We start from the raw sequence: 144,179 nt of genomic DNA on the forward strand, positions 1-144,179 counted from the left end.
TGTTAATCTGGTCAAAGAGCTTGATAATAAAATTCAGATGAATAATCTCAGAGTAGTGGCGCTCCTTGAATGCTTTGAAAATATTGGCAAGTAAACCAGCTAGTTTGTCCAAGTGACTTTCAAACATGGAAAAGATACCTCCTGTATCTGTAGGCCCAGCCTAATCAGTTACGAGACTCCTTCTCTGAGGGATTCGACTTTGAAGCAGAATATTGAAGAATTAACTTTTAAGGACATGGCCATATTTCTTGGATGACACACCCATGAAGGTAAAAAGGAGACGGTGTTTTAATATTCTGAAGAGCCACCTTTGGAAACTCAAGCTTAGCTTTGCAGTCATCAGTCAGGCAAATCTGATCACCCGGGGCCTGCTCCTCAGCCCAGACTTGTTATCTCAAAGGGGAGCCAAGATAACTCTAATTGAGTAAATGGGTGTAGGTAACAGAATATAAACAAGCCCCTTTTTCTCAGAAGAGCAGACCCACCCTCTGCCGTATCTGTCACCGGTGGACTGGTGTAGATCATCTTCCCTCTTCCCTATGTGGTGCACAAATAATAAAGACTGACCAGAAATAAGGGTTAAACAATAGGTAAGTGTATTAGGGGATAAATTACAGATAAGGGAAGGAATAAATGTAAACGAGCAATAACTACTGGTATATAAACAACACAAAGCCAGTGACACAGCAGCTCTTCCTATGAGCATAAAGCTCAGGCCCAAAAATACAGAACTCACCCTGGCAATTGAAAATGTAACCCCAACTAAGAAAACCCTAATTATTATGTGTCACTATATTCCCAGCACTTCCGTGGCGGTGGCGAAGTCCAGGACCTCCACTCCATGGGTAACTGGAACCTGTAGAGGAGGAGCACTGGAGAGTCCCTCAATGACAGTTGGGATGGAAGAAACGGACCAAGAACCCTTTGGTTGTTGACGTTCCCAGGAACAGGAGCAGGTAAGGTGGAATGCGTCTTCCTCTTTCTTCTCACCTTAGGAGTGAATGGTATTCTTCAATGGTGCACTGGTGCCACGAAGACCCAAGATGGACTGCACCACCAGTCTGTGATTACAGTCCTTTTATACAGTTTGTGGCAGGAAAACATGGTATGATCCTGGGAAAGGTGGGAAACAGTCTGAGGTGGCTTGGCAGTGCATAGAGGGGTCACAAAATGGAGTCACAAGATGACAGTTCAGACTCCATCTTGGATTGCTGCAATATCCTTAGAAACTGATTATTGGGTCTAATACACACATGTAACTTAATAAACCATGAACAATAGAACAGTTCATACCCAACAGGCTAAGTCCTCTCTGTACTGCTTTGGTGGCATAAAGGGGACTCAACTGAAGGGGCAGTTGGGTATTCCTCTGTCACAGGAGAATCCCCTGGTGGTGCAAAGCCAACGTAGGGGGTCTTCTAGAGTGAGTCAGATGTGGTGGCTTGAGGAGGTGTGGCCCGAGAATGCTGTGGTCCAGTTATCCCTTTCAGTGTAATGGCCCTTAGGGGACTGTTCCTGCCAGCTTATGTTAGAGCAGCCCTGTAGCCCCCAGGTTCTGAGGACGCAGAGATGAAATAACATGGAGTTCCAGTACACCTGAGGATCCAGTCCTGGATCTGGAGGACTGCATACAGTCTCTGAAAGAAGTTTGCACCATTTGACCCACACATTTCACCAGATCAAGGAATTGACAACAGGTGTCATTTACAGGTGCTATTGCACTGGTCCTGCAAATGGTTAACTAGGTTTGTGCCAATCAAGTTTTAGCCCTGGTTACTGAAATGCTATTGAACATGGTTTGGCCTTGTCTACACTTACAGGTACAATATGTTCAGCAGTGAGGGGAAGAAGGGCTGGTAGACCTAGAGTAGGGAAAACACCCCACAACAAGTTGCAATCAGTACCGTGTGCATTGTGGGCATATAATACGTACTAATAATTAGCCTGTTTGGTGGAATATTTTTAAGTCCATAGTTGGTGGCACTGCTGTAGTATGTCAGAAAGTCAACACTGGCAGTGTCTTTTGTTTGGTGGTGTGTCCCCAGGCACACTGCCACTGGCAGTGACTGAGCTTGGGCACAAGACTATGTGGGGAGATGAGGTGTTGCAGAACTCCTGCTCCGATGCACTTTAGTTCATTTGTGGCACCCTGAGCTAGAAAAGCTAAGATTAGGAGCTGCATGTGCCTCTGTCCCTGCCCCTGGACTGGGAGCCTCTCTCATTTCAGCAGCAAAGAGGAGGGGAGGTGACTGTCCTTTGCAAGGCTCTGTGCGAGAGGGAAAGGAGGGGTTTCCTGTGGATTAGCCCTTGATATTACAGAAAGCCTGGTGAGCCACTGATGAGACTTCATCTTCCTTTGAGCTGCATAAGAGGCTGGGATCACTGCTGCACTTGCCACTCACCGCTCTTCCCCTGATTCCAGCTGTGTCCCAGTACCTGTCTGTATCACCCGTAAACTTCTTCACTGCCGCTGCCTTCTGCACGGACCAAGATCCACTGGGTAAGTCAACTGGGGCATTTCAACCTTATTGATGGAGTTGTATTTTTTTAAACTGTCTAATCTAGTGACTGGTTTCCTTCCCTGTGCCAGGGAGAGGAGAGGTGAGAAAAACAATAGTGGAAGTGCTATTCTGCCACCAACGAATGAATTAGATTTTGCAGCTGGTTTGGCCGACAGTGAGAAAGAAAATGTTTTGTGATTTGCCTGGAGTTCTCCACTGCATTTAATTTACCAGCAAAATTAGATGTCCAAAATAAGAATGTATTTTATTAAATGAGGGAGAAAACTCATGTAAGACTGATGGCTGAATAGTGAAAGAGCTCAAGAGCTAGAATATGGAGAGGGAAACAAGTATATTACTTAGAAATTTGGATGTATGTGTATGTACCATATATAATACACATACATACACAAGAGCTCTTTTATCCAAACCTGTTTAGTATATCCCTTTTCTCTGAATCTAGGTTACACATCCCCAGGTATATCAGTTACCTGTTAACATACCTGATTTTCTGAATCCCCTTTTACACAAATGGTTTTAATTTTTCCAAAACATTAATGAAAACGAGGATTGTGCTGTGTATAAATCCACATATACCATACCGGTTTCCTGTATAAATATATGCATATGTACATACATATACCTGTCTGTGCTCTGTGTACATATGTAATAAAGCATTGTATAAAGTATAGGATTTATATATACGTTTCATGTATTTGTATGTATATAGAGAATTAAAGTGCACAGCTACAATATGTTTTTATGGAGGGTTTCACCTGACAGTTTGCACTAGTTAAACTTTGTACCCATTATAAATAAGAGAAGTAACAGCTTAACTAATGAATGGCTGGCAGGTTTACAGGATGTTGAAAATTAGGATATTTTTTAATATCCTGATCGTGATTGGAACTTTGGAAAACTCATTAACACAAACGAGAGTTGATTTTGGCTCTAAAACTATATATTCTTAGTTAATTTTAGCTCTTGATGTGTTTGTTTGAAGAGGTAAAATACCTAAAATAAACTGGTTGGTCTTTCGAAAACCAGTTAAAATATGTGTTGTTGGGTTTTGCAATTTGCAATTGCATTACTGAGTTACAAGTGCTCTTTCTTTATGATTTAGAAAACTTGTCCAGTGCCAGTCGCTTACTGTAGGAAATTGCTAAGACAAGAATTCACATCATCTCTTTGTTAATATAAAATATCTTAGACTGGCAAACATTTTTAGTAAAGTTGCTTTAAAAATCTCAGGCCTGGTTCTGCTGTGGCTCATGTTGGTTTGATAGCCATATAACTTCATTGATTTCAGGTAAATGACTCCTGATTTACCCTGCTCTATGTGAGAGGGGAATCAGGCCTTTGGACTATACAAGTCAATATACAATGCATGGGAAAACTGCCTGTATGCGCCCCAATTAACACGCTTAAGGTGTTTTCCTCTTTGGGGTTTGAAAATGTTATTTAAATTATGGCATCTATGGACAGAAAGATATGATGATTTATTTAACGAGGGCATTTTTAGTGTTCAGTTAGAAGAAAGATTAAATATCAAGATCCAATATTTTAAATGTTTTCAGATAAATTATTTTGTCTCCTGATTTGGTAATATGATTAATAGTTTGAGAGAGATTATGGATACTGAACTTCTGCCTTGAAAGGATGCAGTGGAAGGTCTGAAAGCAAGAATCTTTCTTGAGGATAGGCTTAATGGGGACAACTTGGTTACACAGAAAAATGGAGTAATGAAATAAGTGGAGGACGAAAGGTCCAGTACTGTGTTGTGATAGAAAATATGGTGATTAATCTATTGTGTGGTCAGCACTTCAGCCATTACTCACACAAACCCCTCATTGATTCTAATGGGATTTAAACATCTGTAAGGGCTGCCCTTATATTAGTCCATTTATATCATTACATCATATGAATACAAGTCATCAGCTTGCTACTGTAAATGTCTTCAACTAGGATTTTTTAGATTTCTTCTTGGATCATCCATCAAGTATAAAATATTAGTAATCCATAGAAGATATTGCTGGGTCTACGCTGCTGCTTGATCCAAAGAGTTTCCTACTGGGTTTTTCTAAATTAGGTGCTGGGGTAAGAATTAATGCTGTTGATGACTCACTTCTTGATGGCAAGGATGAGTGCTAGAGGAAGATTTTTTGAAAGAGAACAAGTACAGCATGTACCATTCATGAATAGCTCACCAACATGGGTGACATTTCAGTTAGGGAGAAAATAACTTACTTTAACCAAAGTTGATATAATGATCATATGGTCCCCCTTGCTCATCATACTGGAAAAATACTTCTGAACACAAACTAATTTATTCTGATTATTTACTTATAATATGTTGATGCCTATACACGATGATGTGACACATTATTTTATTGGATATTTATCTGTCCATTAAAATCTAGAGTAGATGAGCATATGTTTGTAGATTTTTTTTGTGTGAATTGGAAATGGAATTTCATTACACATACAAACATTAATTTGATTTATATTTTCTTTGCTATTTCTTTGTTCTCTGGGTATTTTACTTGTAAAAGGACTGTCAATCAGACGCAAAATAACGTTACACAAACCTTCCACTCTGAGAAAACAAGTAATAGTAAAGCATGTTAACAACCTTTGCTCTTTTCTCAAAGCAAACATCAAAAGGAACATGCCCATATCTTTCCATGGTTAGGCTTACTGATTTATAAAAATCTTCCTATTCCTGAGTAAATATTAACTATATAATCTCTCACTGAATGTTTGCATTATTAATAGAAAAAATACTAAAAAACAAAAGCAAATGAAAAGTCCACCCACCATGCATAGATATTATATTACTGCTGCTAGTGGCTCGTTGCCTTTTGGCACAAGATTAGAGACACACCAATTTCTCCCAAAGGGAATTGCTACAATGGAAGACTTGTAATGACAAGACTCAGATGAGAAGAGAGGCGGGTAGTGCAGATTTTAATGTGACTGATACATCACCTAGAACAGCAAAATAATTATTTTTTAGAATTAATTAAGACTTAACAATTGTGTGTCAATTGCAATAAAAGTATACACAAATGTAGTTGTGCAAGGTCACTTCTTGTTTTCAAAAAGGTGGCCTCCAGTTATCTTGAACAGTGCATTTCTCTGCTTATCTTATTGGAGAGGATCATTTGTTGTGTTCCTGGTTTACAGGGGGTTTATTCAACATGTCACCAAATGTTTCACATTTTGTTTTTTTATATTTTTGAGAACGGTGTAATGTTCCATGATAATTAAAGCAATATAAGCTCAGGAAAGTCAAATTTAAATTTAAGGGCAGGCCAAATTCTAACTTGTGCTTCAGTCACTTTGTGCCATTCTAGCCATGCTAAGGAGGCCAAGATCTATCCTAAACAGGGCATCTGTGAATTCATTTGATGTAGGGGAATTCCTGAAACGCAGGAAGTTGCTATATGCCACCTGGTGGAGAAGGGGGTGCTCCCAGTTGGCATGGCTGATGCCAGGAGGAGGAGTCTCCTTAGTGAACTGCACTTCTGCTCCTAAAACAATTTTCTAATTTTTTCGTGGTATTTTTATTTCCATTGCTTTGTAACAACATTTTATTAAATGAGGGAGAAAACTCATGTAAGACTGATGGCTGAATAGTGAAAGAGCTCAAGAGCTAGAATATGGAGAGGGAAACAAGTATATTACTTAGAAATTTGGATGTATGTGTATGTACCATATATAATACACATACATACACAAGAGCTCTTTTATCCAAACCTTATATCCAAAGTATTTCATATCACAAAATACTTTAAAGATCTTCTTGTTGTCTTAGTGCACTGGAGAGATGGGGAGAGTGTCCTCATCTTCATAACATCACTTTTGAAAAGGTCAGAGTATAAATGTATTCCCAACTATGAAGAACCCTAGACCTCAATAGTGCCAGGCCTCTTTGGGTGTCATTCAAAAAGACATCTGTTTCAGCCACTGGCAGCAGCATCTTTAACAAGCAAGCTGCACTTTATATCTCTGGTTTCAGTAAAGATTACAAGGCAGCCAATGTGCTGTCAAAGCTTCAGGAACACAACTATGTGGCTTATCTCTCAAAAGCAGCCCCTTGGGTATATTATCACTGACAGGGTGGCCACTGCTCCCTATGTTAATGGCTCCACTGGTTTCTTGACGAACAGCAACAATATCAAATACTTTCTTAAACTCATAGACTTCAAGGTCAGAAATAACCATCGTGACAATCTAGTCTAACGTCCTGCACACTGCAGGCCACAGAACCTCACCCACTCACTCCTATAATCGACCCCTAACCTCTGACTGAATTACTGAAGTCCTCAGATCATGGTTTAAAGACTTCAAGTTACAGAGAATCCACCATATTACAGGGCCGCCCGGGGGGGGGGGGGGGGGGGGCGGGGGGGGCAAGTGGGGCAATTTGCCCCAGGCCCCCATGAGAATATAGTTTTCTATAGTATTGCAAGTTTCTTTTATGGAAGGGGCCCCCAAAATTGCTTTGCCCCAGGCCCCCTGAATCCTCTGGGCAGCCCTTCAATATTACACTAGTTTAAACCTGCAAGTGACCCGTGCCCAATGCTGCTGAGGAAGGCAAGAAACCCTCAGAGTCTCCTGCCAATCTGGCCAGGAGGAAAATTCCTTCCCAGCCCCAAATATGACAATTAGTTAGATCCTGATCATGTGGGCAAAACCCTCAGCCAGACACCTGGGAAAGAATTCGCACTAGTAACTCAGAGCCCTCCCCATCTGTTCCTGTAGAAGATCAGAAGGATCTTGCCCAGCATGGATTGGTTAAGGCCCAAAAATTAAGCTGCTTTGAGGAATTCCAGATGAAAACAATTTAATCAGGCATCATATTAACCTATCCCAAAAGGCACCAGCCTACCTGCTTACGAGAAAAGAGCTGATAGATAGGGTGGAGAAAGAGTCCTATAACCCTGAGAGCACACATGAATCAAAACATAGCATGGTGAGTCTTATTTTAGGTCTATTGCCTTGAAAATGACCCTTAATAGTGGAAAGATTATAGGAAGCAGGTGTTACGTAATTTCAGTTTTGGAGGACCCCACATCAGTCTGTAGTAAAACCAGAACAGAACATATCTAGGGTCAGCTTCTGTGTTGCACTGTGGCCTCTTTATGCTGTTTTGGTGGCATAAAGCAGCTAGACCCTGCCTAGTGATAAAAAATAAGATAAGACAAAAAAGACAGAGAGATGTCAGAAAGACTGTATGCTACCCCTTTGCCACCCTTGGTGTGGGGGGCGTACTGGGGCATATAGGACATGTCAGAGGAGTAGGAGGCAAGGCTGGAGTATGCTGCACTCCAGCTAGTCATGGTTGTGGAATGGTCTCCTGGGGGCTGTAGTAGTTTCAGCTTGCCAGGCTGAGAACTTTGTACCTTCTCCTTACCCCAATACCCGCTACGAGTACAGCTGGAGAGGAATGGAGAATCTGGCTCCTCATGGGGATGATCATCCCCTTCCAGGTGCCCTGTTTCTCAGTGCAGAGGTATGGATCACAGACCTACTCCTTGCAAATATAATAGATTGCAGGGCAGATAAAAATAGATGATTTTTTAAAAATAAAAAATTGCATTTTTAAATTTAAAATCAGATTATTTTAATTTAAATTGGGTTTTGAATGGAAATTAAATACTGGTTTATTTAAAAAAAACTATTTAAAATTAAATTTTAAATCGACAACCTATGTTAAGGCCTGAACTTATTACACTCTATTAAAATCATTTAAATTAAATACAAAAATAATATTAAGCAGTACATGTTTGCTGCCAAGTTTTAAAGGAAGTCAAACCACTGAATTGGTGGAAGTCACTGACAAAGCACCGGGAACCAGAGTTTGTTGAAGTACTAAAAGCTTTGATAGTTGTGGTCTCTTCTGCAGGTGCAGAGAAAATATTTTCTTTAGTTCTGTTTATTCAGTTTCAGTACAATGACTAGTTCACTCAAAGTTAAGAGACTGACTGGGAGCTGAAAAAGCAGGAAAGCTTCTTTTCTTCTTCCAATCTATGACTAAAAACTAGGTGTGAGAGGGTGAGTTCTACTGTTTCTAAAATCTTGAAGGACATGATAATGGGGAACAATTGGTTCAGTTCATTAACTACACATTATATAATACTTCCTTTGCTATATAAGTTGGTTAGTTTGAAATGCAAAACATGCTTTTGTAAAACTTTTTTTAAACTTTTGTAAAACTTTTGATAAACTTTTTTTTCTTATGTAACATTCACTGTTAAGGTAGATTTATTTAATAAAAAAATGTAACCGCTGGTTGTGTGCATTTTTAATTTAATTAGAACTTCCATCCATCCTTGACACAAATCACAAGAAAAATATTAATCATTATCTAATAAATGGGAAATGCATCATTCACCATTTTCTAACAAAATAAAAAGTGTAAAAATTAAGAATCTGAATAAATGTAAATTAAGCTATATAATTGCTTAAATAAATGTGTATAGATACAGTGTATCCTCCTGGTTAGCAAAAAAGAAACATCAAATTTTAGTGTCTAGGCTATATTTAGTTGCCAGTCAACATGTCTGAATGGTTAGCAACTACAGGTCTGTCGCATCTTATGCACATTTAACATGCGTGATTTCAACTTTACGCGGTCGGCAAAAACAAAAAACAAAACAAAAAAAAAAGAGAAAAACAACAATTTTAATACTATACCTGTAGTGCGGGCGATTTCGCCCGCCATTGAACTCAATGGGATTTTGGCTATACGCGGTTTTTGCTTTACGCGCTAACCGCGGAACGGAACCCCCGCATAAGATGAGAGACGTGTAATAAAAATAATGAATCAGGGTTGTGTAGTGAAGGAGATTGCTCTCTGCAGGACCCCTGTCTCTTTTGTTGCAGAAGCTGGAAGGTGTGTGGTTAACGAGGCAAGGGATTTCAGGAAGAAAAAGTGTGGTCTCATGCTTAAGGCAACTGAATGCGGCCCAGGAGACAGTGGTGCAGGAACTAGGGGTGCTACTGCATCCTCTGGCTTGAAGTAGTAATAACAAACACCAAATACATGATTTCCATTGTTTCCATGATCAGCACCCCCTCTATAAAAATTGTACCAACACCCCGGCCTGGAGAACTGGATTTTATCCCTGCCTCTGCCACAGAGTTCCTTATGTAAAGCTAGACAAGTCTTATAAACCAGATTTTTCACAGGAGGCCGCTGTGTGTCCCTCATTTTCTGCATACCTGATCTGAAGTTCTTGGGGTCTGATTTGCAAAAGTGCTGAGTGCTCACAGCTGCAACTGAAGTCAATGGGAGCTGTGCTCTGAACATATAAAGTGCTGTAAAATGTTCACTACGCTGAAAACTCAGGTCCTAGGCTTCTCAGCGTGGGCACCCAAACTTAGTTAACGCTTTTGACAATTTTGCCATTAATCTCTGTGCCTTAGTTCCCCATGTATAAAAGGTAGCTAATATCACCTCTTCTCACAAGGGTGTGGTGAAGAAAAAATCATTGATGACTCTTAAGCACTAAGATACTATGATGAGAGTACCATAGCACAGCTCATGAGGAAATTATAATTAATAGTTCTATATTCAGAGCAGGGTTTGAAAGTAATGCCTTTAACAATGAGTATAAAAAGAAATAGAGAATAGCTACTCATTCAGTGAGCCCCATTCATCGTGTGCACAGAATAAGGCAGGGGTTTAGTGGGAAAGAATAGTATGCAATCATGTCATTAAAAGGGAGAGAATTAAAGTTACACAGCAACCTTAATCCTTACATTTCCTTACTGCTGAGTGTGTGGCTTGGCAGTGCTAATGTTCTTTTACTGTAGTGTTTGAGATGTCATCTATATTTGAGCTTTCCCATTTTATAATCCAGCACACGGAAGAAAAGTTAGGCAGGATTACCGAGGAAGGAAAAGTGTTGAGTGGGGTTCACTGAGTATAACACCCACGTTTATTGGAGGGTACATACAGTATAAACTAAGTTGGCTGCACTACATATAGGGTGGTCTTTCGTCTCTCCTCTATGATACCTTTGTTAATGTTTATGTTTACAGAAGTGGAATCCTTCCAAAATGACAGACAACCAGTCAGACATCAGTATTCAAATGTCAAGTACAAACGGCCTCCCCAGCAGAAAAGAGTCCTCTCAAGACCCATCAGTCGGCAGAGGAACCACTGTGACCTTTCACAACATCTGCTACAGAGTGGAGGTGAAGAGTGGCTTCATATGTTGTCGAAAAACAACCGATAAAGAAATTTTGAAAGATATCAAGTACGTATTTAAACTTCTGTCATAGAGTACATGTTCATTTGATTTCCTTTCTTGACAGTTAGGTTCAGATAAGTCACTGAGCCATGAATACCTCTGTAATAGTAATGTACAGAAATTGGTCAAGATTTCAAAAAAACAGGCACTCAAAGTAGGCTCCCAAGTCCATATTTAGGCACATAAAAAGGTAACCTGATTTCCAAAAGTGCTTGCATCTTTGAATTCCCATTGACGTCAATAGAAGCTGCAGCGTGTTCAGCTCTCTTGAAAATCAGGTCATTTACTCAACTGCCTAGATGTGAATGTAGGAGCATAACTTAAGGTATTTTTAAAAACCCTGTCTCTAGCTTTGAGTTAAGACTTTAAAAGTAGCAAAGAGTATTATTCTGTAACTAGAACAATGCGTGTGAGAGTTTGGGTGTCCACAATTTTATTGCACTGTTTTCTATTACAGTTATTGCTTAGTAATTGCATGATATTGCTTTTGTTGTCAAGGATCCCTTGTACAATGTTGGCCAGTTTCCAGTTAGATAAGTCCGAACTGCATGTCATGAAAGTTAGTTGTATAACCTGCCATTCCATGATGTAATTGTAGGTCAGTTCTCTAATTTCAGCTCCCAGAATGCATGAAAGGTTGGACCTTTATCTGTACTGCTCTTTGCCCATACAGCATTTCTTAATACACCAAGCCTTCCATGCTGCATACAGTGACTATATCCACCAAATGTGAAATTTTAAATCCTTATTCTCTCACAAGAGTCTTACTCCAGTGTAACTCATTTGATTTAAACAGTTACTCCATATTTGCAGTGGTGTGAGAAGAGCATATGTCCTTTAGAGTTTAGACCTAATGTATGTTGTTTCCCCATAAACAAAATGCAAAAAATAATAATTTTTAGTTTAGGTGACGAAAACAACAAAGAAAAAAAAAACAAATATAATGTGTCTGGGAAAGGGGTGAGGGATAGCACACAGAGATTCAATCTGATATTTTATATCTAAATTGAAACACACAAAATCCCTCTCTCCTAAAGAACAACTTCTGCCATGTTGCCTACAAGAAAGGAGACAGAAATCAAATAAATTAACCCCTCACAACTACCCAGAACTATCATGATGTACTAATGCCTTTACTATGTAGCTGTGATATCTCATTATTGTAACAACCATGGGCAGAGAAAAGATTGATAAAAGAAATAAGACATTTCACACAAAGTATAAACTACCCTTTATTATTTATAATATAGAGTGCTGTAAATTAGAGTTGGGCCTACAGGAAAACTTTAGATTCAAACACCCCTGAGCTTTGGGGAAGTTTAGATCCAGAGCCAAACATGGCAGCGGGTTCCTATGTCTATAACGGGCTGAACCAAACCCCCAAATTTGGACATCTCTGGTAGCAATGCTAAAGAGTTAGATGGTCACAGTTTATAACCAGATTGCTGAAAGGATACACACCCTCATATGTGTCAGTTTCTCAAAAATATCAATTTTAATACCATTCCTACTAATGATAAATTTAGTAGGTGCAGGGACCATTATACTTAACACAATTAGTCCAGCCTCTGTAATCCTTTCTCAGTCAAAACTCCTATTGACATCAATGACAGACTTGCCTGAATAAAGACCGCAAGATCCTTCTCATGTTCAGTAGCAACAGTTAACCGGCTCTTATTTATAATGGACATCTTTAGTAATGATTCAAAAATTCTCTTGTCTTTTAACTTTATACCCATTTTAATTTGAGAAACTGACATTGCTCTATGGTTCTTGGAATTAACATTTTATCCAACCGTTAGCTGGAAAGACAATATTAAATATCTTTGACATTTCCCAGGGCAGATAGAGTCAGCTCACACAGATTTCCTCACATGATTGTTGGGTCTTTGTATTAATTATTCACAGTTAGATCACAATTACTTTAATGTGATTCCCATTGTGCATTCTAAAGACCTTGGAAGGTTTGCCAAACATGGGTATTTAAGAGGAATCAGGTGATAATGATTTCTTACATTGTGAGGTTGCGTGTTGTGTTTTGGAAGTTTGCAGGTTTTTTGAATAATAAAATTGAATCATAAAATTGCTAGTGATAAGTGAATGAAGCACAGATAAAAAGTATATAGAAATCTTTATTAATTATTAACAACTTTTACTGTTCCTGGGCTGAAGGTGATGGCTTGCTTTTCCATTTAAGTTCTCAGTTGTTACAGAAGAAATTTGATTGGACATGATCTGTTTCCTGGGTGGCTTTTAAAGTGTGGAAACTGCTTCCTTTGGACAATCCCCTCTGGCAGCCCATCTCTGCCAAATTATAAGCATGACTTTCATGAGTTGCTTTTTTCTATTTTAATTCCCACTGGTCCCTGTGTACAACTCCCTCCTGCCCTTTACTTGGTCTTTAACTATTTTTGTTGACTGTTATAATGTAACTTCATTATCTAATTACTGTATTTTAACTGTTTAAGCAGAACACCTGAACATTTTTGATAGGGGAAGGGGGAAAGTAGTGCCTTATGAAAAATAATAATTATAATGGATTGCAGACAGAGGGAAGTAACCAGAATCCAATGACACGAGGCAAGAAATAGCAATCGGGCATTGCTATGTGTGGAAAGTGTTGACTCACCATTAATTAATAATTGCAAAGGGAAATACTGATTGTGAGGGAGCCCTCTACCTGCCTGGTGCTACTTCAGACATTATTAACTAATAATGTTCATATATGTCAGTCGTATACATCCCAGAGTGGAGTTTCTTGCCTGGTCAAAAATCTATTTAGTTATGTATGAGAAGCCTACCCAAGGGAAGTTTTATTCCAGGTGACTTGCAGACATCAAAAGATTCGCCCTCACCAGTGAGAATACTCTACTCCTATGCTCTGGTTAATTAATTAATTAATTTTTAAATCCTTGTGCTGAGACTGGGAGAGGCTAAATCTTCTCAAATTTCCTTTATCCAAAGCCATCCCTGCAGTCCTGCTTTCAGGTCATATCCAAAACTGGAAGGGGCCTATTTTCTCTCTCCAGTTTCTATGCACCCAGAATTTTATGTGAAGAGCTCATAAGATTCCAGTACCCTCTGATTTGAAACTAAACCTCTGATAAATTGTTTATTATTAACTTTTATTTGTTATTGTAGCAACCCCCATGTGCTAGGCACTTTGCAGACCTATAAAAAACCAGTTCTCTATCTGAAGATCTGACAAACTACATTAGACAAAACACAGATGAAGGAGTGTGGGAAAGGAGTGGACTACAATATAGTTAAAGTTACTGAGTAGTAGTGGTTCGGACATGACTTCTTAGTTACAAGGATATTTTTTGCCCATTCCAAATCCCAGATCAGATAGATCCTCAGATGGATACTTTTAGATCCTCTCTGCCAGTCCTCTGGTCTGATGCAGATTGGTGCTGCTTCTCGGACTACAAGTGAGTTACCAAGTTTCCATTACTTACCACTCAGTCAGCTAGTTTTGCTTTCTTTGTACTCATATCTGTGAGTTCAGTGCTACCCTTCAAAAGTAGCTACCTATACTGTATATATAAATGGTTGTTTGTTCAGCTCATTGTCCAGTTCCATGGTCAAACTCCCACTTCAGTGAACAAAGCCTGCATTTACACACACAGACACGCATTTGCACATGCAAACTGTACTTAAGTGCACAATGCTTGTCTGCATTTGCAGTATGGGGGCCAACTGTGAGAATTTGGCCCTTACCACTAAATTTTTCATCTGTAACAATGACCAAAAGAAGGGAAGTGTTGATCGTTATCTAGGAAACTACACAGTGTAAATAGCTCCCTACTGTGTTTTATTGAAAGAGTTGTCTCCAAACAAAATGACTGGTAACCCAAATACATACTTAATAGCATTTCCTTCTGGCTGCTGAGCGTGAGATAGTTCTTTGCATCTGATGTAGAGTCATTAAGTCAGGTTTCCAAGTATTTCTTTAAATATAGATGCCTTTCCTACATGACGGATGCCTCTCTTACCGAGGGATGGCCAGAGAACCATGCTTGCTATGACTGCATGTATTCTAGAGTAAGTTTGTGTTTAGTATGGCTATACATCAACATATGTCTTGCTATTGTTTGATAATTATAGTTCCTGTGTTGTACTTTTTAGTTAACAATATGGGATATTTCTTTTTATCTTAAGTTAGCAATGTAAACTAAGCAGGAGTCAAGTCATTATTTTATGTAACCAACTAGCTTCATTAGCCCCCAAAGGATTTGATGCAAAATACATTTCTGCAAATTAATAGAACTAACCTGTAAATGAAACAATGAATGAGAAACCTCTTGGTTTTGTCTTACAGTGGGGTTATGAGACCAGGACTGAATGCAATTCTGGGACCCACTGGCAGTGGCAAATCTTCGTAAGTGTTGAAGCAGTGAAAGGACCTGTTTTACTTTATCCATGTTCCTCACCACGAGGAAACATGCCAACAAGAATATGAACAACACTCCCAGGGCAAGATTTCAATCTTAATTCCAGCAGAGTAAATCTAAAATAAATCTATGGATTTCCGAGCAGAATTTGACCCCAAGTGGAAATTGTATTTAAAAGCAACAAAAAAGAAAAAAGAAAAAGAAGAGAGCCAATTTTACTAGTTTATTTATATTTATTAATTTATTTATTTCTTTTTAGTAAATAGTTTCCTGACATGCTCCCCTTATGTATCAATCTACAGTACAGCGGGAGGCTTATTTTACTGAAAAAAGACAATTCTGTTCTTTGAGGGGCTTTTTAAAAAATATGAACTATAGTAAGTTGCAAATTTTCAATATGGGAAAGCTTGTGCACAGCTGACTATATACTGTTAACTGTATTTGTCTGCCAGATTTGCCTTTCACTGGCCCCAACTCCTCCACTTTGCTGAAAATGTACACTTCAGAGCTCTTTAAGGTGATGGGCTTTTCTTCTTCTAGGCTATTGGATATCTTAGCTGCAAGGAAAGATCCTCATGGGCTGTCTGGACATGTTTTGATAAATGGAGCTCCCCAGCCTGCCAACTTTAAATGTATCTCTGGATATGTGGTACAGGTAAGTCAGTCTGCAGTGACTGCATCTGCCTTTGTTGTTTTGATATCCTCTGGGCCAAAATGCACCAGAATTTTCTAATATGAGGTAACTGCAGCAGCTGACTTGTCAAAACTGACCCAGGATAGAATTTAGAAACCTCACACATTAAAATGTAAATGGGATAAGCTGATTTCCATTTCCAGGATTATTCCCTGAGCTTCCACAGGCAGTGGGGACCTTCCACATGTGGCCCTTCCCCCGCCCATACAGAATGTTGCTTCCACAGCACCATTGCTCTGCCCATAGAGCTCCACTGAGTTTAGCGGTCAAGAGGGGCTGGAACAGTGGAGCTGACCCCTCCACAGCACCTTTCACTGCAGAGTACCTGGAAATCCAGGGAGAAGTTTAAACAGCTTGGAACTGTAGTATGTCCCTCTGACTGCTACTGGGCATCTGCAAGGAGACCCAGCCCATAGTAGCACAGTTCCTATTGGTGTACAGTTCGCAAGGGTGAGCAAGGCCATGTCCCTGTAGGACATCATCTGTTTCCATATGGAAAGAGGTTCCATTCCCTATGGATCCTTTGGCTCTACAGAGGTGGAAGGAGGCACAGCCTCTCAAATCCACAGCCCTCCTTAACCCCCTACTACTATAGGGGCCTGTCTCCAGAAAAACTCTGCATCTTGTCCTGTGGGTATAGCTGTGAGAATGGGTGATCTGGCCCTATATTATAATTTATTTTCTATCATAGCATGCAACTACACCTCACATTTTGAAGGTTTGACAAGTGTGTCTATATTCTGAGTTGACCTGTCTTTAGCACTGCTCTCTGAAACAGGTCACAATTCTAACTCATGTAGAGATCTGAGCCGACAAGAAGGTATCAGAAAAACACATCCAAAATTACAGGTATTTCCCTTCCCTATCAGTTGGGTGGGGATGGGTCTTGAGAAACACTACAGGAAATGTTTAAGCCTTGTAAAGGAATATTCAATTTCACAATTGTTATCACTCTGCTGTCTGGCTGCTTTTCCACATGAATAGGAAGGGTGCTGGAGAGATTCTTTGGGGCCACTCCTGCAAGCAGTATATTAAAATTCTGCCACCAAATGAAAAGTAAGTTTGGGATGATTTCCCTACCCTTGATGGAATCAATCCCTTTCTGGATCCTAGCCAGAGTTGATTTTACCACTGGGGTTCATAAAAAATGTCAGCCGGGCATTCCCCCGACCTCTTTACAACAGACCAGATTGCTCTAGGTGGATTGGTATTTTCAAAAATTGTTCCCTCAGCCTTCTCTGCAAGGTCATCACTCCATACCTCCACTTCATGCTCAAAAGGTTGGACACAGCTCTACACTACCAATATAGTCAATACATTTTTCAAAGTATAAAGTTTCCCACAAATGTACAGCTCATAAGCTTGTTTGGCCAGAGATGATGCCTCCTTCCTTAAGTATAAGAAAGTGTTATTGCTTCATTAGGAAAACAAATAAATGGATTTCCCCCTATCTCTTGCCTATCTTCAGTGCAATACATATGGTTAATTAGAGACTAAGGGAGATAAATTTTAAGGGAGACCTCTGTTAAATATGGTCAGCCCATCACTGACCAGTACTCTCTCAAAACAAAGTTAGCAGAGAGCTGTCTAAACTTTTGTATGATCAAACATCAGATAAAAAGTAATTCCCTTTATAAGCGATAAACAAAGCCCAGATAAATTCCCCCCCCCTTACTTTTCTCAGAACAAATCAAGACAACCCTCTTCCCCATAACCTAATTTCCCATACCACCCTCTTCTTCCTCCTTTTATACACAGCAGCTGAGGCTGATAGACTAACAAGCTCAGCTGCATATGCTCCTCAGCTCCCTTTACCCCTTCACAGTCTTATTCCAAATCTCCACAACTCTGACAGAGAAAACAGTGGCTTGGTCTTTGCTGTACCTGGGCAACACCAGCTCAAATGTCCAGAGTCCTTGCTGGACAATGTACCTCATCACAGCAGATAATGCTTCCTAAATAGGAGTGGTCTTTTGACAGGTGTACAGCTGAAGGAACTGAAGGCTTGATTGTGGATCACAGTGAATCAGTCCCTTTTATCCTTTTTAATTTGCTGTATCCTGTCCTAAGGATGACATTCTGGTTTTCAAAGGTGTCACATCATTGACTGACATGATTCTTCACTTGAACTATCAGTTTTAAGTTGTTCTGATCTTATAAAGTGAGAAGCTCTAAATTCTGTCTTTTGCTTTCTCTATCCACCATGTCTCTCTCTCTCTCTCTCTCTCTCTCTCTCTCTCTCTCTCACACACACACTTCCCTTCACATGTAGTATATTTCTTCCTTCCCACCAACTCCTTTTCTCTTTCAAATTCAAAATGTATTTGGCACCAGGTTTCCCTACTCCATCAGTAGTGATTTGGCACTTTCTTGGTTCCCTGCTGCCTGCATGGTGTTTTCCTTTAAGCTGCTGATTCAGATCTAAGAGAGAGAATGCAGATAGGAGTTGCATCAGTTGTCAGGGCCACCTGAAGCCAGACAAGAGTATCAAGGAACAATGATGTATCATGTAATGGGCTCCCACAATGCATGTATTTAGTTAAACAAGTACTGATCCAAGGGAGGTAGTAGGACTGAATGTATCCACATAGAGCTCCAGTTTGCATTTGCTTTGTCAATAACCCTTAGCCCCTACAAGTTCAAAGTGCTGCCCATACAATACTTAATAATAAATAAGTATTATTATACCCATTTCACAAGAGGTAAACTAAGACAGGAAGGTCAAGGAACTTGCCTGAGAGCATCTAGTCAACAGGAGTTGCTAAATCCCACAAAGTGCTGAATACTGTGACCCTGATCCAGCAAAACACTTAAACATTCACATGCTTAAAAAATAAAGTGTGTGTTCATTCTCATGAAACTACTCATGTACTTAAAGTAAACATGGACTAATTACATTGGGGCCACAGTGCTCAGCATGGAGCATAATCTAGCCCTGGTGCATTCAAACTCAGTGGTTCCTCACTCTCCACACTGGGCTCATTCCTCCTGACCATGCTGCCTACCCCCTGCTCTGGTAACCTCAAGAGAGGTTATTCAGTTTAAATCAGCAGTTTCACAGCACTCCATGGAGCTGTTCTCACAACCTTTCTGCACTTGTTAGTTTCTGCTTAGCTGTGATCTGCAGTTACCACATCCTCAGATATTTGAAGAAAGATTTTATTCACATCTGTAGAAAGAACTCTTTCCAGATACTGATTCTGCAGGGTGCTGAGCACTCTCAACCTCCATTAAAGACAATAGGAGTTGAGGGCACTCTGTTTCCCACAGGTGATGCTCAGCACCTGGGCAGGACCAAATCCAGAATCAATTTTGTTGACAATTTTCAACTGTATTAAGGAAAATCTATGTTTGAATTTTTCGCTGTGTTGCCATTGTTTAACTGCTCTGCAAAACACTCTGGGCAGGGAGACATTTGGACAGTGTATATACATGTGTTGATTTATTGATATTTCTGCTATTTGATACATGTAGGATAGTCCCTTGTTGCCATAAATTGCACAAACATGCAGAGACTAGTATTGAAAGCAAATATCTGATGGGACGTTCAGGTTTTGAAGATCCAGCCTATTTGATTCTAGCAGCTGTCACTGCCATACAAATGCACTCTGCATGTAAAGTACACACATAAGATGCACATGCAAGTCCCAGAAGAGGAAGAATGAACATTAAATATGTAATTTTGTTTACTTAGGATGATGTGGTGATGGGAACCCTGACAGTGAGAGAAAATTTCCAGTTCTCAGCAGCACTCCGGCTACCCATGTCTGTGAAGGAACGGGAAAAGAAGGAACGAATTGACCAGATCATCAAGGAACTGGGTTTGACCAAAGTGGCAGATTCCAAGGTAAACTGTCATATTATGGTGCCCAATTAATAGCAAATATTAAATAATTTTAGATGATAAAATGGCTCCACTTTAGGAGGGGTGTTTTTGATTTAGTGGCTTATTCTAATAGCAGAAGAACTGATAAACCCCAGCACAGCTGCCTGTTCCCATAGTATCAATGAAGATAAAGGCTTGTTACTTCTGTGCCTATCCTTAAACTATCATACACAGGACAGTGGTTACAAGTAGGAGGAAAGCAGGTGATCCGAGTGTCATGAAGAAACTTAAATTTCAGGGTGAAAACTTTTAGGAGGGGGGGCGGCTTCTTTCTGCAACTTTCGGAGTTGCACTATTGCCTTACACAATGTCAACCATCGAATCCATATTTGAATCCGTAGTCACAATATAATCACCCAGAACTCTCCCAGAAGTTAATGTGCTGTTAAAGGTATTGGATGTTCTTTGTTGAATACTTTGAAGTCAGACAAAATGACACAAGCTGCTTGTTTTGCATTAGGTTGGCACCCAGTTCATTCGTGGGGTATCTGGGGGAGAGAGAAAACGGACCAATATTGGAATGGAACTCATTACTGACCCTGCAGTCTTGTTCTTAGATGAACCAACTACTGGATTAGATGCCAGCACTGCCAATGCTGTCTTGCTGCTCCTGAAAAGGTGACTGCAATGGAATCACTGGGAAAGAACCAGCTTTGACAGAGATGCACTCCATAGCTCTGCAGTTAAAATGTGGTTAGAATGGTTAATATGTAGTTACTATATTGCTGGGCTTGTTTTATTCCTTTTTGTACCTTGCATTGGATTCTCCAACAACAGGTTGAACTGTGTTTATTTACTGATTTGTATTGGAAGGAATTTGAAAGAAGAAAACTCCACATAGAGCACAGATATTTGATATCTCTATTATTTTCCACTTTACATTCAGGATGTCAAAGCAGGGGAAAACAATAATCTTTTCCATCCATCAGCCCCGGTACTCCATATTCAGATTGTTTGACAACCTGACATTATTGGCTGCAGGAAGAATGCTGTACCATGGCCCTGCTCAGAATGCCATTGAATACTTCAAATCTATTGGTGAGCTTTCTTCTGGAGCTTCAGTCACAACAGTGGACACTGAAAGGAACATGCTTAAAATGCAGTTCTGTTTTGAAAAGTGACTCAGTAGAAATGACTCTTGAATCATGGGATTCAATGGTTAATGTGCCTCATTGTTTCCTGTACCAAAACATACTAAAGAATTGTTTTTTTAATATAACAGTAACATTAATGCAAAGTTAAAGTTGAAAAACCAAGCACTCAGAAATCGAGAAATGCAGAGTTGAGGATGAAGGCTGAACCTTAACTGTTACCCTTTGTGCTTATTAGTAATTACTTTAAAAGTAAAAAGTAATGCATGTGTTATCACAGTATTTAGTTTTGTTTTGTTATATGAATTATACACTAAGGCCCTGCTTCAGTAAAACACGTAAGCACTTTACCCATAGATATGTGGCTTTCAGTAAATCCAAATGATTAAACCTGCCATAAGGAGAAGCAGAAAAATGACTTATCATTAAGTCTATTAGTACCAGCTGATAGGTCAAAATAGAATTAGCAACAACAGACATGCAGTTAGAATTTGGAAGGGCTCATTTGTTAGTTGTCAGCTTTGGATATTTTGAATTCTTACAGCTTTCCTTTTTATGGCAGCTTTGGTAGGGCCAGTTTGCAATCTCCTTCCTCATGTTGGTTAGTAGTTTGGGCCAACTGGACCACATTGTGGTGTAAGTTAGTACTCAACATAAGTAAGGGTATCATAGTCTGGCCCATGGTATATTACCTCAAATGCTTTTCAATACATGTTACCATCTGTAGAATGACTTGTTTTAGAGAACTAACACTGTTTCTCTGCAGGTTATGAATGCGAGCCATACAACAATCCTGCTGATTTTTTTCTGGATGTCATTAATGGAGACTCAACTGCTGTGGCATCAAGCAAGGCCGATGCTGATCTAGGTATAAAACTGAAGTTCTTCATACAGTAAGAAGCTGATTTGCAGGGTGACAAAATGTGTTTTGGATTTATCCACTCTGGCTCTTTTTCCTCAAACAGTAAGGACTGCTCTGCCAATGAATTCACTAGCAAAACTCCCATTGTCTTTCATGAAAACCAGATCCAGTGCCCTGTTGTGATACAGTAGTGCCAAAAACCAAAATTCTAAAACTCTTTGTAACTATATGCAGGAAATCTTGATATCAGCTTTGCATGTGTACTTAATGCATACAATATTTGTCATGTTGTTGGACTGATTTTGTTTTTCCATCTCTGCAATTTTTTTTTTTTTTTTTTTAAAATGGAGATATCCTATCTCCTAGAACTGGAAGGGACCTTGAAAGGTCATTGAGTCCAGCCCCCTGCCTTCACTAGCAGGACCAAGTACTAATTTTGCCCCAGAACCCTAAGTGGCCCCCTCAAGGATTGAACTCACAACCCTGGGTTTAGCAGGCCAATGCTCAAACCACTGAGCTATCCCTCCCCCCCAATGGTAGCTTGTTGTTCATAAATTCAGCTGAGGTAATCAATCATTAGTATCACTTTCTTCCGGGACTGGACCATAGGTGGTTATTGTAGTCACATTAACACTGCTATGGATTGTTCTACTACAACCCCATGTAGGGATTGATTCTTTTTAATCTCAACAAAATTATACAGTGCAAGGCCCGCTCTACACACAGACTCTGTACAGCTATAACTATTTTAGTTAGGGATGTGATTTAAAAAAATTAAATAGCTATATTGGTACAACTCTTAGTATGGATGCAGTTACACCAGTATAAAGATTACTTACATTAGCATAGTTTATTCCCGTATGTGAAGATGAACAAACTATATACGGGTATAAGCACTTTTATACCGATATAACTGCATCCACGCTCCAGGGCACTGTACCACTTTTAACTATGCCACTGTGATTAAAGCAGTACAGCTTTTGTGTGCAGACAACCCCTAACTTTTGTGAGGAAAAGGTTATTTAAGGAATGATTGGCTGTGAGACTCTTCATTCCATGTGGTAAATCTTTGTTACTGAAAGTAAAATTTCTCATTTGCGGGGAGTCCATTTTCTCCTTTGACAGCCTGATCCAAAAGTGACATCAAGGGAAAGACTCCCATGGAGTTCAATAGGTTTTGGATCAGGCCCTATATGCACACATGCTGTAGGAGGAAAACATACCCCTTAAGAATGAAGAGACTCAATCAAGGTTGCAGAATGATCCCTACACAGTATCGGAAGAGTTCCTCAGGGACTCTCCTTTGATTTCTGTTGAATTAAAGTAATTGCTAGTATTTTTTTGCCCTAAACTAAAAAATGAATATTGTAGTTTTCAGAGACTATAATAAACAAGTGCCTTATTCTGCTCCATTGAATTCAATTGGAGCTTTACCATTGACTCCAATGAGTGCAGGATCAAGCCCCAGATGAGGAGGGCGAGTCCCCTGACACCAAAGGCCTATACTGTAACAATCCAGAATTGAATTAATCACAAAACAAAAATGCAAAGATAATAAAAGCTGGGGTGTTTTCAATACCCATAAATCTGAGTGATAGCACATTAGTGACATTTCCACACTATAATATAAAAATGAATTCACCATTGGCCAGGTATAACTGATTTAATAATGGTTTAAACAAACCATTATTAAGGTACCAATTCTGCTGCACAATGTAGATAAAATAAATATTTAAGGGCTAACTTTGGCCTATAAGATCTAGAGAAATCTTCCCCGCCCATGCAATTCTTGTGCTTTATCATTCTAATCATGAATTGTTTAGAAGATTTATTTATTTGAGTCTTTCACACTTGGTAGATTTGAGAAACCAAAATTAATGCAATGCTTTCAAACTGACATAGATCAACCGATTCGGGTGAACAGACAGATATAGCTGTAAATTGTGTTGTCTGGTTGACAACACAGGGACAGATTCTCTCTGGCCCTGAGGGTGCACAGTATTTTGTATCTCCTACTTCTAGACTGAGTGGAATGGATTAATTTAACTAAATAGGCCAATATAATTGCTATCTCATTGCTTAGTAACCAAAACTCTAGCATAACTCTGTGGGCTTGATTGCTGGAGAATTACTTTTGTCTATGAATTCAATAAAAGGTAACTAAATATTTTTTTCTCTTTAACCTGAAGATAACATTGAAGAACACATCAACCGTGATAAGACTTTGGCAGAGACGTTAGCAGAGCACTATTCCAGTTCTACCTACTACAGAGAAACGAAAGCAATATTACAGAACATTTCTTTGGAGAATAAAAAGAAAGTGAAGACAATTTTCAGACAACTTACGTATACCACTTCCTTCTTTCATCAGCTCAAGTGGGTGTCCAAACGCACATTTAAAAACTTGATAGGCAACCCTCAAGCCTCCATAGCTCAGGTAATCATAGTTAATATAACATTTGTAAGTCCGATTTGATTTGGAGACCATTTCTATCTGAAGATGGGCTAGGCACAATTTTGCACCTGCAAATTATTGGGCCTAAAATTTGTATCTAAAATAGAGGTCAGTATCTGAAAATCTGTGCCATAAAATGCTAGGCTAAATGATTCCAAATAATGAGCATGACAGGGATATGCAACAACTTACACTTACCATTATTTTAGGTGTGTGGGGTCTTATTCTCCTCACACTTATGTCATTAACGACACCATTCTGCCACACTGACTCACAGTAAGTAGTCCCCTGCAACCGCGCCATGGTACACTGAGAAGCTGATTCTCAGAATCTCGTCCTCACCTCTGATCTGGCCCACTGCATTCTGTTTCCCCCCCCCCCAAGGGAAAGTAAATTAGCTCTCAACATATAATTATGTCCTAGTAGCTGAGTCAAAGACAGAGATAGTCTCATGGTCTCCTAATATATATCCAACTTCACATAAAGTTGAAATGGCTGCACCTGAGGACCATGATATGTTATGTAAAATATGTAATGCAAAACATAGATTGGATGTAGCAGGTCTTAAAGGAGGGGAAGCATATTCTATAGTTCAGAGTCTACATGACCTTCTTAACGTTGCATTTTTGGAAATTCAGCACAGTATAATAACGTTCATGGATTTTTAAAATCTACAAGTTGCCTTTAAATAAAGAATTTGTTATTGATTTCTTCTGGGGAATAAGAAATTAGGAAATAACAATTATCGGCTTGATCCTGAGGTCCTTAATCCAGCAACACTCCCCTTTGAATTTTATCTGAGTAATACGAGAGGGGATCGAACCCATAACAACAGTTGTACCCTATCACTGTTATAAATTATCTGGATTAAGAAAAAAAACATCTTGAGTAAAATAAAATCAATAGCAAAGGGGAAATCTGTTCAGAATCCATCAAGTTAAAAGGCTTTGTGTGTGTGTATATATCTGTATGTTGATAGTATGGATATCTCAAATAATTGCATTGCAAAAGCTTGACCTTGTGACAAGAATTATGCTCTCAAGAGCTTTCTAATACTCCAGGGTTAATGGTCCTGACTTTTTTCTCACAATCTTTTCTATCTCCCAAACCTCATTAGTAATGGATTTCAAACACAGTCTATAAATGGTACACAGTTCACTAAGCCATGTTTGCTAATCCTCTCCAAATTGGTCTTGATATGATCCTTTTCCCCCCACTACAATTGGCTTAGTGACTGAATTATCCCTGACATTTGGTCCTTTCGGCAGGTTCTTAATGATATGGTACCACGTATCAAATGCTTTACAGTGTTAAGACTTGTGCATCCCTCATGCTTAACCATGACTGAACTGCCTGATACCATCATTTTTGCTGAGATTTTCTTCGCTTCTACTTAGACTTAAGAAATTGTGACATACAGATTTAATCATCCAGATTATATCACTGAATTCACTGATAATTTTGCTATTTTAAAAAAAATCCAAGTTGCGTGTTTCTATTTACAAGGAGCCAGATTCTGATACCCTTACTTATGTTGAATAGCATTTACTCCATGAGTAGAGTGCTGTTTAGTGCAAAGCTGTAAGAATCTGGCCCTTAAGGTTAAATCCTGCCCTTCTTTAGAGCGAAAAGGGTACCAGCAGCTCCAAACCGACAATCCACAAAAGCCAGCATGCTAGGTGAGGTCGGAGCTGCCTAAACTAGCCAATGGGAGATACTGACCAGAGGCGGGAGTCCTCCCATCTCTGGGAGATGGGCACCTAAATCCAGGAGGCCGGGAGGTGCCTAGCTTCATTTAGCAATCCACAAGTGAGCACCCATTATCTGGAGTCAGTCAGTTTAGCTACCTAAGGCATTTCTTGTGGGAATAAGTTAGGTACCTGCTTCACACCACCCAGAAATAGCCACTGGAGGAAGTGGAGATGGTGCTACTGTCCACTTTATAACTTTCAGTCCACTGATTAGAATACTTACTTGGGATATGGGAGACCCATGTTCAAATCCCCCTTCTCTGCCAGAGGGGGAGAAAGGATTTGAACAGCAGTCTCCCACCTCTTAGAAGAGTGCTCTACCCACTGAGCTATGAAATATTCTGAGGTTCCTCTGCCCTGTGATTAGGGCAGGGGAACTGGACCTGGGTAGGTTCCCTAACCACTGGGCTACAGAGTCATTCGCCCCACCCCTTTTCTGGCCTAATGACTACTCCACTGTGCATAAATACTTAAATAGTCATAGTCTGGGGTTTAGGCATCTAAGTGCATTTGTGGATCCCATGCCGAGTTTTTGTATGCTCTAGACCAGGGGTAGGCAACCTATGGCACGTGTGCCAAAGGCGGCACACGAGCTGATTTTCAGTGGCACTCACACTGCCCGGGTCCTGGCCACCGGTCCGGGGGGCTCTGCATTTTAATTTAATTTTAAATGAAGCTTCTTAAACATTTTAAAAACCTTATTTACTTTACATACAATAGTTTAGTTATATATTACAGACTTATAGAAAGAGACCTTCTAAAAATGTTAAAATTTATTACTGGCACACGAAACCTTAAATTAGAGTGAATAAATGAAGACTCGGCACACCACTTCTGAAAGGTTGCCGACCCCTCCTCTAGACCTTCTCCATCTTCCCATCTCTTATCACCCTCTATCTAGGTACCATGAGTACATTTCTTTTCCATCTGTATTCACCACCTAAATATTTTATGTAGTTTTTGCAATTTTGAACTTTAAAAAAAATGTTCATTACAATACAAATTTAGATTGTAGTCGTTCTCTCTTTATTAATTATTTATTTTATTTTATTTTAGCTGTGTGTTACAATTTTCCTGGGACTAGTTGTAGGTGCCATTTTCTTTGGGATAAAAGATGATTTTACCGGTGTGCAAAACAGGTTAGTCAACTCAGAGAGCAAATATCAACGGGGCTGACAAAACCTTGCTGTTACCATCATAAGATAATGAAAATTTTAGAGGTTGAAAATGAACTTTTCTTGTCTTTTGTGAGATACCATAGCTACCACTTTAGAACAAACGCATACCTGTAAATCATAAATTACAAAATAAGTGCCGGTCCTGCCATGAGCTCTATGTGGCTAGATCCCTCCACCTGCATGAAGCTCATTGCAGCCTCAAGGCCTAAGGACCCATTTCTGCAACCTTTACTCATGTTGTCTACTACCTTGTGCAAGTAGTCCTGGTGAAATCAGTGGGGCTACTTGCGTAGTAAGGTACTCTTCATGGCAAGTAAGGGTGGCAGCACTGGATCCTAAGTTTGCAGTGAAAGATTCCTGAAAATTATACAAAATATTAAAAATGCATAACTGTACATTAACCACTTCAACAATTAAACAAACAGTATCTGGAAAGACTTCCCTGAAGTAAAATTCAATGGCCAAATTTTTCAGACTTTAGTTGCCTAACTTCACTTATACACATGCTTAACTTTACAGAGGTGAACCTGCTCATGTGAATGAAGTTACTTGAGTGCGTGTTTGACTGGGGCCTAAATTTATATTGGGTACCTAAATAAAAGTGGCCTGATTACCAGAGGGATTGAACATCTGCAACATCTGTGGGAGCTGTTGGTAGTCAGCACCTCTTAAAATCTGGCCATTTTTATTAAACTTCCTCAGAATCTGTGTATGCCAGAGGCTTAAATTTGACATCCACATTTGACAATTTTGGCCTTTCATTTTAGCAGGTAAACCCATCTCCTGTTGCTCATAATTTTCTCAAATTCCTTGTAGACTGAAATTTTTGGTCTCATATTTGTGCTCAGTCCGAAGGTGATTTAAACAAAGTATTGAGTAAAGTCAGTCAAATCATTTTTCATTTATTTATTTCTGACAAGCAACACATGTTACCCACATATTCCAATAATAAACATTGAACTCAGCTAGCTCAAGATTTGCTAAAGCTTCAGTCTAAGGGCCAAACCTGCTTCTGTTGAAGTTAATGGAAGTTTTACCATTAACTTAACCAGGAGTGGGATGAGTCCCTTAACTTCTTTAGTAGATCTCACTGAAACTTAAAAAATAATACAACTATGAAGAAAATTGGTTTAGCAGTTTGAATGAAGATGGTTTAAAACGTTTCTACCTGTTTTCCCAAGCCTATTTTAAAGGACACATTTATTCATGTGCTAATGACATCCCACTTAATGACGCCTTGCTTCTCTGGCGATAAAATGTTGTGAATTAGTTGAGTGAGCCAACAAGACAAAAAAAGCATAATAAAATATACTTTGTCCATTTATATTTTGTAAAGAAATCTTAGTTATATAAATCCATACTTCAGATTACACCTTTAAATCTCTACTGAGAAATAAGGAGAGACAGACAATTTGTGCATGAATTATGGAGTATGTGGAGTAGCAAAGCACATATTAGTGAATGCCAGTAGTTCTTTGGAAGAGTTTAGACATGGTCTATTATAAGAACTACTGAAATTATATTCAAAATAACTGAATAAAGCACTTATGTAGCTGATTTTATAAGTGTAAATATTTGTTTTACCACAGAATTGGAGCAATGTTCTTCGTGACCACCAACCAGTGTTTCAGCAGTATTTCAGCTATTGAACTTTTTATTGTGGAAAAAAAGATATTTATGTAAGTAAAGCTTGATGTAATGGGTAACACTGCCTATTGTTAGCGATGCTTATTCAACTGCTAGTCTTTTTTGTCGCCTTACTAAACTGTCATCTAGATATGACAATTTAGTTATTCAAACTGGTCAAATTATTCACTGCAAGTAATATTCATTGCAAACATTTTTTTTAATCTTGTTTATGAATTGTTTGCAAACCAATCATCATTTCTGTGGATGGTTTTGTCCATAAATGCTAATAGTTTGGATAAATACTATTCACACTGAGTTGTTTGTGAACTGTTCACTTCTTTACCAGAATCATATGGAGTTGATACTAATTGGATACTTGGAACTTTACAGGCTTTGAGTCACAAAATCAGAGAATTACATATTTCTATAAGTTAAGTGTATTTTGATTATGTAAGATATACACTAAAGACTCTGGGCCATACTCTGAGAGGTTTGTGTACAGCAATATGCATGTATATTTGCATATGTAATTATCAAAATTATAATGATATCTTATTGGTCATTTGCATGTGTAATTACAGTATGTGCACAAATGCAGTCTTATTTTTCCATCTGGAATTGCATGCATGACTTATCAAAACCTGTCCATATGTGAAAATGATTTGATTGCTTTACAATTGATGTAATCTGTAATATGTTGTATATATTTCTGTGTTCTAGACATGAATATATCAGTGGGTACTACAGAGTGTCTGCATACTTCATCTCAAAGCTAATGGCTGATCTAATACCCATGAGGACTTTACCAAGCATCCTCTTCACCTGTATAATTTATTTCATGTTAGGCAAGTGCCCTATTCACAAGCTGCATTAAAACTAAAAAGAAAATTGCTTCAGAACCAACAATGTACACTCATTTTATGCCTCTGTCAATCATTTCAGCTATCCAGGAGTAGGTTGGGTCAAATCTTCCTTCTTCCACTTAAAAAAAAAAAAAATCATTTTTTCTGTTTAAACTCCATGTACCAATGTGGCATCATTTCTCTTGCTTGGTGAGTGGAATGTCACGAGATTGCCATTGGTGCTGCTATGCAATTTGCTGGACTGGGCAAACTTGCAAAGTTTCAAGCACTCTTGTCACAGTCTGTGATATGTCCCATCTGCACTTTCCTTGGAAACAGGGGTTTAAGCATCATTCCTATATGGTTCCGTCTCACTAGTTTCCATGCCGTTATCTTTTCTTTTAGTGACTTTTAATTATTCTATCACAAAATACTTTTCATTACAGTTGGCCCTGCTGATAAAACCCCCTGTAAAAGAAAAGTGTGATTATAAAAACTCAAGCTCCTGGGAACTGATATTAGCCTACTCTTTTCAGTCATTTCCCCTGGTAGTAAGAACAATTTTAAAATTGCAGACATCCATTTTAGACCATTAATGCAGTTTCAAACACCATGCCTGCTACACATTTCAGGAAGGTCAGATTGAAATATTTCATGGAGCAAGAAATTCAGACAAGAAACTTTCAGGATGTTTCAAAACTTAATAAATAATAATTAATAAGATGTTAGCAGACTGAGGTGCTGGAACTAGGGGTCCTGGGGGTACTGCCGCACCCCCTGGCTTGAAGTGGTTTCCATTATATACAGGTTTACAGCTTAGTTCAATGGCTCTCAGCACCCCCACTATACAAATTGTTCCAGCACTGTCAGCAAAATGCAAGTACAGAACAAAAATCATCACTTGCTCTAGTCTGAGTTTTTCCCTTAAAGAAACGAGACATTATGGCACTATTAGGATATACAGAGAGAACATTTACATGGCTGTGAAACAGGGGCGATTCAGAAACTAATGCCTAATCTACAGCTGCCAACAACCCCTGACTCATGGGAGTCCCGTCCCCACTGGAAACAAGTGAAATAATATTGGATGTTTATTGCGTGTGATCTACTGCTGTATGGGGTGAGGCATGAACTGCTTTTTGTTCAGTTTTTCTGTGGTGATAACTTGAGCCCTTAGTGAATCAGGAAGTCTCCTCCTTTATCTTGGCTTGGCTGAGACACACTACTAGCTTTTTCTCCCTCCATTTCATTGAAAAAGTCCATTACAATCCCCCATCTCCTTTCACAAATACTGTATACACATCAGTTCTATTCTAGACAAAATCCCTAGGCTTTGTGCCCATGGGAGTCTGAACTCCCTTTCCCCAACCAGCAAGGCATAGGAATTTGGGACACTGATCCTTGGGCCTTACAGCCAGTGATCCAAAGTGTATAGTGTGGTGGTGGAAAAAGGGCAGATTTCCTTGAATCAGTCCTCCCACAAAATTTGTTCTAATAAGTGGGGCCAACTACATATATTCAGATAGTACACATTGACTATGATACCAGCTCTGACAAAATTATACTAACAGCCTTCTTGTTCTGCTCCCTAAGGTTTGAAGCCAAGAGCAGATGCCTTCTTTATAATGATGTTTACTCTTATGATGGTATCCTACACGGCCACTGCTATGGCGCTAGCGATTGCAACAGGACAGGACGTGGTAGCTGTAGCTAATCTACTCATGACCATCGCGTTTGTTTTTATGATTGTGAGTAGCATTATTATGTTTTTATTTATTTAGACATAAACCCAAGTATCTGTGAAGTTCAGAGCCAGATTGAGATCTCAATTTGAATTGTGCAAAAAGATCAAGAATCTGGGGCTTTCATGTTCCACTTTGTCCCAATACATACATTAACCAAAATTGCAAAGTTCAGGCTTGTTTCTGAACTTCTCCAGAAATTTGGGGTTAAGGTGGGTTTTGGATCTGATGTTCTAGCTAGGGCCAAGTTTTAGTGATGAAAATAATGGGGAAGAAGAGGGGAGGGATCATGCCACAGGTAAGAGTATGATGCATGATGCTCCATCTGCTCTGCAACTAGTGCATAGTTCCCTGTAGGACTGTTGCAGCCAGCATGATTTAGAGAGGACCTTAGCTGATCCAGGGCTGGGGGAGCAGAGAAGTGGCTTAGACTCACATTTCTCCTGCTCTCCTCAGCTGAGCCAAGGATAAAGTCCCTTAAATTATGAGACCACTAACTTACTAACCATCAACAAGGAACCCAACTATCTATTAATAGGCCACACACGAAAGAGATGCGAGTTGGCTGCAGTGCAGCGTGGATAGAAGCATGTCCAGTTTTCCATGTGGGGAAACGCTGCCTTGGACAGTGATCTCAGGGCCACTTGGGGAAAACTTTTCCCGAACACACTCGGTGTGGCTCTTCAAAAGTGCCTGTCTGCCTTGTTTTTGTCTAGTTGCCATAGAGAAGCAAAGGTAGAGTTTGGAGAATAGAAGATACAATTTCATATGATAAAAACCATAACTTAGCAAAAACCTGATTTGGGGTTTTCCCCTAACAACTAAAAGCATAGTACACCAGCAACCAACCTCTATAGGAGTTTACTTGTGTGCTCTGACTGGAGGATATGAACCCCTTATTATCCCCCAATGTAATATGACTCAGACTTCTGTATAGCATGTAGATCTAATGGGAGTTATTTGTGCACATTTGATTAGAAATGGTGACTCTGGACTTAAACATTTTCCTGTGAAATGGGACTTAGATTTTTTATTGTGTCTTTACGGTCTACAGATTTTCTCCGGGTTGTTGGTAAATCTTACAAGCATCATGTCTTGGCTTTCCTGGCTGCAGTATTTCAGCATCCCTCGATATGGCATGACAGTAAGTGCTATGTTTTCCTGTGCATTGTGTTTAGAAGCATTTGTCAAAAGGGACCATCTGAATCTGATGGGAGAAATGAATCCAGGTTTCATAGATTAGTGAGTAAAGAGCAAGTTATTTAAACATATGAAAATTAAAACTTGACATGGCATACTTTAGTCAGGTAGCATGAGGAGTTTATGGATACAGCAGCTAAAGGTGATTGTAAGAGGTAAGTGTCTCTCCTATCTGCAAACAGTTCAAATGTGCAGAGATGTGCAGGTATTTAAATAACTATATATCTCAGTTATAACTATATTGGGATACAGTTTGCATAAAACACTATATAAAATGAAACAGTATTGTATTACTTAAAAACAAAATAAATTTGCTGTCTTTCACATAGTTGCTTCAGTCACACAGAATATTTAGTTTTTTTAAAAAAAACTGAAAGTGAATAGGTTGAATCATATGAGCAATTGCAGGAGGTGGACTTGATAAGAGTTGGATCTTTTCCATCTCTAACTACTATGATCTTACTTTTAGGAAGCTGAGTCAGTAATGCAGTTATGGTGGAAAATATGGAGTCTTTTGAAAGCTCCTTTATAGGAGCTTTTAGACAGCTGCTTTATAGATGACCTCTGTCATATGGGGTGCTGAATAAACTATATTCTTACATCATGTATACAACTATACTCTTACAACAAAATCAGCTGTTAGAAAAGGTGGATTTGTCTGAGATCATAAGCTATGATGCCATAACACTTTTGAAGATAAAATTTGATTTTTAGTAAGTATCTGATCCAGTTGGTTTGTCATCGCTTTAATAGTCATTCAGTTGTTTTTTTCTTTTATCTTAAAAGGCTTTGCAAGTTAATGAATTTACTGATCTGAAATTTTGCCCTGGTATCACTAATACAAGTCAGATTGATACGAACTGCACGCAGGTTAGCCAACCGTAAGTATATGTTTTGCATTAAAATGAATCCCACTACTGTACAAGGCATCTACAAGATTGCAAGGGCTTTTTGAGTGCTAGAGAATTTGATGTGCATTCACCACCTACAGTAGGATTCTTTACAGTAAAATTTCTTTAGTATTAAGAAAAAAAAAGCATTTGGGTTTGTTTTTTTCCGTTGTATGTGCTAAGATAACATGATACAGAGGCCATTAGCAAAACAATCAGTAAAGGTATTCATAGTAATATCGATATGCCTTTGTCATTTTGCATTCATTATGTCTATTAAAACAAAAACAACCCCCTCACACAAAACAGCGTAGCAGGCAACCTTGCAATATCTACTCACCCACTCTCCTGGTAGCCTCTCCTGCTACAAAACTATTAATCATACAACATGAAAAATAAAATTATAAATTGAAAAGAAAATGATCTCTTATCTTGGGTACTTTTATGATCCCCTGACCATAGTATCTGACCACCTCACAGTCTTTAATGTAATTATCCTCACAACACCACTGTGGGGAAAGAAAGTACTATTACCCCCCATTTTACAGACTGGGGAGGCACAATGGGTATGTCTACACTGCATCTGGGAACAAGCCTCCCAGCCTACATCTATAGACTTGTGCTAGTGGGACTCATGCTAGCATGCTAAAATTAGCTGTGTAGCCATTGCACCTAGGTCTCCCAAGCATGGGACGGGAGGCTTGAGAGCCTGAACAAAGCAACATCTACACAGCTAGTTTTAGCGGATTAGTATTAGCAGGGCTTGCGCAAGTCTGTGGACCCGGACTGGAAGGCTCATTCCCAAATGGAGTGTAGACATATCCAGTGAGAATAAGGCCTGGTCTACACTAGGAAATTAGGTTGGTATAGCTATGTTGCTCAGGGATGTGAAAAATCCACCCTGAGTGAAGCAGTTAAACCAACTTAACCTCCGGTGTAGACAGTGCTAGGTTGATGGGAGAATTCTCCTGTCGATCTAGCCACTGCCCCCTTGGGGAGGTGGAGTACCTATGCCATCGAGAACCTCTCCCGTTGGGGTAGTTAGTGTCGTCACTGAAGTGCTACCGTGGTGCAGCAGCATCACTGCAGCATTTTAAGTATAGATGCACCCTAAGTGACTTACTCAAAGTCACACAAAAAAGTTTGTGGCAGAACTGGACATTGAATTTGGGCTCCTCAGTCCCAGGCTAGCACCCTACCTACTGGACCACCCTTTCTGGGTAGCTTAAATGTGTGTATGGTGTTGTAATCTTATCTCAAGTCAATCAAGAGAAGAAAAAATGGAATTTAAATCCTATTGTTCTGGGGGTCAGGAACTCCTGACGTGAAATGTCTCCATTCATTTTTCTTAAGACTTGGCTGCTGCAAAAATGCCTTTGTTGTCATGTGGTATTCCAGTTTAAATGAACATAACATAACAGACACCTAACAAAGGATTCACTTTTAAAAATCTCTGTTTGTATTTGCAGGTATTGTACTGGAGAAGAATATTTGAAAAACCAAGGAATTGAGGCAACTTCCTGGGGCCTGTGGCAGAATCATGTGGCTCTTGCATGCATGACAATAATTTTCCTTACAATTTGTTATCTGAAACTGCGCTTCATGAAAAAGTTATCTTAAAACAAAAGTGTAAATAAACTGTGATCCACACTGTTTGGATAGTTTTATAAGTTAGAAAACTGAATTGATTTTTTGTTAATAGTACTCTTTTGTATCTTTTATCTCTTGCCTCAAAATTTAACAAAGTTAAAAATCTTCAGCAATACTAAATATTCATTGAAATGCACTTTTTGGAAATTTACAGTATGCCTGAATTTTCTTTATGGTCATGAAATGTACATATGAGTATTCGTCTCTTCATTAGACCAATTGTAAAGGCAATTTTTTACTACATGCTATTTGTTAAAATACAGAACAATTATGAAATGGTAATAATTAATGGCTCCATCCACAAAGAAAAGGTTCCATGGTTGGACCTATTTTCTTAATTTTGCACATCCAGAGTGATACTCTGACAAAAATAAATCAATCTATTTTCAAAGTCCTGGAACACTAATTTAATATTTTATCTCTCCTATTTCCCTCCTCCACACACACTACATCACATTGTAGTCATCATATTTGCCATGGGCCAGATTTTGCTTGGCCCTTATATGGTTGCATAGTTGGTGGTGGGGAGGGGAAGTCTAAGAAGCTGCCAACCTTTGTGTAGTCTGTATAAGAACTAGGAAGAATTGCAGCCCCTGCGGTTAGTTGGGGCATGCTGGGAGTGTCTTATTCCTTGGGGTGCAGCGCCACAAAAGGAGAAGCAGGCAGAAGGTGAGGTTATGGCTCTGCCCAGCCTCTCACATCTGCTCACTGGTCAGATGTAAAATCGGTTTGCATGGCTTCAGTAATGTGGAAATATTTATTGCTGCATACAACCTTAACTATCATGCATGGGAAAATGTGCATTAAAATATACATGCCAAATATAATGTATGTTTTCTTTGCACAGTGTTTCAGTTAGGAACACAGAAATTACCATACTGCAACAGACCAGTAATCTACTTTGGTGTCCTATCTCCATTGTGAGATTTTTTTTTAAAGTAATAATTTTTTGGTTATTTTTATTTGTCTTCTGGTTTCTGAGCTCTTAGGGTGAATTTGCTTCATGTTTTCAAGCTTTATTCTGGAACCATGTGGGCTAGAAACTTCTTTGAAGTGAGAGCTGAGATTCTCATGTAATCTCTTGATTCCAGCCATTGCTTGGTGTTTTCCTTAAACCCTCATCGCCAGACTCATGATCAAATAGTGAAAGCTGGCAACACTGCCTTAATAACATACTACAGCTGTAATACATTAATATGTAGTTTCTCCAGGTAAATAAATTATCACTTTATGACAGGTTTCAGAGTAGCAGCCATGTTAGTCTTATCCGCAAAAAGAACAGGAGTACTTGTGGCACCTTAGAGACGAACAAATTTATTTGAGCATAAGCTTTCGTGGGCTACAGCCCACTTCTTCGGATGCACAGAATGGAACATACATTGAGGAGATATATATACACACACATACAGAGAGCATGAAAAGGTGGGAGTTGTCTTACCAATTCTGAGAGGCCAATTAAGTAAGAGAAAAAAAACTTATCACTTCAAAAGTTTTTTTTTCTCTCTCTTACTTAATTGGCCTCTCAGAGTTGGTAAGACAACTCCCACCTTTTCATGCTCTCTGTATGTGTGTATATATATATCTCCTCAATGTATGTTCCATTCTGTGCATCCGAAGAAGTGGGCTGTAGCCCACGAAAGCTTATGCTCAAATAAATTTGTTAGTCTCTAAGGTGCCACAAGTACTCCTGTTCTTATCACTTTATGTTGCATTTTAAATTTCCTTATGTCAAGTACCTCCTGTTTTTGTGTTATCTGAAGGGGAAGATAGGTGTACCCTAAAGATATTCTCCATTCTGTTAATTTATATAACTCTGTTGTATTTATTCCTACTCTCCTTGAATGGACAGCTTCTCAGCTCCTGTGCAACAAATTATCTTTGTTGTCCTTAGGATTTTTTCTGTTGCAGCTATAGTGTGTCTTTTTAATGTGGTGACCAAAAATAAATGTGTTATTCAATGGAAGTACTATCTGGTTATGATGGCATTATAATGCTTTCTGTATTCCATTATCCATCTTAGCAGAGCCTAACATCTTAACATTTTTTCCATTCTCTTCAGTGAGCTGCCTTCAATGATTCTTATATATTTTTCCCATGGTAACAATTTAAACTGTCAGTATGTATGTGAAGTTCCCTCCAGTATGCATTACTGCCCTTGTCCATACTGAATTTTATTTAACATTGTGTGGCCCAATTACCTAAGTGTGTTAGGTCCTTCTGAAATTGCACACACTCCTCTCTAGTCTTGACTAATTTAAATAATTTTTGTCAGCCACAAATTTTACTGTCTCAACATTTACGCTCTTCTAGATCATCCATAAATAAACTGAACATCACCAGTCCTGCTATTGACCCATTTTCTCTGTGAAATTTGTAATATGAAATAAAATGCGTTAATAAGTAACAAAAGCATGTAAAAAGAACCCAATTCTGCAGCCCTTAGTGTTCAATTGAGGTCAGTAGGGCTGCAGGATTGTGCCCAAATGTATGTGGGAATAGTTTTAGTTTGGTTTTCATTATCACTGATGTGTTCACGTCTTTCTCAATGGTGGACAGAAAAGGTTGTGTCTGGGGCTTGAGAACATATGCATTGTCATCAGTGAAGCGTCAGTAAAACACTTTTTGAAAAAATTGAAGAGCCCTTTTATATGCATGTGGGTTGTACTACACTGCAGCATGGTTTCCCCTGAAGTCCTAAAAGCTGATATCCCACCATTTAAAATTTTCTTCTCCATGTATTTTCTTTACCGAAATCCTCCCTCTTTATTTTAGGTTACTAGCAAAATAAATCAGGTAAGCTGTAGTTTTAAAATTTCCAAATGTTTCAGACCTTTGTTGTTGACATTAATTCTATTTATATCTTAGCTACTGCTGTTTCCTAGTCATGGGGAGAAACCCAGCTAACGTCTGAATTCAAACCATAGTGATGTAACAGATATAATATTACTGTGTATTTTCTACCGAGGCATTTATCAAAAGTATGAAGCCATGTTTCACAACTGATTTTATAACATGTTTCGTAATAGTGTCTGATGGATGCTGGTACAGTGATGGTTGCTCACTGTGCCACTAGCCAATATACTGACATTCTGACTAGCATAGAGATCACGCCTGTTTACTTCATTCAGTCACAGCAAGTCACCCATGGAAATTACAGTCTTTTAAAAACATATTGTGCATCTGTGAATAAGCTGGTTTCTGAATGGTTGAAATTTTATTTTTAACCTTTTCGGGACATAATTGTCAGTCACACAGCAATGTAAGTGGCTGACAAATTTTTGTGTGGTATAACTGATTGTTAGTTATTCATATTATGTATGTTTGTTCTATTAATTAAAATATAAAATGTATCTCTTAACATTCATTGAACTGATTTCAATAATACTAATGTACTATTTGATTATTGTCTGTTCTTCTGACCTGTCACAAAATAAGCTGTTTTGTCACAAGCTCCAGTGAGATATCTGAACTGTACAGTATATGCAAATGATATATTCCTGTATAACAGAAGCAAACTTGTATGTAACATTGATATTTATTATGCAAACCTTCTAAAAATCATCTTTCAAGGTCAAGGTAAATGACCATCAAAGTAGCCAATAGCTCACCAGTGCCATGGCCTTAAAACCAGCGGGTTCCTAATCAAATGACTATGGGTTTGTACCATGCTCACAAATAAAGCCTTTATCTGACTGTGCCACTGATTTTGGTGAATTATTTTCCTAGTCCCTCTTTTGTTGTTAGAGCCAACCACTTACATAGGGTTCTTGAAATTGGCATCACACATCTATAACTGGGCAATATTAAAAGGAGACTATTGGATTTTATTTTATTGAATTTTATTGCACAGCTTTCCAGGATAACCGCACAGATACCCTTGGCACAATTTATTTTTATATATAAAAATAAAGTGTCGGTGAATAATGTCGCTGTTTGTTTTTAAACTTTTTTGGGGGAGGGGGGTATTTCAATTTTGTCAGTTGCACAAAAGAGCCTGTACTCGCCACACTTGCGCTCTCTTTCTCAGACGCTTTTATTGAGCGGGGGCGGGGGCACAACAGACGGCGTCAGTGTGGGCGCAGGAGCGCGGAGCAAGGGCCCCCAGTGCCCGGGGCAGAGAACAAACAACGGGGCGGCTGCTTCCCTGGCCGGGCCGTTGAAACGTGCGCGCGCTCCCAGTGGCAGCCGCCGGTGGCTTCCGTTAAAGCCGTTACTCTCTGCACGTGCTGGGAGGGGGACACACAACTGCGCGCGGGCGAGAGGGGCTGCCTGAGAAGTAAGAAGGGGGGGGGGAGGATGGGCAGGCGCGAGCCGACCCCATCAGCGCGAACCGGGCACCCGCCACCCGACTTCGCCACGTGCTGCCCGTGCATCCTTCTCACCTGCCCATTTGCTGCGCAGCCAGCGCGGGGCGGTAGGAGGCGCCTCGCTGCCGCAGGGAGGGGCGGACTTGAGTCCGGGAGCGGAGCGGGGCCGGGATCCCAGCAGCAGCTGAAAATCCAGCCAGCGACTCCCCCGTGAGCCGTGCAAGGTAAGGGTGAGGGTAACTAGGGTGACCAGATGTCCCGATTTTATAGGGACAGTTCCGATTTGGGGTTCTTTTTCTTATATAGGATCCTATTACCCCCAGGGCCGGCTCCAGGGTTTTGGCCGCCCCAAGCAGCCAACCCCCTCCCCCCCCCCCAAAAAAAAGCCGCAATTGCGATCCGTGGCGGCAATTCGGCGGGAGGTCCTTCACTCCCAGGCGGAGTGAGGGACCGTCCGCCGAATTGCCGCTGAATACCTGGACCTGCCGCCCCTCTCCCGAGCGGCCGCCCCAAGCACCTGCTTGAGAAGCTGGTGCCTGGAGCCAGCCCTGATTACCCCCCACCCCCATCCCGATTTTTCACGCTTGCTGTCTGGTCACCCTAACTGTAACTGCTGCGGGGAGGGGGTGCAACCCCACTCCTATACCCCTACAATGTACAACCTCCCCATCTACACCCCACTTGCACCGCAACCATCTCTACACCTACCCATGTACAACCCCCCATCTACACCCCACTCATACACACCTACACCCCATCCACACCGCAACCATCTATACACCTACACCCCAACCATGCACAACCCCCCCCATCTACACCCCACCTGCACTGCAACCATCTCTACACCTACACCCCAAACATGTACAACCCCCCCATCTACACCCTGCTCATACACACCTACACCCCATCTGCACCGCAACCATCTATACACCTACACCCCAAACATGTACACCCCACTCATACACACCTACACCCCGTCCGCCCTGCAACCATCTATACACCTACATCTCCAACTACACCCCACCCCATACATACATATCTACACCCCAACCTTATACAACTCATCTACACCCCACCCAAACCACATACACACCCCTACACCTCCATCTATACCCCACCCCATCCATACACAAACTCCCCATCTACACCTACATCCCACCCATACACCTGGGGGGAGGGATAGCTCAGTGGTTTGAGCATTGGTCTGCTAAAGCCAGGATTGTGAGTTCAATCCTTGAGGGGGCCACTTAGTGAGGTGGGGCAAAATCAGTACTTGGTCCCGCTAGTGAAGGCAGGGGGCTGGACTCAACGACCTTTCCAGTTCTAGGAGATAGGATATCTCCATTAATTATTATTATTACCTACCCCCATACACATCTATAACCCAATCTACACCACACAAATATATACATCATCCTACCCATACACAACTGCACCCCCATTTACACCTACACCCCCCCACCCATACAATCTTCCCCCATCTACACCCCAACCACATACAAATATCCTTTCAGAGAAGCGATAGAGAAACTAGATAACCCTCAGTCCCTTTATAGAAATGTTTTTAGTTCTCATTTAAAGTAAAAGTTAAACAATAGTAAATATTGTGCAAAAAATAGTCTGTATGAAAAGCACTTCAGTAAATACAACATTATAAATATAAATATATACTCAAATAAATCACCATAAAACAATTGACTCTTTATAACTCTTGGTTTGGTTGATTTATTTTTAGTCTCATTACCCTTTCATTTCTTTACATCGATTTATATAAATCTATACCCCCCACATGCAATCTAATATTTTTTTGTCTGTAATTGTGTGTCACTTACAAACATAGTCATAGCACTGAACATTATGTTGTCTAAATCATTAATAAGGCCCTACCAAATTCAGGGTCCATTTGGTCAATTTCATGGCCAGAGGGTTTTAAAATTGGTCAATTTCACAATTTCAGATGTTTACATCTGAAATTTCAGGGTGTTGTAACCATGGGGGTCCCGACTCAAAAAGGCATTGTGGGGGGGACGTTTGCAAATTTGTTGTAAGGGTGTCGCAGGATTGCCACCCTCACTTCCATGCTGCCTTCACAGTTGGGCTCTGAAGGCAGCAGCAGTGGAGCTTCCTGAAGAGGGAGGAGGTCCCTGGAGGTGGAGAGGAGTCTGATCTCCCCATTCTGCTAGGAGTGCCCCAGCCAGGGGCTCCTATCTGCTAGCCTGCACGGGCTGGAGAGGGACAGGACTTGCTCTTCCCCTGCACAGCCCCTCTTCGGGGGAGATCAGACCCACCTCTGGGTACTTCCCCGGGCTGCAGGAAGCTCCATGGCTGGGCAGCAGCCCCAGCGCTTCCTGCAGCTGGAGGAGGTTCCTGCAGGCGTCTCCCCCGTGCTGTTGGGAGCACCAAAGCTGAGGGTTTATAGCTGCTAGTCCCCGTCAGTGGCGGATTAACACAGGGGCCCTGGCCAATTTGCGGGGCCCCTGGAAAAATGGGCACCTTGAGCCCTGGCAGAATCCAGGGGGGTGGAAGCCCTGAGCCCAGCTCTGGGCTGCCTCTGGTGGTGGATCTGATCTCCCTACCGAGAGCGGCGGTGCAGGGGAAGGACAACTGTCCCACCCCCGCCCGGCCTGGACTAGGAGCCTCTGGCTGGGGTGCTCCCAACAGCACGGGGAGATCGGATTTCACGGGGAAGGACTTATTTCACAGTCCGTGACACGTTTTTCACGGCTGTGAAATTGGTAGAGCCCGAGTTATTAAGTATAGTATAAAAGTGGACAAAATTAGCCATAATACAGATGTGGTACTTGTCTTGTCTCTTTGCAGGCTCTTGTTTGCATTATATTCGAGTTACAATATGAAAAAGTAAAATATTGTATCTTGTATAGTAAAGATTGAAAGTTCTGCTGTTGCCTTCTTTCCAGAGATGTAACTTTATGGAGATGATTTAGCTGAATTTGTTCATTGGTGGGTTCAAAAACTGAGTAATGCTTTGAGGAAAAGGCTAACAGGTAAATAGTAGTTTGAAGGAATTGGGCTTTATTAAAAAACAAAACAATAGTGTCAGGAGGTATTTTATGTCATTTCTCGGATAATGGCATTCAATTTTGGTATGCTATGATTGACTGAAACCTTGCTGTTATTGTATAGTTGATTTTTTTTTTTAAGAGGAATTAGTAGGATATGAGAGTGTCATGAATGTTGCCATACATGTAGGTTTCTCCCACAACAAAACATTAAAATTATATTTTAACTACTTGTTTCTATTGATTTTTTTATTGTGAATGGTAACTTTTACTATAATTATTTTTGTTATAAACAGCAGAAACATCCTTTCAGAATGACAGAGAACCAACCACACAGCAGTATTCAGATATCAGAACCAAGTACCAATGGCTTCCCCTGGAGAAAACTGTCCTCTGTAGAAAAGGGAAAGTTTCCTGCAGAAGCCACTGTGACCTTTCACAACATCTGCTACAGAGTGAAAGTGAAGAGTGGCTTTTTATATTGTCAAAAAGCTGTTCCTAAACAAATTTTGAAAGATATCAAGTACGTATTTAAAAAATGTCTAGTGTATGTTAATTTTGTTTTCTTTTTTATACAACTTAGTCACCAACCTCATGTCAACATCCATCAGATGGATTCAGGAATGATTGATAAAATGACTGTAAAAAATAGTTTTTGAATTCACACTTTGTATGTTAACTTTTGTATTAGTTTATAAAACAGAATTAATGTGATATTGATACATTTAATACATGAGGTTTACAACATCAATTGTGTGTTATTTAATTTAAACTTAATGCTGTACTGATATATTATTTCTTTTATAAATGTTGTATGATAATTTGAAAGAAAAAAAAAAGTGAAGAAATTATCTGAGCTGGTAGTTTAGAACCCTTATATAGATGTGTTGTTTGCAGCACTGCAAAGAAATACCTCAGTTCAGTTGGAATTTGTGATTCATATTGAAACTCTGATGTATTTGAGAGTTTGAAAATCACTTTTCAGATGCTTAACTCAAGGCCCACCTTAGTTCTGATGGCAAAGAGCTGTCTAATCACATTCGTGTGCAAGTCACCACCAGTTTGTAGGCACAAACTGAAAGTTCTCAGGAAAAATGTGTAAATGTCCATGCTAAAGTAGGTATGCAATTGGACCTGAACTTTGGGAGAAAAAGAGGAGCTAAATGTGTGGGGCTTTTTTTTTTTTTTTTTTTTTTTAAAGTTTTAGTCTCTAAGGACTCCTTGTTGTTTTTGCTGATACAGACTAACACAGCTACCACTTTGAAATATAATTAAAAACTAAAAATTACTTGCTAGAAGATCATTAAATTTTTTATAATTTTGTTATTTCACATAGCTGAGGAACGTCACCAGTTCCCAAAGGATTTTGTTTTTACAATACCACACAAACAAAAAAGGCCTTCAAATTAAATGAATTAATCTACAAATAGAACCATGAATTCAGGAAATGTTGCTTTTGTTTGCAGTGGGATTATGAGACCCGGTCTTAATGCAATTTTGGGACCCACTGGCAGTGGCAAATCTTCGTAAGTATTGAAGCAATGAAAAGACTTGTTTTATGTTATCCATATTCATCATGTTGAGAAACCATGCCAAACAGAAAATGTGCCTGCATACTTATAGTACGGCTGATTAGGAACACAAGAGCCAAGTGTTCAAAGTGGCTTCAACCCAAACTCTTAATTAATATGCCCCAAACTGCATCGCTATCACCCAAAGGACAACTCAGATTTCCATGCTCAAAAATAAGGTATCTGGAGTTCAGCTATTTGATTTAGGTGTACAAACTAAATTTGTGATGTAAATCTAAGTTTTGGAACCTTTTCCAGCTGGCATAAATTGCAGCAGCTCATAGGCTGCTCAAATCTTTGCCAGGGCCAGCACAAAGGCTCCCTAAAAATCAGGGAGCCCTAACCCTGACAGTCCCACCTCTGCTTATTGGGTGAGCAGATCTTGTCACAGGAGAAATGCTGAGCTTGCATTCAGCATCAAAATTGTGTGCACATCACATTTTGTTAACTGGATTTGTATGCCAGATTTATCTTCTACCTACTCCACTATTCAAAGATTTACTCTTCAGAACCCTTTTGGGAGCCTGATTTTTCTTTTTCTAGGCTATTGGATATCTTAGCTGCAAGGAAAGATCCTCACGGGCTCTCTGGAGAGATTTTGATAAATGGAGCTCCTCGGCCTGCCAATTTTAAATGTATCTCTGGATATGTGGTACAGGTAAATGAGCCTGCAGTTACTATCTGCCTTTACTGTTTTAACCTCCCTCCAGAGAGAGACACAATCTGGATTAAAATTAACCACTAATTGATTCATACAGACCCACGATGAGAATTATGGTATAAAGTTTATTGACAAAAGAACCTGATAAAAAAATGTAGAAACCAGTGTAGTGTTTCTTACTCCTTTTCTAGTGTCCCAATTTTTGATAATTTTTTTTCTATTGTAAACAAACACCTCATGTGACGTTTGGTAGTTTTTCCATTTTCTACTACACTTTGGTTATTATATTGGATCACCCTGACTGAATTTCACCTGAATTTGAACTTATTTTCATTGGCCTCAAAGACTACAAGAAGATGTTAAGAGAAGATTTTCTTTGTTTTTATTTTCAACCCAATTGTTATGTTTTTAATCGTTGCTGAAAATTTGCAGGAAAATGACCTGCAGTTAGAATCATAGAATATTAGGGTTGGAAGAGACCTCAGAAGGTCATCTAGTCCAATCCCCTGCTCAAAGCAGAACCAACACCAACTAAATCATCCCATCCAGGGCTTTGTCAAGCCGGGCCTTAAAAACCTCTAAGAATGGAGATTCCACCACTTCCCTAGGTAACCCATTCCAATGCTTCACCACCCTCCTAGTGAAATAGTGTTTCCTTATATCCAACATAGACCTCCCCCTCTGCAACTTGAGACCATTGCTTCTTGTTCTGTCATCTGCCACCACTGAGAACAGCCTAGCTCCATCTTCTTTGGAACCCCCCTTCGGGTAGTTGAAGGCTGCTATCAAATCCCCCCTCACTCTTCTCTTCTGCAGACTAAATAACCCCAGTTCCCTCAGCTTCTCCTTGTAAGTCATGTGCCCCATTGTTGATTGTTTCAGATGTGCCTCCTTTACATTTATTTCAATATTATTTTTATTACAGTATTGTCTTGAGGTGTCAGTCAGGGTAAGGGCCCAATTGTGTTAGCTTTGTACAAAGTTATCTACATTATACAGTTTTTTCATTTGTCCTGTTACTACTTTTATATTCAGATTTCTGCTTTGCTCTTTTTGCCTCCAACTGCGATATCCTAGAGAGAGCTTAGGGTATGTCCACACTGCTACTGGAAGCAAGCCTCCTAGCTAGTGTGGCAGACTCATGCTAGCTTCACTCAAGCTAGTTAGTGCGTTAAAATAGCAGTGTGGATGTTGCAGCTCTGGAAGAGATTCAGACTAGCTACTTGAGTTCAGACTGAGGGGCTCAGGTAATCTTGAAAGTCTGAGCTGCAATGTCCACACTACTATTTTTAGCACAGTAGCTTGAGCAGAGCTGGCGTGAGTCTGTCTACCCTGGCTGGGAAGCTCACTTCCAGCTGCAGTGTAGACATAGCCTTTCAGGTCTAGTTATGGGGAGAGGGAGTGTGACTTGTTATAGGGACTGTCCAGAGTAGGGACCATATCAGAGTTATAGTTGACTAATTATTCCCAATAAATTTGGGGTGTGTGTGGAGGGCTGGCTTGTGGAAGACTAGCAGCAGATTATGGATCAGCCATGTATGACCAAAAACTAGCTTTGGAAGCTTGTAAGTTATCTGAAATTTCTTATTTAAAAAAAAATTATTGAGTTTAAAGAGACTTAAAATTCAGCAAACTCCTGGAATCTTATTTGAGAGACCACCATTTAAAAAGACATTGTCATATAGTTCAGGCACCAACTGTTCGCTATCTTAAATCTGAATATTATCATATCTAGTTGAAATATCATCTGGATACTACGGGCCAGATTGTGAGCCCAGATATAAAGGTGTAAACCAGAGTAACTCCATTAAAGTCCATGAAGTTATTCTGACCAATGCTACTGAGATCAGAAAATGGTCTTATATACTTTTTTTACCTTTTCTGAGAAATTACTTCTCCCAGAGTCAACATTGGGTGGATCAGCACAACATGTGGGATCAGCACAAAAACAATGTTTCGTACCCCATCTTTCCCATGCTTCTCCACCTGGGGCTTGTCCCATGAACATTCCTCCATCTTTTCAGCTGATATCAACTGGCGGTAGCCAGCTGGCCTTTTCCATCTTTGGGGAGCTGCCACAGAGGACAACTCTCTCCCTCAATCCCAAAGAAGGTACTATAATCTTTTCGGGAAAGACTACTGCCCTTCCCTCCCTTCGCAGAGATTAGGTCTAGCTGTCAAACTGAGTCAACTGGGCTCTGGCTTTATAGGCAGAACGCAGGAAAACTCCGTATCCAGTGGACACCATTTCCCTTCCCTGGTGAATCCATACCATATATAACCTTTGATTCATCAGCACAATGCATTCTCACTCATGGGGGTGTGGGGGACGACTTCCTATCCTGGGGAATACCTGCCAAACATGGTCTTGGATTCCCTTGGATTCAGAGGATGGGCTTTCCCTGTCCTGGGGTTTCCCACATAAGAACGGCCATACTGGATCAGACCAAAGGTCCGTCTGGCCCAATATCCGGTCTTCCAACAGTGGCCAATGCTAGATGCTTCAAAGGGAATGACCGTAACAGGTAATCATCAAGTGATCCATCACCTATCGCCCATTCCCAGCTTCTGGAAAACAGGCTAGGAACACCATCCCTGCCCATCTCGGCTAATAGCCATTGATAGACCTATTCTCCATGAATTTATCTAGTTCTTTTTTGAACCCTTGGTCTTGGCCTTCACAACATCCTCTGGCAAGGAGTTCCACAGGTTGACTGTGCGTTGTGTGAAAAAATACTTCCTTTTGTTTGTTTTAAACCTGCACGCCTATTAATTTCATTTGGTGACCCTAGTTCTTGTGTTATGAGAAGGAGTAAATAACACTTCCTTATTTACTTTCTCCACACCAGTCATGATTTTACAGACCTCTGTCATATCCAGGTTTTAGATTATCTAGCAGTGGGAATCCAATACAGTAAGGGTTTGGGCTTCTATTTCCACAGACCACAGCCAGGCATCCTCCAGCACAAGTAAACAGACCACTAGAGTTTGGGACTTCTCTGGGCTGGGGAATCTCCCTAGTTCATGGGCACGAAATCCCTCAGTACAGATTCCACTGTGAGAAGTTAAACAATGTTAATACGATTTCAAAAGTAAAGAGAGCATTTAATTGTAAAGGATGAGGCATATATCTGAAAAGCGTTTGCTTGTTGATGGAAAAAGCTCTGTTGGACTCTTGTATCAAAAGTATCATATTTGTGAACTTTGGTCTTGTTCAGTTTTCCCTTCCTGCAGATGTTAATGCTTATTCGTTACAATACTGTAGCATGGTATAAATAAAGGAAAAATTACGCTTGAGACTAAAACTTGCTAATATTTTTGTGTCTTGTAAGAATGATGTGGTTATGGGGACCCTGACAGTGAGAGAAAATTTTGAGTTCTCAGCTGCACTCCGATTGCCAAGTACCGTGTCTGAACAGGAAAAGAAGGAACGAGTGAACCAAATAATCAGGGAACTGGGTTTGGCCAAAGTGGCAGATTCCAAGGTAACTACACATGGCATAGCATGATATGGTATTTAATATTACCAAACAAAAAGCTGAGGTATGAGACAGTTGGTGTTGTAATTACATAGCATTTAACAAACAAACCAACCCCATTAGAATGTTGTAGTTACAATCAACAAACATTTGAAAAGCAGGAAATTCAGAGTTAAGACTACTTTAAAGTATACTTCTACCCTGAAGAGAGTCTTGAAAATGGCATTGTGATGTTCTATACATAGTAGCTCAGTGATTTCTATATCAAATGTGTTCAATTTACAATTCAAAAAGTGTTTTTTCTAACTTCCATCTCTGTAGTTAAACCCTGGGTTCTGTAAATGAAGCTGAGTTCGTTCTTTCTAGCACTTTATCATCAATAATAAAGATTCTGCATATCAAATGATGTCTTGTGATACTTCTGTAACCCCATTCAGTGAATGGGGGATGTACAGATGTCACTGATTGGTTGAGCAAATGGAAGTTAGTTAAATAATTCTGTTAAAAGAACAGATGACATCTCAGGCTCTCTCATAGGAATAAAATGCAGTACAAATTATTTTTGTCCTGAAAGTAACCAGCTATGACTTTGCATACATGCAGGGAGCAGATCTGTTGATTTAGAAGGTGCATTTTTACACACTTTTCAGAATAGAATTGCACTTTGCTCCCCGACATCCCACCATTTGTGGCACCATTCACACACACTAAATACGGGTCTATATGTATTTTTTAATCCTGAGGTGCTTAGAAGTCCTGGGGATTAGCAGCATAGCTACTTGTTTTAAATTTACAGCATTCTAATAAGGCACTTTTTAAAAAGCTACCTACATTTACCATCTTAACCTTATCTTAATTTTTTTGGTTAGAAAACTGGTTCATTTTTTCATTTTTGATGCATTGCTATCATTTCATCACTAAATCATGTGAATGTGTTTGTTTCATATAAATATTGATTTCTGATCTAACACCTGAAGTTGGCTCTAATATTTGCCTGGATTTTGAGAAGGTTAATAAAAATTAATTAATAAAGAAATCTCCTTTTGAAGATGTGATGCTTCTTTTGCACTAGGTTGGCACCCAGTTTATTCGTGGGGTGTCTGGGGGAGAAAGAAAAAGGACCAATATTGGAATGGAACTCATTACTGACCCTGCAGTCTTGTTCTTAGATGAACCAACTACTGGATTAGATGCCAGCACTGCCAATGCTGTCTTGCTGCTCCTGAAAAGGTGACTGCAATGAAATCACTGGGAAAGAACTATCTTGTCTTTGATAGAAGTGTACTCTATATACTGTATCTGGAATTAAGATATGTTTAGAAATAGTCACAGGCTGATGTATTGGTTTATGATTGGGTTATTCCCATGTAAGGGAATGGAAACTGCAGGCTTCCACAAATGGAATTTCCTTCTAATTCTGCTATCAGCTAGTGTAGTGCTTTAGCAGTCATCCCTCCCGCTCTGGCTCAGTGGGAGGCCACTCCACCTCACCACATCACTGGGGCACTGCCCTGTTTCAGGGGAGTTGTGATGCAAGTGGTGGGGTCGAGGCCCCTCTGGCAGGACAGAGTAGGGCAAACAAACAGTCTCGGGGCTCCAGCCCTCAGCCAGGGCAGAGGAATCAAATAGTCTTAGGGAGTTCAGGCCTTCAGGCAGGGTGGAACACCAGACAGTCTGTCATCCTCACGCAGGCAGAGGGCAGACAAATGTAGGCCCCTTGGCCTAAGGTGGAGAAGCTGCCACCCCACAGGTCCCAGGCCCACCCTACTCCACCAGGTCCTAGCCCAGGGTCCTAATGGTGGCAGATGGTTCCACCACTGGGTCAGGGGGGATCCAGCCACAACACACTGACCTGGATTCAGGCAGCAATACAACTGGACCATAGCTAGGGTGACCAGACAGCAAATGTGAAAAATCAGGACAGGGGGCAGGGAGTAATAGGAGCCTATATAAGAAAAAGACCCAAAATTGGGACTGTCCTTATAAAATCAGGACAGCTGGTCACCCTAACCATAGCTGGCTGACCCTGAGCTACTTTCTGCTTGCCCACCATCATGTACCTGCAGCTCAGGGTTGTCCCTGGTCTCTTTGGGGTATGTGGTGAATGGCAGTCCTGGCAGCTCTTTGCCTGGGTCAGTCTCCCTCAGTGGCAGGGCATGGCAAGGCGCAGCACAGGTTTCGCTCCAGAGAGCTGCAGCAGCCAGGAGACATTTGCTTCCTTCCCTGGCTCAGACTCAACTGGGTTATAGGCTCTCCCTTTTATACTTCCTGCCCCACCCCTTAGCTTTCAGCAGGAGGGGCAAGCCTAGCCTGGCTCCGCCCACCAGGCATCACAGAATGGTTCCTCCCTCTCTGACTCAGTGGGAGGCCAGTCTGCCTCACTACAATGGGTCAGACTCTGTCTCCTGTTCCACAATCCACACTGTGCCAAAAGGGGCAGGGAATTTGGACCAACAAACAAATCCTTTTGGAGGATCTGCTCAGGGAAAGGAACTTTGATATAGAAATCTCATGCATTCACAGTTACCTACCCTGCCATTTCTCAATATCCCTAGGACAGCTCTCTGAATAATGTGTCATGTGTTTGGAGTGGGTGAGGGAATGCCACACCTCATGGAAGGAAGAGCATTGCTAGTTACTTTACACTTAAACGCTTCTGCAGTAATTTACATTTCTTGGTCCTTTAGGTATGGGAGGTTAGAATCTGGCCAAGACTTGATGTGCCCCACTTTCTCTTTGTCCCACCTAGTAAGGGCTTTAGGATTTGGCCCTTTTAAACTTTCTTCTGCTTTGTTTGCTCCATTATATCTTATAAAACAATATGCAACTTATCCTAAGATGTTACAAATATTTGCACAAGAATTTATTTTCTATAAATCGTTCTTTGGAAAATATGTGGCCTTTCATCTCATTTCAGCTATCAAATCATCAAGAGAATAATGAATGCTTAGGTACACATTGTGAGAATAATTCATTATAAGGGAATAATTTATGGATAGTGGGCCAAATTCTGAGGTCCGTATTCTTCTTTTACTCAGTTTTTACTTAAACAAGCTACTATTGAAGTTAATGGGCATTTGCTTAAGTAAGGATTGAGTACAAATTGAGAGAGGACTCCAGGATTTGATCTGATATGTTTGTCATTACTTCAGATTATGAGTGGTATTAGCCATTCATAGCAGAAAGAAAATATAAGAGAAAAGGAATACTGTAGTTGCAGATGTTTAATGCCTCTCCTATTTTGTTTTTTTGCATTCAGGATGTCAAGTCAGGGGAAAACAATAATCTTTTCACTCCATCAGCCCCGGTACTCCATATTCAGATTGTTTGATAGCCTGATGTTACTGGCTGCAGGAAGCCTGTTGTACCATGGCCCTGCTCGGAATGCTCTGCAATACTTCAAATCTATTGGTGAGCTTTCAAAGGGAGCTCAAGTCACAATGGTGGTCTTCCAGCACATTGTATTGATGTTGGCCTCTAGCCTTCCAGCACATTATACTGATTTTGACCCAGATTCTCAAAGGTAATTAGGCACCTAACTCCCATTGATCTCAGTGGAAGTTAGGCACCTAAATACTTTTGAGGATCTGGGCCCTACTGTATAAGTAAGGAATGAATGACATCTTGTTTAACAATGCATTCAGTATTTAAAAAAAAAAAGTAGCAAATATCATTTATTTAAGCCATGAATCCCTGTCACTGTGGCCTCTGAGATGATGGACTATGATAAAAGCTTTATATCCCAAGACCAAAGTTGGCATATGCAATCATCAAGGGTATGTCTACACTACGGGATTAATCCAAATTTACAGAATTCGAATTTTGGAAACAGATTGTATAAAGTCGAATGTATGCGGCCCCACTAAGCACATTAATTCGGCGGTGTGCGTCCATGTACCGGGGCTAGCGTCGATTTCTGGAGCGTTGCACTGTGGGTAGTTATCCCATAGCTATCCCATAGTTCCCGCAGTCTCCCCCGCCCATTGGAATTCTGGGTTGAGATCCTAGTGCCTGATGGGGCAAAAAACATTGTCGCAGGTGGTTCTGGGTACAGCCTCACCCCTCCCTCCATGAAAGCAACGGCAGACAACCATTTCGTGCCTTTTTTCCTGGGTGAACACAGCAGACGCCATACCACGGCAAGCATGGAGCCCGCTCAGCTCAAGACAGCAGTCATGAACATTGTAAACACCTCGCGCATTCTCGTGCAGTTTATGCTGAACCAGGACCAGAAAAACGAGGCGAGGAGGAGGCGGCGATGACAGCGCAGCGACAAGAGTGATGAGGACATGGACATGGACACAGAATTCTCTCAAACCGCGGGCCCCGGTGCTTTGGAGATCATGTTGTTAATGGGGCAGGTTCTATCCGTGGAACGCTGATTCTGGGCCCGGGAAACAAGCACAGACTGGTGGGACCGCATAGTGTTGCAGGTGTGGGACGATTCCCAGTGGCTGCGAAACTTTCGCATGCGTAAGGGCACTTTCATGGAACTTTGTGACTTGCTGTCCCCTGCCCTGAAGCGCCAGAATACCAAGATGAGAGCAGCCCTCACAGTTGAGAAGCCATTGTCTTTCAGCTTCTGCGCCCTCCTTTCCCACATACCAAGCAAAGCCCGTTGAGTGCTGGGGTTTTCCTGTTAACCTTCAGCAGCAGAAAACAAACTAACCCCCCCACCCCATCCAATTCTCTGGATGATCGCTTTATCCCTCCCCCCACCGCGTGGCTGGAATCAGGGAAGATCCCTGCAGGAACCAAACTAACGCCCCCCCCCGCCATGAATTCTCTGGGATGATTGCTTTACCCCTCCCCCCACCGCGTGGCTGGTATCAGGGAAGATCCCTGCTAGCCAAATGCGAAAAGCTCAGGGCCAATTCCTCCCCCCCCTCCCCGCGCTTGGCTAACTGCAGGGAAGGATTTCTTTTCAGCCACAGGCAAACAGCCCAGTAGGAACGGCCACCTCTGTCCCCTTAATTAAATTCCCGTATTTCAACCAGGTTACCATGAGCGATATCACTCTCCTGAGGATTACACAGCGAGATAAAGAACGGATGTTGCTTGAATGCCAGCAAACACCGGGACCATACGCTGCCAGGCTTTGTCATGCAATGATACCAGATTACTTGCTACTAGCATGGCGTGGTCAAGTGTCCTACCATGGAGGACGAACTAAGGCTGCACTGCCCAGAAACCTTGTGGAAAGGCTTTTGGAGTACCTCCAGGAGAGCTTCATGGAGATGTCCCTGGAGGATTTCCGCTCCATCCCCAGACACGTTAACAGACTTTTCCAGTAGCTGTACTGGCCGTGAATGCATCCCAAGTCCTCAGGGCAAAGTAATCATTAAAAAACGCTTGCTTTTAAAATAAGTTTTATATTTTAAAAGGTAAACTCACCTGAGGTCCCTTCCATGGGGTCATGGTCTTGGATACTGGCTTGGGAGGGTACTTCAGTCAGGCTGAGAAAAAGATCCTGGCTGTTGGGGAGAACGGAGTGCTGTGTGCTCTCCGCAAGCTCGTCCTCCTCCTCCTCCTCTTCCCTGTCCGCAGAATCCTTAGGTGTGGCTGATGAGATTACCCTCGGAATCCACGGTCAGAGGTGGGGTAGCGGTGGCGGCCCCACCTAGAATTGCATGCAGCTCGGCGTAGAAGCGGCATGTCCGCGGCTCTGACCCGGAGCGACCGTTTGCTTCCTTTGTTTTTTGATAGGCTTGTCTGAGCTCCTTGACTTTCACGCAGCACTGATCTGAGTCCCTATTGTGGCCTCTCTCCATCATGCCCTTGGAGATTTTTTCAAAAGTTTTGGCATTTCGTCTTTTCGAACGAAGTTCTGCTAGCACTGAATCCTCTCCCCATATAGCGATGAGATCCAGTACCTCCCGTACGGTCCATGCTGGTGCTCTTTTTCGATTATTGGCCTGCATGGTTACCTGTGTTGATGAGCTCTCTGTTGTCACCTGTGCTCTCCACGCTGGGCAAACAGGAAATAAAATTCAAATGTTCGCGAGGCTTTTCCTGTCTACCTGGCCAGTGCATCCGAGTTCAGATTGCTGTCCAGAGCGGTCACAATGGTGCACTGTGGGATAGCTCCCGGAGGTCAATACCACCGAATTGCGGCCACACTAACACTAATTCGAAATGGCAATATCGATTTCGGCGCTACTCCGCTCGTCGGGGAGGAGTACAGAAATCGATTTTAAGAGCCCTTTATTTCGAAATAAATGGCTTCGTTGTGTGGACGGGTGCAGGGTTAATTCGATTTAACGCTGCTAAATTCGAATTAAACTCATAGTGTAGACCAGGCCCAAGGCTCATTATCTTCCTGTAGAGCTTGCATCAAAAGTGAAATGTAAGATATGAACACTATTAAGATATAGCAATTTTTAATATTTTAAACAACTAAATGTTTTCTAACCACATATCCTAATTCAAAAGTCTTAGCTGTGTTGTGAAATAATGTGCTTAAAATGTTTATCTGAATATTCCAATAGACTCTGTCAGAGCAATGGGGCAAGCATGTTCCAGAGTCAATGGCACTCCACTAATAACATCCTGCCTGCAAATCCTGGATGTTTGTATATAAGGACTTTTGAACAAGAGCATCTCAGCTGATTGCAGCTGTTAAGAATGCACATAGAGAGAGAAATTGTTCATTAGGTAGTCAAGTCCCAAATCTTGCAGAATTTGATACATTACTATCAATACCTTAATTGCATCCAGAAATGAACAGGAGGAAGCCTATTCAGACCTTGGAGAACTGATCTAATGTTCTCTGTACATCCTGCCCTGCTAAATAAGTGAGCAGCTGCATTCTGAACCAAGTATAATTTCTAAATGGTCTTTATGGATAGCCCCATATGAAGCATAATTTAATAATTCCATAAGGAAATCACAAAGGCATGAATAATTGTTATGAGATTCATGAAAGAGAGAAATGTTCACAACCAAATGGAAAAAGACACTTGGCTACTAATGTTTCCTGGGAATTCAGAAGGAGTCAGGAATCCAGCAGTACACTGATGTTGTGAAAATAGGGACCAATATCATCGCCACCAAATCCTTTAGATGCTTATGCCACCCTAAATTTATCACTGTTTTGTCTGGATAGATTTCAGACAGCTCAGTGTCTCATTCAAGCCCCTATTTTGGTCAGGCATTTGAAAGCGTGGTGATCATCCAAATCCAAATCTGAACTGTGCTATTGATCCAACTTCCATAACGGAATGAACCAAAATTCTGGAACCAAACACACATGAACTTTGTAGTTTTGGCCCATTCTATTTTTATCTTTGGTGAAGCTGACTTGTTGCATTAGATGGTACCTTTTGATGGTGGGATGTCTAATTGCTTTCCCGTTAAGACAGTTTTTAATAATATTACCCTTAATATTGCAACATATTTTTGCCATCTATTGAATGACTTATTTTAGAGATCTGGTATTATTTCTTTGCAGGTTATGAATGCGAGCCATACAACAATCCTGCTGATTTTTTTCTGGATATCATTAATGGAGACTCAACTGCTGTGACACTCAGCAAATCAGAATTTGTCAGTCAGTACAATTTATCAGGTATGGGAGCTGGAGGTCAAGTGATTGTCCACACTGATCCCATTCATGATGCACATGCACCCCAGGTGTGCGAGATCGGATTCTTTTTGAATAGCAGTATCTGTTATGGCCACACCTGAACCCCTAATGACCTCTTGGCTATCATAGGTGAAGGATAAGAGGTGGAGTGGCTGCAGTCATTACTCTGTTCCTTCTTACTAACTGTGGTGCGTGCCAGAACACCTGCAGCATGTGTCTTCATGCAACATAGCTTCTCCTAACTCACTTTGTGAGCTCGGTTAGCTTTTTAAGCTTTAATTTATTAATTTTTAATTTTACTTTGTTTGTTTTGCCTGTTGGGAGCGGGACTTAACTAAGAGCTTTCCAACCCCCCTCCTGTACACAAGGGTATTCCCACATCATACCAGATTCCAAGTCTCTGGGCTTCAAGACCTGCCAGTTGTGCAATGTATCATGCCTATTAACAACAGGCACTCCAGATGTCTCACCTGCCAGGGAAAGGAGTACATAGTGGAGCATTGCTCCCAGGGCTGCCCAGAGAATTCAGGGGGCATGGGGCAAAGCAATTTTGGGGGCCCCTTCCATAAAAAAAAGTTGCAATACTATAGAATACTATATTTTTGTGGGGGCCCCTGTGGGGCCTGGGGCAAATTGCCCCACTTGTCTGCCCCCCCCCCCCCCGGGCGGCCCTGATTGCTCCATATGCCGCTTCTTGTGTAAAAGCAGAAAACTCTTTTGTTTCTAATTTGTGCCCGCAGTTACTTGTGGGTAAGATTACAGCTAGATTGTGTGATTCAGCCTCCAAGATTTTAACGTAGTTTTCAACTTTACATTCTCAGGGAACTTCTTGGGGAGTTGCATTCAGAAAATATAAGCTCCCTGAGAACATGAAGAGAAAATTGTGTTACGGTCTTGGTATCTGAACCACACAGTTTATTCTGGGACATGTTTGGTTTGCCATTAGATATTCTGGCCACCCTGGAAAAAAAGCAGGAGGCAATAGATGTGGTTTAACTAGGCTACAACTTCATTCACTTAAAATACCCGGGAGTATACCCAGCAATAAACTGTACAGTGCATATCATCATTTCCACAAACATTTCCACATGGTCCCCAACCTGGTCCTAGGTATCCCATTGCTGGGATTCTTCTTTGTGCCCGATATGGAAATAAACTTGAGCTTTGAAGCTTGAATCCTGATCTGAACTGCTGTAACATTCTGTAGGTTTGGATGTTGGATTCTGGTTTAGCCTCATCTCTATTTATTTATGGTAAGAGATTTTTGAGGATAAAATGTAGCCCTTTTGCGGGGAAAAGAAAACTTCAGCATACCTAAGCTGCCATGAACTAATTTGTGTCTTTAGCTTTCTACTGCTATTGCTCCTACAACAATATTTTTCTTTTTAATCTGAAGAAACCATTGAAGAGGACAGAGGTGATAAGACTATTGCTGAGAAATTAGCGGAGTTGTTTTCCAGTTCCCCTTACTACAAAGAAACAAAAGCAGAATTAGAGAAGCTGTCTTTGAAAAATAAAAGGAAGATGAGTGCAGATTTCCAGAAAATCACATATAGCACTTCCTTCTTTCACCAGCTCAAGTGGGTGTCCAGACGCACATTTAAAAACTTGATATATAACCCACAAAGCTCCATGGCCCAGGTAATTGTAGTGAATCTTTAAAACATGAACAGTTATAAATAGTCTGTTTCTTTCTGAAGATGAGTTGGGTTGAAATACAAAATGTTGGCTTCTAATAATTAAGAAATGAGCGAAAAAACTTCCAATTGATTAGCCAACAGTATGACTTTAAACAGGCTTTCACACTGTGGAAATCTTTACATAGTCATAGATCATATTAACAGAGAAATCCATAGACCTTCATTCTTTTCAGTGCTGCCCTTCGCACTTTTGCTAATTATCAAATACAGTAGAACCTCAAAGTTACGAACATCAGAGTTACGAACTGACCAGTCAACCACACACCTCATTTGGAACCGGAAGTATACAAATCATGCAGCAGCAGAGACCAAAAAGAAAAAAAAAAAAAGCAAGTACAGTACAGTACAGTACTCTGTTAAACGTAAACTACTAAAAATCATAAAGGGAAAGCAGCATTTTACTTTTCATAGTAAAGTTTCAACGCTGTATTAAGTCAATGTTCTGTTGTAAACTTTTAAAAGAACAACCATAATATTTTGTTCAGAGTTATGAACATTTCAGAGTTATGAACAACCTCCATTCCCAAGGTGTTCGTGACTATGAGGGTCTACTGTATGTGTTAAACAAAGGTTTTCTGCTACACAGTCCAACATCTCTTTATATTTCATCATGCAATAAGGGCAGAATGCTGTCTGTTTGATAACATTCATTTCCAAAGCGGAGGATTGTTTTTTCAGAAATAAATGAGATCTTGTAATCCTAACACAGACAAAATTCCTTTTGACTTTAGTGAAAATAGGATCAGACCCTTTGGGCCAGTCATGCCACAATTACTTATGTGGAATATCTTATATTCTGCATTTGGTCCCATTGATTCAAATGGGACAACTCAAGGAGCAATCCACTACTTTAGTGGCACAGTCTGGCCACTAAATTGTCACTCTTTGTAGAGCCTCTGTAGATTTATAGTATAATTGTCTTTGAATTGTATTGATGATGATGATGACAGTCAAGACATCAAGAAAATGTAAAATAATATTGCTATCATATTGTGGGTTTGAACTAGGATAGATCGTATTTTTCCCTTTTCTTACCTTTGCTTAACATGTACACTTCTGGAGCAGCAAATGGAAGGATTGATAAACTATTTAGAATTGATAGATTAATGACAATAAATACAGTAATATAAATGGTATGCACTGATATGTCCCACCACTACTTTGGCCAGATTCGGCCTGATCCTTACAATGGTGTCCAGTGAAAAGAGGGATGCACAAGAAGCCTTCCCTCCCTCACTTGCGTAATCCATATAAGGATCAGGCAGAATTGCAGCCCCGTAAAGTGCGGATTTCAGGGACTGCTCCCATGTTACTCCCATTTCCAAAAGGGTGAGGAGGGGCAGATAGGAAGTGAGGCCATGGCTCTGCCCTTTTTAAGCACTGACCAACAGTGTTGGACAACTATGCAAGGGAGTAGGCTTCGCCCTGCAAAGCACGGAAGTATTGCATATGCAGAGTCTGCATGCCCAGGAGCTCCAGTACACATTCTATCTGAATGCCTTTTTGTGCTCTCATTGGCCCAGTGCATCTCTGAACTGTGCTTAAATGCATGTCTGCATTGCTCTGCACTGAACTGTGCTTAAATGACACAATCAAACCTTTGTGAGCATTTTTCAACAATGATGCAAACATTTTCCAAAAGACTATGATCACCAGCATATGGGAGATCTGTTCAGAATCTCTCAAGTTAAAAGATTTTTGGATGTATATCTGTATGTTGATATTATGGATATCCCTAATAATTGGTTTGTAAAAGCTTGATCTTGTGACAAGAATTATACTCTCAAGCTTTATAATACTCCAGGGTTAATGGTCCTGACTTTCTTTCTCACAATCTTTTCTATCTCCCAAACCTCATTAGGAATGGATTTCAAATACATTCTATAAATGGTACACAGTTCACTAAGCTGTGTTTGCTAATCCTCTCCAAATTGGTCTTGATATGATCCTTGTTTTCCACTACAATTAGCTTAGTGGCTGAATTATCCCTGACATTTGGTCCTTTCAGCAGGTTCTTAGTGATATGGTACCATGTATGAAATGCTTTATAGTGTTAAGACTCATGCATCCCTCATGCTTAACCATGACTGAACTGCCTGACACCATCATTTTTGCTGAGATTTTTTTTTGCTTCTACATATTAAGAAATAATCATGTACAAATTTTCATCATTCTGATTATGTCATTAAAGCCATTCATACTTTTTTATCTATTGGAAAAATTCATGTTTCTGTTGGCTTAAAACTAACAATAATTGGATTGTTCTGGATCAAGTAGGCTTTAACATCCTTTCTATTGGGCTTTACTGTGAAATAAATTCTTAATATGGTTCAATTCCCCTCCCTTAGATCCATTATTGAATAGACTTAAAAATACACCCCTTGTTACAAGCACAAAGTTGCTACTTTAAAAAAATATATTGTTTGAACCTAGCATTTGAAAGAAATAATAGTTTAGAAGTGATTTCTTTTCTGCTTTATTGTTTCAGTACAAAAGTGAAGGAGGTTTCTCTTCACTTCAGCAATGTCTCTGCTCCTTCCTCCGCACTTAGTTTATTAAAGATCCCTTTGTTATAGTTACTAAACAAGTACTATTTTTGAATATATTTGTTTGAGCTGGAAATATTAGAAATACACATTTTGTAAACCAAACTCTGAAAAATTATTTTTTGTATAAAAGAGGAGGTTTATTCTCACTTTGGTTTGTATTATGTTAGGAATTTTTGTTTTTGTTACCATTGTTCCTCATCAGCAGAGCAGGGATACTAGTTTTTATCTAGTACAAGAAAGCCTTTGTCAATCTTAAATTCTCAGTTCTGGGCTCCTCGAATATGAAAATTCTCATGGTTTAGTGGCTGAATTATCACCCTTCAATCAGTCTGATAGCTCCTAGAATTTCCCAAGTGCCAGCTGGGAAATTGTGTATTTAAACAAACATTTGAGGCTCTTTTAAAATAATATCAACAAATAAGACATTGAACAGGCAAAGGGCAACTTGTTTTTATTGGTGTATTTCTAGAGGGGCTGCCTGAGCGCTTCTTTGAAAGCTAATGACTTTTGTGAAGAAATGCATTTGACATGTGTTGGGGGAACGGATTGAAGAGTCCTATTGCCAAAGCAATAAAGGATTAAAAGATGGAAATATAATGCCAATCAATATGCTTTTATCGAAAGTCGAGGAATGTGCTATCATGCTTTGAGAAGGTTTAGAGTTTGGTTAGGCTGCTGCACAGCCATTATGGATCACCTTTTTTGTGGCTTTTTCCAACAGTTTCCTATGTTCAGGACCTGACTCTCCGGCCAGATTCCTTTAAAGTCCCATCCCTTCTTGGAGAGGACTTCTACCTATGCTCTCATCTGGGTCTCTTTCCTCTGACTGCCCCTGTACTCTTTCTTTTAATCTCTTCCCTCAACTTGATCACATCCTCCCCAGTTATTCCAGGTTAGGTTAACAGAGTTCTCAGGCTCCCTTAAACCCTTTACTCAGCAAGAAAGGATTAATCTATACATCCCTTCACAGGTTGATAAAGATAATTGTGTTGATGAATAGACTTCTGTAAGACATTTGACTTAATATCACATAACATTGTGGTTTAAAAAATAAGCACTATAAAATTATTATAGCACACACTAAATAGATTAAAAACTAACTGGTAGATTTCAAAACATAATTGTTAGAGAATCACCAGTGAGGTGTTTTTACTGGGATTGTCCTGACATCAATTCTTGGCTCAACACTGTGCAAAAATGTTATTAATGGCCTTAATCATTCATCTTGAAGTTTGCAGATGACAAAAAGATTGGTGGAGTGGTAAATGATAATGAGGAGAAGTCACTTATACAGAACAATTTGGATCACTTGGTAAGCTGGGCACAGTCAAGCAACATACATTTTAACAGAGCCAACAGCAGGATCTAGGAACAAAGAATGTAGACTGTATGTATAGGATGGAAAGTTGTGTCCAGGAAAGGCCCCTTAAAAGGACAGACGGGTCATGAATGTGACCTCACAGTGCAGTGCTATAGTTAAAAGGGTTAACAAGAACCTTAAATTTATAAACAGGGCAATATGGAAATGGCATTGGTGAATCCATAACTGGAATGCTATCTCCACTTCTGGTATTAAACATGCAGAATGTTCAGAGAAGAGTCACAAGAATGATTCAAAGTGTGAAGATATCTTATAGCTAAGAGCTTCAAGTGTTCAACATGCTTAATTATTGAAAAGAAGGCTAAGAGGTGACTTGAGCACAGACTATAAGTACCTACTCAAGGAGAAGGTATCTACTACTTGTGATTGGAACAGATATCCAAGGAGAGTGGTGGATGTCACTGTGTCTCAATGGGTCACAGGTGACAATACCAGATTCAGGACAAACTGCTGGAAAATAGGGCAGACTCACCCCCAAATTCGTGGTTATTCTTCCATAAGCTATACCAAGCCAGTAACAAAAGTAAACTTCTGTCTCACCACACTGGTTAACAAGAAGTCAGAAATGCAGTCTCATTAGGATCCCAGCCCTTCTTTCACCACCCAGACACCAGACTATATGATGAGTGGTTATTTAAAACCATTTTCATCAAAGGGTTCTTCTAATCCCACATAGCCAGGTCAATATATAACTCAGATCTTACCAAATAATCGTGCTGTTGCCAATCCTTTAGTATCTAATATCTAAAGGTTTATTTCTAAGAGAAAAGAAAGAGGGGAGAGTTAAAATGGTCAAGGAAAACAAATACATACAGCTCATTGCAAAGTTCTTGGATCAGGTTTGTAGCAGTGATGGAATAAACTGCTGGCTTGTAAAATCTCTGGTAATTTACAAAAAGATTGGAAGGTCCTCGGCCCATTGTTTGGAATGTTCCTTTTAGTGTAAGTCCAGAGATCAGAGCAGGAAGGAGTCCAAATGGAGATGCTTCCAGGGCCTTTTATACTTTCTCCCATGTGGAGGGAAAGCTCTCAGTTTTAGTTTGTGGAAAAGTACAGGCACAAGATGGAGTCCAGGGTCACATGAGCTAGTCACATGCCCTTGCAGGCTTTGGTGAATCATAGGAGCAGTCATTACCCCATATTCTGGCTAAAATGTCATCAGAAAGGGGGATAAGCTTTTTCTGTGGCCAATTATGTTAATTAATGGGCCATCAACTTGAATGCTCCATTCACAATGTGTTGGCTAGACTGGATGCCAACTACCTTGTGGGTGTTACCTCAGGAGCAAACACATTTGTAATACAGATATATAGTCAATATTCATAACTTCAGATGAAAGGATGATATATGTATACAAACAGGATAATCATATTTAATAGATTGTAACTTTTCCATTGATACCTTACATGACATACCTGATATAAGATTTGTTGCATTCATATAACAGCAAGAATGATATATATGGTCATATTATAATCATACATCACAATGAATTATTCATTACTTATAATCTTTAAATCAAGATTGGATGCCTTTAAAAAAGTTACTGGGTTTGATGCAGGAATTTCTGGGTGATATTATATAGCTATGCAAGGGTCAGACTAAAGATCACGATGGTCCCTTTTGGTCTTAAATTTATAAAACTATGAAAGCATTAACCATAGATATATAGAAAGCAAGTCTCCTTGTAATTTCCGTACTATATTCTGCTTTCTTTCTGATATAGAGGAAAGATAATCACAACTTAAACACTTGTCCTGACTGCAGATTCCCAAATAGATACAAATAACCATCAAAGACTATGTTAAATTTTTTATTTTCATAATGAAGACATCCAGAAGCCCTAGTGAGGAGTGACTTTTGTGCGGATATATAGACTTACTGATTTTTCTCAAAAAATGTTAAAGCTGGAATTGTTTTATCTTGCTTATATGATCAGTTGACCTCTTAGAATGATTGATGGCAAGCTTCTGATGCCACCCAAGAGAGCTCTCCAGGAAGAAATAATTTCAAATTTGTCAATTTATCTTCCTATATCATCTGCTCTGAGTGTCACACTTCCTTTTTTTCCTGGTTCACAGATGCACTTCAGTTTTTTGTAGATGCTATTCATGTTGCTTTCATCTGCAAGATTCCAGAATGCCAACTATTTTCTCTCATTGCTATCATAGTTTTCATTGCAGACCTACTTTGGTTACTCTACAGATTTTCTATACTGATCTTGTAGCTGATTTTTGAGGCAACAGTGAATGAACCAGATGTTTATTTTCCAGTAGGGAGCATATATCTGGATCCCTCTCATTAAATCAGTTTTAATATCTGTTTGAAGCAATCCTACCACCTTTGAGCTGTAGAGTAGCTAGCCATACATCTTCTACCATTAAATTGTTTATAGAAATTGCACAAATAAAGTCTAAGAATTTATTGAAATTTGTTTGAACAGTGATACAAAAATTCTGTTAAAGAATGAAAATAGAATATAATAAAATACTGTAGAGTATTTTGTAAAAACATTTTTGTCACTTCACTAATGAGTAACCGCTGTTGCTGTTTAGTTAGGTTATTACTGTAGTTATTATAATTTTCAATTATAATTATCTGAAATAAAATGCAAATTCTTACTTGATTTTTCTTTCAGCTGTGTATTACAACTGGTCTGGGAGTAGTTGTAGGAGCCATTTTCTCTGGAATAAAAAATGATTCCAGTGGCATTCAGAACAGGTTAGTAAACATGGGAACTGAACATTTTAATAGGGCATACAAATCACACTGTATAGTTCATTTTGTTTAGATTTTTACTTAGCCTCTGTTCTTGTGCTAAAGCAAGCAGACAGCTACACACTGTAGAAAATAAATTACATTTTTAAGAAGTATCTGTGAGAGAGGAAAAACAATGTTTGTTTGTACCATGGTAGCATCAAGGGACCATAGACCAGGACCCCATTGTGCTAGGCACTGCACAGACAAACAAAAAGACAGTCCCTGCACTAAGGAGTTTAATAAGATCCATAAGGTTATGTTACACGGAGCAGTACCTAGGGTATATACAACAAAGGGAGTTGATGGACTACATTGGAAGCAGCTTCCACCTGTCCTCAGCCAGAAGTTTGACTGTTTTCTAACATAAGATCAAAAGGTTACTAGTTCCAGTAAACAGTTAATTTGCTTCCTGCATCTTTATTCCATTTTCATGTAGTAACAGTATACCCATCTCCCTCTGATAAATGTTCTTCCTTCCTCATTAGCTAAAAAAGCTATTTGCATAGCTAATTTTCTTGCTTTTGTTTGTTCTTTCCACAGAGTTGGTGCTTTATTCTTTTTGACCACCAATCAGTGTTTGAGCAGTGTTACAACTATTGAACTTTTTGTCACAGAAAAAAAGATATTTATGTAGGTAAATCCCTGTGTAATAGAAAGCATTTCATGTTGTTTTATTTGATGCTGTATCAGTTTATCTTTAACTTATACACTAACTGCCCCATATCTATCTATCAGTCATCTTTAGGGTCTAGTGATGAATTTGTTACTGAAGGCACAGCTTAGCATTTGGTCCTAAGATAGATGTGAACTATCCCAGCTCTTTCGTATGGTATTAACTCAAAAGTTTAATGATAATGAGAATATGAGCATTGATAACTGTCTGCTTGTCATTTTAACAGAAAAACCCAATTATTCTGGAGCTGGAGGCAGAGCTTGAATAGATTACTACCACTTTGTCCCCCACAGTATTACCCCTGATTACTAGTCTCTCTCAATAGAAGTATAGCTCTCAAACCAGAAACTGGTTGTCATTGTTATACGTTTAATAGATACGGTCAAAAACTCTACTGTCAGCTAGCGTAAAAGAAGTCAGTTTTCACATCTATGATGTCAGCAATCTAGATTTCAGGTAATTGATTTTCACAGCTGAGGAATATGGCATTGTTAAAGTGTGAGAAACATAGAACAACTTTTAAAGCTGTGGTGGTGTTCCTGTTTCTTGACTGATTAGGCAAAACACCTATCTTCAGGAAGAGGGATTGAAGAAAGTCACTGGGGCTATACATTTTTCATGGAGATGTAGCAGTTTAAGGAGAAGCAGACTATAAACAGGATTAGGGGAATTTTAGAAAATATTAATTTTTTTCCCTAGGCCATTCAGGCCCTGTCACAGATACCATTTGAGAAGAGTGAGGCTACTATAAGGTTTATTGGCTGGATGCAGAATTTAAATACAACTGTCTCTCGCCACAATCAGCTGCTCGCATGTAAACTAATCAAATGTTATAAAGTTTAGAGAAACAATTCCTTGATATTTTAAACACATGTTTCTTAGAAATGCTTATTCTAGGGCAGTGATTCTCACTCACTATAACTGGCTCTGTAGATGAGGGGAAAGCAGTGGATGTGTTATTCCTTGACTTTAGCAAAGCTTTTGATACGGTCTCCCACAGTATTCTTGCCAGTAAGATAAAGAAGTATGGGCTGGATGAACGGACTATAAGGTGGATAGAAAGCTGGCTAGATCATCGGGCTCAACGGGTAGTGATCAATGGCTCAATGTCTAGTTGGCAGCCGGTATCAAGCGGAGTGCCCCAAGGGTCGGTCCTGGGGCCAGTTTTGTTCAATATCTTCATTAATGATCTGGAGGATGGCATGGATTGCACCCTCAGCAAGTTTGCAGATCACACTAAACTGGGTGGAGTGGTAGATACGCTGGAGGGTGGGGATACGATACCGAGGGACCTAGACAAATTAGAGGATTGGGCCAAAAGAAATCTGATGAGGTTCAACAAGGACAAGTGCAGAGTCCTGCACTTAGGATGGAAGAATCCCATGCACTGCTACAGACTAGGTACTCAGCGGCTAGGCAGCAGTTCTGCAGAAAAGGACCTAGGGGTTACAGTGGACGAGAAGCTGGATATGAGTCGACAGTGTGCCCTTGTTGCCAAGACGGCTAACGGCATTTTGGGCTGTAGAAGTAGGAGAACTGCCAGCAGATCGAGGGACGTGATCATTCCCCTCTATTTGGCATTGGTGAGGCCTCATCTGGAGTACTGTGTCCAGTTTTGGGCCCCACACTACAAGAAGGATATGGAAAATTTGGAAAGAGTCCAGCGGAGGGCAACAAAAATGATTAGAGTGCTGGAGCACATGACTTATGAGGAGAGGCTGAGGGAACTGGGATTATTTAGTCTGCAGAAGAAAAGAATGAGGGGGGATTTGATAGCTGCTTTCAACTACCTGAAAGGGGGTTCCAAAGAGGATGGATCTAGACATGACAGAACAAGGAGTAATGGTCTCAAGTTGCAGTGGGGGAGGTTTAGGTTGGATATTAGGAAAAACTTTTTCACTAGGAGGATGTTATATGGAGATATATACCTATCTCAGAGCCCTGGCTGGGATGATTTAGTTGGGGATTGGTCCTGCTTTGAGCAAGGGGTTGGACTAGATGTCCTCCTGAGGTCCCTTCCAACTCTGATTGGAAAGTTTCATAGAATCATAGACTGACTACTATACCCCTTTCAGGAATCTGATTTGTCTTGCGTACCCCCCAAGTTTCACCTCATTTAAAAACTACTTGCTTATAAAATCAGACATAAAAATACAAAAGTGTTACAGCGCACTAGCAGGGCCAGATTAACTCTCCTGTGATTTTGTGGGCCCCTTTTCCCCCAATTTAAAACAAAATGATCACAATTATGGCATTGAGGCTATTAACGCTATACTAAACTTGCCTTTTAATAAACAAAGCCGTTCTGTGGTTACATTTTAGGCTTAAAACATGTAGAATATAGTTAAGTTAATTCAAAATAGCCTACTTCTTACCTTAGAACAGCTGTTATATTACTTTCTTTCTGGGAGGGACTTTGGGTGCAGGAGGGGGCTCCAGGCTGGGCTGCGGGAGAGGGTGAGGGTGCGGGCTCTGGGAGCGAGTTAGGTGCAGGAGAGGATTCTGACCTGGGGCGGAGGGTTGGGGTGAAGGACGGGGTGCGGGGTCTGGGAAACAGTTTGGGTGCAGGAGGGGATTCTGACCTGAGGCAGGGGATTGGGGTGCAGGAGGGGGTGTGAGGTACAGGCGCCATCCAGGAGGCACTTACCACAGGCGGCTCAGCAGGGCTCAGGCAGGCTGCCTGCCCATCTGCCATAGCCCCACGCCGCTCCTGGAAGTAGCCGGCTGCTGGCACATCTCTGCATACCCCTGGAGGGAGGGGGACAGCATGTCTCCGTGCGCTGCCCATGTCTGCAAGCACCACACCCGCAGCTCCCATTGGCCAGTTCCTGGCCATTGGGAGCTGCAGGGATGGTGCTGGGGGTGGGGGTAGCATGTGGAGCCGCCTCCCCCGCCACTCCAGAGGCTGTAGAGACGTGCCAGCAGCTGGCCACTTCCAGGAGCGGCGTGGGGCCACAGCAAGCAGGCAGCCTGCCTGAGCCCTGCTGCACCCCTAGCCCGAGGCCCTGGGATGCAGCCCCTAAAGCCCCTGCGTTAATCCAGCCCTGTGCACTATTACTGAAAAATTGCTTATTTTCTCATTTTTACCATATAATTATAAAGTAAATAAATTGGAATATAAATATTGTACTTACAATTCAGTGTATATTCTATACAGCAGTATAAACAAGTCACTGTATGAAATTTTAGTGTGTACTGACTTTCCTTGTGCTTTTTATGTAGCCTGTTGTAAACCTAGGCAAATATCTAGTTGAGTTGCTGTATCACTGCAAGGCTGCTGTGTACCCCTGGCTAAGAACCACTGTTCTAGGGCACATGTAAAAAAGTCTGTATCCACAGTGCAGTCGGTGGGCTACCACCCTCAGTATCAAAGTTTCTGGGCTTTAGCCTATAGCCCAGCTAGCTCAGGTGTAAAGCACTACCAACTCGCATAAGATGTTTCTGTTTGTGGACAGGATCAACACCTGAATAAGAGACCAAATTAACTCTGCAGCAAAGATAAGCGTAAACAGGCTTTTCTCCATTTAGTCCCAAGTGAAACTCACAAGAGCTGGTCCAAGAAGTAACTGTAATCAAACCACTAAGTCATAGTGACCACCAAAATAATTAAACTGAACATTTGTAGGAAAGGGATCATACCAAAAACTAGCACTGTGACATTAAACTTGAACAAGGAGGTTTTTTTTTTTTTTTTTTTTTTTTTTTTAAATGAAGATAATCAAAAAGACTCTAAAGTCAAAATTAAGGGATAAAAACACTAGACTCAGCATGGAGCCTGCTTAAGCAGTTCATAATTCATGGAAGCGATGCATCTCCCTAACTAAAAGTAGTACCAGGAGGGCAAGAAAAAAGCAGTATGGTCAAATGGCAAAGTTCAAGAGGTTATTCAAGCTAAGTAAAGTATGAATCAAAAAATGAAGAGAATAAAGAGGAGCATAAACTATGGAAGATAAAAATGTAAGCTATAAATAAGGAAGACTAAGAAGGGTTATGAAAAGCAAATAGCTAAAGACATAAAATCAAAAAAGGAAATATGTAAGTATATCTCAGAATCAATAAATCCACTAGACTGAAATAAACGGAACAATTAAGGAATATAAACACTGCAAAGAAGTTAAATGATTTCTTTGCATCTGTCTTCACCACAAAGGATGGAATAGGGTGTTCAGGTTATCCAATCTCAAAAAGGGTACAGCAGAAATAGAGTGGATTCAGAGAAGGTGTCAATGATTTGAGGCCCAGAAAGAGTTTCATATGAAAATAGATTGAAGAAAGTGGGAATGTTTAGATTAAAGATCAGATGAATAATATAGTGCTTAACTAAGGGCTGGTCTACACCGGGGGGTGATCGATCTAAGATACGCGACTTCAGCTACGCGAATAGCATAGCTGAAGTCGATGTATCTTAGATCGAATTACCTGGGATCCACACGGCGCGGGATCGACGGCCGCGGCTCCCCCGTTGACTACGCTACCGCCGCTCGCTCTGGTGGAGTTCCGGAGTCGACGGTGAGCGCGTTCGGGGATCGATATATCGCGTCTTAACGAGACGTGAATATCGATCCCGGATAAATCGATTGCTACCCGCCAATACGGCGGGTAGTGAAGACGTACCCTAAGCTACAAAATAATGAACAATAAGAGAAGCTCAATCAGTACTCCTATGTACCCTGTATTATAAGGTTTCAGGAGATCTTTAAAGTGTTTGTTAAAATGTAAGTTGATCACTATAGATCATGGCGGGGATTTAGGTGCTCAGATTCCATTAAAATTAATGGCTGTTGGGTGTCTAACTCCCTTAGGCGGCTTTGAAAATCCCAGTCTATATGGCTTCATTGCTTTATTACTGAAATATAATCTGTAATATACATATATATTTCTGTGTTCTAGACATGAATATATCAGTGGTTACTACAGAGTATCTACATATTTTTTCTCAAAGATAATAGCTGATTTAATACCCATGAGGACTTTACCAAGCATCATCTTCACCTGTATAAATTATTTCTTAATAGGCAAGTATCCTATAAAAGAAAGCTACATCAAAATGAACTATGGTCATTCACTCTTTCCTTTGGCAAATAATTCAGTTATCCACAGGTTGTCTGTTTGCACTTCTTCCTTATAGGGTCCTTGTCCCATTTTTTATTTTTTTCCTCCCTTTAGCATAAGCTTATAGAAAACCTTTATTCTGGGAGTAGGTTGGTAAATAGATTGTTTTGAAGCTACTTACTGTTAATACAAATCTGAAGTTAGCTTTGGTAAGCTTTTACACTGATTTATGCATTCCTCCCAAATTCTGTGTATGCCTTTTTAGGATTTGTCTAATCTAATGGTTATGGAGTAAGAGACCCAAGGGTATTAATCAACTTGACTTTTCTACAAGTTAACTATGTTAATAAATTGATTGGACCAGATCTGCTACTGAGGTAAATTGGGTAGCTTCACTGACATTAATGGAGCTACAACAATTTACACCAGCTGAGGATCTATCCAGTTATTACTATTCATGATGATAAACAATACAGTACCATTGTGCGGCGCCTAACAGGGATTAAAAAGACATCATCCCTGTCTTGACAAGATTACAGTCTAATACGATCAAATCAGTAGGACTGCTCACCATGAGTGAAAGTAAAAAAATAAAAATCTTTCTCTAAATTAGGCAAGCATAGATCAGAAGGGTATCAGACAACAGAAGGGGGCAGAGAGTAAACCACATACAAATGAAAATATTATACAGTGATTTATAGATTCTGATATTTTAAAGTATAGACCAGTAGAGTATATAGAGGAGTAGATAGCATGATAGTAAAAAATCAAGGGTGGAAAACAAGACAAAGGAGTGGTTTTTGAGCAGGCATTTGAAAGAGGTTGTTTAGCATGCAGGAAGGGAGATGACCCTACTACTCCTTCCCTGCAGCTGGACTACTTCTTTATTTGGCCTTTTAATTGACTCAGCTTTAGGTACAATGGATATAGGTTTCCATTCTGAATTCCTATTATAATCCAAGATATTCATTTTCTTTAAAGTGGTGTTCATGCAGTAGGACAGAACACTTTATGGTTGATAATACTCCTTTTCTGCAAATAAAAGCAAACTATGTACTGTGGTACTACAAAAAGGTATGTGCATAGTACACATTAAAACCCTAATCTAGGAAAAGACAGACAGACTTTTTCCACCCCCATTTCTTAGGTTTCAAGCCAACAGTTGGAGCCTTCTTTATCATGATGGTTACCCTTATACTGGTCGCCTACACAGCCAGTTCTATGGCTCTGGCTATAGCAACGGGACAAGATGTTGTGGCTGTCGCTAATCTCCTCATAAATATTTGCTTTGTTTTTATGATTGTAAGTGATACATTTTTGTTTTTTCTCTTAAATGTTTGTTGTACAAAAGAAATGCCAATGAAATGCCATGTGTAAGTAATTTGTTTATAAAAAACTATTTATATGTGCTTTGAAGCACATCAGCAGAGTCCTCTGGAATTTTAAGAATACTGCCTAATCCTTCCTCTTGATATCAGATCACATTATGGACACATCTCCTGTAAAGTGAGACAGCTCAAGTAAGCAGGTGTAAAAAAAACAGTGGCCCAGAGCAGTGGCTCCCCATTGCTTTGCAAGTGACTAGCGTTTGAGGGGTAAGATTGGTCTCTGACTCCTTAGGCGTTATTACCTCTGCAGAATTACATGACTTGAATGGGACTATTTTGCATGGCCTTGGCAAGTATGGGTGTAACTGTTGGTAGTGTTGCAGGAGGGAGGAAAGCTTTTGGAAGATTCTGTGGAATACACCAGAGCCTAATCAAAGTCCTTGAACTCAATGATTGTTTTTGTCCCCCTCTGATATGGATTATTCTTACCTATAAAGAGAAAAATCTATTGGATTGCTCTTCCAGAGCAGATTTCGGAGCTTTTCTTTTCCAGGGCGGTGGTAATTTCTGCCAGCTTTGTTTATATTTTTACCCATTGCCTGTCTTGACCAAGATTTAGGCCTTTTATTTCTATAATTAAGTCATGTCAGAGGATTGTTGCTGAGGAACTGCTGGATTTCCCCTCTTGAGTTCTTCCTAGTTTAGGATGTCAAAGGTTAGAAAAGGGAAGCTCCAACTCGCTATAGTATGACTTGAGGGAGATTCCAGGCTTTCCTACTGCTGGGGACCAGAGAAAGGCTCATGTTCCTTAGGACTCTCGTGCTTTAGGAGGAGGCTTAAGACCTGTGCTTCTGAGTGAAAATCCTTTGTTTCCTGCCAAAAAACTAGTGATGGCCCAGCAGGCCACTATTGCTCCAGGTAGAAAGAAACTGTCCCGAAAAGATTCTAAGTAAACTTCTGCCTCAAATACAACTCCAGTGCATTTCTTCCCTTGCTGTCCAAGACCATGGAACAACTAAACATCTCGCGTAACAAAGGGCCTAATCCTATTCCTATTGACAGGGAGCAGGTAAAGCCTACGGGATCAGGCCCAGATTTAGGATTCTATACTCATTGTGCATGTGTACATTTAACATTAATGGGAATTATTTCTGTACACTGAATAAGACCTGGTCTACACTAGAAAATTAGGTTGTTTCATGCGGGGTGTGAAAAATCCAAACCCAGGAGCCATGTAGTTAAGATGACTTAAGTCCCTTCATAGACAATACCAATAAAAGAATTCTTCCGTTGACCTAGCTACTGCCTTGGGGGTGCAAGGGAGGGAAGGACGTTTCAAGTGTAGACAAGCCCTAAGCATGTCACAATCTAAAGTGACTCAGGACTCTGCAAAATTCTCAGGACATACTTTTGACTGTTTCTTTACTGTTTGTAGATTTTCTCTGGCTTGCTGGTAAATCTCACAAGCATCGAATCTTGGCTTTTCTGGCTGAACTATTTCAGCATCCCTCGCTACGGCCTGACAGTGAGTGCTACATTTTCTGTGCATTGTGCTGGAAACACCTTTTGAAAGAGATCACCATTATCTTATAAGAAATAATGTCAAACAATATTATTCCAGTTATAATTGGTAAATACAACTTACACAGATAAGTTCTCCCTGTCTCTTTACATTCTCAGTACAGTGCAGTTGGTCTCACAGTTTCAGATATGTATTGTAATACAAATTAGCATAGCTCAAGAAAATGCAGTCAATAGATAATCATAAATAGCAGTAGGGCCAGAAAAAGATTACTCGAGTCATCCTGATTCTTTGCAGGTTGCAGAACTGCTCTCCACAATACATAATTAATACTAATGTAACTTAAGTATCTGCTATAATGGTGGTTCTCATTTCCTCTTAGAAGTATGAACAACTTCCTAACTCCTCTGCATTTTTCATTTCTTACGTTTTGGCCATTGCTTATTTCATGTGAAACTGGATAATTCCCTTACTTTATTGCCATAACATTTTAATAATAGCATGCCTGTGTACCAGTGAGATATAGGTAATGCTGAGGTGGGGTATTTAAAAACCGGATTATGTCAATTTCAGCAATAGCTACAAAGAAGGGAAGAGAGAGTGGCTTTCTCCTCCACAACCAAAAAACATAATAAAATCCTGGTTTTTCCACATGTCTTTCACCTTTTCTATTTAGATTGTAAACTCTTCAAATGCGGGACTGGCTTTACTGTGCCAGGCATATACAAGCACAGAGTGAGTCCCAATTTCAATAAGGGCATCAGGCACAACTGTAACACAAATAAGTACACTCCTTTCAAATGTTTATACAGATTGCTAGTGAGCCCAGTAGTGCTAATCTGAAAGCTGTATCCCTGTTGCTGCTGTAGAAGTGGCCTCTTTTGAACTATACACTTATGTCATATATAACCATAATTCAGACCTTATTTTCTGATTTTTGTGACCTTTGCCACAGTCATGTGTCTTAAAATGATTTGCAGTCCTGAACGCAGTATCTAAAAGATATTCTCTAGTTCAAACAGGAATTAATTTAGGGAACTTCTATGACTTGAGTATTACAGATGGTCAGACTAGATGATCACAATGGTTCCTTCTGGCGTTATAATTATGAAATTTAGTAGAGAATACACAGTCAATCTGATCAGTGTTTTGGAGCTGGCAGGGAGAAAAAAAAAAAGAAGTGGCATGCCTTAGAGGCCTGTCATATAAAATAAATAATTGAAAAAGCTGAAAGGAATAGATATTGTGGCTTATAGCATAAGAGAAATGAGCCAGTAGTATTATTTTAGTTCAGAGACATTTTTGCTCTGTTTCAATGAGTTTCCATCGTGCAGGTCTCCCAATAGCAGTCTGTGCAGCAGCAGGCCCTGTGCCTATGGCAAAGATAACGTTTGCACTTATGTCACAAAGAGGGGTATTTTCACAGTATTTTACCAATACTTTAAATGTGATTATCTGAAAATTAGACTAAACTGTTTTCAGTGGAAGGATTTCTTCAAACACCCTAGAAAAAAGCTTTGATTCCAGACAGTTTTTCAGATCTTGGCTTACAATTTTGATATATACTTTAATGGAAACTTTTGTTGGTTTAGTATGTAGTAATTTATTAAACCTGCTTAGAGGTTCCCCCTTGACTATCTAATATTTTTGTTTTTATCTTTAAAGGCTTTGCAAATTAATGAATTTACAGGTCTAAGCTTTTGCCAGAACGCCAGTGTGACTGGGGTCAATGTAAGTTGCATCACTTCTAGTCCATTTACAATGTAAGTATGCAGTTATTATAAACAAGTTCTTGCAAGGAGCCCAAGTTCCGTAAACTACAAAATTGAATTTGAGATTTTTTTGTCATGGTTTTCCTGGTGCCTCAGCTGCCAGTGGGTCTATGCTTTATAACTGAATACTTAGCCTCTGGAGCAGTCTCTGGTTTTCAAATATTTGGTGGTTCATTTCAGATAAGTCATGTAAAGCTTAGACATTTAAAACTATTTCAAGTGCTAGAGAAGGTAGAGGGGACAATTTTTAAAGAAAGCATTTGAGAGAACAGGTAGTGATCCTGGAACAGTTTAAGATCTGTTCTTGAAAACCATTTCAGGACATGGCAAGTTTTCCTGTGTAGAAAAGGACCTAACAGACTATTTTTAATGTGTGCTTTATATTTGTAATATTAATTTCTTATTGCATATCTAAAATTGCACTTTGAAGAAGATCTCATAGTTTATTACCAAAGAATAGTGAAGGGAAGAGGAATTTCCCTTAGTCTTGGTACTCTCTGCTAGGTTGTACTCAGCTAATCTCTTCAAATGCTTCACAAAGACTTTTAAGTTCAGATTTTTCTTTTCTCCACAATATGCAACATGCTAACTTGCAAAATTTGCTAGCTTGAGGCCCTAAAAAGTATTACAAGTCCAAGGCCTCTTCAGAGTAGAGTAACTATTTATGCAGGCTGATGCGAACTGAATAGCAAAGGTTCAAATTCAGTATTAGAGTTGAGGTTTGAACCTGTTTTTTTTCCTGACACAGGTTAATCTATCCTTGGTCACCATTCTGTTTGTTTGCATTGGACCAAAGCATTTTTCAGCAAAATTATGAAAACAGGCAAATTAAATATTCAGTTACAGATCTTTACAAAGGGTTAACTTTTTAAACTTTAATTTGTATTGACTAGCTGCACTGGAGAAGAATATTTGAAAATGCAAGGCATTGAAGTGTCTGCTTGGGGCATGTGGAGGAATTATGTGGCTCTTCTATGCATGACACTAATCTTCTTTACAATTGCATATTTGAAACTGCGCTTCCTGAAGAAGTTCTCTTAATTCAGCTGAGTTAACAAGCATCTAGTATAACACAATGCAATGCAGTTTTGATAGTGAATGGACTAAAAATGTTTTAACATTTTCAAAGATTACATTAAAGATTTTGATAACCGTGTTCAGTTTTTACTAATACTGCTTGCTACCGAGCTACATCTATTACAAAGGTCTCACGTGCATGGAGACAGCAGAGGATTGTTGACAGCTTACAATTTAGGCCTGGGATTTCCAGGGACCAAGGAATGCTGTAGAAACCCCAGATCAGCAGTAAGGGAGATGTAAACAGAGAAGCATCTTTGACATCCTAAGGTGACAAAGGCTTAGTCTGCATTATTGATAGTGGCAGACAGCTAGCTCAAGAAAGCACTTGAAAAAAATATCTGAACAGGTCTACCTAGAAATATATAGTTTAAAAAACTATATAAAAGTGAAGTTGGATGAGAATTTAGTTTTCTTATCTAATGCAGATGGGCAGGGCAGTAAGTGAAACTGACTAGGCTTTCAATTTCCTTTGGGTTCTACCAAACAAGAGGATCAGTGTGGTTCTGCAGCCATATTTTTTTAATTTTTAAAACAGTACAGGTGGATGGGAAGAAGGGGGAAGAGAAAAGCAACATGTCAAATACAGGACACTGACCATAATGAGACGGATTTAAATGCAGCCTATTTTTGTCCATAATTCTCATACACATTGGTGATTTTCATATGTAAAATCTTTATTAGGAAGTAAAGTGCTCAGTATTATAGACCAATAAATCTTTGATAACTGTGGAAGACTTGCATAATTAACAGCTTCCTAATAAGACCAAATGCTAATGCAAAACTTTACACTTACTTAGAAGAAACCCTTTACCCTAGAAACAAAGTAACAGTTACAAGAGAATCTAAACTTAAAATGAAACCATAATAAAAAAACGTATAACACATTTGTCTAGTTGCCATGTACTTCTTGCATGGCACATTGTCAACACACATGGATAGCCCATGAAAGCTTACTGCACTTCAAAATGAAGTTTGTTATTAAGTAACGACACGTTACAGATATACAGATGAACAAATATAGCTATGAATGCAAACATTTTGGTTTTCATAATTAACATACTAATAAAAGAAAAGCTTTGTTCGATATTAGTTTAGAGAAAGGTACAATTTTAGGACACATTTAAAGCCACAGTGATAGCTGTAGTGTTTTGAAAAGACAACTTCACAAATGCAAATTTCCTTAGTTCTGCAGCATGATATTGCAGCAACATCCAACATGTCTTGTCTTTATAACAAAAGATCACTTTAACTGAGCACTAGCAACCTCTTTCCTGTGAAGCCAAACTGTTTGGTCAGATGATTGGTTTTAAACTTTAACTACATGACATATAATATTGTATCTGGCATTTTGATATTCCTATGCCCCAACAGACCAAATGCTAATTTTTTAGAGCTTACAAAAACAATCTTACCATATGTCAAACCATTAGCCAACTGACCCCTTGAAATATACCTCCTACACAGTAATGTAACAGAAGGTTTTGTATACTATTATTAAGGCTTAGATTGTGTCACGGAAGTCCAGGATTCCATGACTTTCAGAGACCTCCATGACACTTTCCGCTTCAGCCCCATGGAGGCAGGGCTGAAGCTATCAGGGACCCTGGTGCTCTGAGCCGCTGTGGGCTTAGGAGGGCCCACCACACAGCTTCCAGCTTCCACAGGCAGTGAGGGGGGACCCCAGAGCTGTGAGCCACAGTGGCAGCAGGTGCTAGACCTCTCCTCCCCTCCTGCAGCAGGACTCAGGCTTTCATGTCAGCCCCATTTTGTCAGTTATTTTTAGTAAAAGTCAGGGGCTTCAGTGAATTTTTGTTTATTGCCAGTGACTTATCCCTAACTTTTACTAAAAATAACTGTGATAAAATCTTAACCTTAACTATTTGGATTAATTTCTTATCCACTTGGCAGTGGTGGAGCTTGACCGATAGTCTGTTGGGAAATTTCAGCTCTCAGTAGGGGAGAAGTCCCTTCATCTAAGGCCTGGTCCACACTACCCCCCCACTTCGGACTAAGGTACGCAAATTCAGCTACGTTAATAACGTAGTTGAATTCGAAGTACCTTAGTCCGAACTTACCGCGGGTCCAGACGCTGCAGGCAGGCTCCCCCGTCGATGCCGCGTACTCCTCTCGCCGAGCTGGAGTACCGGCGTCGACGGCGAGCACTTCCGGGATCGATCCGGGATCGATTTATCGCGTCTAGACAAGACGCGATAAATCGATCCCAGAACATCGATTGCCTGCCGTCGGACGCGGAGGTAAGTGTAGACGTACCCAAAGATGAGTAAGTTACTGAACATGCACTTTCTTGTAAATTTAACATAAGAAAAGTTTTGTTTTTATCAAGGACAAGTGCTCTGGTCATATGGAATGTGTCTTGGATGACACCGTAACACGACAACAAGTGCTGGTATATATAGATATGGGAAAACTGCAATATTTGGAGGTGTATTTGATTCAATACCAAACCAAAAATACTAACACAAAAATATAAGGTACTTAAGGTTAATTACAGGAAGCAATTCCTATAATAAGCACAACATGAAAGCCACCAGCATCAATAAAAAAGCATGGACATTTTCCTTCTTACACCCTACAAATCTACGCACTTAGAATACTGTGTACTTCATCTGAACATTAAGTTTTCCATTTCCCTTTAAACCTACAGTTAGTCTTAAGGCAACTGTCAGCTTAAGTGAAGACTCCCATATTTCACTATATCTAAATATATACTACTATCAAAAATAGTACATATTTGCCTCTAATTTTCTGTACACCAAACTCAAATCACTGTCAGGGCTGTTGCTGCTTCAAAGCTCTACTGCAGTCTCAAATCCAGCAAGCCTTGTACTAAAAAGTGCTGATTATACTAAAGACTACAATTTCAAAAGGATGTAGCGTAGTTCCCTACAGAAAAACGTGTACATGCAGAAATATACCTCCAATTGCTCATGCAGGTCAGGTAAGTGCATACATAAGAAACTAATTAGGCCCCTGCCTTTGAATTGGAATGAAAACTTGCTAGAGCTAATCAGAAATGTTCAAAATGTCAATTTCTCTCTCCCCTTGCATCCCCCAAGATTAATTGATGTTTTTCACAACTTATCTAATGTTTACCTAATTTCTGCATGTAATTGTAGATAGGGTAGGTGCAGTTTTGGATGCAGAGCTCAGAGGTCTTCCTTTTTGAAAATTTGGCCCTAAAAGCCAGCTATGGACAGACACAAAGACAACAATGATCACATTAGTTATGTGTAAATAGAAATTGATCCAATAAAAGATATTATCGTACCCACCTTGACTCTCTTATGTGTAAAGAAGTTCCCAAAGAACTACTTTTAAAACACTAAAATATATGAAGTACTAAATATATGAAGTAACATTCCCTATGTATCAGTGCATTATTGCCTTTTTCCTCTGGCAATAGTGCACTGATATGCACTATTCATATGCTTCTTGCATATGCATATGCGTCTACTTCATAATAAAAATGAACTAAACACGACCTTCTGTCAGGAAAAAGGCAATAGTGCACTGATACATAGGGAATGTTCCTTTAAAATAAATTAAAGAAAATCTTAGCACACTAAAGGAAAACTCCAGAATAAGGAGATTGTGTTACTTGTTTGTAATTTGTGTTGAATATAATTAACAGGAATAACTATATAGGAAGTCACCTTATTAATACATTTTAGAATAGGAATTTAAGAATAATATTTCCCATTATAAAGCACTGGAAATCTAAGCATTTGAGTTGAGAAGTTAAATGCATTTTTGGCTAACTATTAATCAAAACTTTTAGAAGAGATTTACTTCACAACAACTTTGAAACTAATTTTCAGCATTATCTAATGGGAAAGTAGATTCTTACAGTCCTATTTTACATAACCAAAATGAGCTCCTGCTGCATAGCAAGCATTAAGATGGGAGTACTTAGGGAAAAAAAAACAACAGCTGCATTTACTGAATGAAGACAGGGAAACTGTAAAACCCTCTGGCACAGATCCTATAAGTGCAGCCACTTGAAGCAATGCTACTGGTGGATTATGGTCCTAAAGCCAGTGTAGGTGGCAATGGGAATATCACCCTATTTAGTGGGGTAGGTGGGTAATGCCAACTTTACATCTGTCAGCTGCTGATACAGTGGTTGTAGATTAGATGTCCCTATGGCCTACTGATCAATCCCCAGATGGGACACTGGGAGCTTTAACGTTCATCACTGTTTTTGGAAAACAAAATAGTAAATAGCGTATTTGCTGTTATAATACAGGATTGAAATTTTAAAACAACCCATTGACTAATAATATTACACATGGATGTTGCTCCCGCCATTCCCTCCTCCACTTCCATCAGTGCCTTCTGTTGACTGAGAGGAGGATGGACGGGAATTCCTAGAACGAGGCTGGCTATTCAGTCCAAGTGGCGTTCCCAAGCGGTGGCTCATTTGGGAAGCTGTGTCATCCGATTCCCAACGCTCCAGTTCCTCCCGCACTAACCTCTCCATTTGTTCCCTGTGGATTTCATTGTCACGTCCCAATCTTTCATCCTAAATACAAAGACAGATACAAACTCGCTGTGTAATCTTCCAAATTTGATTGTGAACAAAATCTGGAAGAAGGTATAAAATATTCTAAAAGACATCTCAGATGAATTCATGCCATAGTGTGGCTTTGTACTACACCAAGCACTGAACAAGAGGTAAAGGTACTGTTGTAGCAGCTGCAGAATAGTGACAACAAGTTTTTATACTGTGCCCATCACCATGGTATGACAGAGCCTTCACACAGTGATGTGTTAATTCACTATGATAACTAGTCTCTGGCTGGACTTTGATCAAGTGCTTGTAAATAAACCCAAAATGGAGTCTGATAGTCACTGGCTTAACATTGCTAAGGTGCCTACCTCAGTTATCACAATCCTATGTGTGAAGTAGTAGAAAAGCAAAGTAGAAACAAATGAGTTAATCATCTAACTTACATGGAAAACAGCTCTTTAGCTAGTGATCAGTCAACTGACTGCTCAAGTCATACTGGGGGTTTCTTACCTCTGTAACTCCATCTAGCAGTCTTCCCAACACATCTCTCCTTTTCAGTTTGGCCCGCTCCATTGCCTCAAGCTTTACAATAACAGCATCAATTTTGGAAACAATACTGCCTATGGAATGTTCCATGCGATCCACTCGTCTCACCAACCTGAAGGCAACAGATATTTGCAAATTTTAATGTTACTGACATTTTCAAGTCATTAATTTGGTTTTAGCTAATCGACTTGTAGGAAGTGGAAAGTTCATCAGATGACATTTGTACAGTTTTTATTAAACCTACAAACCAAAATGACAATGGAATAATTTGTAATTTTCTCAGCAAGGGAGAGGGGTGACGGCAAGTGTAAAACTCCTAAATTATGTCCTCTGTTTTCCTTCTTTTTTTGGGATATCCTATCATGTAAAATGTACAGGAATGGAGTGCCGGGTGGGGCTCACTCAACAGCTGGTCAGTACCACTTCTGGTGTTTGCTACAGATTGTACAAGAGGCACTCTGCTTTCCACAGACAAGAGAGTGCTACTTCCATAGCATCCTCGGTGGAAGATTTTGGGCCCGGAAATGAATCCCAGCACACTGTCACTAAAACACACTCATTTCTGCAATACTTTGAGAAGAAAAAAATAAGTAGAACTGTTGTTACTTCTTAAGAGAGACGTGCATTCCCATGGTGAATGAAGGGTTCCATATTCTGATCTGTATGTACTCTAACTGAGCTAGATGTTTACAGGCTTGCATAATGTTTTTTTATATATATAATACAATCATTTTCTACAATCATGGTCTACAGAAATACAGCATCTAGGTTTATTTTTTCCCTTGATCTAGTTACCTAATTACCCACCCACCCCTCCTGTCAAGCAAGTTTCATATACCAGCTGGTGAACATAGCAGACAACCTTAAAGTTAATGGAATGTTTTAAAGTGAAGGGGATTTAGAAAGCAAGTAACAAGTGTTAATTACGCTGTAATATTTCTAATGAAGTTAATCCCATCCCAAGCAAATTAACTGATATGTTCTACTTCCTATATGGAGATAAGGAAAATACATCCGCCCCACAGGCATTTGATTGTGGACATGTTAACTAGTACAGTTTGGGATCATTACACACAGTTACTACTGAACAAGGAAGATGGTCAATCAGGTTCTAGCAACCCTAAGTCATAACCACTTCATTCATCCTTGCTGTGACTGGGGCCTATAGAGAGAGACCATTTCAGCCAAATATACAAGCATAAGTAATACAAATTCCTGCCAATCCTTTAGTTCTATTTGAACGTACAATAACCTCGATTTTTGTCTGATGAAAGAAGAGCAGAGCAGGCTTTTAGAATTAGTCTAACATTGACAATGTTTCTTTCAGGTTGTCAGCCACTGTATGAGCATGGATGAAATTCTTCCACAAACACCTGAGAGCAGAGGTGTTAACTTGGACTCTGGTGTGATATGGCTCATTCTTACAGTAATTACACCAAAGAGGCTCAGGGCTTGTCTACACAACGATTTAGTGCGTGGCAAGCCAGGATGTGAATCTACAATGCACTAGTGTCCTGCACATTAACTGGGTGCCAGTTAATGCACCGTAGAATTACGACGGGCTTGCTGCACACTAAATTGCCATACATATGCCCTCATTAGACACCAACCAAATTAAAGTAGGAAAACCCCATATTTCTTTGAGTGTCCTCTGCACATTCCTACTTTTGGGCTGTGCCAATCGGTGCTGCACTGAATATGCAGAGTCCATCCTGAAGATTCCCAGTTACAGGTAAGTAACCTTCATTTTGCACCAATTTTTTTTTTTTTTTTTGAGTTGGTTATTTATTTAAATCTGGGAGCTACTATTTCTTTTGTTTCCATTTTCATCCAGGATCCTCTAACAACAACTTTAAATGCAGAGAATAGATTTCAAGTGATAAATAGCTATTTATACAGTTAGCTTTGTAACACATTTCTTAGATTTCATTTGGTCAATACCCAGAATTATATTGGAGGGCAATATATATTTTAAAAAACCCACACATTGCAGCACTGCTTGCACTTACACTTGGAACTCTTCATATGAAACCCCACTGGAGCTGCTACCTCTTCTTCTAGAGCTGTGTCCACTGTCCTCATCATCGTCCTCTTCAGAGTCATCCAGACTGCGAGGGAAGCTTCGACCACTCATTGGACGTGGTAGAGAGCTCCTGTCCAGATCCAAATCCTCCTTCATGAAAAACAAACGTTATCCATAGACTTTCACCTGTGTGCTGAAGGTCAAGGCTGCATGACCTCATTCACTGAACTACCTTTCACCCTTTTATAGTTTTGTTGGGAGTAAATGTTAGGCAACCTAATAGATTAGTAAGTCTAAATCAAATGCAAATGAGAATTGGTGCTTAGAAACTCCGTTGACCCAACTGATGGTGTTCAAGGTCTTCCAATTGCCCTAAAGCACGACTTACCCTTTCTTTCTCTAGATCATCTCTCATTTGCTGATGTTCGTGTTCTGTCAATTCCTGATCCCCATCCTGGTCATACTTAGTAAATATTGCTTCAATCTCTGCATCCGTGTGACCCTTCCTGAAAAGAAGATAAAATGGACCCCCCTTTTTTTGATGTTTTGCGAAAAATGTTGGGGGTGAGGGTGGGGAGAAGAGACAACAAAAAAGTCTTAACTACAGCAAATTCTCTAAAAGCCAAAGAACATGCCTAATTCAGTGCTGCCCACAAGCTTTCCCATCACGAATCCAAGTCCACTAACCATGCTGGCAAAGCTTGGGTACATATCACCACCAGTCTTGGCCCCAGCCCATTGCTTTAGAGGTTTTTTTCCTGCCTAACAGCATCTCTCTCTTTTCTCTGGATTGCATTTAAGACAGTTTCCTCTTATCCACATCCCTAATTGTGACTAGCACTGTAAAAACAAAGAGAATGCAGTATCTCTGTATGATCAACAGGAGCTCTAGTCCTAACTACCATCTGCATGCAGGTGACTCTGCAGACCAAAACATTTCATGAACTACCCCAGATTCTGCTTAACAGGACAGTTGACAAAATGAAACTTTACGGGACCCCATTTACAAGAGCACTTGAGGGAGGAAAGGTTCTTCATTTGCCTGTCTTTGGTATCAGTGAGACAGGAACACATCTACTATAAGACAAACCCCATCCATCCTCATGAAATCCTGCAGGAAAGTCAGACTCAAAGGCTATTGAGAGATCTGGAAAAAAAAAATCAGTTTGCATCCATCACTGGAAAGATTGTTCTCTATGGATTTTAATACCACCTTCATACCATACATATGTCTAAAACCCCTTGTCAGAATGGAGAACACATGTTGAATCAAAAATGCAACTGAGTTCCTCAAATGCCAACTTCTAAACCTTCCAAAAATAAGAGGAGGCTAGAAAGAGGGCAATAGTTGGTAAGCCTTTTGAGCAGGGTCCTACTTAAATGCCGCTACCATCTTTCTCTCCATGAATTGTTACCAATCCTCTTCAATAATGGTGCCAAAACTTCTCGGTTGATCCTCACTCACCATGAAGGGGAAGGGTCCAACTTACAGGCAACTAGCCAAGAAAAGTTAGTTACCTCACTCCAGCTCACACCATTACCCATTATTTCTCTCTTCCCGCACCCCTCATTTTTTGGGAGGTTTGTTTCTGCAATGCCCTTGGACTTTCCTGAAACACTGCAGATTTTCCAGCACCCTATTTATTTACATAAAAACCCTTCTGTTAGATACAAAAGGAAGCATAAGTTTTATTAGCAACCCACCTGACATGGAGGCATTCCTACATATTGTTTTTATTTGCATTAATGTACCTTAACAAAGACTTCACCCCCGCTCACACCCTACAGGCCTGGAGGAAATCAGACAGATTCTTTGCATCACAAGTCCCTTGGGAATATTGTTTAAGATACAAAATACTGGTTTCCTTACCCCTTGAGATCCTGGCGTAGTTCATCAAAGTTTAACTTTCCCCCACCTTGTCGCAAGTTCTCTGAAATGTCATCAACAGTGGTTTTTTTCAATTTAAGTTTAATCATGGCTTTATTATATCCCTAACGGAGAAAATAAAATAAGAGAAAATAAAACTACTTCTAATGGCATACTTAATTTTGTTTTGCTTGTTGTTTCATGTAAAGAAGATTGCTTGCATTCCTGAATGAAGTCAAACCTCATTTAATATTTTCTGACAAGCACTGGAGGAATCATATAATCATAGGAGTGGAAGGGACCTCGAGACGTCATCTAGTCCAGTCCCCTGCACTCATGGCAGGACTAAGTATTATCTTCTAGACCAGGGGTTTTCAAACTTCATTGCACAGCGATCCCCTTCTGAAAACAAAAATTATTATACGATTCCAGGAAGGGGGATTGAAGCCTGAGCCTGCCCAAGTCTTGCAGCCCTGGGCGGTGGGTGGGGGGTAAAGCCGAAGCCCAAGGGCTTCAGCCCCAAGCAGGGGGCCAGTAACATGAGCCCCGACACCCAGGGCTGAAGGTGGTGGGGCTTGGGCTTCGGCAAGTCCAAGCCAGCCCAAGCGACCCCATTAAAATGGGGTGGCAACCCACTTTGGGGTCGCGACCCACAGTTTGAGAACCGCTGTTCTAGACCATCCCTGACAGGTGTTTGTCTAACCCACTCTTAAAAATCTCCAATTATGGAGATTCCACAACCTCCAAAGGCTATTTAGCCTAGTGATTAACTTCCCTGATAGTTAGGAAGTTTTTCAACCTAAACCTCCCTTGCTGCAATTTAAGCCCATTGCTTCTTGTCCTATCATCAGAGGTTAACGAGAACAATCATCCTCCCTCCCTCCTTGTAACAACCTTTGATGTACTTGAAAACTATCATGTTCCCTCTCAGCCTTCTCTTCCCCAGACTAAACAAACACAATTTTTTAAATCTTCCCTCATAGGTCATGTTTTCTAGACCTTTAATCATTTTTGTTCCTCTTCTCTGGACTTTCTCCAATTTGTCCACATCTTTCCTGAAATGTGGTGCCCAGAATAGGACACAATACTCCATCTGAGGACTAATCAGTGCGGAGTAGAGCAGAAGAATTACTTCTTGTGTCTTGCTTACAACACCCTTGCTAATACATCCCAGAATGTTTGCTTTTTTTTTTTTTTTTTTTTTTTGCAACAGTGTTACACTGTTGACTCATATTTAGCTTGTGATCCAGTATGACCCCCCCACATCCCTTTCTGCAGTACTCCTTCCTAAGCAGTCATTTCCCATTTTGTATTTGTGCAACTGATTGTTCCTTCCTAAATGGAGTACTTTGCATTTGTCATTATTGAATTTCATCCTATTTACTTCAGACCATTTCTCCAGTTTGTCCAGATCAATTTGAATTTTAATCCTATCCTCCAAAGCACTTGCAACCCCTCCCAGCTTGGTATCGGCCACAAACTTTAGAAGTGCTCTCTCTATGCCATTATCTACATTATTGATGAAAATATTGAACAAAACCGGACCCAGAACTGATCCCTGGGGGGCCTCACTTGTTATGCCCTTCCAGATGACTGTGAATCACTGATAAGTACTCTCTGGGAATGGTTTCCCAACCAGTTTTGCACCCACCTTATAGTAGCTCCATCTAGGTTGCATTTCCCTAGTTTGTTTATGAGGTCACGCGAGACAGTATCAAAAGGCTTACTAAAGGAAAAATATATCACATCTACCACTTCTCCACATTCACAGCTTGTTACCCTGTCAAAGGAAGCTATTAGGTTGGTTTGACAGGATTTGTTCTTGACCAATCCATGCTGACTGTTTACTTATCACCTTATTATCCTCTAAGTGTTTGCAAATTGATTGCTTAATTATTTGTTCCATTATCTTTCTGGGTACTGAAGTTAAGCTGACTGGTCTGTAATTCTCCGGATTGTCTTTATTTCACTTTTTATAGATGGGCACCTCTGGAATCTCTCCTGTCTTCCATGACTTTTAGAAGATAATAGCTAATGGCTCAGATATCTCCTCAGTCAGCTCCTTGAGTATTCTAGGATGTATTTCATCAGGCCCTCATGGCCTGAATGGACAAGATAACCCAGTAAATCTTATTCAGCTCTCATTTCCCTGTTTCTATGAATTATGGTAGGCATACTTGCAACCAGTGGCTAGGATTCCAAAGGAGCCTAAGGGATTCAGATATCCAACTCCCACTGAAGTCAATGGGAGTTGAGCTTTTAACTATGTTAGGCATCTTTGAAAATGGGGGGAGGGATAGCTCAGTGGTTTGAGCATTGGCCTGCTAAACTCAGGGTTGTGAGTTCAATCCTTGAGGGGGCCACTTCGGGATCTGGGGCAAAAATCAGTACTTGGTCCTGCTAGTGAAGGCAGGGGACTGGACTCAATGACCTTTCAGGGTCCCTTCCAGTTCTATGAGACAGGCATATCTCCATATATCTATCTATCTATATCTATATCAATCAATCTCCATAGATATATATATGGAGATATGCCTGTATTTTATATATATAAAATTCCCACCAATAGTTCTGGATGCAAAACAAACAACATATTATTTAGTTTAGTCATTTTGTAAATCACTATCTAATTTTGAAATAAATTCTGGAGATGCAATTTTGTGCCACTTCATTCCAACAACGTAACACTTTTAGTTTTCTCCTTTACTTTAATAATCACATTCAAAACTTTAAAGTATGCTGGCTACAAATTTAGCCATTTTCTATACATGACACAAATAAATAAATCTTGGCCTAGATATAAATCTCTCAACCTATATATGCACACACACACAAAAGTAGGCACGTAACTTTAGTAGCCTAAACAGTGGCTGCAATCAGCAACTCCCAATATACAGTAAAAGCTGTTTTATCCGGCATGTTGGGGAAATGAGGGGTGCCGGTAAGTGAAAAATGCTGGTTAACTAAGAGGGAGGGAGTTTGGGTGCGGAAGCGGGGCTGGACCTTAGGGCGCGGGCTCTGGGAGGGAGTTTGGGTGCAGGAGGGGGCTTGGGCAGCAGGTTGGGGCACATGAGGATGTGCGGGGTGCTGGATCCACGGGGCGCTCACCTCAGGCAGCTCCCCGCAAGCAGCGACCTGTCCCGGGTGCTCCTAGGCGGCTCCGTGTGTTGCCCCCGCCCCGCTCTGAGGGCTAGCTCCGCAGCTCCCATTGGCTGGGAACCGCGGCCAATGGGAGCTCTGGGGGCGGCGCCTGCGAGCAGAGGCAGCATGCAGAGCCGCCTGCCGCGACTCAGCCTAGGAGCAACCCTAACCCCCTGCCAGCCCCACACCAACCGGACTATAAACTGGAATTTCAATGAAGATCAGAAATGCCGGTTTATAGAGCTTCCCGATTGGTGAAGTGCAGAATAAAACAGCTTTTACTGTACATATGAATGTGTGACACCCTGCATGTATGATTGTGCAGTAAAAGGTACTGCAAGTCAGAATTCAAAATAATTCAAAATAAAATAAAGTAAGCAAACTAAACCCTGACAGATTTAAAGGTTTAGTCTAATCCAGTTCCACATCAGAACTCTTTATCAATGCCGATTCAGCTACTCCAGTATATCACATTCAAGGAGATTGGATTCAACGTCCCAAGTCTCAGGTTACTAGAAACCAACATGAAGTTACATAATTCATTTTAATTTGTACTTAATTCTGACTGGCTTGCCTTTACTGCCCATTGGGTTTTTTGCTTTATTCAGCAGTAGATTGGTTTGACTCAGTGTTGCCCATACAGCAGTTTAGTATTTTATACAGTAAGCCAGGCAGAAATGAGTCTGGAATCTGGCCAATACAATGTCAGTATTTGTAACAAAACTTTTTTACCTTTTTGATAAGATCGGACAGTTCCATTTCCGCCTTCTGCTGGGCCATATCTGATTTGACCTCTGAATAAGTATCATTGATAATGGCCAAAAACATGTTCTGTTTAAAAAAATAAATTTAAAAATTCAGGTTAAAAAATACAATTCTAGAGTTTAACAGTATACCTGACCATTACTACTACCATGCCATAGTTATAGCAATCTCACAAGTACCCTACAAAGTCCAGTCTATGGATGCACTTTTTTTTTTAAATAAAGGGAGGAGTGACCTTAATTAGAAAGTAATATTGAACAGCCAAGATATTGAAATGTAAGGTTCTTCACCCACAACAATATTTAACTGAGAATGTAATCAGTGAACATGGTTAATTGAATATTACTAAGTATTATTATTCCAATACTTGTGGCAGTTAATAGTGTTCTACCTTGCCAGCAGTCTATCTAGGCACTCAGATATCTTCCTGTTACAGTTTGGCACACTTTCGTTGTACTGGTGATGGGACCCCAATCCTGCCCATGTCACTTACTTGACCATTCTTTGCTGTGGTAAGACATCTCAGAGGGTAATGTCACATGAGATGTGAGTTCTCTTCTGTGTTATATGCTCTCCTGTCCCAACTATCCCCTGCTGAGATGGTTTCCAACAGCTGCCCAGATTTTCCCAGAAGGCAGTTATACATGAATTTAGACCGCATGACATATATGCACTACAAACATAGCTATATTATGGTAAAAGCTTGTGTGTGGACACAACTGTTCTGTTTTAACCAGGTCAGATGACAACGTAACTACCTGATTATAAATGCAGTTATATTTTTAGGATAGAGCAGGTATAAAAAGCCATCCGCTACTATGCATGTATATATTTCCCAAATATGAAGTTTGATAAGACTTTAATTGCTATATAAATGATATCAGGAAATAAAAGTCAACCATTTCAAATTGCTACATGTGTCAAATATTTAATTTATCAGACATACACTAACTACTTGAAAGAAGCCATTACATAGAGAGTAAATATATGTATCAAAATACCAATAAGGCACATCTATGCCCAATAAGTGTTTTTGCACAAGTCTATAGGATAGGCATTACTAGGACTACTCTGAAAAAAGTGTTCCGTTCACATGCAAAAAGCATATATTTTCATTTTTTTTTTCTCTAAAAGGAAACTTTAAAAATGTACATCAATATATCACTGTGCACCACAGCCAAAGGCCAGGACAATTAAAAGGAAAGGCTGGAGTCCCATCCTTGACTTATGCTCATTTTGCCTTCAATTCACAAGTGCATGATTTAAAAATGCTGCTGTTTTCGATACATCTTTCCTAGCTTTGTATCAATGTCAGTGACTGCTCTATAGGAGCTCTCAACACAATTCCATTCAACCCTTATGACAATACCCGAAAATGGTAATGAGCACACAAAATATGGTGTAGTACTGCAAATTCCCTGACAGGCCATAACATTATAACAAGATAGCAGCCATGGAGTAGGAGGCTCACGCTACTACTTCACATAACAAAAGAAGTAGGCCACACCCATAAGTGATGCTGTTACTTAATCTAATTAAAAGGGCTTTTTCCTCCTGTAAAATACCATCCTCCATTTGTTTAACTTTCTGAGATGTTCCACAATGGATTTCAAACCTGCTTAATGTCCCTCCTAAGTTCAAGTGTGCCATGTTCTGTTTGCTAGCTCACTCTTCCTCAGGCCAGTTACATTTTTAACAAATTTCTTAATCTCATAATAATTATAACAGAATAGATGCACTCAACACCTATCACACACAAACAATGTCACATCCAAAAAGTATATTAGATAAGAGACATCATGAAATAACGAAGGTTGTTTCAGACAATAGTACTTAATTAACCACAGAATCAATGTCAGAAAAAATCAGCAGTATACCAAATCACCATGTGGGAGCCCCAGGTTTGGGAATAACTGAAATTTCCACTCCATATTGGTGGTAACATTAGGGTGATGGTTAAGGCTAAGATTTTGTCATGGATATTTTTAGTAAAAGTCACGGACAGGTCACGGGCAATAATGAAAAATTCACGGAAGCCCGTGACCTGTCACTGACTTTTACTAAAAATATCCATGATAAAATGAGGAGCCTGGGCAGTTGCGGGTGGGCTGGGAGTTCCAGGGTCCCCCTCCGCTTGCGGCTCCGAAGTTTGGAGCTCCGGGGGTCCCCCCCTGCCACCAGTGGCAGCCGGGAGCTCTAGGGGTCCCCGTGGCCGTCCACAGGGATCCCCCCACCGCTCACGGTGGCCAGGAGCGGCGGGGGTCCCCCCTGCCGCTGGTGGCAGGGGACCCTGAAGCTCCCAGCTGAGGCTGGCTGAAGTCACGGAGGGCTTTGGAAGTCACGGAATCCGTGACTTCCGTGACTAAATAGCAACCTTAGTGATGGTATTTGAAAGCATTAATAACAGTATCTAATGAATGGAAAAGTATATAAAGGTAGTGGGAGTGGCTTTGAAATTGCTGTCATCACCCAATGTGATTGGTCTGTGGATGAAGCATGCCAAGGGAAAGTTACTACTCATATTAAAAGATTGTTTTTTTTTTTAAATCTGGAATAGAATTTTCAAAACCGCTGAAGTCCCTAAATCACTTAAGTCCCATTTTCAAAAGTGACTGGCATTTAGCAGCTTAAGTTTCACTGAAAGAAAAAAATCAAGGTGACTTTGGCTCCTAAGTCCTATGAAAATTTTTACCTTTGCTCTCTCTCCACAAAGCCTTGTAGATTTTCCTTCTAGGGGCTAGGTTGCTACAAGGGAGCCCCAATTAGCTCTAAAATCATTAACACCCCAGTCAAAACAAGTTAGGTCCCATCTTTTCTCTACATCTTATTCAAGAAAGTGTACCACTGCTGCATACATGTTTTAAAATATTTTAACATATATAGTGTTGTTGGACACACCCAGCAGTTGGAGGAGGAGATTAGAAAGACACTGACTTTTGGACAAGCTTATTTTCATGATGGACATACCACTATCAAAATTAATGCCTTCAATGTCTCTGCAAATTGCTCCGATCTTGCAAAAATTTGTCTGTCAGACTACCAGCAATTGCACCACAAAGTCAAAGCAACTTTCAATAGGTTGTGAACGGTTCTGATTTCATGAATATTGCATCTAACAATGAAAAATGATTTGTGGGGGAGGAGTGTCTTTCTTTCACCCCCAACCCCTGAATTCATTAAAAGAATGTGATACGTATTCAGTCCAGTAATAACGGGTACTGCACAGACTCACTTAATGGTAGTCTAACGTTTCAATTCCTTCTTCAGATTACAGTAACATCCAGCCCCTGAACATGAGCATTGTTTATAAATAAAGATGCAGTATGTATGGGGGAGTATTGTAATTCCTCACCATAATGCTGTTGATCTACTTGAGAAGAGCTTATATAGCAAGTCACTGGTTAGATTTCAGAAGAAATAAAATATTCTTTGAATCAGGAAAACATTTGAAGGGCTGTGGCGGGGGCAGGGAGATGCAATGCAACTTTATTTTGAAAGTGTAGAGATGGGCATCTGTTGAAGGTTAAGTTCCCAGTTGTGTTGTAAGGTTACTGTCACCCAAAAATAATAGGAGTGGGAGATGTAAAGATAAAAGTAACAGAAAACTCAAGTGTGACACCTGCCCCCCTCCATAAACAAAGGCTTACATACCAAAAGAATGAAGAACATAAAGAACACAAAAGTAGTGAAATAAATTGGTCCCAAAATTCTGTTAGCTTCTTCAATCTCTGTAAAGTTAAAGTCTCCCAAAATGATGCGGAACTGAGTAAAGCTTTAAAAACAAAACAAAAACATGTCCAGCTGTTAAAACATTTTTGAATTCTGGCAGCAATTTGTGACATTTCACTCTATTTTGAGCTAAGCATTTTCATTATCGAGTGGGATGGAGGGAAAAGGAAGCGTGGTAGGGGAACTATATTTTTTGAATGATAGTTGCTGTGCTAATTAAATTTTCATGCCCATCACTAATGTCCTCACAGTCACAGTGGAGTAGAACCTAACTGAACTAAATCCAACCTCTCTTTACACATAAGACATTTTAAAATCACCATTACGTTGTACAACTTGGAATAATTACTGTCTATTAAGCAATGTTTAACTATTAGTTACATGTAGTTATCAGGATGTTCTGCAGTTTTTAGGGTACTATGCAATCACTCAGTAACTAAATGTATGTCACTAGTGCAACGTAAAGTAACAAACGGTCAGTGATAAATTCTCAAAACCCTATGACTTCCACCTATTTGAAAGAGTTGCCCATCTCTTCAGATGTTAAGAAAAAAAAGTAGAAGTCTTTATGTTTAATATAATTTTTGTCAGGACATACTTGCAGTTATTAGGGAAAATGATTGAATTTATTATATGCAATTGTCATATTTTGTATTGTAGAGTGACTTTTTTTCAACAAAAGTATATTGAAACAGTTTTTAGAAATCCCATATACCTATAAAAACAGTCAGCCCTATAGAATTTTTATATTTATCTGGGAGCTATAATAAAACCTTCTGTCTTCGATGAGGTAGCGGAGGTCACTTGCTGATGTACTGAAGAACTGTTTTTTGTTATGATACTTACACACACTCTTGGAAAGTGCTGAAGTCATCAACTTGAGTGCCAAACACCAGGTAGGCCAGCTGAGCATATGCTAAGAAAATAATGAAAAACATAATAGCAAAGCCAATGACCTCTTTGGCACAGCGAGACATGGTGGTGGATAACTGGTTCATTGTTCTGTTGAAGCTGACAAATTTGAAGAGCTGTTTAAAAAAAAAAGAAATAGATGTAAAAACAAGACAGACAACTACTAATGAATGAGCAGCTTTCCAACCTTTCACATGCAAAGTGTATTCAAATCTGATAGCACTTAATACTGAAGACACAGAAAATCAATCTACTTTTATTTTTAGAAATATCCCTTCTACCAAAGCACTCAGACTGTACTAGAAATGAGAGGAAAATTCATTGAGGGCGAACCAAATTTCCAATCCTGCTCCACTATATGCGCACGCTGGTTTTATTGCAGTGTTGGGCTACTAATATTAGAACTATTTTGAAGGGGGACAAATATTGAAGCATGCCTTTTTAAGAAACCTCCATACAGGCTTGTTGGGTTTTTTGTTTTCTATTTAAACACAAAGAAATAGTCAGGAATTTTCAATTTTTATTTCTTAACATTCACCATCTCTTGAGTGTAAAAACTGCACATGGTTATGCTTTGTTTTATACTTTATATCATAGTGGTAGAATACACAAGTCACTTGGTAGATTAAGAGTGAATTTGTGTTACTTCCTAAAGCATACAGAGGGAATTCTTTCTCCACTGATCTAATGCTAAAATGCCCATCCATTATATAGCTTCACCAGTTCATTATATAGCTTCACCAGGACAAGAAGCAATGGGCTTAAATTGCAGCACTATACGGTGCCACTGATGGGAAAGGAAAGCTAGGAACATATAGAGTGGCAGCCCCACATGATCCTTCAGAAATCCCTGTGCCCTCCAGGTTGGAAATCGCTGCTCTAAAATCTAGTTATCTGAAGTGCAGTTCTATTCTGAAAAGTGACTACAAATATAGCACCTTCTTACTCAAGAAATCAGCTCTCTTGGCATATTCAGAGTTATATCGACTAATTTTAAGTAATACAAGTTAAATTGTTACTAGTTTTTACTTCTCTCAGCCCTGCTAAGACTCAGCTGGATTCTATTCTTTCATTCATCAGCAGAATTGTTAACTTTAGTTCTGGTGAGTTGTACATGAGCAAACCCACTGAGGGCTGATTGTGACACCTGTGCAACCCTGAGGGCCTGATTCAGCCCAAATAAACTTTAATACTAGCAATTACGTGTGGAAGGAATAACCCAGCATGACTCTCAGATCCTAGGATAAACTGTCAGGGATGAGAGTTAGGAAAGACCTTTTTTTTTCTTGTAAACCAAGCACACATGATGTGAAAATCACTGAAACACATTAAACATGGAACCCCAGGGTGTCATTATTAGAGTCTATACCCATTTTTAAAAAGTTTCTAGGCCTGTCAGTTGTGAAAATAGTTTCAGCATTAAAAACTGCCAATATTATCTAGCCTTTACCTAGAGAAATTAAAACAGCACAAGTAGAGGTATGAACTTGCTCCATTGTAAAGCTTAGTTATTAAATGGCTACTGGTTCAACGAAGCTAGTCTTCTTATCCTAACATTCCATAGAAATGGTCTGACAGAAAACAGTTTTAAACCAGCTGCCCTAGTTTAAGTCTTTGCTGCTGATATGTCAGTTTTGACTAAATCATAAAAAGCTACAAAAAGGGAAGAAAACAAAACAAAGTGAAAGGCGACAAGGAAGACTCCGGGAAAGCAAAAGTATCATATTTAACACTAATGAGTATGTAGCCTCAACACAGCAGTCATGGAATCCATGTGTTTTAGAAACTATCCATGTCTTAACATTATAGGATTTTTGTATATGGGTGGATTGATGAAAGGGCAACAGCTCCACCAGGCTGGGAGAGAACAGGAACTAATTAGGGCTAGTGACTTGTCACTGGGTCAAGGAATGACAAGACTAGACTGATTTTTTCATATAATTTACTGTGAGCACTATTAGCATTAGCAATATTCACTGATTCTTTTTTCTAAAATTAGGTTTCAAGATTATAGCCCTGTTTTCACTTGCACAAAGCTATGCTTTTGGTCTGAAATTCTCCATGGTTAGCCTCAGCAGAAACGTGAGCAAGCCTGGAATGCATTTGGTTGTTTCCAATGTGCAGAAACAAATCAAAGATATTTCTTGCAGTTACATTAGCATGTGTGTTAAAGAGCTTCATTCCAATCTGAAGTATTAGGATTTACCTTAATCCAGACAAAAAACACAGTGACAGCAGCAATGTTGTTGAATTGTATTTGCCAGTATGCCAAAGGTTCAAAATTGGGGAAAGCGTTTTGATCTTCCAGCTGCTTCTTCAGTAACATGTCCACTGTTGACCTTCTATACATGTTAATTCCTATAGCTGCTACTGATAGCTGAGTAGAAAAGAAATACATAAACAATAAGAAACACTTGACTGAATAGGTTTTAAATGCCACTACATAAATAGATTACCACACTGGCCTTTCCAAAAAAAAAAAAAAAGCACAATCCGTGCCTACGGACTAGATCCAGCCCACATGACGTTTATTGTGGTCTGCAGGACATTCAGAATCAAAGCTTTCATTTAAAATAAAGTTTCTAGCCCTCCTGTGTGCCGAATACCTTCTAAACATGAGCATAGTTTATGGCCTGGTCTACATTGGGGGGGGGGGGGTGTTGATGTAAGTTACGCAACTTCAGCTACGGGAATAGCGTAACTGAAGTCGACGTATCTTATTTCGACTTGGCTCGGGATCGACGGCCGCGGCTCCCCCGTCGACTCCGCTCACCCTGGTGGAGTTCCAGAGTCGACGGGAGAGCGTTCGGGGATCGATATATCGCGTCTAGACAAGACGCGATATATCGATTCCCGATAGATCGATCACTACCCGCCGATCCGGCGGGTAGTCTGGACGTACCCTAAATCGATGCATTAACGTCTGCCTAAGGCTGCAGACAGCCTGATACAATGAATCAGATCAACTACTCTGTCCCTATATTGATCATTTTAGCGGATAGACTGGACAACGGTTTCAGGAGTGAACCCCACTGGGATTGGAAAATGGGAGTTGCTGGAGGGAAGGAAATGCAGAGAAGGGAAAAGAACAGAGGAGATTCACAAAGACCAGGGAGAGAAAGAAGAGGAAGAGAAATTAAGGGCAGGAATAACGGTGGCCTAAAGAGGGAGCAAATTTTCTCACTGAATGATGAAGCGCCAATAATGCACAGAACAAATAATGACTAACTACATGTTTAGCTACTACCATGATGGTCAACTTCCACCTTTGATCATCAAAATCTTTTAATGACATCAGTGAACACGGCACTGTGCATTGTGGGAGCATATAGTCCTGAATTTGTACCCTGGCCCATGGACCATAATTACACATAGAATTCAGCCCTCTCCTCTGCATGAGCTAGAGAACACGGAAACAGAGTCTAGAATAAAAATGCAGAAGCTGCTGGCTCCTGGTACCATGCGCATTTCAATCGTTACATTATTAGCAAATGTTTTTGTATAAAGCAAAGTTGGCAAAACCCCAGCACAGTGCTCTACATCATGGATTACACAGGAGTCTGAAGTTCAAAACTAAGTTTTTCACCCCGTACAAAGAGAACATTCTGTCTACTTTATCAGGAAGCCAAACTTGACATGTACTATATGGAAATCATGCTGGTGCAGGCTGTGCTGTGCAATCAACTACACACTCTGGCACTTGGGTCTGGTTGGCAAGTAACAAGCAATGTCATTCAAAACTTGTTATTAGCTCGCTAAATATCGGAATAAAAACACTAAGATTTGTTAGTATTACTTTGCAAATACACTCAGACACCCACACCCTCTCTCAAAGTGCCCCAAAGTGTTGGCTTTAAAGCAGAGGATGTTGTCATTGGAATGGCACTCAAAAATCATTGCATCAGCTGGTATTTGATGTCCGGAAGTATGGGAGAGCCACGGTAAAGCAGAATTTGTTATAGTTTCCTCTCCTCATGGCTGTCCCTGCAGCTTCAAGAATCATTGGAAGAAAATTATTTCAAAATAGCTTTGTACAGAGGGAAGGAGGTTAAAAACCTGAGAGATGCTAAAAATCCCTCTGTACACAGTAGAATCCTTTCAGATCCTCTCCTAAAGATACCACTGAATAGGAGAATCAAGGAAATTCAGCAAAATATACATAATCATCTAAATTGTGATACCCTTTCTCACACTGAATAGTACCTTCTGCCGTGAGTAATCTCACTGAAATCATGTAATTAGAATGTGGTTACTGTCCCCTTCAGCACACATTTGTCCCCTATACCCATGCTACTAGTGCTGAGTGCACAGAACACTTCCAGAAAAACGCTTAAAAGAAAGCAGTACTAGAATATCGTAAAGATTCATATCCAGAAGCATTACCCACCACAATGATGAGGATATCAAGACAATTCCAGAGACTCCTGAAGTAATGCAGTTTATGGATGCGAATTTCCAAGATCTCTTCTACAATATAATAAAGGGTGAAGAGACAAAAGGCTATTTCACAGGCTGCCAGGAAGAAATCAAAAGTAGAAATGTAGTGGATAAGCTTCACTGGCTGAAACTGCCAAGATGTAATGAGGCCTCCAGTTGCTGGAAACTCCACTAATAACCTGCATTTTAAAAAAGAAAACAAAAATAGTATGTTTGAGACCAGACCCTGAAAATTACTTCAGCAGCATAAGCCTGGACTTTTAAAATTTGTCAGCAGGAAGTTTTACAAAAATCTAACAGTAGTAGAAAAACATTTTCATGGGTTTTCATTTTTAAATTTTTTTAGAGCTAAAATTAATAAGGATGGAAATTGTTTGACTTAGAAATTCCTATATGGTAACATTTTAAAGTATGTGCACAATTTTGCACTCAGGTGACACACACAAGACGTTGTATAAGGCAAGATTGTATGTACACAAATCCCTAATTTGCACATAGACATCTTCTGTTGCACTCACACTTTAAACTTTGGTCCCTACTGTCTGCAACCTGAGTACCAGGAGATGAAGTTGGTCTGTCTAGTTTCACTTTCCAGGTTAAATGTAATACAAAAAACCTCAACCAGCAATTTTAAAAAATGTTGGCCTTTTCATAATTGTAGGAGCTGTTAATAATACATGTAAGGATTTTTTTTGTGTGCAACTATTTTAAGACCCAGTACTGTCTCTTTGGAACAGAGTCACTGATTTCAGATCGTTTTGGTAACTGCATTTATAAATATAATTTAAAGCAAATATTGGGATTTTTTTTAAAGTCACGGAAAAATCCTGATTTTTACAAAGCATAGTTATGTAGTACATCTTTCAGAATATAAACTTCCCATTCCACGTAGCTACATGGTTCCTTAACTCATTAGGATAAATCATCCTCAACATCAAAAAGATGCTCTCAGACTCTGACCCAGGCTATACTGCCTTCAGCTAATCTTTCTCAAATGTACAAAGTGTTTCTATATTTGGTAGTGATAGTGGACAGAAATACCGAACACAATGAGAAATTCATACTTTCTTTTCAAACAGGAGTTACTTGGGGGAAAAAACCTTAAAAAAAACAAAAAACACATTTGACATTTCAAAATGGTCAGTTAGAAGGAAGTAGTACACAAGAGAAAGGTGGCTAGGCTCTGTGGACGTGCTGGACAGGATACTCAGGTATCTTTTCTAGTGACACCCCGAGGGCAGTAGATGCTAACCAACTCCAAGGGCTATCCAAATGTAAGCATTTGGGATGAAAATCATCAGCAATACAAATAACTCTTCCTTTTGCTGAAACGTTCCAAGAGGCTCTCACTTCACCTACATAATAAGATTCAGTGCATATTGATCAATTCCCATGATACAAAATAAAGCAGATCCCATATCTACTGTTTGTGCAATGTCATTTGAGAGAACATACATGCTATCCAAAGTTTTATAAATACCTGACAATACAGAATAGATTGATGTTCGCATTGTACACAGAGAAATCAATAAAGGCTGCTCTGGTCCCTCTATCCAGCCACAAGTGTTTCTTAAGGTTAGCAATCTGTGCGGCTGTCTCCTCTCTGCTTCGTGACAGATCCTGATAATAACCAGCCCCACTGTATGAGGCAATCAACCCCCAGTGGCTGCTCCCATTCAAATCTTGTTCATTGGTGTAAGTCCAACTAGTTTAAGACAGCAAGAGAAGAATACATTAATTACTCTTTTCATATGTAACAGCATATATACAAAAGCTTGATCACGTAAATTATAGCAATTGGGATTTTTTTTTAAGAGATATTAATAAGAAAGTTGTGGTATCTGTAACCTGGAAAGAAGCACTAGAGGGTCTCTTGATATTAACAGACAAAATTAATAGTAAAGATAGATAATGACAAGTCACAGTAAATTAACTATGTCTTGACAACAGAATACTCTCAATTGGCACAGGGAGTTGTATTCTCTTAGTGAAATGAAAAGCAGCATTTTCATATAGTAATTTACAAACACCACTGTGAGGGAGACAAGTAGTATTTCCACTTTGTGCATGGGGAAGACAATTTAACCAAAGACTCACAGTGAGTAAGCAGTAAAATCCAGAATTAGAAGTCGAGACTTCTGGCTTCAACTGTCATGCTTAGATCACGTTGCATTTCTAGGCAATGGAAATACCGGTTTGTAGCAGACTTGGATGTACCTAAACCAGTAAGGCCAAGAACAGAGTCTTCTACAGAACCAATAGACTGATTTCATACAGGTGGAAGAAACTAATTGAGAGTTGACAACTGTTTTAGATTGAACTGTAAAGGAAGAGTTTACATGCAGAACACGCAATAATTAAGATGTTGCTTTTGGCAGGTACCAGATATCACTGGAGAATCAGCTAAAAACGCCCACAGAATTGCAGAACACACACACTTGGCTATGTGGATGCGAGAGAAATACATACGCTGTTCCATTCCGGAGCCCAAAAGGAGCAGTATCTTCATTAGCAACAGAATAAACATCATAGCATTCTTTAATTTCATCTTTTAAATCCTCAGGTATTGAGCATGACCCATTTCTCACTTTCACCTGCCGAACACGAGGCACCCCCAAAAGCAGATTCTCGTAATAAATGAAACTTTTGTTTTCTGCCATGGTTTTATTGTTGTACCACATCTCCCAGTACAGACCATCCAGCAAAGGGCCTTCTGTGAACTGAGGAGGAAGAAAGAATGTTAGGGATGCTAAGTTCATTCAGAGCCAACACTCAGTAGTTTTATACACCTCCACTCCTGCCAAGGATGTGTTTTATATTGCGATTGTTAGTTTTTGTCTATGAACAGAAAAAATTCTTGCTACATAAAGTTACTTAGCAAAAAGTCCTCTGGCTAACTGTTGATGGGTTCCAAGGGATTTCCCCAACCTACCATGATCAGAAGTATGATAACTATGCTACGTTCACTGGGCAAAGGATTAAAGAGAGTAAGAATGAAGGATTCTGAGTTTTTAGAAATGGAGCGATCCTCTGTGGCCATGTCTGCACTAGGGAAAACATTCCCACTAACGCTACCATGAATTCAGCTACATGCAGCTCTCTTCTTCACTCATATTTATGCTCTTTGCAGTTGAGAGTCATTAAAGCACTGTTCTGCATGTTTGATACAAAAATCTATGTGGCTGCTTGAGTTACAAAAATAAGAAATATGCAACTTAAAATATATCAAAGTGACTTATGAAAAATTATTAGTAGGCTTAAATAGGTAAAATTTCCAAAAGTGCCCAAATGACTTAGGAGCTTGTCTTTTTTCAAAATTGACTTTGGCACTTAGGCGCCTAAGAGCCTTTAAAAGTCAATGGAACTTAGGAGCTTAAGTGCAAAAGTCATTTTAAAATTTTTTACTCAGTCTACAGACTAGCGTGTTTTCTGGGATATGGAAGGAATACAAAATAATTTTGGTATATTGAAATATTCTAATTATTTTTAGTACATTAACTGCTCCTGAATACACGGTGCAAGAATTAGTACATAGGGTTGCTATGTGTCGTGCTTGGGCAGACTGCTACAGCCACACCCTGTCGATGCAAGACTACTGCACCGGCACATTGCAGGACTAGGACTGATAATGGCTCAGAATGAGTGAAAGGTCAATGATCAGCAAACAAAGGCCCAAATGTCGCAAAGAATTATGCATATAGTTAGCCTGAAACGCAAGTAGTACAGTAGAACCTCAGAGTTACGAACATTGTGGGAATGGAGGTTGTTCGTAACTCTGAACAAAACGTTATGGTTGTTCTTTCAAAAGTTTACAACTGAACATTGACTTAATACAGCTTTAAAACATTATTATGCAGAAGAAAAATGCTTTTAACATCTTAATTTAAATGAAACAAGCACAGAAACAATTTCCTTATCCTGTCAAATCTTTTTTTACACTTTCTCTTTTTTAGTAGTTTACATTTAACACAGTACTGTACTGTATTTGTTTTTTTCTTTTTTTTTTTTGTCTCTGCTGCTGCCTGATTGTGTACTTCTAGTTCCAAATGAGGTGTGTGGTTGACCGGTCAGTTCGTAACTCTGAGGTTCTATTGTACCAATGAAATCAACAGGACTCCTAATAACAACACTTGATATAACACACATCAGCAACTCTACAGGTGTGTCACCTATTAGGTCAGTAATGTCCAGGCCTGATAAGTAACTGTATTAGTATATCAGAACCAAATATATTCTCTCTCGGGACCTGAACTAAGATTTAAATCCAGGTTCTAGAAGTGAATCTAGCAAGTGTTAATCCATTGTGACATCTAGATTCCTAAATTCAACACTTGTAATGGATTGCATTTAGTAACTGTGGCCTTGTCTACACTACAAAGATTTGCTGGTGTAGTATACCAGCAAACCCTCCTAGTGTAGATGCAGCTTATAGTGACAAAAGAATGTTTTTGCTCATATAGCTTATTCCAGTTTGCTGAACAAAATAAGCTTCAGTAGCAAAGCACTTAATTGCACTCTGTGGATACTGTGTCTACACTAGAATAAAAATGTAGTTACAAACAAAAAAAATTATTACATCCCCAGGCAACATTGCTGTACAGTACTGGCAAAAGTGTAGACCAGACCTAAGAGCATTTGTTGATTATGATGGCGAATTTAAGAGATATTTACAGATTAAAGTTGAGAGTCCAGAGGGGGAAAAATAACGAATTTATAGTGACAATAAGATAATTTTTTTCCCTTCACCTTCCAGAAGTCCTCCATGGTGGATAAGGTTTTGAAATTGGTTTTCTCCATTTTCGATAAAGGCGTTTCCAGGAAGAGCTGTGACATTACCCTAGTGTAATAGTACATACTGGAACTCACCATCCCATAAGTCACTGCAGGAGACATTTTTTGGTAGGGAGGAGAAAAAGAGGGAACCACGTTTAAAACGCTTATTTCAAAAACATCCAATTGTATTTTACACAGAAATGTTAACATTTCTAAATAGGAGAAAACATAAGGCAAGCTTTTCCCTATCACCAAGCCCCCAATAATCACCATTAATCACTCCGACGTGATTTTATGCTATGTTTACGCAGCAATTAAAAACCCGTGGCTGGCTGTGCCAGCTGAATTGGGCTCATGGGGCTAGGGCTAAGGGATGGTTTAACTGAGGTGTAGACATTGGGGCTCGGGCTGGAGCCCCGACTCTAGGACCCTGAGAGGTGGGAGAGTCCCAGAGCTCGGGCTGCAATCCAAGCCAGCTGGCACGGGCCAGTTGCAGGTGGCTAACTGCAGTGTAGACCTACCCTTAGTGTAAAAGGAATACAGAATAGACATGTCAATCAGCTTTAAAATACTCAATGTTAAAACTCCACTTTCTTGAGTTAGCTTATTATTTATAATTACAGGTATTTATTATTAAACTTCTAAAATAATAATTGGTAAGCAAAAGGATATGTGCAGTAACTTTAAAAGATCTTTTAATTAGAAAACCCTGAATACGGATTTAGTTTTTGCTCCTATTGGACCAAGTCCTTGGCTGAGAACCATATAGCACAAGTTATAGCGGGATGGAAAGATGACTTTGGTTTCTTTGATCCTTGGGTCATGGAATTCAGGACCAATCCCTAGTCAAAAGTTAGAGCAGCCCACCGCAGGGATGGAAGTGGCATAGGATTCTCTAAATCAGGCCTATACCACTAGAATAATCTCCTTTGAACCAGGCTAATCCTTCCAATGCTGGATATGCTAGCTCAGTCAGATTCTGCTACTAGCATAGCACAGAACAGCTGAAAGATTGCCAAATTTCTAAAGCAATTGCAGGAGTTGTGTTCCATCACCTTCGAACATTTGACGTTTCCCTGTAGTAAGGCTGTGCTGTGGCTCCTGCCCATTGCATTTCTCCCATCGCAGAGTGATACCAATGTGACCCCTAGTCAGTTTTACCCTCTACTTCTACAAGCCATACTGGAGTTGCTAAGTGTAGTAGTAGTAGCAGATGCAGTGTTCTCTAACACTGCAGACTATTCACAGAGGAGGCAATGGTCACTGGCTGCTCGTAGACATACTGCTTCCTCTATGCACCATTAGGAACGGACATTGAAAATGACCAAATTCCTGATTCAACAATGTATTTAAGCATTTAAGTAATCCCATCCCTATTCAGCAAAGCACTTGAGCACATGCTTACTCATGCAGTTATATGCTTTGCTGCATAGGGATAGGATTACTCATACACAAAGTTAAGCACACTTAAATGCACCGCTGCATCAGGGCCTAAGAGTGCATCCGTTGCTTCTCCTCACTCCTTTAAAATAGGGCCACGTGCAAAAGCAGCAGCATAGGTGCCATTCTGGAGGGATGAGGCAGGTGAAAGGGTGAGGCAAGGAAGGCCAAAAAACCCCAGAAAAGCTCAAATGAGGAGAAGACAGAGGAAAGGGACAGGATATCTAATAGCAGGGCATATCAGGAAAGGTAGGATTTGGCCCCTCGCTTATGGTATAATAGCATCTTTCCAGTTGGAGTGAACAGGGCACAGCCACCAGAAAAGACTGACACAACAGAGAATTAGGCCCCCAACTTAAAGACTGCATCAACACTACAACTATAAACATAAGCACATTGGGAGATCCAGTTATAGCATAGTTAAAGTTAATGGGTGGACAGTGCCTAACCTGGTTACAGGGACACTGTTAAAACCCTGGAAAGTCCAATACCACAGCCCATTTTGAGGGATGGAATTAGGTCCAGGCTATATACCAATTTTTAACCTTGTTGTGGTGACAGAGTCCTTTGACTACTATATAGTATAAACAGAGTTAAGAAAAGTTAAACTCCCCTATAAATAAGACTGTTTATTTTCTTTAGATAAAGAACAAGAACTATTTCTTCAAGCTTTTCTTCTATGTTGTATGGTGAGTGTATGAATTGCTAATGCTGGACACTGACCTTCAGTCAATCTATTAATTTAAAAATACTAGTACATACGAAATTCTCTTTCTTTTCTTGTACTGAAAAATGGCCATCCAAATTATGCCAAACAATAATTGCAGGACATACTGAACTGTGAAAACTCAAGAGCAAACTGCTTGGGAGGGGGGGGGGGGTGGAAGAGACAAATGTTTAAAATGCCTTTTTAACTGAAACAAAGGGCTATACTAATTTTCAAAATACTGTAGTTCCCCTCTCCTCCATTAAAAAAAAAAATTGAAAGGAAAATTGTGCATGAAACATTTGTAGTTAAATGGTCTGCAGGCAAAAACATTTTATGCGAGTTTGCATCAAGTTATTCAGCTGACGGATCTGTTAACATTTATATCTTCTAGCAGTGCTAAAACTCTGCAGGGAAATAAACTGTAGATCTACATCAAGGCCTTGTATATCCTGGCTTTTTTTTTTTTTGGTAAATCTCTCACTGTTGCATTTCCACTGGTGCTAGTATTGAAAGTCCACTGGGGTTTTTACCACTGTATCATCTAGACTAGTTCTGAGTAGGGTTAGATGACACAGTGATACAAATGCTGGTACCACGTTTACACTACTTCACCTGACATGCTAATGGTATGGTACTACTGGTACTAAAAATTTAAGGAAAATACCAGAGTAGATAAAGAAGTCATACTTGGTCTCAAAGCTACAACTTTATATTTTAGTTTAAAATTTTCATTGGCATTTTATTTGAGGCACTGAAAATATTAAATTGTGGATTTATTGCCAGTGCTAAAAATAAAGAGCATAAAAAATATGCCAGCTTTCCAGAATTATATTAACCGGCAGCAAGTAATTGTTTTGCTAGGCAAGTAAAAGATTTGTTTTATCACCACCACCATGAGGAAAGTTGGTGAATAGATTTTATGTTTAGGTTGGCAAATTTTCATGATTGTTTTGCAAGGCTGAAGTCTGGAGCAGAACAAGGACCCCCTCTCCCGCCCCGTTTCCCTGCATTATGTTTGAACCACTAGACCATATGAAAAACCAAGTATCTGTTTTAGCCATTGCACATGCTATATTCCAATGAGCTACTTTGTGTGTAACAGTATTAGAAATGAAACTCTAAAAAGATTATTTTTGGAGAGATTTTATTTAAAAAAAAATTATATTCAGAACCTCTAATAATTCCAAGCACTATGTAATACCATACTTATATTATTTCCCACAACCTTGGTCAGCTGCCTAAAATCCTTAAAAAAGTTATTTTGCCTCAATAACTAAGAGGAATCTGTACTTGAGTTTATTCTACAAACTAGATCATGATGACTTAATAAAAACCTAAAACACTTTTGTTAAAAGTTAAAAAAAATATCTTTAACATTTTCAGTGTTTAGATAAAGGAATGTTTTTACTTCTGATGCTTCCATTGTAAAAGCACAATATGCTAACAGCACAAACTCTAATGTAGAAGACCTCCCAGCATGTATTCTGAATATGGTTCTAGGGTTCTAAAATATCCTACATTGCACACAAAAAAGTACTCATTAATCTTCCCCCCAAAGGATAACCACTAAAATGAACTAAGATTCTCTCTGTGTGGGTGTGATATATTACGTGTAGTGTTGTTATAGCCATGTGTGATGAAGAGGGAATTTCTCATAGCACTTTGGATGCTGCATGTTTAACCAGGTGGTGGGGAAAGGGTGATGACTATTTGCAGAGATCCCAGCGTCACTGTCGCCTAGCTGCCTGCCCCTCTCCCCCCACCCCCTCCGAGAACCCAGAAGACAGTGCATGGACATCTGGGTGTCTAGCAAATAATGAACATGGACTGCTGTCCCCCCCCTTGCAGGAAGCCAGCCAGTTCGGACCAGCTGGAGAACAAAGAGCTAAGGTGGATGGTCAGGTGACGATGTCTGCCTGGTAAGAGGAACAAAGGACTGAAGAAGAGCAGGTTGGGTTAGTTAAGTGTGGTCTGCTGGAAGTAGGGGCACTTGTGGACAGGGGGCTGGAAGAGGGCCCTGGGCTCTAGTCAGACTCAGTTGGACTTGGCTGCAACTTTCCCACTCTCTATGCTAACTGAAGAACTGCTTATGCGGTATTCCAGAAATTTAACAAATCCTTCCGTTTTACAGTGCTGTCTGAGAGTCGCTCTAGACTAAAGAGGTCGGGATTGCATTTCTCCCTTTGGTTGTGCAAGTCTGCCCCAGGGTCCAGTTCAAGTGGATCCACTGAGGGGAGCTCTCAGAGTGAGTGAGGCAGGCATGCTGAACGCTCAGAAGTGCGGTCCTAGGAGGCACTGAAGCCAAGGGGCTTACCCCAGTGAGAGAGTGTAACCCAAAGGGGGGTTAACACTTTAAAGGGGCCCTCCCTGGGATTGATACAGAGTTGTGCGAAAGCACCGGACCTGTGGTAACTGTGACACCATGTTGGTTCCAGACAAGAGAGAGAATGTGGGTGAGGTAACATCGTTTACTGCAACAACTTCTGTTGGTGAGAGAGAAGTTTTCAAGTTTACACAGAGCTGAAGAGGACCTGAAGAGCAGCTTTTTGTAAGCTCAAAAGCTTGTCTCTCTCACCAACAGAAGTTGGCTCAATAAAAGATATTACCTCACCCACCTTGTCCATCATGTATTAGAAATTCCAATATCTGCCTCTTTGGATTTCTTTACCTTTACTTTTATGTAAAAGTAAAGGTAAACTTCCCTATAAATAAGACTGATATCTGAGCATCTACTCACTATCTTGTGCCAATGTTTAGTACCACATACTTTACCCAAGATTTACGTCTGTGTATTAGCATGCATGAGGCTGCAAGCCTGTTTAGGACACTCAATATTATGTGCACATGGAGAGAGAGTCAAAAAATGTTAAAGAGGCTACCACCGCCAGTCTTTCAACCACTACAGGAACTTTTACGCTTAAGGATATCTGGTGTTGTCTTAATTGATAAAAATCAGACCTTTTCAGACACTTTCTAAACTTTAATTTTTGACTGTGATCAATAGCTCATGCCTTTCACTATTCAATGGCGACAGATACACAGGATTTGTGCTATGCACCAGCTTTTAAACAGTCCCTTGGAGGAACCCTCTCAGCATGCCAGAACCTGAAAGGGGCCCCAATTCTTCCACAAGGGTAGGCCACATGGCCTCAATGCCTTTAGGACTGAGGGAAGGTTAACACTTAAAACACTGCATGGGCAGTGTACTGATGCAGCTGCACCGCTGTAGCACTTTAATGAAGACACTGTAGGAAGGAGTAGAGCGTTCACCCATCAGCACAGTTAATCCACCTCTACAAGACGTGGTAGCTATGTCGGTGGAGGAAGCTCTCCCGCAACACTGGCACTTAGGTTGGTATAACGACATCACTCAGGGGTGTGGATTTTTCAGACCCCTGAGTGATGTAGTTATACCAAAGTAATTATGTAGTGTAGACCTGCCCTGAGCCTCCAGAACTCCTATTTCACACCATGAGACAGACCCCTCTTCACAGTCTTTTTGCCCTCTTCAGGGATCAATACACCTCAGCAAGTATTTTCAGGGACACCAGAGTAGGGTTTCAAAACAGAGTAGGGTTTATCAGTCAACTGAAATTCATCAGTGGAAAGTCCTTTGATAGCACAGAGAGGCAATGGTTAAGACATAATCCATACTGGCCAAACCAGGGTTCCTGTGAACCATGCTATTGTCTGCTTCTATCCCTGTCTCAGTCCCAGGTGAGAGCTATTCTTTCTCTCCCAAAGACCTGCTCCTACCCTAACCTCCTGTCATCTTTTGGTCCACTGTCTTCCTCCTGCAGACGCCCAACAGAGTTTCCTGTGGATAGGTGACAACTGTTCAGTCCTTGAGGTTCCCATTGTCTTTCTGGATCTTCCATTGATATGGGTCAGTTTCAGCCAGTCCTTTAAGGATGCATTCATGACAGCCCAGTTACATGACCTAACGCCCCATGTCTCCTGTTCTGTCTCAAGAGCAGCTTTTTAACCCTTACATTCCATGTAGCAATACAAAACAGAGGCACACACAGGAATCATAACTATTACCAAAGTTCCCACTTTTTAAAAGGAAGGTATTATTATTCTATTTTGAAGGTGGGAAAATTGAGGCAAACGGTTTGAAATTATTTTTTCCAAGCTCTCGCAAGAAGCCAATGGCAGAATTAGAAACAGAATCCAAGTATCCTAAATACCAGCCTCGTGGCCTAATCACTAGACAACACTCCTACCATCCTGGGGTAAAAACCCTCACTGTTCACTCTTGGGTCACACAGCACAGACAATTAGTATAGAAATTTGAAAATTAATGGAAAATGGTACTTACAGACACACAAGACCACAAGGAAAATCACATATGTGATCAGTTCTCGTAAAACACTTTTCAGGTATCTCTCTCTGCTCGTGTTTTCTTCCATCAATCTTGTACCCCACAGACCTTTAAAAATAAATATTTCCATAAATGCATATAAGGCATCACATATTAGCCACATTACCGATATAATTGAGGCAAAGTGTGCATAAGTTTTGTCATGACACAAACCATGACACAATTTTTGCTGCATATTCTTCTATAAGATTTTAAACTGGAGAAATGTGGGCTTGGCAGATACATAAGTGGATACATAACTGGTTAAACAGCAGCAAATAAAGAGTAACTATTAATGTCAGATTGGAAGGAGGTCTCAAGTGGGGTTCCACAGGGATCTGTTTTTCTGGACCCAGTTAATTTAACATCTTTATTGATTACCTGGATATTGGAATACTGATCAAATGTGCAGATAACACAAAGCTAGGGGGGTTGCAAACACTTTTGAAGGATAGAACTCAAATTCAAAGGGATCTTGATAAATTGGAGAACTGGGCTATAGACAACAAAATAAAATTAAACAAAGACAAATGTAAGATGCTACACTTAGGGAAGAAAAGTCAAATGCACAAGTAGAAATTGGATAACTGGCTTGGCAGCAGCACTGCTGAGAAGGATCTGGGAGTTGTGGTGGATCACAAACTCAACATGAGTCAACAATGCAATTCTGTTGCAAAAAAAAAAAAAAAAAAAAAGCAAATGCAGTTTTGGGCTGCATTAACAGAGGTATAGCATGCAAGTCATAGGAGGTGATAGTACCACTCTACTCGGCACTGATCAGGCCTCAGCTGGAGTACTGTGTCCAATTTTGGTCACCGCTGTATAGAAAGGATGTAGAGAAACTGGTAAGGGGGTATGTGAAGGAAAAAGTTTGGGGACCACTGCAGTAGAGGCTTTAATAAGGCTTTGTATATTTCTTATTTTTCAGTGCAAGAAGGAACTATAGTTAGGACATCTATTAATGTTTTAAACACTGTTGTTCCACTTTTCCAGAGCCAAAAATCTTCTCCAGATCTACAGTTTCCATGGGAATCTGGGCATTTGTACTAGCTGAAGAATCTAGGTCCAATATTGGGTTTATGACACTAGCTTGCTTAAGAAACTTTAGCATTCAATGCAAGAGCCCCTAACTGAGGGCTAGTCTACATGGCAGCACTTTAACGTGGCTTGTGTGGTCGCGGCAGAAAAGCCACCTCCATTAGGGGCGTAGCTCCCAGCGCTGGTGCACTGTCTACACTGGCGCTTCACAGTGCTGAAATTTGCTGCGCTTGGGGGGTGTTTTTTCCACACCCCGAGTGAGCAAGTTGCAGCGCTGTAAATTGCCAGTGTAGACAAGCCCTCAGCTTGCTATACTCTCCCGAAGGGGATCAGAAAACAAAGGAAATTAAAAACAAAAGTGTCACCAAAAGGTCAATTGTTAAATGTTATCAGGACAGAATGCATTAGCAATCATCATATTAACAACAGGAAAGTAATAAGGAACAGAGAGAAGCTTGGAACAGCTGTTGATGTTCAATTCAGAATTGCTACCTCCAGCCAACTGTTGTTTAACCGAAAAGCAAGCCAATATGACCTAAGTTTAAAGGAGGACAGAGAGAAAAAGATGGGTGGAAAAAACAACCCAATTTGTTCCTGCAAAACCAAACAGTCATCATTCTCAGTTTTCAGGTATTTTAGGTAACCAGCCTTAATAATTCCCTTTAGTTCACTAGTGGATGGAAATAAAATTATCTGAAAATCTCTGAGAAAAAAGTTTTATGTTTGAGATATCACAGTAATTTGGAGTCAAATTTAACAGCAACAATGGAAAATTAAAACAAAGGTAAACTGGATTATGAAGCAAAAATTTAATCCCAGCTGTTGCAAAGAGTAAAATCTGAATGATCCAGCTGTTGAAAGGGAGCTTCACCCAGCGAAGAGAAAGATGATAAAAGCTACAACCTTCCATCTGCATGCAATGTTAAGGTTCATTCCAAAAGCATTAGCAGAGCAAATATTTTTAGAAACCATTAAAGCACACCAATTCAAGACATTACCTAGCCACAAAGCCAAATAGGAAAAGACATTTCAGCACAGTGAGTAATAACTTTAGCATAAGCTTTCCTCTCAGTTTTCAGTCTTTAACAACCCTTCATTAATATACATTAATAAAAAGGTGGAATTAGTTCTACCACAAGGAAACTAGGTTTTTGGTTTTGTTTTGTTTTTTACTTTGTTCTTCAAAGCCAAGGCTGAAAAATTTACAGATAAGTGCTGCTGCAGTTTACCATATAAAACGCCCAAGAATGCCAAGTATAGTTGTCAGTACATTAGTCACCAATAAGAAATGTAGCAAGCAAAATATTTGCTAACTGAAATTCTGTCATATTAGAGAAATATTGTAAGTCAGCACGGAGCGGAAAATTACAGCTTTGAAAAATCCAGCTCATGGAGTAGGCTCACCAATAAACTAAATCCAGATTCTATTGGCCATTATATTTCTTTTAGTGCCTGAGATTTTAGGACTGATGTCGCCACTTTACTAGTATATTATTTTAGATCAGGGTTTCTTAACCTTTTTGTGCTGGCGACCCACTTTGGACTTACAAAAAAAATGTGACCACCCCCCACCAGAAAAAATTGCACCCCCCTACCTTATGCTCAGGGCTGAAACATGGACATTAATTTTGCAGAGCCCCTGGTGACACAGAGCCCCAGGCAATTGCCCTGCTGCCTACCCCCTAATGCTGGCCCGGCTTGCGACCCCCCTAAACTTGTCCCACGACCACCCCCAGGTTTAGAAACATTATTCTAGATAATCAAGAATACTGCAGGTTCAGGGAGTCATTTTAATGTAAAGATTTGACTGGAATCATCTCTGGACCATCAAAATTATCTCAATTCTAGCTATAATTTACCATTTTCAGCATCCCATTACTGATATATAAAGTCATTCATGAACTTTTGATCCATGCTGAAGTGAGCTACCATTCACTTCATCAATTTTTTATCAAATCCACAAACTAACACTTCTCTTTCCCACTCTCATTTATTTGCCTGCAAGGCATATCCATAGATTACAAGAATTCTGATGAGGTGTCACGTTGTGGTGATTAAAGGGAACTACAAAACAAAGGAAACTTCATCTCATATTAAAAATCTGTGCACAGAATAAATTGAATTTGTTTGAGCCACACAGGTTTTGCTGTATTTCCTTTTATTTTTAAATAGCTTGTATATATTTGGATTTATAAACAAAAAGGTACCTCCAAAGCTGTAAGCACCCTTAAGTTGTTTAAAAACACAATTAAAAAACCAAAACAAGCCAAAAGCAAGCTCATAATATATAGCAGCAAACAGTTAAGCTATACAGCAAATAAGAAACATAAAACCTCACCCTCCCTAAATTTGCCATCCTCAAGCAACATCTCCTCCTCACAAAGCAAACATAAAAGAGGAATCTTATACATGTCCTGAAGTTCACATTGCTTAGTGAAGCATCAACTTCATGACTACTATGACCCAATAAGTGCCAAATGTAGCAGCCTTCTTGTTTAAAAACAACGATTAAGAATATTAAATTCAAATAAGAAAAACAAAGGAAAACGCTAGGTAGATGAATTTAGTATTCATGAAAGCGACAGAAAAACAGCAATGACTGAAGCAAGGCCTAGCACAGAAGAGGAAGATTGTGATCTTCCCGACCTGGCTCTACAAATATACCTCAGTCCTAACCAGCAAAATATCTCCTTACTCAATATTGGCCCTCTCTGTAACAGACAATTGCAGTCATGCAAAGATCATGTGACGGGTTGTAATACAAAGAGCAGGATAAATTCAAAGTACTTTGTTTTGACCCAGCTTGGAATTTGGAATGCAAGTCACCAGAGATGAAAAGCTACTGCACTTACCCACTCTGCCAATATATTGGTATACCAATAACTTCTACCTATATTTCCAAGTGCACTGGCATACTCTGTGTATGCCTCTATGAATAATTTGTCTAAACAAATCCTGTTTAACCAACATAAAATTACTCAAGATAGTTCAACTCTAAGCTGACTGTGAAGAATTACAAAGGGATATCACTCAATTGGGTGAGTGGGCAATAAAAAGGAAGATGAAATTAAATGCTAATAAGTACAAAGTAATGCACATTGGAAAAAATAATCCCAATCATACATACAATGATGGAGTCTAAATTAGATATTACCACTCAAGAAAGAGATCTTGGGAGTCACTGTAGATAGTTCTCTGAAAACATCTGCTCCATGTGCAGCGGCAGCCAAAAAAGCTAACAGAATGTTGGGAACCATAAGAAAAGGGATAGACAATAAGACAGAAAATGTGATGACATTATATAAATCCAGGACACACCCACATCTCGAATATTTGGTGCAGTTGTGGTCGCCCCATCTCAAAAGAGAGATATTAGAATTGAAAAGGGCAACAAAAATGATTAGGGGTATGGAACAGCTTAATATAAGGAGTGATAAGGAAGTGATTAAACTGGGCTTTTCAGCTTAGAAAAGAGACAACTAAGGGGCAATATGATAAAATCATGAATGGTGTGGAGACAGTGAATAGGGAAGTATTATTTACCCCTTCACATAACACAAGAGCAAGGGGTCACCTGTTGAAATTAACAGGCAGCAGGTTTAAAACAAACATAAGAAAGTACTTCTTTACAAATGCACAATCAACCTATGGTACTTGTTGCCAGGGGATGTTGTGAAGGTCAAAAGGCTGGGTTCAAAAACGAACTGGATAACTTTATGGAGGATAGTATCAGAGGGGTAGCCGTGTTAGTCTGAATCTGTAAAAAGCAACAGAGGGTCCTGTGGCACCTTTAAGACTAACAGAAGTATTGGGAGCATAAGCTTTCGTGGGTAAGAACCTCACTTCTTCAGATGCAAGAAGTGAGGTTCTTACCCACGAAAGCTTATGCTCCCAATACTTCTGTTAGTCTTAAAGGTGCCACAGGACCCTCTGTTGCTTTTTATGGAGGATATGTCTATCAGTGGCTATTAGCCAATATGGTCAGAAACACAACCCCATGCTCCAGTTGTTCCTAAACCTCCAACTGCCAGAAGCTGGGGCTGGACCACAGAGGATGGATCACTTGATAATTGCCATGTTGTTTCTTCCCGCTGACGCATCTAGCCCTAGCCAGTCACAGACAGGCTATTGGGCTAGACCAGCGGTTCTCAAACTGTAGGTCGGGACCCCAAAGTGTGTTGCGACCCGGTTTAAATGGGGTCACCAGGGCTGGCTGTAGACTTGCTGGGGGCCAAAGCCTGAGCCCCACGACCCAGGGCCGAAGCCAAAGGGCTTCGACCCTGGGTGGCGGGGCTCAGGCTTCGGCTTCAGCCCTGGGCAGCGGGGCTCAGGCTACAGGCCCCCCGCTTGGGACTGAAGCCTTTGGGTTTCAGCTTTGCCCCCCTACTCACCCCGCCGCCCAGGGCTCGGGTTCCGGCTGCCCCAGGGTGGCAGGGCTCAGGCTTCTGTCCCCACTCTGGGGTCATGTAGTAATTTTTTTTTTTTTTTTTTTTGTCAGAAGGGGGTCGGGGTGCAATGAAGTCTGAGAACCCCTGGGCTAGACAGATCATTGGTTTGAGGCAGCATGGCCATTATGTTCTTAACCCATTATGACTACTCCTTATCACTAGGACCCTACCAAATTCATGGTCCATTTTGGTCAATTTCATGATCATAGGATTTTAAAAAATAGTAAATTTCATGATTTCAGCTTTTTAAATCTGAAATTTCACAGTGTTGTAATTGTAGGGGTCCTGACCCAAAAAGGAGTTGTGGGGGGGGGGGGGTCGCAAGGTTATTGTGTGTGGGGGGTTGCGATACTGCTACCCTTCCTTCTGCGCTGTTGCTGGCAGCAGCACTGCCTTCAGAGCTGAGCAGCTGGAGAGCAGCGGCTGCTGTCTGGGAGTCCAGCTCTGAAGGCAGAGCCGCTGCCAGCAGCAGCACAGAAGTAAGGATGGCAGGGTATGGTATTGCCACCCTTACTTCCACACTGCTGCTGGCGGGGTGCAGCCTTCAGAGCTGGGCACCCAGCCAACAGCCACCGCTCTCCAGCCACCCAGCTCTGAAGTCAGCACAGAAGTAAGGGTGGCAATACCGTGACCCTCCTGCAGTGACCCCCCTTTTGGGTCAGGACCCCCAGTTCGAGAAACGCTGGTCTCCCCCCATGAAATCTGTATATTATAGGGTAAAAGCACACAAAATACCAGATTTCACAGGGTAGCGGGGGGGACACCAGATTTTACAGTCCATGACGTATTTTTTATGGCCATGAATTTGGTAGGCCCCTACTTATTACCTTCTGTGCTTCCGGTTACCAGTTTATTTATTCTAACAATGCATCAGATACTGCAGAGAATCTTCTTAATCTAATGCTCTGGTTTGCATGTACCAACACTTAAAACACACTGCTAATGCTTTTGCAGCATAACTGACTTTATATTTAAACATACAAAATCTTTTAACACAAAGTACTACATTTTCCATTCTTCAGTGACATCCCTGTTCTCCATGAAACTTCAAAAATAAGTGTGTGTTTTTCCAATTCTAGATTGAATAGTTCCTTAAGTTATGCTGCAGTGAATTTCACTGGGCCTTGATATAAAGGTGTTCAGTTTATCTGTAGTAAGCATCCTTCAATCTGTACCTTAACATTTCAGACTTGGTCAAACAAAACCATTTTACTTCCAAAAGGGACATGTACATGACAAAGTACACTGACAAAGTAAAACACTATCCATATATGCGGAATGCCCCAAGCAGCTAGAGGACATATTGAGCACACTAGTAATTTAAAATTTTACCTTTTATTTTCTTATCTTGCAAAACCATAAAATGTAGGCCCACCAGTTTCCACAAAGCATGCACTTTATTAGTGACATCACACCCAATAGCATAAAGAGAACTAAATCAGTCACCAGCAGACAGCATGCAAGAGGATCAGGTGATTCAAGGTGGGCCTGCACCACAAAAAAAAGGTAAATTTTAAATGACTGAGGTGCACCACCTTCCAATTGCTTATTTTGCCTGAGAAAATTGTGTTAGACTGATCTCCCAGACAGCCTGGCTGACAGAATCATATCTTGCAGTCTCTTCTCCTGACAACTTCTTCCTCTCAGAAGATGCTAATTTCACTTCAGGCCCAGCTCCCTGTGGTACAAGTCAGTGGAAGGACTTGTCCAAAAAAATATTCCCACTTGTTCTAAAACCAGTTCAACTGTAGTACAGTAGGATCATTGAGTATTTTAAAAAACAGATTTCCTGAGGGCATACACTGACAAAGTTTGAACTGTCCAGCAGGCAATGTCTTCCTTTCCCAGCGTGGAGTGGTCAATCATTAAAAAATTGTATTAAGGTAACTGGATAGTTCAGAGGACTAGCAGAGGAATAAAATGTCTTTTTCAGCTAGTCGGGGACAAAAGCTGGATCTACACTAAAAGATGAACTGCTGCTGAAAGTGTTTTTTTGTACAGTCAATCATTTTCATCAACAGGTTCCACAAACCAGTATTGAAAACTGTTCTAATGCTAGCATTGATCATACCAATGTAGTGTTGACTGTTTTCAATACTGTTTCACATACCACAATTGAGCCAACAGTATTAAATTAGATAACACAACACTGTGATCATCACAAAGTCATGGTCAGTATTGTGCCATCTAATTCAAGTGCTTGCAGTCATGTTCAGACAATTTTTTAAAGGTAGACAAACATGGCGAAGTATATCGGAACGGGAGTATGGGAAATTTATTACAGTTGCCTAGGCTGTACCTGTTTCTTGGTTTAAAAAAAAAAGGACTTCACTTTCTACATCTATCAAGCCAGCTCCTTTTCCAAGCACTAGCTATGCACACACAGATAACAGATTACATTCAAGGAACAATGTTAAAGGCTTTAAACCCATCAGACAACAATAATTATTTTTATATACAGTAATCAAGCACTACCGTCCACTTTTCAATCTCACACCACAAAACAGGAACTTATTTCATTGTGCAACCTTTCACAAAAATTTATGCAGAGTGTACATGCTGCATACCTGAAACAGTGCACTTTTGACTTTCACATCCAAATAAATAATAAAAAAAATACAGTGCATTTATTTTGACATGAGATGGCTCAATTCACAGAATATTTTTACATCAAACAATTTTTTGGGGATGTCATTGATAAATGGACAAGCAACTGTCCGATTTGCAAACCTCAGGCCTGAAACTGAATACAGTTTGATAGACTTGTTCACTTCTTGTCAGCTAATATTTGCCAGTTTGCACCAGTTCAGATTATCCATCTAGCTGCAAACTTTATGGAAAAAGTGGTCCACTCCATTCACCATTCACTTTTACAGTTACAAAGATTTTCTTTGAAATGAAGAAAAATCCTGTCTAAAATACCGAAGCCTTTTAATTTTTACGAATATTGACGTTATGCAACTGTAAAAAACAAGAAAAACAAAAACAGTGTGGGGCATTTGCCCATGCCTTCTCCCCCACAAAACTGGACCCCAGTGAGCATCTCTGCAATGCCAATTTTTTTTAGCAATAGGACTACAGTGGGCCACTGAGACTACTGTAACAAATAGAGGATGTATATAAGCCAGCTGTGTATCAACAGTGCCTTTTTACTTTGGCAGCTAATGACAACACTTGGCAGCTAGGCAGCACTTCAAAGGACTGTACAAAAAGGTAATTAATCCCAACACCACCTCTGTCTGGTAAGTACCCATCAATCTGATTATATAGATGGGGAGCCTGAGGCAGAGACATGAAACAACTTGGCCCAAGGTCACTCAGAGATTTGGTGTCAGGGTAGAGGGCCCTGTGCCTCCAGAAAAGGTCACATATACAATTGCAAATTCTGGGTGCAGCCTGACCTACCTTTCCTCAGTGTGATCTCTGCCCTACAACACATCCACTGCAACTGACAACCTGGGAGAAGCAGCACAGGCAAGAAAGGCAAAGAGCTAGGGCAGTTTAAAATAAGGGGCTGAGGTTGTGAACAGGAGTATGAGTGTGTGTGTGTGGGGGGTCAACATGGGAGTGAAAGGAGGAAAAGAGGGACGAGCTTGAGCTCTACAGAGCGTGGGGGAATGGAGTACAAGGTTCCAAATGGCCAGCACAAGGGGCAAGGACTCGAAGCAGGGGGGTGACCAGGTGGGAGGGCTTAAGGGACTGAATGTAAGGAAGCTGGGGGGTCTCAGCCCTTGGGGCAGGAGGGGGTCAAAACCTGGGGGGGACCCAGCCCATGGGGCAGGAGGGGGGGCAGAACCTGGGGGGGACCCAGCCCATGGAGCAGGAGGGGGGGCAGAACCTGGGGGGGACCCAGCCCATGGAGCAGGAGGGGGGGCAGAACCTCGGGGGGCCCAGCACCTCGGGGGGCCCATGGGGCGGGGGGGGGGGCAGAACCTGGGGGGGGAGGGGGACGTAGAGCGGGGCTGGCTCCTACCTCGCAAGCGGCGCGCCAGCCTCTTGGCCCAGGCTGTGCGATGGGACGGAGGGGCCCCGTCCAGGGGCAGGTGTGGGGCCAGCGGGTCCCCCCCGGCGGGGCTGGGACACGGAGCCGCCCCCACGCCGCGTTCCCCCCGCCGGCGCCGCCGCCGGCCGCTGTCAGGCTCCCCGGCCGGGCCCCGGGCGCTGCTGGCGCCGGGGGAGGAGCCGGCCCCGCGGCTGCCCCACTCCACGTCCATCTCCATCTGCAGCACCGGCCCCGCCGCCGCCTCCTCCGGCTCGAAGCCCGGGTTGTCCCGGCTCCAGGCCTGCCGCGAGCAGGAGGAAGGCGGCGGCGAGTAGGGCCCGCCCGCGGGCTCCTGGATCCGCTCCAGCTCCAGCCCCAGCGGCCCCCCGCCGCCGCCCGGGGAGGAGAGCGCGGCCCTGGCGCCCCCGGCCCCCGCCATCAGCCCGCTGCAGCCGCCCAGACTCCGCAGCCGCGGGGCGGGACCGCGCGGGGAGCTGCTGCCGCCCCAGGACCCCCCCCCCCAGAGCTCCGCCCCCGGGCCCGGACCGCCCCCAGCACCCGCCCCGGGCCCGGGCCGCGTCCTGGAGCCCCGCCCCGTCCGGCCCCCAGAGCCTCCCGTCCCTCTTCCTTCCCGGCCCAGGGTGGGCGTGGGGGAGAGAAACGTCGGCACAGACCCGCGCCCCCACTGCTGGCCATCCACCGCCTCCTCCCTTTCCCCAGCCCTGCCCCATTCCTGACCCCCACGCCCCGCTCCCTCCCCATGCACCCCTTTACACACCGACATCCTCCCTCCACACCCACGTGCCCCATCTACCGTTTTACCCCTCGCATCCTCCTACCCCCCCCCTGCACCCGCATCCATCCAGCCCCTGTGTGCACACCCGGTGCAATGCACATGCACACAGACACACTCATCCCCCCCAAACACACGCATACCATAAACCTACACGTCTCAAAAATCATCCCTGGCCAGCGCAGGGTCCCAGTCATTTCAGTGACCCTGTACTGTAGATCTGTCAGTCGCTAATAATAAATCAAGATGATGCTTTGCTTTGTTTGTCAGTATTTCTGGGAGAGCTGCACCCAAAGCCATTCTTAGCATTTGGGGTGAGCCTACAATACAATTCTTTGCCACAGTTCAAAGGTGCAGGAGGACTCCTGGTGATTATAATCACAAACACAGGGCCAGCCTGAGGGTTTGGGGAAAGGTTAGTGTGCTTATTCATTGGTGTATATCCCAAATTGAACTGGCTCTTTCACTCGCTTCCTCCATCCCACCAAAGCTTTAGTCTGAGTGTGTGCATGTGTGCGCGAGTCCCCTCTTCTCCCACAACTGTCTTTGCACTTTTTTCCATGCTGCCCATTAGGCATGGATAGGGCCCTACCAAATTCACAACCATGAAAAATGCGTCAAGGACTGTGAAATCTGGTCTCCACCGATGAAATCTGGTCTTTTGTGTGCTTTTACAGATTTCATAGGGGAGACCAGCGTTTCTCAAATTAGGGGCCCTGACTCAAAAGGGAGTTGCAGGGGGTCACAAGGTTATTTTAGGGGGGTCACGGTATTGCCACCCTTACTTCTGTGCTAACTTCAGAGCTGGGCGGCTGGAGAGTGGCGGCTGTGGGCCAGGCAATCACCTCTGAAGGCAGCACCATACCATGCCACCCTTACTTCTGCACTGCTGCTGGCGGTGGCTCTGCCTTCAGAGCTGGGCTCCTGGCCAGCTGCTGCTCTCCACCTGCCCAGCTCTGAAGGCAGCGCTGCTGTCAGCAGCAGCACAGAAGTAAGGGTAGCAGTACCACAACTGCCCCTACAGTAACCTTACGACCCCCCCGCCCTCCACAACTCCTTTTTGGGTCAGGACCCCTACAATTACAGTACCATGAAATTTCAGATTTAAATAGCTGAAATCATGAAATTTACAATTTTTAAAATCCTGTGACCATGAAATTGACCAAAATGGATCCATGAATTTGGTAGGGCCCTATGCATGGAACACCCTTGCTAAACAAATCTCTCTTCACAACTCATTTCTATGGTGATGCCTACAAAAAATGAGCCAAGTGAGGGAGTAGTTAATATGTAACTGACACCATTGTCGCTGTGAGTGGTGTTACACAGTGGCTGCATGCTATGTGCACCACCTGTGTGGAAGCAAGCACTGTAACCACGCTGAGCCCTAAGTTCTATAGGATCTACCTCTCGGTGAGTTCCCATAAACACTATCATACTTTGTGTAACTGAGGACTCTTTTATTTGGGCTGCTAGAGTCAAAAGATGCAAATATCCTAGGCCAAACTGTTAAATGACTCCCCAACCCAGCCCTTAGGGTTACGAAGGCCGTCCAAGCCAGGATTATGAAGGTAGCAGAGTGTCATTGTAAACCCTGTGCACTGTCCCAGTATTGCCTTGGCCTCCTGCAGCAAATGCCAAAATCACCTTATTCAGTTATAGTGGGCAACACTAATTGCCTCACACATTGCGGATAGGGAGAGGGAGTTCAAAAATCAAAACACTGACTAAAAACCCAACCTAAGATTTTCTTAGAAAAAAACTCATGATATTTTGGGGTTCTGACCTGTGGGGTTGGCAATACTGCTGTGGTCCTGCCTACAGTTGGCTGCTATTAGCTACCTGCCAGGAACAAGAGCTCGACCTGCCTCTTTGCCACTTGTTGCCCAGTTCCTGTTCTGGCTCTCAGGAAGCCTGTGGCTCTGTCCCAAGCATAATAATCCCCTTTGATCTGAGAATATTATTTCCTTTTTCCTGCAGACTGGCGATTCAACAGGGCAACACAGTGCTCTTCGGTCTCCACTGCTTTCCCCCAAGCTTAGCAGAGAGCAAGGGGGGGGGGGGGTGAATTCTAGTAATGAGCCAGCAGGTTCATTAATTAAAGGTCTTTATAGTAAAAACAAAAATTTTGGTGAGCATAGTTCCTATGCTTTTGCCTTTTATTATAAATTTTCCCCCTTCTCCCCCATTCTTCATTTGTTGTTTTTATTTTAGACTTTGTTTCTCTAGACCATTGGTCTCCAACCTTTTTACGCACAGGATCACTTTTTGAATTTAAGGGCAACCCAGGATCTATCCCACCCCTTCCCCAAGGCCCCGCCCTGCTCATTCCTCCCCCTCCCCCCCCCCGTCACTCACTGTCCCCCATCCTCACTCACTTTCACCAGGCTGGGGCAGGGGATTGGGGTGTGGGAGGGGGTGCGGGCTCTGGGCTGGGGCTGAGGGGTTCGGAGTGTGGGAGGGGACTCCAGGCCGAGCCTGGGGCAGGGGTGTAGGAGGGTGTCAAGGCTGTATCCCTACTTTGAACTTTAGGGTACAAATGTAGGGGCCTGCATGAAGACTTCTAAGCTTAACTACCAGCTTAGTTCTGGTCCGCTGCCACCATCCCAAAGCTAATTCCCTTTCCTGGGTAGCCTTGAGAGACCTTCACCAATTCCCTGGTGAATACAGATCCAAACTCCTTGGATCTTAAATAAGGAGAAATTGACCCTTCCCCCCTCCTTCCTTTCACCAACTCCTGGTGAATACAGATCCAAACCCCTTTTGGATCTTAAAACAAGGAGAGATCAATCAGGTTCTTAAAAAGAAGGCTTTTAATTAAAGAAAAAGGTAAAAATCATCTCTGTAAAATCAGTATGGAAAATAACTTTACAGGGTAATCAAACTTAAAGAGCTTAGAGGACTCCCCTCTGTCTTAGGTTCAGAGTGTAGCAAACAAAGATAAGCACTCTAGTAAAAGGTACATTTACAAGTTGAGAAAACAAAGTAAATCTAAGACGCCTTGCCTGGCTTTTACTTACAATTTTGAAATAAGAGAGACTTGTTTAGAAAGATGGGGAGAACCTGGATTGATGTCTGGTCCCTCTCAGTCCCAAGAGCGAACAACCCCTTAAACAAAGGACACACACAAAAACCTTTCCCCCCCCAAGATTTGAAAGTATCTTGTCCCCTTATTGGTCCTTGGGGTCAGGTGTCAGCCAGGTTACCCGAGCTTCTTAACCCTTTACAGGTAAAAGGATTTGGAGTCTCTGGCTAGGAGGGATTCCATAGCACTGTACACAGGAGAGCTGTCACCCTTCCCTTTATAGTTATGACAGAGGGGATCAAGCTGTGAGAGGGAGTTTGGGTGCAGGAGGGGGCTCCAGGCTGGGGCAGAGTGTTGGGGTGCAGGAGGGGGTGTGGACTCTGGGAGGGAGTTTGGGTGCAGGAGGGGGCTCCAGGCTGGGACAGAAGGGGTTCCGGGAGCAGCACATGGCCAGGGCAGGCAAGGAGCCTGCCTGCCTTAGCTCCGTTGCACCGCTGGACTTTTAGCGGCCGGAGATCGTGATCGACTGGCAGAGACTCCAGGGTCGACCAGTTGATCATGATCAACCAGTTGGTGACCTCGGCTCTAGACTATGATTTAAAGGTTTTAGAACATGTAGAGAATGTCATTTTCTTGTCACAGAGCAAATATTCCTTATGGACACAAATTCTTTTAGCAGTTGATTAAATGTACTCCATACTGGATTAAATTTACTCATTCTGTACTTTTTTCAAAACTGAGATTCAACACAGAAGTAATTTTCACTGTATTGTTATTGGCAAGACATGCACATAACAGAAATTAACATTTTTTAGCTTTAGAATCATGCCACTAGAGGTAAAACTTGCAAGCTACTGACTTAGTTAAAAAATTCAAATACTTGTCAGACTTTTAAGTTTAAAATGTGAAATGCAAAACAAAACCAAGGCCCCTTTTGAAATCATTTACAGACTCACTAAAGTGCAAATTTATTGCAGCTTCATGGAGAGTTTTTAGAATCCAAAAATATCTTCTGTCTTTCATATTCTGTCCTGGTTTAGCAGTTGTTACAAAGCAAAAATATGTCGGATTGTTTTTTAATGTCTGCTGAGTACAAAAGGAAAATACTAGTATGTGGATCCATAATGTGAATTTTACAGAGTCCTTGTTTAAATAGGGACAGTTTGAGAAAAATCTTTGGGGGAACATGTTTGTTTGTTTGCGTTACTAGGTAACATTACACATGACAAACTCCTTTTTGGATTTCTATCGGGAGGTGGAGACTGCCAATCACTGTCTTGGGTGGGATTAACACTGGAGTAACTCACTACTTTAGCAACTGAAATGCCTCAGTTTAGTATGCAAGACCAAAAAAGTAGAAATGGTAGTTTAAATATAGAAGGGATAGACAGAAGGCAAGAGCTTGTTTCTGCTCCCACTGAAGTAGATGAAAGTTTTTGATAGTGCATTCTTTGGGAGCAGAACTGGGCCCATAGTGGGCAGCACAGTATTTAATTTTAACTATATGTTAAATAATATTTTGAGGGTACAGTTAAATTATTTTGCGGTCAATTTGTGTGTGTGTTGTGGGGACTGGGGATAGATCTGAAGTTGTGACATTAGCAGCCAATGTGAGTGTAAATAAATAGTGATGGTAAGATTCCATTCCAATTTGTTGCTAAAGTAATGATAACTCTTTGTGATAATGGAAGAAGTCCCTGTTAATTTTGAATGCATTTGTATACTCCTAAAACTTGTGTGACTAAATATTGTTCATATTTTAGGAAATTAAAGTGGTAACGTTCATCGAAACAGATAGCTCATTTTTTCTCAGCAAGAATTGATGAGATCAGTATGATGTGTAGTCTCCATTAATTACATTGACACTTAATACAGATGTACAGGGTTTTGTAGTTTTATTGAACTTACAAAATACAACAAAATATACACTGGAATTCTAAAACCATTAAAGTACAGTATCATAACAGGTAACATTCGCTCTGTGTGTAAAACTATATTTGTCTTGCCTCTCTATATTTTTCTTCATAACAGAATCACAATCAAATAGCACAGTAAAATATGCAGTAGAAGGGCTTACATTTCTGTAATGGAAAGGAGAGCTAATACTGCATACTTGAGTTTGCCTGGTTAATAAAGCTGCCACTAACCACTGCTACAGCTAGAGATCAAAATCACAATGTGTTTAAATTTGCAAACAATTCTGGAAATGAATCTGTTTCCCCTCCCCCCCCCCTTTTTTTTTTTCTGTTTTAAAGAGTGACTTCATTGTCTTCAATGCTTTTATGGTCTTGAGTGTCTTCAGTGCTCTCAGAAGTTTGATTGCTATCATTGACTTCAGGGATACCATCAACCTGTTGTAGGTCCTCAATTTGGGCCTTCTGCTGTTCTGTGCTTTCACTGCTCATGTGACTGTCTTCTGTGACATCAGGTTTGCTGTTGTCGCTGTCTGCCTCCACACTGTCAAGCTGCTGTTGGCTGTCGTTTTCCAGGCGCTTATCGCGTGACATGCTGTTGACTTCATTGCTGTCCTGCATGTTACTTTTGTCATCCAGTTCCAGGCTAATGTCAGATTTTCCTGGAAAGCGGTGTGCAGCAGGTTGGGCTTTGAAGGAATCCACCTGCTGGCTTTCTGTGTCTGGTTTGCTGTCATCCTCCTCTGAGACCTCATGTATGATGAACTGTGCCAAACAAAGGTAAAGCATAATTAATAGGCATCCTAGATTATGAAGAGCCAATGAATCACTAAACACTGCAATATTCCACTGAAACAGGGTATGCCTTTTGAGTTCAGATGATCTTCAAGACCTATAGGTTATTGGAGGAAGGGCACGAGATAGGAGGGGGAGCAGGGGAGGTATTGAGACTTGGCTGAGAGCAGCCTGCTCCAGGCTGGGAAGGAGGGTCAGGGGGGTTCCTACCTGCTCATTCCACCCCTCCCTGTCCCATTTCCTGCTCCCCAGCCTGATTCCAGGCCCTGAGATAGCTACTCCAGCCCCTTTTCCTCCTGCTTTCACTGCTGCACCCTCCACCCACAAGATGTGCACAAGTTTAGGCAGTGGTCAAGCTCCCGAAATATTTCCATTGCGAGGTCGCTTGCCCTCCTGGTTCCACCTCCCCTGAGGTTATCCATGTTCTGCAAAGCACTGTATACATTTACAGAGCTATAACAAATGTTTTATAGTGCTATACGAAACATCAGTTCAGTACTGGCCTCAGGTCTCACACATGATTATACCATGAGGCTGCTGGCCACCTGGAACAGTGGGATTATTTTCCTGTCTCAGTGCATATAGGAATATAATACTTACTAACTTTAATGAGTTATGTATCCATAACAAGTGGAAATACACCCCTCTAATTTTGCCTGTGACTTGTCAATCTCCTCCACAGCGAATGCCCACAAAGAAATTTCCGTTTTGAACATCATCCTCCATTTATGGTAACCCGGGAACCATTGACACATGGTATTTACCTTTCCTGCAGCTTTGTAGAGCTTGCTAGACTTCTCCTTATGGTATACGTCTGCCAACTTTGCTTTTGCCCTCATTCTATAGGCCACGCTGTCTCCTCTGCCTGAATTATCTCCCCTTGTGGGGAGGGCAGGAGTTAAAGGTGTAGTTACTGGGGCATCAGTGGGAAAATCGGTGACAATATCCTCATCTGATTCATCTGTGTCATTGGAATCGTTATCATCATGATCACCATCATCTTCATTACTTACACTTGCTGGCTCAGGAAGGCTCTGAAAAGCATAGAAACAATTTAATAGTGCAGCATGCAATTGCATTGTTATAGATGTGAGGTTAATATTATTACAGTGTCTCTCTGCGGCTCTCTCAAAGCGTATTACACTGTTGCACATTCTAAAGCTGAGGCAGGCAGATAAGATCCTACCATGGCATGGTAAACGTGGTAGCAGCTCCAGGTTACTCCCATGATGAGACACATTCCTTGAGCAAAGAGGGCAGAGCCAGGTAGGAAAGCGGGTGCTAATCAGGCAGAATGTAGCAGTATCTTAGAAATGAACTGGTGGCTTGGTGCACTTGTGGAGAAGTGTGTGTGAGCGGGGAAGGGGGGGGGGGATCAGCAACTCTGTGGTGTTCCCTCCTATGCTCCTAGAATCCATGGGTGCTGTGGCTCTGGGGACACAGGATCCAGAAAAGGAGAGAACAGCCCTCTGTAGCATGCTCCCTTGAGTTCTGGGTGGATTTCCTGGTAACAATTTGTCCAGAAGTTACTTCTGGTTGGCCCAGCAGTAACTTTTCCACAGCTACAGACACTCCTCGAGGGGATTTCAGCAAACACTTCTACTCCTTCCAGATAGAACAAGCCCGAGGAAACTACACAAGTAGATGTTTGCAGAGTTTCCTAATCCCTTTGTGGAGGCAGGGGATAGCATGTATCCTAAGGTTTGTCCTTCAGGTTTATGTATGTTTTAGTAGGTTTGTTCATTAATTGAGGTTTTGTCATAAACGGTTTCACTACAGATGCAGAATTTGTTTAGAGGCTGACGTCCATCAAATACGCACTTGTGGATCCCTCTGGTTTAACACTATGTAGAATTTTTTGGGATCTACTGTGCTGATTTCTTCAATATAATTAGTTATTCAGATCCCATTCTCCCACCGCTTCAGTGGGAGCTAATTACATTTTGCAGCAGGAGCATAGAGCCCCAGGTTCTGTAAACTGCTGTGCAAATTATAGAAATCTGGTTGCTGTATATTTTATTGATCCTGCCAGGAGTTTTGTTTTATTTAGGAACAGATGTCAGAGGAACTACTTTGAAAGAGAATGTTGTTAGAAAAAATAGATATTGGGATAGGATTGCTGCTGTGCTGTATACAATAAGGTTTGAGGTATAAATGAAGACTTACCTGCTGCTCGGTGTCAACACTTTCGTCTGAAGAAAAACAGTCCTGAAAAAGAATATGAAAAGGAAATGTAAATGTGGAGAAACATACCTAATACAGCTGGTAAAAAAAATTATGACAATTTTCACACAAAAATTGTGGAAACAATTCAATTTTTTTTGACTTTTGAGAAATTTTGACCAGCTGGTCTAAAAATGGCAACAACAAGAATTGTGACACATTTTTGTAGGAAACTAGAAAAATTTCCACCTGCTCTAATTTTAACCTTCTTCTAGGTCTGTTATTCTGGGAGATGATAGAAGTTCCACACTTGCTATAGTTACCATTGTGGCTATCACTAAGGCTCTTATATGCTACCTTTCTTACTGTACAAAATTTTCCTACCAAAGCAGGGTTTCTATAAATTTCTCTTCTAACCATTTCTGCAGGTAGCTATCTAGTGTGGCTTTAGATACCTGCTGAGGTGGTACCAGAAGTTCTTGTGTTTGTGCTGGTCTCACACGTGATTGTGTATGCACATGCTGGTGGTGATCTCTGTGAGAATGATGGCTCCTGGAATCCTGGAAATAATAATAAGAACCAAGGTCACAATTCAAGATGAAACAGATCGGAGCATATGACTTGAGGAGAACACAAATGGTGAAGCTGCTTTTCATGCAGATATGGCATGTGAAATACCTGCTCTCTTTGCATCTATTTGTTTTTAATCATTTACTAAGATGGGAATAAAGTGCAGAAGAAGTCAACAATCCAAATATACATGTATATGTGAAAGGACACAATATTAGAGGTGTGCCTGTACCAAACTCCTGGAGGTAAACATTCCTGAACCTTGTGAAGGTTCAGATCAGAATTTTGCAGCTGGTTCCTGTGTCAGTAATAATCAGAACACTCTCTCCTCCTCCACCCCCAGAACCAAACACCTCCTAGTTTTGGGGAAGTTTGGATTTGGATCCAAATGTTGTGGGTTGCACCACTCTCTACATAAAATACATATAATCAAACAAGGGGCTTAATTCTCCTCTCATTTACACTGGCATAAATCAAAGTAACTCCACTGAAGTCAATGTAAATGTGAGGAGAATCAGGTCCAGTGCATTTATTAGCTTACTCATTCCAACCCTGCAGGCAGGCTATCACCATTTCAGTTACTGGTCTGAGCCTGTACTGGTGTGTGACCTAATTACCTGTGGTTACTAGGCAATCGTGGTATGTGAGGCACAAGGGTTAAGCATTAACTGGCACCTGGACCAATTTTGTCATTTATTTTCTAAATAAACAAACAGAAGAGTCCCTTGCCCAGACAGGATGCTTTCTCTCTCAAGGTAAGAAATGAGAATGTCATTGACTGATATAGCTCTAAATAAGGAGCTGGGTGGTGCTACAATGCCCCAGCGTGATCATTAGGAGGCACAATCTCCTTCAGGGTATGTCTACACAGCAAAGAAAAACCAGCAGCTGGCCCATGCCAGGGCTCACAGGGCTTGAGCTGAAGGGCTGTTTCATTGCAGTGTCGACATTCGGGCTCAGGCTGGAGCTCGGGGACCCAGGTGCAGGATGAGCATGCTTTCTGCCACACCTCTTAAGGGGTGCCACATACTCCCCATCGGGCACCTGCGGAGCTGCGTGGAGGGAGAGAAATTATGTCCCCACTTCCTCATTACCACTCTGTGCTCATTTGGGGTGGCCAATGCTTCAGATGCAGTAGGAGGGAGCCCTTACTATGCCCCGGCTTCTTCCCCTCCTTGAACGCCTCGGCTGTGGCTAGTCATTTTCTGGACTGTCGGAGCCCAACTCTCTCTTGACTAACATATCTGGTAGAGTCTCCCTGGGGCGGCACAGAGTATAAGGGCAAAGTGTGGTGTGTGCTTGTTAAATCAGCAGTATGTGATTTAGAACTATTTGACAAATACATGCAGCACACACATCCAAATGCGCCATAAATTAACCTTTCCTTTGACGCTATCCTATGTTGTGCAGAGCACCTCCTGGCAGGTGCTGAGTGCCTTCAAATCCATTCGAGCTGAGGAGGTGGAGTACTCCACAGGATCAGGCCTTTGGATATTGGCCTGTTGTATACATTTATCAGAGTGTTCTGTCCATGCATTTAATGTGGATCTATCTATTTTTGAATATGAAACTCACTCTTAAATACACTGTGACTTTTGCAAAATATTCTGCAATACATTTAATAGCATACCGTGGAGTAGTGCATCTATAAATATACAAGTGAAACTTATCAAAACAAGTTTGTTTTATAATGAGGTGTCCTTGATTTTAAAACTCATTAGTTCCACTTCTATGGTAACTTGCGAGATTTTGGGGTGAGCTTACAGCACCAGATTCTGATACCCTTATTGACCCTGAGTCGTACCATACCCTGAGAACAATCTCATTGAAATTAATGGGTCCATTCATGGAGTAAGGTGCTACTCAAGATGAATAAAAGTATCAGAATCTGGCCCACAGTGATTGGTGTGAATCATTAAGACTATGCCATACTGTAACTCCTTTTTTTAAAAAAAAAAGAGTTTGAGTTTAAAAGTTTGTGATTAAACAAATGGATCTATAAAGATACGCAAGGGCACGTCTTTTAAAGGTATTAGGCCAGATACCCAGATGCTGTAAATTGGCATAGTTCCACAGAAGTCAATGAAGCTACACTGATTTACACTAGATGAAAATCTGGCCATAAAATTCAAGTTAGGTAAAGTTTTGTGAACAACTATAGTTACAATGAATCAGAAAGTGCAATTTAACTCGCTGAGGTGGTGACGATTAAATAAGAAGTAAATGAATGATAGAGAAGTTGGATTGTAAAAAGAGCTTACATGGTTTTCTTCAGAGCTCTCTGAGATGGCATGATGCTTCAATTTACTCACCTTGAGGGGAGAAGAGAGGAAAGAAATTTTCAGTATACATTCACTGTTAATATATGAAGGAAATATACAACTTTTTGCTTGTTGTTACATGTCTGATATACTTACTGGTAATGCAAAGGCGATGCTGATGAGGCACAAACAAAGCACTGCAATCTTCATTGTGATATTTTACCTGGAAAAGATATTGTAACTGTGAGTTGACAATACCAAAAAATTGCAAGCATACTATAGGCTTTTTGTTTCTCTCTTTGTGTTCCACTGTGCTCAGCTGAAGTTTCCGCTGAGGATTCAACCTCTCCATGCCAACCTTTCTCTCTCTGTCTCTACACCCTCTGCCCCGTTCTGCAGCTAATCAGAGGAGGGGAGCAGAATCTCAATAATCCCACGCCAGAAGAATTAGCTGTGTAGATTTTTAATTCATTACTGAGTCTCTGCTCAAGTGTTACAAGAATTTTAAACCTGACACTTCAAAGTGCTAAGCTAGGAGCTGAGGATGTTCAGTCCCTCACAAAATATAGTCCTGCGATCTGATGATTTGAGCTAATGAGTGGAAAGCTTTAGGAATAAAAGAAAAATGCTGATAAAGGACCAATTTAGTTTCATATAAACAGAGAAAGCAAGAAAAAATATTTTTTTGTCTCCCTTACAGTTAGTATAAATCTAGTTTTCAGAACATAATTTGAATTAAAGTTGCAATAAAATAAATACAAAAATCAATTCATAGGAACAAAAGCTGCTTTTTGGAAGATCAAGTCTTTCCAGAAACTTGAAGCCAAGAGGCCACGTATCTGATTAGGTATTGAAGGGCAAATTAAAAAACAAAACAGAACACCAAACCAAACCAAAAAATGAAAAACCCCATGCAGAGTCTATGAGAAAAGGAAATTTGAGACAGAGATATTTGCTTTTAGGGAAGGAATACATTAGGTGTCCCTAAATCTCTGACTGCCAGAAGGTGGGACTGGACAACAGGGGATGGATCACTCAATAAATTGTCCTGTTTTGTTCATTCCCTCTGAAGCATCTGGCACACCCCACTGTCAGAAGACAGTATACTGGGTGAGATGGACCATTGGTCTGATCCTCTAGGACTGTTCTTATGTTCTAAACAATGCATTAAACAGATACTGTACTAGAAGTAATGAAATTTCAATTGTTATAAAAGAAAAGTAAAATATCCCATCCAGGGTGCTCATTCAAAGCCCTGCAAGTCTGCCAGAAGAGAGTGGCATGTGATGTGACAATGATTACATTTTGGCAGTACACTCTTTTGTTTTCAAGTGGCAGCTTCAAATTTCTAGCACTTGAGTCAGTGGCAGGAATTTAAACCACCTCCTTCCTCCATCCCTAAATGTACAAACAAACAGATCTAAAACGATAATTTAACATAGTGTGCTGCAGCCCTCTTTAAGACAACTTTACTGCTCTGAAGGCTCACCCTTCAACAGAGGAATTAGAATGTTTTTAATGCTGAACTAAAAGCTAGACTATTTAAAACTCTATTGCCTGAGGTTCACGTGAATAAAAACTTAATGCAGCCCCAAATGTTAGGTAGTGAAATGTGCATTTACCTTTCTTGGTGTCTGGATCAGAAGGGTAGAATCTAAATTGTTGTTAGCTTTCACTGTGCAGCAGTTCAAGCCAATTTGCTCTGAAAGGATTCAGACTTCCTTTTCTCTCCTCTTCTACTGCTTGACATCTGCAACCTTCTGGAATTTAAATGCTGTTCCAGACATCAGCCAGCCAATCCCCTGGAGGTGGAAAGGATGAGGTCATGAGGTTTCTTGCCACAGTCCTGCCCACATTCTCCTACACTTCCTCTTTGGTTTTGTGGCTTTCAAAGCAAACAAAAGCTACTCTATGGTTAAAACGTTACTTATGTTCAATATCATTAACCAGTTAGAATACACAGCATTCAGTATCACGTAGGAGGACTTCAGGGAACATATGTGTTCTGCTTTTGTTTAAGGTAGAATCAACAGTTGTCCAGAAGTCTTTCATTCCTCCTTCCAAGCTTGGAAGACAAAAGCTCTTAGTTAATGTGTCACGGAGGATAAAAATCTGCCCTTAAAAAAGAATGGGTGAAATTCTGCTCTCAGTGATGTGTGTGTGTTACCCCGTTGGTTTCAATAGGATTGCACATTGGGCACTGGGAGCAGAACATGGCCCACTAGCTTTTGCATATAAATGATAGGGATGTTGATTTTTATGCAAATCTCCCAGCTGGTGTTCTGCTTCCAGAAAGTTGACAAGCAGGGTTGGCCCTAGAGTCACTGGAGCCCTAGGTAAAAAAAAGGTTTTGCCCTATCTCCCATATTTCTCCCGGTTCTCTTCCAGCTACTCCTTTGGATCCTTCCCAGTTTCATTTCTGCCTTCAAGGATGTTTCCTGATGTCAATTCAATCATTTACATTGGGTACCTTTGGTGCCAAATACACTCCAGAGTACTTTGATGTAGTTAAGTTTTAAAGCAGGTGCAGTCGGATTCTTGGACATGTTTAGGACTAAACATCCACCCACTGCTCAAGAGTGAACTATAACAGGGGTGGCCTTTAGAAGTGAGGGACAGTGTGGATTGAAACTCCATAGTTATAAAAGAGTGATGTGGTACAAGCCAGTTGATGGTCTCAATACTATTCCAGCAAAGTCTTCCTTAAATGTATTGCCCTAGACAGACCATGCTTAGTTTGTTGGATGTTGAAGAATCATTAAGTATCCACCTTGATTTCCTTAACACAATAACTAACTTTAATTTGAGACAGAAAGAAAAGTCCAAGTAGTATTTTAGAAAGCAAAACAGCATTCTAATTTCTAACCTGTTGGGAAAGGGGCATCTTTCTCTTTATCTCTGATCTCAGACAAAGCCAGATTGGATAATTAAACATAGGTGCATACTAGAACATCAGTTGTGACAAGGTATCATCTTTTGTCTGTTACCAAGCACTTCTAGTTAATAGGAATTTAGCAGGTACCCATTATTCTTATCTAGTTAGCCCATGTACAGCAGACTGGAGATAATAAACTCTTCTGTCGGATGATTAGAAATACAGTGCAAAGCACAGCTTGAACATCAGGGAGGGATTTTCAAAAATACTTAGCACTAGCCTAACCCTAATCATTGACCTTAGTAGGAGAAAAGTTAGATCAATGCAGAGAGCTTTTGAAAATCCCACACCTAATTTATGCATATGGCTGCTGCTGATAGCAATATATGGACCTTTGGAATATTGCTGTAGATTCCTAATTCACAAGTATGTTGTGAAAATTAATTCTTGTTTGTAAAGTGCTTTGATACCCATGGAGGAAAGATGCATTATAAGTGTGACCTAAGTGTTACCTGAGTAATAGTTCTAAAAGTGTATACTCAAACTCTGAACATATATGTCTAGAATGAATAATTTAAACACTTAGTAAGACTCTCCACTTTTGAAGTCAAGTTGCTGTAGTTTATTACTAATGTTTTCAATTCTGTGCATTCAGGAACTCTTTAGTCAAAGTACCTAAAAATTTAAATGAAGGATTACACATAAAAAAGAAGTAAAGGGAACTATATTGTTTAGTTCGAGATTTTCAAAAATAGGCGCCTAAAGTTAGGCTCTGAGTGGCCTGGTTTTCAAAAATGCTGATCACTTTGTGTCTCCCAGTGATTTGGAACTTTTGAAAACCAGCCCAGTTATTTAGGTATTTAAGTGTGGATTTAGGAGTCGAACTTTAGAGACCCATTTTTGAAAGTTTCGGCCTGAATATTAATTAATAGTGAAGCTGGAAAAACTAGGTATTTATAAATATTAATTAATATTTCTTTGCACTTAGGGACTGGTCCAAAGGCCACTGAGGTCAATAGAAATACTCCCATTGACTTCATTGGACCTTTAGTGGGTCAGGCCCTTAAATAGCATAGCACCTTTAGTCCAAGAATATCAAAACTCTCTACAAATTATTCTCACAATCCCCCTGGAAGGCAAGTATTATCTCTATTTGAACAGAACGAGAAACTGAGGCACAGAGAGATTAAATGACTTGCACATAATGCAGAGCAAATCAATGTGTAATCCTGTTTTAACCACTAGTAACCACTGCCTTCCATACTGAGCTCAGTGAAACCCACATTTTCTAGTTCATCCATTAATGAAGCACTGGAGAAACAAATACTACATTGCACAGAAAAAATAAATCATGATGTTTTGTTCTTCAAAACTGAAGTTTTCCCCTTTGTGAGAACCAATCTTTGACCTAAGGGGTACCACATTATTATGCAAATTGCTTCAATATCTGTAAGAGCACGAACTAACTTTAAACCTGCTAAACACATTTTTACTTTGGTGATTATGAATTATTTATTTCTCTGAAAGATCTGCCCTAGGAATGATTCTGGGGAAGTTATCTGGCCTGTGCTATATGGGAGGGCAGACCAGATCATCACAGTGGTCCCTTCTGGCCTTGGCATCTATGAATTTCACAAGCACATCAGCATAAATTGGTTGGTGGAGCTCAGATACTTTACAACTTTATTCACACTGCAGTTTATTCAGTAACCAGCCATTTGAATAAATGACAATTTGGTTACTTATAGGTAATGATTTCTGGGGTATTTGTTAGAACACCATCTTCCAAAGGTTAACCCTATGATCCCTAATAGGGTATTCATAGTAAGTAGGTTATATTTCCAAACTACCACCAGATGGCAGTGCTTCTGAACACTGCCGTGACGGCTGAACATGCAGCCTGTTTCTGTTGTTTATGCAGATACTCCGGGTTATAGAAGTATTGATTTCGTAAGAGCTAAAGATCAACAGTGATGTTTTGCTGTAATCCAGGGACAGGACATAAAGTGACTATCAGTAAACTGCTATATTTTCATGCAAAATCAGCTTATGTAAACCTGTATTAAATTTAGCATTTGTCTCATGTCTGTCAGTTGTGGTTACCCATCAGCAAGAAACAGTACAGTAATACCAAAGGTCTCCCTCCTCGGGATGGTGCTGCCCAGCTGAGAACTCCTATATGCTGTGTAATAGGTGGGTGCTTACTGAAAGCAGAAGCAAACTGGCTGCTAGAATGGAATGGAAGGATCAGTTTGCTATTTTTATTTACCATTTTAAAATGCTTAAATCTGGAGAGCATGAGTCAGAATATACAGGGGCAACATAAATAGCTCTCTGGAATCTGCATATGGTGGAGTTTCCACAAAGTAACTGGAAATGTGCAAAATGCAATTGCATGGAGATGTAATTAATTGCATGCAGGCAAGATCTGCTATTCGCTTGTCTTGACACATGATCTTTTAACAACACTTAGTTCCATTTTGGATAACATCAGGAATGAGGTGTTAGACTGTTAAAGCGTGGTTATTTTTCATTGTAGAAATCCACTATCAATGCTTCTATATGCAACCTGCTATCTTTTTTTAAAATCATGAACTAGGTCTTCAGTACAGTGACAGGAGCTGACAATAGTTCCTCTGGCCTATGTGGGAAATTCCAATCTGCCTATAGATGTGGCCATTATCCGTTTCCCCCACTCCCACCCCCACCCCCCGCTATCTTCCTCTCTCCTTCCGTATAATGACTTCCTTCTTTTGATGGAGTATTTCCCATCAGAACTCTGTCTTACGTGGCTTGTCTGATACTGTATTGTGCAGATGATCTGGCTATGTCTTGAGTAGTAATCTGTGTTAGCATCAATGTCATTCTTTTTTATATACCATAAACTAGACACGAGCCTGAACCAAAACCTGAGAGCCAAATACACCCAGACACTGGGTAGGTTTAGATCTAGATCTTGAGCTGAACTTTTCATCTTGAGCCCATCTCTCCTTGGGGTGGTTTATATGTACTATTTATGGAAGCAACAACATGTGGTTGTTTAGTGGAAGTCATTTGGGGTCATAGTGGAAGTAGGTTTGGGGTCACTTTGCAGTGGTCACTGAAGGTAGGAGGTTGCCTTATGATGATTTTTTGGTATAAGTTTCACTGTACTTCCATCGCATAAACACACAGCACATCTCCAGACTCAGTCTGGACCCCTTTACTATCCGACAGTCCCCACACAGGCCAACTCCCATTAACTCAGTGGGAGTTTGCTTGTATGAGGACTGCAGGATCACAGTGTCAGTAAAAGGTATCACTTTTAGTGAAAGTTTCTGGTTGTTAGTTTAGGGGGACAGCTCCAAATTTTCCATGCTATAAACTATTATAAACTAGCCACCTGAGATAAAGATAATAGAAATCAGTTCTTCTTGCTTCCTGCTGTAAGTTCATCCCCCAGGAGGCTCAGGAGAGATTCTTCTGTCCTTTGTAAAGTATTGCATTAGTTTGTAAGTGCCATGTGGTTTGCTTTCCTCTGAAGCATCAGATACTGGCAACTGAAAGAGACAAGACACCACATCAGATGGACCAGCAGTCTGATCGTATATGGCATGCCCTTTGTTTCTACAATTCCATCTCATTATTTTAAAATTAAAGCTCTGTTAACCAAAAAGTAAAACTACAGCCATTGTTACTTCATGATCCTGTAAGAATTTGGTTGTGCTACTGCAATGGGGAACCACCTAGCCACCAGAGGGTGCTATATTTAACTAACAAAGCCATGTACCAGACACCGCACTGACTTCATTGGTGACATCTTCACTTGTTGGTAGACAAGATAATAACAGAACAAAAACAACGTGAAGCCCTGTTGGCTTGTGCCCCACAAGAAAGAGGAGGTGGGAGGGATAGGGAACAATGTCTTCCAGATGGAAAAGGACAAAATTGGGAAGGGCAGACATGTTATCTACAAGTTTCTAAACACAAATGAAAAACTATTTAAAAAAATCACTTGGCAGTGCTCCTGTAAATAACATCTTTGTGGTCAGAACTTCCCAAAGAAAAGCAGGCTTAGTAGTAAATAGTGGTTTATATGAAAAACAACCAAAACCCAAAACATTTTTGCAGTGCATCTTGGAATGAGATGTTGCTGAAAAGTGCCTCAAAAACTGGACTTTTTAGCCTTATGTTATATATCCCAAATACCCCTGAATTTCCTGTCTAACAAAAGCCCCAGAGCAGGAGACATGTTCATAGTTACAGTTCACATTTTTGCCTTTGCACAGACAACATATATCGTAACATCTGCTTCCATTTCCTGAAGAGCACTCTTTCTACTTACAGGTTTCAGAGTAGCAGCCGTGTTAGTCTGTATCCGCAAAAAGAACAGGAGTACTTGTGGCACCTTAGAGACTAACAAATTTATTTGAGCATAAGCTTATGCTCTAATAAATTTGTTAGTCTCTAAGGTGCCACAAGTACTCCTGTTCTTTTTACTTAGTTTAATTACATCCATGGTGGAGAGAGAAAAATTGGCTGCAGAACACTTTGGAAAAGAAACGGCACCAGTGATCCTTGTGTCTGAAAACACAAGCTTATTACATTCAAAGGTCAGAATTTTCTAATGTAGGTGCACAAAGTTAAACACACAACCCCATATGTGTGTTTAAGTCCCATAACACCATATAATTTACATCTTCTTTAAGGTCCTTCTATACTGCTAGAGCAGTAGGGGCCTTAAAGTAAATGAGAATGAGGGCCCATATTTCTAGCATTACAAAGACCCTTTACTATCTGTGCAATAGACTATTAGAAGTAAATATTTATATGATGGTAGCACCAGGGTTGCCAATTTTGGTTGGATGTATTCTTGGAGGTTTCATCTCATGACGTAATCTTCAATTAAAGATTAATCTTTAATTCCTGGAGACTCCAGAACAATACTGGAGGGCTTGGGGGGAGGTGTTTTTGTTGTTAGCTTGAAAAAAATACAGATTTACAGAGCCTATCATGCAAATTTATCATCTTGTATAACAGGGATAAATCATGCCTGCAAACCATGCATCAAAGTCATGAAATTGGCTACACATGCAATAAAAAATAAGGTATTCAAAAGTTTAACAAATAGAGGGAGAGCACCGAAGATGCTCCTTGCCTGGGGCGCCATTTGATCTAGGGCCAGCCCTGGTTACAAGGCTGTCACACTCTCAGACATCAGAATGACCTTTATTAATGCAAAATGGCTACCACCAAGTTATGGCTAATCCTAAATGTTCAATTCAAGTGGACTTTATACTGTCTTTGGAGTCATTTGTGGTGATGTTAATATCCTGGGATCATGGGCCCTCTCACATGCAAGATCCATCACACTGCTCTATTCTTACTAGTAATAGGTAATCCTCGAAAGGTTCCGAGGGTTCAGTTCAGAGAAGCAGCCAAAAATTAAGGGAAAGGGAGTCTGCTCTGGGTTCTCGAAGTTTGTAGCTGTGTGAACATCCCCATTCACTGTACTTCCTGAATCTCTAACTCAGGCTAAGCTCAAGTGGGTGTTCGAGGTTCCATGCAAATGCTTTGCACAAACTCTAAATATTTGTTTCCTGAGTAACTTTAAAGCATTAAATAAAGAAAAAAAAGTGAGAGACCAGGAAGAAGCTGGTTTCCTCAAAGGAAAATATTGCATGGATTTAGAGGCAGTTCCATAACAATATGGGTGTCAGTTTCCCAGTCACCCCCTCCACCGTTCCAACCATGCCTGTGTGTCAGGCTAAACAACTTGTGCACATGGCAGGTTTTGTTTCACACTTATTCAGTGAATGAGACTGATTGCAATACATTTTCCAGAGCCTGCCTTTGCATTTCTGGGAAGGTCTGCTGGTTACAGCACTATGCACAGACCCTGCCCAAAGATCTTAGGAGATGATTATTTGGGAGACAACCCAAATTTAACAGAGTCATTCTGCATTAAAAGTGTCTGCATGTAATCTTTGATTCCATCCCTGCCCCCACTACAGAAACTGAGCCAAGCTGCTTGCTTCTTCCAAGCCTGAAGATCAGTTTACATTTTCAAACCTCTTTTTAAGAGAAAAGATCTAGAAACTTTTCAGAATTTGAGAGCTAAGATTTTCTCTTGTACATTTCTAGCTCCACAAACCGGAGGTGCTGTGAGCTAAAAGTAGGTCCTGGGTTTTGTAGGGCCCAAAGGCTGGCTCTGACACTGGCGGATATAGAATCAAGATGTCTGTGGTTTACTGAAATTTAATCTATTGTCCTTTGACATTTAATGCCAGCTACAAAAGTCCATGCAAGATATTTCTCCAATTCTTATGCCCCATTGACATATTTAATACTGCCATCTATGGAGTAACAGCTCAGAGATGAATTGGACTCAGAAATGTCAGGTTATTTTCAAGTCACTTCAGTTGCTAGTGTGAAAAGTGAGTCACCATATATTTCAGTATCTAATATAAGCTTTAAAACAACTGAAAAAAATCTATATATATTTGTTTGCCCTGGGTGCAGTTTTTTGTTCCCATCAAAAACAAAAATAGGCAAAAATGTTCAAACCTGGATGCCTGAAGTTAGTCTGAAAACCAGGCAGTTTTCATTTAGGTGCCTAGCTATGGATTGGGGTGCCAAGTTTAAACATGTTGACTTTATACATGTACTAGGAATCTGGTTCTAGTTTGCACTAGTATTATATATGAACTAGAATAGAAGACATGTTCCTGTTACCTGCAGGAAATTCCACGTTCCCAGTGGGGCAATTGAGTATGGTGTTAGGGACTCTAGGTTTAGATACCATTCGGGTCAAGTATTTGAGAACCAAAGGGTGTAATCTTGTAGCATACTGAGCTGTTCCAGCAAGGTGCTGAGTGCCATCTGTGACGGTACCTCCCATAAGGCTTTATGGAAATATGCTTAGAATGTGTTTTATGCTACATATGCCATGTAACATATCTCTGGAAAGTTTATGATCTACTGAATGTATTAATCCTATTTGTATGCATGTATCATTTTTGTATTCGAAGTTATGAATGTTGGCTGTGTACTGGCTTGGTTTCTAAATAACCTTAGTAGAGCATTTGGTCAGTTCCTGGAAAAAGGAATGTTGAAATTAAGTACCTAATCAAGAAACATTTAAAGAACAATGGATCTTGGAATGCTCCAATCCACGTAAGAAGTCTACTTGAGGACATTCAAGGTAGCATGTGAACAATGGATGCTACCTGTAAAAACCATGAGTCATGCATGGACGTGCGACTTGCCCAGGTGGCTCCTAAACTCCATCTTGGAGCTGGACTTTGGATAGGAGTGAGGAGGGGGTCTCCACCCACAAGAGAAAGTCTATTTAAACCCTTGGTAGACCCCTCCATTTGGTCTTCAGCTGGCTAAAGAGAGGAGCCATCATGAAGAATCCCCTAGCTACCACCTGAGCTGGAACAAGAGCTGTACCAGGGGAAAGAATTGTGTCCAGGCCTGAAAGGTGTCTAGTCTGAGGAAAAAACTTACTGAAGCATCTCTGAGGGTGAGATTATCTGTATTCAGTTTGATTAGACATAGATTTGCGTGTTTTATTTTATTTTATTTTACTTACTTTGTTCTGTCTGTTACTACTTTGAACCACTTAAATCCTACTTTCTGTATTTAATAAAATCACTTTTTACTTATTAATTAACTCAGAGTATGTATTAATACCTGGGGGAGCAAAGAACTGTGCATATCTCTCTATCAGTGTTATAGAGGGCAAACAATTTATGAGTTTACCCTGTATAAGCTTTATACAGGGTAAAATGGATTTATTTGGGTTTAGACCCTATTGGGAGTCAGGCATCTGAGTGTTAAAGACAAGAACACTTCTGTGAGCTGTTTTCAGGTAAACTTGCAGCTTTGGGGCAAGTAATTCAGACCCTGGGTCTTTGTTGGAGCAGACGGGTGTGTCTGGCTCAGTAAGACAGGGTGCTGGAGTCCTGAGCTGGCAGGGAAAGCAGGAGCAGAGGAGTCTTGGCACATCGGGTGGCAGCTCCCAAGAGGGTTTCTGTGATCCAACCCGTCACACCATCAGCGCCCACTGAAGTGAGCTTCGAAACTACCCTTCTGATTAATCCCAAAGCCTGAGCACCACAGCAGATGTAACTCTCCAGAATTAAGGAAAGGCAATAGGACCTGTGCTCCTCAATCCTTTAGGTGCTTTGGAGAATCTCCCCCTAAATGAAGTCAGGGGGATTTGAGGACACTTGGCATCTTGCCAGAGCTGGCCCTAATCCCAAGAAAACTGAAGCTGGTTGAAAGTGCTAGGACTTTATCTTGAGTTGTTTTTTTCAAGGGGCGGGGGGAAGAGGAATGCTGGTGACATAAAAATTGTTTCCACCACCACACCCACTTTCTTGAATTCATTTATTTTCCATTTTTCAGTCCTTATGACATTTTCTCTTTCCACCAAGCACAAAAAAAAAAGGGGGGGGGGGAATGATGGAATTTTTTGCAACTGCAGAAGTAGAAGGAAGGAAAGGGGTTTTCTTAGTCTTGTGAAACTGTGGAAAGTCACAAGATGTCTGTTTCACCGACTGCGGGAAACTTTTTAGCAGAGCATGATGGAAATGACTCTCTGGGGCTACAGCGTACCCACTCTCATCTGCACTCATCACTGCTGCCACCGCATGAAGGACTCCTCCAGCCCTCACGTGGCCAGGAAAACAGGAGGGAGAAAAGGTAACAGGAGAGCATGGCAAGGAGCAGGTGTAAGCGAAGGACTAGGGGCCAACTTCTGTTCTCGGTTACAGTGATGTAATGCTACTGAGTGCACGGAGATCATGGCCCACGTTCTGAAGCTGTTGATTAATGAAATTATCCTTTTCAATCAACTGCAACTATATTGGCTGAAAGCATGCCGCTGCTCTGCGTTTATTTTTAATTCCAGAGCTATGATACAAGAAGTCAAGGGTGAGCAAGTCTACATGGTGTGCTAGGTACACATGTGTGCATTTGACTCTCTTCAAGGCAGAGGGTGAGATACATTTGTATCCGCCATCCTTTAGCACATTACACTAAGGCTGTAGAAGCACAGGGTCAGAAGGGATCGCAAGGGTCATCTAGTCTAACCCCCAGGTCTACACTTGGGCAGGGTGTAGAGTACAGGTACTACATGTATAGCTGCATGGTGCAGGGAATGGTTCCAGAAGCGGGGGAGGCACTAGGCCACTACAGGAGGAGGTGCTGCTTGGGCATGTAGGGAGCGCACGTAGGCTACATACCGTGGGGAGCCGTGCTTCGCTGACTTCACTGTTATTTATACCCATGCTAGCTGGTCATGCAATGTCTGTACTCTACACACCACTGTAAGTGTAGACATACCCTATGTTGGTACCATTGTACTATATGTCAACTTCAGAGCTCAGTGACAAACTCAAGATAGTTTAACCTAGCTAGTCCATGCTGAAGTCCACCATGTTACAGCTTCACTTCCTTCAGTACCCAAGCTAGCTACAATAAAGTAGCTGGGACATGTCTACATGTGCTGCAGTTATGCCCTTGGACTGTGGAGTGGGCACACGCTTAGTGTGGGGATGAGCTAGTCTGCAAGATGGTGCCACAAATCCCCTGAGGCAGACTTTTTCAAATCTTTTAAAATGTCCACTTCCCTGGTAAACACTTGGAGCTGGGAATCTGGAAAATTGGCCAGTGTTATGTAATTAACCTCTTGAACCCTGGGCCACATATCTGTCATTATCTGTACAGGAGACCTTTTGTCTGCCATCCTTTCTGACCCTGCCACTATCTCTACAAGCTCCTAGGGCAGATTAAGGTAGTGGCATTGTAATAGGTTCAGGCTTGCTTGAATGGTTTGTGGTCTTTCCAATTAGCCCAGTCTAAGTTCTGAGTCTGGTTACAAACCCAGTAACCAAGCGACTGTTGTGTGGTTTCAGGTTTTGCCCAGCTCCAGATCCCAGCCTAGTGTTGTCTGAGGTGAACTGATGCAGCAGTGAGTCAGAAAAACACCAATAATCTGTTACGGGATGTGTGTGTGCATGCGTGGGGGAGGAGTTCATGGTGAGGGGACAGAGAGGAAAAAAGCCAATTGTAGGGTTGGGGGAGGAAGATTAAAGAGTTTGGGCTGGAACTGGGAGGAAGTATCTTTGCCAGGGAACTGGCCTGTTTTTGTGGTGGAACCAGAGCTCATTGAATGAGTCCTTGATTTCACCCTATCCCATCACCCTGACTCTGACTCACAAGCAGATTCTCTAATTTTATTTTTTTTAAAGATTAATAGTAAAGGGATTATTTTTGGATTGAAAAAGACCCAGGGAGAGGTACTGCAGGATTAAGCTTCAGTACTGAAGCTTGTCATTTTAATACTGGCGCTGAAGAAACAAGATCGAGTTGATGTGTTGGTGGAAGTGTCCATAACCATATTTTGGTTCTGTAGATTTTAAGTCAGGTAGAGTAATCAGATCAGATACAGTAAGAACTGTCCCAAACTCAGATCTGACTATGTTTTGTACTGAGATTTAGGGAAAGTTTAGTTAACTTTTTACATTTTTAAAATGTGCATGTATTTTTTTTTTAGGACAGGGCTGGAAGTAGAAATACAGACACAGCAGGAAGGTGTTTTATTGGTAATATTTTGCCCAGGACACATGTCCCAGGAACTAAGTGTGAACTGAAGCCAATGTTCGCTAAGCCAAAATGAGACCAGGCAGTAGAGCTGGTCAGAATATGGAATTTTCGTTCTATGACAAATTTTGAGATTTTGAAGTTTAAAAAAAGGTGCCTCAAACTGGGATGAAGAGTCAAAATTTTTCACAGGATTATAATTCTGAAATATTTCATTTTGGAAGCACCAAAAAAGGTCCCATTGCCTGGGCTGTCCAGTTACCCAAGCTTTCTAGCTCCCCAGCTCCCTGGTTGGCTGGCAAGCTGGCCCTGCAACTAGGGAACTGGACAGCCGGTAAGATGGGAAGCCCAGGTAGCCAGGAGCCCAGCAATCTACCAGGCAGGCAGCTGGGGAGTAGGAGTAGGAACCAGACAGCCTGTCAATCAATCATTGCCCTGTTCAGTTCATTCCCCGGAAGCATCTGGCACTGCACTGGCCCCCATCAGCAGACAGGATGCTGGGCTAGATGGGCCATTGGTGTGACCCAGTATGGCCGTTCTTATGGTCATTCAGGGAGCTGGGCAGTCCACCAGGCAGGGAGCCTGGGGAGCTGGGTGGACTGGCAGGAAATCTGCCTCCCCCAGCCTGCTTAGTTTCTGTTGAAAGTTTAGACAGAATCAACGCATTGCCACAAAATGCATTAATTCCATCAAATCAGCATTTCCCCCGCAAAACTATTTTAATCAGCTCTACCTGTGTGCAATACATTGCTATGGAGGCCCCACCTTCCTTGCAAATACTCTTCAGCGGGGAAATCTTAGAGGAGAGTTTGTTTTGGGATGTAAAATTCTAAGATAATAGCATCCAGATTTAGGGAGAACGTTTTGCATATAATTTGATGCTAGCTATACAGAAAGATTATCGGTTGAGTATGTAAATATAAATTTGGCAGAGCAAATAGGAAACTGTGGTTGGCACATGTACACAGAGAAGGAAAACGAGCAGTAGATATACATTAAGGAGAGGAAAGGAAAACCC

General features: G+C 40.7%; 4 protein-coding genes across 4 annotated transcripts; 2 read left to right on the plus strand and 2 right to left on the minus strand.

Moving 5' to 3' along the window:
• The first annotated feature begins 2,138 nt into the window (after window positions 1–2,138).
• On the plus strand, window positions 2,139–35,835 carry LOC135879399 (broad substrate specificity ATP-binding cassette transporter ABCG2-like). Its single transcript, XM_065405370.1, has 16 exons — window positions 2,139–2,500; window positions 10,554–10,771; window positions 15,087–15,146; window positions 15,700–15,814; window positions 19,548–19,700; window positions 20,200–20,357; window positions 20,626–20,777; window positions 21,597–21,698; window positions 23,882–24,129; window positions 26,955–27,037; window positions 28,666–28,755; window positions 29,426–29,550; window positions 31,141–31,295; window positions 32,344–32,433; window positions 33,276–33,370; window positions 34,849–35,835. The coding sequence occupies exons 2-16, from the start codon at window positions 10,572–10,574 to the stop codon at window positions 34,997–34,999; spliced, it is 1,977 nt and encodes a 658-aa protein (XP_065261442.1). The 5' UTR covers window positions 2,139–2,500; window positions 10,554–10,571; the 3' UTR covers window positions 35,000–35,835.
• Window positions 35,836–42,670: 6,835 nt separating this feature from the next.
• Window positions 42,671–75,430, plus strand: LOC135879400 (broad substrate specificity ATP-binding cassette transporter ABCG2-like). The gene is made up of 15 exons (XM_065405371.1): window positions 42,671–42,879; window positions 43,823–43,882; window positions 44,471–44,585; window positions 47,921–48,073; window positions 49,140–49,297; window positions 51,327–51,478; window positions 55,518–55,616; window positions 57,049–57,293; window positions 63,921–64,003; window positions 64,583–64,672; window positions 69,606–69,730; window positions 70,915–71,069; window positions 72,531–72,620; window positions 74,283–74,380; window positions 75,283–75,430. The coding sequence occupies exons 1-15, from the start codon at window positions 42,671–42,673 to the stop codon at window positions 75,428–75,430; spliced, it is 1,980 nt and encodes a 659-aa protein (XP_065261443.1).
• Window positions 75,431–79,772: 4,342 nt separating this feature from the next.
• On the minus strand, window positions 79,773–118,612 carry PKD2 (polycystin 2, transient receptor potential cation channel). Its single transcript, XM_065405084.1, has 15 exons — window positions 118,165–118,612; window positions 108,664–108,774; window positions 102,167–102,300; window positions 99,890–100,140; window positions 98,901–99,125; window positions 97,371–97,599; window positions 95,190–95,360; window positions 92,918–93,099; window positions 91,994–92,114; window positions 88,310–88,408; window positions 84,440–84,561; window positions 82,958–83,075; window positions 82,556–82,719; window positions 80,511–80,658; window positions 79,773–80,012 (listed from the first exon to the last, which is right to left on the minus strand). Exons 1-15 carry the CDS (start codon window positions 118,610–118,612, stop codon window positions 79,773–79,775), a joined length of 2,763 nt encoding a protein of 920 aa, XP_065261156.1.
• Window positions 118,613–124,240: 5,628 nt separating this feature from the next.
• On the minus strand, window positions 124,241–129,903 carry SPP1 (secreted phosphoprotein 1). The gene is made up of 6 exons (XM_065405668.1): window positions 129,850–129,903; window positions 129,694–129,744; window positions 127,318–127,422; window positions 126,866–126,907; window positions 125,464–125,733; window positions 124,241–124,669 (listed from the first exon to the last, which is right to left on the minus strand). The coding sequence occupies exons 1-6, from the start codon at window positions 129,901–129,903 to the stop codon at window positions 124,241–124,243; spliced, it is 951 nt and encodes a 316-aa protein (XP_065261740.1).
• Window positions 129,904–144,179: the final 14,276 nt, after the last annotated feature.

The sequence above is a fragment of the Emys orbicularis genome, chromosome 5, assembly GCF_028017835.1.
Source record: "Emys orbicularis isolate rEmyOrb1 chromosome 5, rEmyOrb1.hap1, whole genome shotgun sequence".
Lineage (NCBI taxonomy): Eukaryota > Metazoa > Chordata > Testudines > Emydidae > Emys > Emys orbicularis.

Coding starts and splice junctions, on each gene's coding strand:
- PKD2 (XM_065405084.1), bottom strand. CDS start 118,612: ATGGCGGGGGCCGGGGGCGCCAGGGCCGCGCTCTCCTCCCCGGGCGGC. Junction 108,775..118,164: donor GCTGGCGCGCCGCTTGCGAG/GTAGGAGCCAGC, acceptor TTATTTTTAAAG/GTCTGTGGGGTACAAGATTG. Junction 80,013..80,510: donor TGCTAGATGGAGTTACAGAG/GTAAGAAACCCC, acceptor CTTTGTATTTAG/GATGAAAGATTGGGACGTGA.
- LOC135879399 (XM_065405370.1), top strand. CDS start 10,572: ATGACAGACAACCAGTCAGACATCAGTATTCAAATGTCAAGTACAAAC. Junction 10,772..15,086: donor GAAATTTTGAAAGATATCAA/GTACGTATTTAA, acceptor TTTGTCTTACAG/TGGGGTTATGAGACCAGGAC. Junction 19,701..20,199: donor CCAAAGTGGCAGATTCCAAG/GTAAACTGTCAT, acceptor GTTTTGCATTAG/GTTGGCACCCAGTTCATTCG.
- LOC135879400 (XM_065405371.1), top strand. CDS start 42,671: ATGACAGAGAACCAACCACACAGCAGTATTCAGATATCAGAACCAAGT. Junction 44,586..47,920: donor TCTCTGGATATGTGGTACAG/GTAAATGAGCCT, acceptor GTGTCTTGTAAG/AATGATGTGGTTATGGGGAC. Junction 74,381..75,282: donor ACTTCTAGTCCATTTACAAT/GTAAGTATGCAG, acceptor TGTATTGACTAG/CTGCACTGGAGAAGAATATT.
- SPP1 (XM_065405668.1), bottom strand. CDS start 129,903: ATGAAGATTGCAGTGCTTTGTTTGTGCCTCATCAGCATCGCCTTTGCA. Junction 127,423..129,693: donor AGAGCTCTGAAGAAAACCAT/GTAAGCTCTTTT, acceptor TATTATTTCCAG/GATTCCAGGAGCCATCATTC. Junction 126,908..127,317: donor TTCTGGTACCACCTCAGCAG/GTATCTAAAGCC, acceptor ATTCTTTTTCAG/GACTGTTTTTCTTCAGACGA.